Source organism: Molossus molossus, unplaced genomic scaffold, assembly GCF_014108415.1.
Source record: "Molossus molossus isolate mMolMol1 unplaced genomic scaffold, mMolMol1.p scaffold_m16_p_19, whole genome shotgun sequence".
Taxonomy (NCBI): domain Eukaryota; kingdom Metazoa; phylum Chordata; class Mammalia; order Chiroptera; family Molossidae; genus Molossus; species Molossus molossus.
This window is the reverse complement of record NW_023425354.1, coordinates 46,910,421-47,028,228: the sequence shown is the minus strand read 5'-3', so window position 1 is coordinate 47,028,228 and position 117,808 is coordinate 46,910,421. Positions and strand designations below refer to the sequence as shown.

The 117,808-nt window shown below is 47.9% G+C and overlaps 4 protein-coding genes and 3 pseudogenes across 16 annotated transcripts; 6 read left to right on the top strand and 1 right to left on the bottom strand.

The window, feature by feature from the left end:
• The first annotated feature begins 3,784 nt into the window (after positions 1-3,784).
• On the top strand, positions 3,785-5,058 carry LOC118634879 (annotated as a pseudogene).
• Positions 5,059-7,441: 2,383 nt separating this feature from the next.
• On the top strand, positions 7,442-24,908 carry PLD2 (phospholipase D2). Of its 2 annotated transcripts, XM_036268214.1 has the most exons (26): positions 7,442-7,505; positions 7,664-7,826; positions 8,059-8,168; positions 8,258-8,388; positions 8,481-8,623; positions 9,508-9,613; positions 9,702-9,767; positions 9,905-9,963; positions 10,101-10,193; positions 10,284-10,436; positions 10,914-11,063; positions 13,972-14,055; positions 14,201-14,279; positions 15,030-15,140; positions 15,323-15,493; positions 15,883-16,009; positions 20,994-21,112; positions 21,203-21,316; positions 21,443-21,547; positions 21,758-21,846; positions 21,953-22,066; positions 22,224-22,273; positions 22,550-22,684; positions 22,909-23,062; positions 23,886-24,000; positions 24,236-24,908. In XM_036268214.1, the coding sequence occupies exons 3-26, from the start codon at positions 8,060-8,062 to the stop codon at positions 24,458-24,460; spliced, it is 2,802 nt and encodes a 933-aa protein (XP_036124107.1). In that variant the 5' UTR covers positions 7,442-7,505; positions 7,664-7,826; position 8,059; the 3' UTR covers positions 24,461-24,908. The 2 variants fall into 2 exon arrangements, with proteins under 2 accessions (XP_036124107.1, XP_036124109.1); XM_036268216.1 differs by lacking the exon at positions 7,442-7,505 and having other exon boundaries at positions 7,659-7,826.
• An 8,359-nt stretch (positions 24,909-33,267) lies between these two features.
• Positions 33,268-97,958, top strand: MINK1 (misshapen like kinase 1). Of its 11 annotated transcripts, none has more exons than XM_036267894.1 (34): positions 33,268-33,508; positions 79,193-79,258; positions 80,957-81,013; positions 81,086-81,211; positions 83,985-84,095; positions 84,532-84,622; positions 85,069-85,199; positions 85,492-85,546; positions 85,671-85,749; positions 85,980-86,155; positions 86,629-86,698; positions 87,039-87,249; positions 89,385-89,501; positions 89,954-90,040; positions 90,242-90,463; positions 90,684-90,857; positions 91,204-91,404; positions 92,162-92,247; positions 92,405-92,515; positions 92,650-92,762; positions 92,976-93,064; positions 93,290-93,313; positions 93,426-93,589; positions 94,027-94,132; positions 94,214-94,351; positions 94,540-94,648; positions 94,975-95,142; positions 95,249-95,392; positions 95,631-95,765; positions 95,955-96,055; positions 96,139-96,288; positions 96,371-96,530; positions 96,627-96,766; positions 97,113-97,958. In XM_036267894.1, the coding sequence occupies exons 1-34, from the start codon at positions 33,452-33,454 to the stop codon at positions 97,194-97,196; spliced, it is 4,053 nt and encodes a 1,350-aa protein (XP_036123787.1). In that variant the 5' UTR covers positions 33,268-33,451; the 3' UTR covers positions 97,197-97,958. The 11 variants fall into 11 exon arrangements, with proteins under 11 accessions (XP_036123787.1, XP_036123785.1, XP_036123784.1 ...); XM_036267892.1 differs by having other exon boundaries at positions 91,144-91,404; positions 94,030-94,132; XM_036267891.1 differs by having other exon boundaries at positions 91,144-91,404.
• LOC118635107 lies at positions 38,578-38,678 on the top strand (annotated as a pseudogene).
• Positions 97,959-100,330: 2,372 nt separating the features above from the next.
• On the top strand, positions 100,331-100,754 carry LOC118634322 (annotated as a pseudogene).
• Positions 100,755-101,718: 964 nt separating this feature from the next.
• On the bottom strand, positions 101,719-106,357 carry CHRNE (cholinergic receptor nicotinic epsilon subunit). 2 transcript variants are annotated; one of them, XM_036268774.1, is made up of 12 exons: positions 106,300-106,357; positions 105,897-106,039; positions 105,723-105,767; positions 105,490-105,599; positions 105,187-105,342; positions 104,797-104,897; positions 104,197-104,397; positions 104,001-104,115; positions 102,569-102,683; positions 102,311-102,497; positions 102,114-102,220; positions 101,719-102,000 (listed from the first exon to the last, which is right to left on the bottom strand). In XM_036268774.1, the coding sequence occupies exons 1-12, from the start codon at positions 106,343-106,345 to the stop codon at positions 101,851-101,853; spliced, it is 1,476 nt and encodes a 491-aa protein (XP_036124667.1). In that variant the 5' UTR covers positions 106,346-106,357; the 3' UTR covers positions 101,719-101,850. The 2 variants fall into 2 exon arrangements, with proteins under 2 accessions (XP_036124667.1, XP_036124666.1); XM_036268773.1 differs by having other exon boundaries at positions 105,723-106,039.
• CUNH17orf107 (chromosome unknown C17orf107 homolog) lies at positions 102,856-103,917 on the top strand (the record flags this gene model as incomplete). Its single annotated transcript, XM_036268300.1, is given in 4 exon segments — positions 102,856-102,946; positions 103,074-103,271; positions 103,350-103,546; positions 103,549-103,917. Coding segments are annotated over 4 exon segments (855 nt in total), but the record flags the coding sequence as incomplete, so codon positions are not given.
• Positions 106,358-117,808: the final 11,451 nt, after the last annotated feature.

The following is a 117,808-nucleotide window of genomic DNA, read 5'->3' as shown; positions in this document are numbered from 1 at the left end:
CCTTCCAAGGCTGTCCCCACTCAAGCCAGGGACATAAGTGGGCTCAGTGGTGTTCATGGACAGTGCAGCGACCAACATTCTCTGGACTGCAGGCCGACGCTCTAACCGCTGAGCCAAACTGGCCAGGGCATCAACATTCTCAATCTTGCCCCAATCTTTTCTCCCCACTATGGATCAGGGAACTATATAAGCCACATTTGACAACTTTGTTCTAGAATATAATTCTGCCCTGTAGAATTTCAGCAGTGGGGGTTGGGGGTGGGGTTCCTGATTAAATGAAGAAGAGCAGAGAAGAATCTCTGTCCCCAAACGTGTACTTCAAACTTAAAATAACAATAGGGAACTTCTGATTTTCCTGCAAAACCTGTTCTGGTTCTTCCTGTCTTAGGGCATCTTTGATTCCTCTCTTTCCCTTGTACTCCACATTCAGTCTTAACAGTGAATTCTAAAAACTCTCCAGAAGTACATCTAGAATGCATCTGCCTCTCACCAACTCCACAGTGCTGTCTTGAGCCAAGCCACTGTCATCTCTTGCCTGGAGGATGGCAACACCCTCTGCTACATGGCCTTACTGCTTCCATACTTGATCTACACTCCACATATAGTAACCAAAGTGATCTTTCAATGTAAGGGAAATCATGTTGTTTCCTTGCTTAACATTCTTCAGTGTCTTACCCTTCCATTTAGAATAATATTTTAGCCCCTTACCATGGCCTAGAAGACCTAATAGTTCACCTCTATCTTGACACATCTGTTACTGGCTCTTTTTCCTAGAACTTAAAAGATTTTGCACTTAATACTTGCTGGGTTTTGGCCTGGGATTGCTCTCTGCTGATTTAAAAAATTATTGTTTAGAACAGTGTTAGTTCCACAACAAAATTGACCAGAAGATACAGAGATTTCCCATATACCTTCTTGCCCCTACATATGCATAGTCTGTCAACATCCTGCATTAGAGTGGTATATTTGTGGTATGTGCCCCTAACGGGAACCGAACCCGGGACTCTCTGGTCCGCAGGCTGACCCTCAACCGCTGAGCCAAACTGGCCAGGGCTAGAGTGGTACATTTGTTAACAACCGGTGAACCTTCATTGACAGTGTATTCAGGTCTCAGCTCTGAATGGCACCTCATTAGAAAGGCCTGAAATTTAAGAATCCTCCCCCCACCCCACTCATATTACCCTGTTTAATTTTCTTCATAGCAGCGGTTATTGCTGTCTCATATTATCACGCTTACTTGTTTGCTTATTGTCTACCTCCTCTACTAGAAAGGTCTGTGAGAAGAGAAAATTCTTTCTGCTTGGTTCACTGATATATCCTCAGTGCCTGATAGAGAGTAGACACCTGATATTCACTGAATGAATATGACAGCCCTATCTGCTGTCCTTCCTAGCCCCCAGCCTCTCCAAACTGCTCTCACCACACTCAGCTCTAAAGTTTGATTTCAGCAAACTTCTGGCTAGTCATGCTGGGCTCTGCAGCAGATCGGCTGCATCATATTTACCGCTCCGATGCCCCCACTCCCAGCCAGTGCTGCACTTCCCACCTCAGTCCCGTAACCAACCCTACTGCCTTGGCCTCATCCACTATCCCACCCCAACACACATGCACATACAGACAGCACTTGGCAGCTCTGAATATATTTAATGAGAAGATCGTGAGGGACTGGGATCACTGAGAAGTGGGAGGAAGGAAGGTTGCCAAGGCTTCCTGGAAGTTCAGCCCCTGGTTGTTCCCTTCAAATGGTGGAGTCATTGGCTGATGCTATGTCATGCAGCTGGTGGCGGAAGGAGAGTCGGGCTTTCCTGCTGAAGTAGGCGCCAGACCCTAGGGAGGGTATCCCTCCCTCAGTCATGGGGGCTGTAACTGGGCTGGGATCTGGATCTGGAGAAGCAGCTGGATCCAGACCTAAAAGGGAGATTGGAAGAAGGAGGGAGCTGTGAGTCTGAGTCCCCCTTCCCTCACCCCAACACCCCCACCCCCAGTGAGGAGGAGAGAGGCTAGGGAAGACATCTGAAGGTCCCGGGTGAGTGTTGGTGGCATCAACAGGGAGAAGGAGAGGAAATGTTGAGAGAGCAGGGCTGGCCTCACTGGCCTGCGACCCCACACTCAGAAGGGCCCCCATGCTGGGTGTACTGCTCTGCTGTCATCATCTTGAAATTCTTAATCATTTTTTAATATGGGGTTCTACTTCTTCATTTTGCTTTGGGCCTTGCCAAGTATTTAGCCAGCTCTATGGGGAAGTGATAGACCTACTTCCCATCCAGAGAGACAGACTATCTTTTTCCCTTTACTGGTTTAAGAATTTACCTTTCTCCCAGTGCAGCTTATCTGTCTTCCTGACAGCCCCCCTTTTTCCTCAGTCTCCCCCATACCTGCTCCTCTTTCAGTCCCCCGATGTCTCCAGCACCTACACCATGGGAAACACCATGCCCCCTTGAGACCCATCTCAACAATGGAGGAGACCAGGGTGCTGTGAATGGCCAGGAGGGCCCCAGGAGAATGGGTGTGGTTTTCAAGCCCCCCCACTGTGGACAAAACTACCACTTAGCCTCAGACCGCCTGGTGATTATAGGCGCCAAGGGATAGAAGGGGGAGAAGAGGGTGGAGGGAAAGGGTGGAGGGATACCCCACTCAAACACCTGTCCTTTTGTGCCCTCTAAATTTGGGGGCTTTCTTGAACCTTGGTGGAGAAGCAGAAGGAGACTGAGACGGTGGCCTGGCAAAGACAGAGGCAGAGGTGCTGGGACATACAGGTACAATGAAAATCCACTGCAGCAATGCTGGCAACTTGGTGCCAGCCCGTACAGTGCTGGGGATTCATTTGTATTTTCAAGTGAGAATTTAGAATTGCCAAGATCTATAATTTTACACAATAGTCTATTTTATATATATATATATAACAGGAAACTTTACTAGTCAGGGAAATATTATGTTCTCATTAAATGATCTGGTAGTGCCCTGGCCAGTATGGGTCAGTGGTTAGAGCATCGGCCAGTGGACCAGTGAGTCGTGGGTTCAGTTCCGGTCAAGGGCACGTACCTTTGGTTGTGGTTCATCCCCAGCCCTGGTCGGGGTCATGCAGGAGGCAACCAGTTGATATGTTCCTCTCATGTTGATATTTCTGTCTCCCTCCCTCCCACTCTATCTGAAGATAAATGAAAAATATCCTCAGGTGAGGATGAAAAAAAAAAAAGATCTGGTAGCTCTTGTCTCTTTCTAAGAAGATGGTTAGTTGTGATTGATTAATTATGCTGTGCCAGGTAGATTCTAGGGACCCACACATGTTATCTCATCTCATTTTACCATGTCAATGATCCTTTGAGGCAAGTGTTATTACTACCCTGATTTTACAGATGAGGAATTGGAGGCACTGAGAGATTAAATAACTTGCCCAAGGTCACACAGGCAGTTAATCAGCAGGGCAGGCCCTGGCTGGTTTGGCTCAGTGGTTAGAGCGTTGGCCTGCGGTCCAGAGAGACCCAGGTTCGGTTCCCGCTAAGGGCATGTACTTCGGTTGCAGTTTGTCCCCGGCCCTGGTTGGCCGTGCGGTTGGCAGCCACTTGATGTGTCCTTTTCACACTGATGTTTCTCTCTTACGCTCTCTCTTCCTCTCTCTCCCTCCCACTCTATCTGAACAAAAAATGGAAAAATGTCCTCGGGTGAGGATAAAAAAAAATAATAATAATAATAATAATAATCAGCAGGGCAGGAACTCATCCACACTCCCATCAGTTTGACCCCAGAGTCCACTCTGTTTGCCACCACATTGAGCTTCCCAAGCATGTCCCTGGCAGGTATTGATGCCCTCAGCCAGGCCTGGGGGGTGCCCAGAGCTTGGGCTGGGAGCCTCAGGTACAGAGCACCCTAGCCAAGGACTCTAGATGCCCTCCAATAAAACTATACTATCTTATTCCCTCAGGGTGCAATGATGTGGGTGAGAAAGGTTGGGAAGCAATACTGACTAGATTGCCTTGACTCAGACAGAAATCTGGTTTTTGTTTCTAAATGAACTTTATTGAAGTAAAAATGTACATATAATTTAATGCACACATCCTAGTGTACAGTTCTACAAGGTTTTTGTTTTTTTTTATCCTCACCCGAGGACATTTTTTGACATTTTGTTCAGATAGAGTAGGAGGGAGAGAGAGAGAGAGAAACATCGACGTGAAAGGGACACATCGAGTGGTTGCCACCTGCATGACCCAACCAGGGCTGGGGACAAACTGCAACCTAGGTACGCGCCCCTAGCGGGAACCGAACCTGAGTCTCTCCAGACCGCAGGCCAATGCTCCAGCCGCTGAGCCAAACCGGCCAGGGCAGTTCTACAAGTTTTGACAAGTGTATATAACCATGGACTCACCACCCCAATCAAGATATAGGACATTACCATCACAGAGTTCCCTTACATGCCCTTTTAGTCAGTCTTTCCCCCACCCCCTGCCACAGGCAACTACTGATCTGATTTCCATCACTGTAGATTGGTTTGCCTGTTTCAGAACTTTATAGAAACAGAATCACATAGTATTACTCTTTTGTGTCTCTCTTCTTTCAGCATAATGTTCTGAAATTCACCCATGTTGCATGCATTAACAGTTTATTGTTGGTTTTTTGGGTACTAACAACTTTATTAAGAGAGAATTTACACATCATAAAATTCACCCTTCTAACCTTTTGTCCACATCTTAGCAAGATTGCAGTGGTAGCAGCTGCTGTTTGAGCTTCGCTACGCTGCCAAAGAGGACAAGATGAAGGATGCCGGAAAGTCGACCAAGAAAGACAAAGACCCAGTGAACAAACCTGGGGGCAGGGCCAAAAAGAAGTGACCCAAAGGCAAAGTTTGGGACAAGCTCAATAACCTAGCCTCATTTGACAAAGCAACATATGATAAGCTCTGTAATGAAGTTCCCAACTATAAGCTTAACCTTGGCTGTTGCCAGGGCACAGGAGCTCCTTAGTAAAGAACTTATTAAACTAGTTTCAAAGCACAGAGATCAAGTAATTTATACCAGAAACACCAAGGGTGGGGATGCCCAAGCTACTGGTAAAGATGTATGAACAACAGGTCCCACCAGCTGTACAATTTGAAAAATAAAACTTTATTAAATTAAAAATACGCCATTTTAAAGTATACAATTCAGTCGCCTTTACTTTAGTCACAGAGCTGTGTAACCATCACAGCCAATTTTATAACATTTTCATACCCTAAAAGACAGTCTAGACCCATTGGTAGTCACTCCCCTGTCCATCTGCCCAGCTACTGGCAACCACTAATCTACTTTCTGTCTCTATGGATTTACTTATTCTGGACATTTCATATAAATGAAATCATAAAAAATGTGGTTCTTTGTGTCTGGCTTCTTTCACTTAGCATGTTTTCAAGGCTCATCCATGTTGGAGTGTATCAGGACATCATTCTTTTTTATGGCTGAATAATATTCTATTGTAGAGATTAAACCACATTTCGTGTACCTATTGATTAGCAGATGGACATTTGGGTTGTTCCTACTTTTTGGCTATTTGAGTAATACTACTATGTACATTCATGTACTAGTTTTTGTGTGGATGTGTTTTCAGTTTTCTTGGGTATATACCTAGGAGTGGAATTGCTGGGCCATATGATAACTCTATGCTTAACAGTTTGAGGAACTTGTTTTCCAAGGTGACTGCACCATTTATTTATACTTTATTCATTTTTATTGCTAAGTAATATAGCCTATATACCACAAATTAATCGAAATAAAAAACTTATCTTCAAAAGGCACCATTAATTTAATTAATTTAGATGTTTTTATTGATTTTTTAGAGGGAAAGGAAGGGAAAGAGAAACATCAATGTCAGAGAGAAACATCCATCTGCTGGCTGCCTCCTGCAGCCACTGAGGGTGGCCCCTCACTGGGGTACAGCCTGAAACCCAGGCATGTGCCCTGACCAGGAATTGACCCAGGACCTCTCAGTCCATGGAACAACGCTCAATCCACTGAGCCACACTGGCTGGGCTTTTCTTTCTTTCTTTTTTCCATTCTTTGTTCAGATAGAGTGGGAGGGAGGGAGAGAGAGCACATAAAGTGGTTGCCACCCGCACGACCCAACCAGGGCCAGGGACAAACTGCAATTGAGGTACGTGTCCTTAGCGGGAACCAAACCCGGGTCTCTCTGGACCGCAGGCCCACACTCTAACCGCTGAGCCAAACCGGCTAGGGCTGGGCTTTTCTTTTTTTTAAAGGCACCATTATTTTAGCAAGTCAAACCACATTCTGGGAAAAAATATTTGCAATACATATATCTGATAAAGGATCTGTATCCAAATATATAAATAACTCTTACAATTCAGTAAGACAAAATAACATGATTTCTTGAAAACTTAGCAAAGACTTGAACAGACACTTTACAAAAGATCTACAAATGGCCAATAAGCGCATAAAATGTGGTCAAAACATCAATAATCAGAGAAATAAAAAAACTACAATGATGTATGATTTTACTTATTAGAATGGCTAGCACTGTAAAGATTGACAGTATCAAATGTTGGCCATGTGTGGAGCAACTGAAAATGTAAGATGAAACAACTGTTTTTGGAAAACAGTTGGGCAGTTTCTTACAAGGCTAAAGCACAATTATTATATGACCCAGTAACTCCACTCTTAGCTATTTACCCAAGAGAAATGAAAACAAATATATCTACACAGACTTATACTGGAATGTTATAGGCGCTTTATTCACAAGAGACAAAAACTAGAAACAACCCAAATGTCCACTCAAAGAAGAGATAAAGATATCTACTTTAAACTGTTTTAAAATATATTGTCCTTTAGAACCTGAAAATGTACCTGTTTTCCCCTATACTGTAAGTTTCAGGACAGCAGGTTTCATGACTCTTGTTCACTTGAGTACCTTCAGGTCTGGCATGGAGCAAGTGCGCAAAAAATGAATGAATGCAAGAATGCAAGCTTGCATACATTGAATTTATGGCCACCATTCCTCGGACCTTTTATCATTCCTTTTAGCTACAAACGCTGCCGAAGACAGACCCGGTGTGGTTCCCTGCCCGCCCGGGAAGGGAACACCCGCAGGTCCCCTCCGCGGAGGCGCATCTCGATCTGGGCGGAAAGAGCCGGGGGCCCGCGCCAATGGGGGGTGCAGTGCGCCGCGTCCAGCGCCCACAGGGCGGCAGCAGGGCACACCCGAACCGACGGCGCGGGACAGACGGACAGCCCGGCTGACGGCGCCCTCGCGGGACGCACCGAGCCCGCAGCGCCACCGGGGCACACGGAGGAGGACCCCCGGGGCAGGCGGCGCGCAGGGCAGCGGGCGGGCCGAGGGCGGCGAAGGCGGGCCAGCACGGACGAGAATCCCGCGGAGGTGAGGCGGGGGCCGTCCCGCCCCCGAGGGCAGGCCCCGAGCGCAGCGCCGCCCCGCCCCGGTTCTCTGGGGTGTGGGCTGCAGCTCCGGTTCGTGTCTGCTTTCTCTGCACGCGACCCCGCGGCGGCGGCTCGGCTGCCCGGGTGAGCGGACGGGGGAGGGGGCGCGGCGGGACGGGGCCCAGGAAGTCGGGCGGGGTCCGGAATGAGCCCGGGCTGCCGGGCCTTCTGACTCAGCTGCATGCTCGGATTTTGGGGTTTCCCTTCCAGGATTGGAGCGCCTAACTTCCTCTTTCCCGCAGGGATCCCCTCTCCCCGCTGGCCTGGCCTAGCTTGAGTCCCGGCGGCTCCCAGCCCCGTGCAACCTCCGGGTCCCCTTTCCCTGGCTTCTGCTCTGCCCCAGTTCAGAGATCTCGGGGCCTGGCCGGGTGTTTCTGGCTGCACGCCCTGGTTACGGAACTGAAGGTGGGATTCAGGGGTTCTGGATGAAGAACCGAAGTAGGGGATGGATGTTAGAGGCGGGTTGGCGGGATGTTGCAGACGATGGGGCCGTAATCAGAGAGATTGGGAGTTATCGGGAGTTAGGCGGGTGGGTAAGAAGAGGGGGAACTGTGGGAAATGGAGAACCTGGAGGGTGGAATAGGGGACAGAGTTCTGCAGGGCAGATCATTTCTCTGAGGTTTCTCTGTATTCCTAGGATGACGGCTAGCCCAGAGAGCCTCTTCCCTTCTGGGGGCGACTTGGACTCCAGCCAGTTACATATGGAGCCCGATGAGGTGGACACTCTGAGGGAGGGAGAAGACCCAGGTACCCCCGGAGGATGACCTTCAGGGAGACGAGGAGAAGGGTATTGAGACCTCCAGGGCTCTACACTTTTACACTTTCTTTCCTCCTAGCTGACCGGATGCACCCCTTTCTGGCCATCTATGACCTTCAGCCTCTCAAAATGCGCCCCTTGGTGTTTGCCCCTGGGGTTCCTGTCACAGCCCAGGTGGTGGGCACTGAAAGATATACCAGCGGATCCAAGGTAGCTGGGCTGAGACCAAAGGGGTAGAGGGAGGGAGGGTTAAGGGAGCACTAGCCAGAGTTGGGAGTCCATTAAGTTCCGCACACCCCCAGGTAGGAACCTGCACTCTGTATTCTGTCCGCTTGACTCATGGTGACTTTACCTGGACAACCAAGAAGAAGTTCCGTCACTTCCAGGAGCTACATCGGGACCTCCTGAGACACAAAGTCTTGATGAGTCTGCTCCCTCTGGCTCGGTGAGTGGGGACTAGACTGCTTCTTGTGAAGGGAAGGTACACCACACCCTGTGGCTGTCACTGCCCCAGCCCCCATCAGTCCTTTCTGCCTGTCTCACCCCCAGACCCCAAACTCTCCTCCCCCAACTCTGGCCATTCTCTTACTCCTCTGACCCTGGTTACCAGGAAACCTTCCCTGCTCAGCTCTCTCTGTCCATGGTTCTGTGCCAGTATCTTAGCCGGGCTGGATGCCCAAAATGCCTTTGGCAGCCTCCTCCATTTCTTACCTCCATTCTCAGTGTAAGGGGCCTTCCTTCTGCCAGTCTCTAGGTCTCCTTCCTTTCTCCAAGACCCCATCTCCAGTGCTTCAGGAATCCAGGCACTCAGCCTCCCAGGCTCTTTTGTTGTTGTTGTTTTTTAATCCTCACCTGAGGACGTTTTTCCATTTTTTGTTGAGAGAGGGAGAGAGAGAGAGAAACATCAACATGAAACATCGAGTGGCTGCCACCCTCACGACCCCAACCAGGGATGGGGACAAACTGCAACTGAGGTACGTGCCCTTAGTGGGAACTGAACCCGAGACTCTCTGGACCACGGGCCGACGCTCTAACCGCTGAGCCAAACCAGCCAGAGCTCTTTTTTTTTTTTCCTTAACTTTTTGTTTCCCTTTATTGATTTGAGAGAGAGAGGAAGTGAGAGGGAGAGAGAAGTAGAAACATCCATGAGAGAGAACATCAGTTGGCTGCCTCCTGTATGCCCCCCACTGGGAATTGGGCCCATAATCTGGGCATGTGCCCTGACTGGGAATCAACTGGCGACCTTTTGCATGGGTCGGCGCTCAACCACTGAGCCACACCAGCCAGACCTCCCAGCTCTTACTTAGCCCTTACCCATCCCTTCCACAGCTTTGCCATTCCGTATCCTCCAGCCCGAGAGGCAGCTGACAGAGAGATGCCCTCTCTACCCCGAGCAGGTCCTGAGGGCTCCAGCAGACATGCATCCAGCAAACAGGTGCGACTACACACCAGGTCCTCTGGGAAGGCGTCAGTGTGCAAAGTGCTATGGTCCCATATGTCTCTGACTCCCATTTCTAATTCAGAAATACTTGGAGAATTACCTCAACCGCCTCCTGACCATGTCTTTCTACCGCAACTACCATGCCATGGTAAGGTTCAAAGGCTGGGTGCCTGGTTCTTAGGTGGATCAGGAAAATCAGACCCCCAGGGGCAGAGGACTGTGGTCAGTATGGTCTGAGGGGCTGAAGGCCAGAGTCTGTCCTCTGAGCCTTTGTTTCTTCTGCAGACAGAGTTCCTGGAAGTCAGTCAGTTATCCTTTATCCCAGACCTTGGATCCAAAGGATTGTAAGTGTCTGACACCCCTCACCCAGCCACCTGTAAAATGTCTGAATCTCTTACTGCCTGAGAATGGGGAATGCAATGAAGTGTGGGCTAGGGGTCTGGAGTCCCCATCCAGCATCTCTTCCTGATTTTTCCCACAGGGAAGGGGTGATCCGGAAGCGTTCTGGTGGCCACCGTGTTCCTGGCCTTAACTGCTGTGGCCGAGACCAAGTTTGCTATCGCTGGTCCAAGAGGTGAGGCCTGGGGTGGAGCAGCTGGACTTTGAGCAGAGATGAGGAAGGAGATCCCAAAGGGTGGGAACAGACAGAACCCTTCTGCTCCAGGTGGTTGGTGGTAAAGGACTCCTTCCTGTTGTACATGTGCCTCGAGACAGGCACCATCTCATTTGTTCAGCTCTTCGACCCTGGCTTCGGTGTGCAGGTGGGGAAAAGGAGCACAGAGACACGGTATGGGGTCCGGATCGACACCTCCCACAGGTAAGGCCTCCCTGGTGTGGACAGACACCTGGTGAGTAAATAGCCAGCCTAGAGCCCTGAGGGGAGTTTTGTGGAAGAGCCCATGGAAGAAAGGAAGGCATTTCCATGCCCCTGGAGCTGGCTATGATTAGGAACAAGGGAACTGTTCTAGCCAGATGCTTGGGACTGCTTTTAGTGTCTGGGCCCAGAGAAAGGGGCCTGAGTACAAGCTTGAGGGAGGGACTCTCCATGTAAAAGAAATGCAGTCCATTCATTTATTCATTTAACAAACTTGAGTGCCTGGCATAATACTAGGTGCCAGGAACCCAACAGTGAATAAGGCAGATATATACCCTGTCCCCATGGAGTTGTGATTTAGGGACTAAGGGAGGAAGTAGGAAAAAGATGATAGCTAAAGTGGGAAGGTTTCTGGGCTAGGCTAGAGGTACAGAGGTACCAAGGGTGAGGATTGTGATCCATCTCATTGTTCCTGTCCAGGTCCCTGATTCTCAAGTGCAGCAGCTACCGGCAGGCAAGGTGGTGGGGCCAGGAAATCACTGAGCTGGCCCAAGGCCCAGGCAGAGACTTCCTGCAGCTGCACAGGCATGACAGCTATGCTCCGCCCCGGCCTGGGGCTTTGGCACGGTGGTAAGACACTGATGTCCCTGTGAGCTTGTCTGTGGCCTTCTTGACCCCCTTGGTGTTCCCTGAGTCCTTGATCCTCTTTTATGTCCTTTGACCTCTTCTGACCTCAATAATTTCCCCCTTTGACTTCTTGAATCTCTCAGACCCCCTGAATTTTTTTAACCACACTGATCTCTCTGATTCTCCTCTAATATTTCTTACCCTCAGACTTGGTAATCTCTTCTGACCCCTGAACAAGCTGATCTCCTGTGATCTTTTGAACCTCTTTTACCACATGACTAGACTTTCTGTCCTCTGTGATTTCCTCAAATCTCTCTGATTTATTCATTTTATTTGTAAACATTTCTAAGCACTACTATATGCCGTGTGCAGCGGCAGGAATAAAACAGTCCAGTAGGTGATTCAATCACAAAGCCGTGGGAGCTCACCATGCTGGTGGTAGATACAAGGTGTGAGCACGGAGGAGTAGCGTCTGCCCCAGTGCGAGAATGTCAGGACTGGGCTTCCAGAAGGCAGTAACCCTGAGGTTTGCCTTAGCAAGTTAAAGAACATGGAAAAGGGTGGTCCATGCAGAGAAGGTAGAAATAGCCAGGCCGGGTGTATTTGGGAACCACCCGGCTGACTGTTGTTGTAGAGTGAGGAGGATTGGCCAGAGAAGAGTCTGGGAGTCAGCAGCCCCTGACCCTAATACTAAGCTGATCTTTAGGATAGGTAGGGGTGAGACATGGAAGGTGGTGCGAAGATTTGTTTTTAACATAAGAATAGTAATAGCTAATACTTATGTAGCACTTACTATATGGCAGAAACTGTTGTAAGTGTTTTATATGTGTTAACTTATTGAATCCTTACAACAACCCTACAAGGCAAGGTATAGTTATCTCCATTTCACAGATGAGAAAACGGAGACAAGGAGAAGTTAGGTGACTTGCCCCAGGTCACACACCTTGTAAGCAGTAGAGCCAGGATTCAAATCCAGGCAGGCCTGGTTAAGACCCTGCTCCTAACCATCATATTAGAACATTATTAAAAAGTCAAACACATCCAGCCGGTGTGGCTCAGTGGTTGAGCATCGGCCCATGCACCAAGAGGTCGCCGGTTCCAATCCTGGTCAGGGCACACGCCCAGGTTGTGGGCCAAATCCCCAGTGGGGGGCATGCAAGAGGCAATCGATGTTCTCTCTTATCGATGTTTCTATCTCTCTCTCCCTCTCACTTCCTCTCTAAAATTAATAAAAGGGAAAAAAGAGTCAAACACATTAAAAAATTAAAGTTCCCACTCATTGTACAATTCTTTATTCCTTTTCCCCCCAGCCCTTACTGCTACTTCCCTATACTCCCTCCTAGCAATACCTTTTCTCACCTCGGAAGTAACCCTGGCAACAGTTTGACATTTATTCTCCCAGATTTTTATCCTGCATGTTTTCATATTCTTATGCATATATGGTACTTTGTGTTTTAACACAAATGAGATTATGTTCTTTCTTCTATGATATATTTTTCACTTAATACATGTATTGGAGATTAAAGATAAACGTGTTTAGTTTATTTCCCATTTTTAACTCATTCCTCCCCCCTTTTTTTTATCCTCACCTGAGGACATTTTTGCATTCATCTTCAGATAGAATGGGAGGGAGAGAGGGAGGAAGAGAGAGAGAGAAACATCGATGAGAGAGATACATCGACTGGCTGCCACCCACACGACCCCAACCAGGGACAAACTGCAACTGAGGTATGTGCCCCTAGTGGGAACCGAACCCGGGTCTCTCTGGACCATGGACCAACGCTTTAACCGCTGAGCCAAACCGGCCAGGGCACCTATTTTTCACTCTTATAAATAATGCTGCAATGAACATAATCTTTGCATAAGCATTTAATAGGATATATTCCTAGAAATAGAATTACTGTGTGAATATAACAGTATTAAGGGGTATGTACAGCCCTGGCCAGTTTGGTTCAACAGTTAAAGTGTTGGCCCATGGACTGAGGGGTGGTGGGTTCGATTCCCAGTCAAAGGCATGTTGCAGGTTCAATCTCTTGGGGTCATATGGGAGGGCAACCAATCCATGTGTCTCTCTCACATCAATGTTTCTCTCTCTCTCTCTCTTTCTCCTTCCCTTCTACTCTAAAATTCAATGGAAAAATATCCTCAAGTGAGGATTAACCAAAAAAAAGGGGGTGTGTGTACATTTAATATTGTGATAGATACTGCCAAATTGTCATCTGAAAAGGTTATAACCAATACAACCCATAGTCTATAAGAATACTCACTTCCTCATATGCTAACATTGAATGTTACCAGTGATCTTAATTTTTGCCAATCTGGTGAATTAAAGAATGTTATTTCATTTTATATCAATTTTCTTGTTTGCTAGTGAAATTGAGTATCTTTTCTTATGATTGGTCATCTGAAAAGGTTATAACCAATACAACCCATAGTCTATAAGAATACTCACTTCCTCATATGCTAACATTGAATGTTACCAGTGATCTTAATTTTTGCCAATCTGGTGAATTAAAGAATGTTATTTCATTTTATATCAATTTTCTTGTTTGCTAGTGAAATTGAGTATCTTTTCTTATGATTCCATTTTGATTTCCTCTGTGAACTGTCAGTTCTTATTCTTTGTTCACTTTTCAGTTGGCTTGTGTTGGAAATCTTTGTGTGTGATGTATTAATCTTCCCAGTCTTTAGTCACTTTCTTTAGTTTGTTCTTTTCTCATTTTTAACTTTATTTAGCTCATACTGGCATATTTATCCCACTTTGATATATCGGATACCATCTGACCTCTCTGATCACTCTTGATCTTTGACCTTGCTGTCACCTCTGACCCATGACTATCCTCTGGTCTTCACTCTCCAGAGCTTTCTGGCTTCTGACTCCCCTGACCTCCTTGGCTTGGCCTCCCCCCAGGTTTGTGAATGGGGCAGGTTACTTTGCTGCTGTGGCAGACGCCATCCTGCGAGCTCGAGAGGAGATTTTCATCACAGACTGGTGGTAAGTGCAGGAAAAGCCCAACAAAAAGGGGTGGGATAGGGCCTATGTCAGATCAATTTACAGATCACAGGAGGGAGTGGAAAGGAAGGAGTGGCCGTATCTGGGGCTTAGCTTATGATCCTCAACCCCCCACTCTGAATCCTAGGTTGAGTCCTGAGATTTACCTGAAGCGTCCAGCCCATTCAGATGATTGGAGACTGGACATTATGCTCAAGAAAAAGGCGGTGAGGAGAGCAGTCAGGCTGGAGGGGAGGTGTGGTGGGGTTGGTTAGAAGGGACTGAAGCATGAAGGAACATAGGAACCCGAGGCTTCAAGGGGAGGAAATGTGTCCATCCTGGCTCAGTGTTCAGCAAACATCACTTCCTCCTCTTCTCCAAGGAGAACTGACACCTCCCTCTTCATGCTCCTTCTCTACCTGGTATAGACTTTCCTCCCAGTACCCATTGTACTTTATTGTGTTACCTGGGGGTGTACATGTCTGTCTCTCACTGGACTGATTAATATCACTAGTTCCAGTAAAAGGCACAGTGTCTATCATGTTGGAGGCATCTGTAGATGTTGATGGACAGGATGAAAGATATGTGGATGATGGAGAGTGGATGGGTAAATGATGGAAAGGGAAGTATATGTAAGGATATGAGTTTGGACAGGTGGATCAGTAAGCGGATGGGTGGGTAGTTGGATGAATAACAGACAGTAGATGAGGGGATGAGTACATGGTCGGGAAGATGGATGGATAGATAACAATAGATAGGTGGGTAGATATATAGATGGATGAGTAAATAAGTGGACTGCTCACCTGTTGCTAACTGCATTGCAAGCATCAAAGCAAGGTATACGTGGCAGAGCATTGAGGGTCTCCAGGCTGGGTGGAGGGATATCCAGGAATCCTGAGCAAGGGGAAGGTTTTGGGAAGGTGGAAAGGGGCCTTTCTGAGAGAGGCGTTAGGATCTGATACCCTATGCACCACCAGGAGGACGGTGTCCGTGTGTCCGTACTACTGTTTAAGGAAGTGGAGTTGGCCTTGAGCATCAACAGTGGCTATAGCAAGAGGGCTCTGATGCTGCTGCACCCCAACATAAAGGTGACTCATACCTCAGAGTCCCCTCCCACACTACAGCCCTCCTCACCACTCTTCCCCATCCTTTCAACCCTCCCTTTCCTTAGTCATCTTATCCTTCTGCCTTTCCATTTCCCTCCCAACACCACCTCTTATCTTTCTCTCAACTAAGCCCACCCTCATGAACTCCTCCATACCTGCTCCAGGTGATGCGCCACCCAGACCAGGTGACACTGTGGGCCCATCATGAGAAGCTCCTGGTGGTAGACCAAGTTGTGGCCTTCTTGGGAGGGCTGGATCTCGCCTATGGCCGCTGGGATGACCTGCACTACCGACTGACTGACCTTGGGGACCCCTCTGAATCAGCTGCCCCACAGGTAATCCCCTAAGGTCTTCCTGAACTCCCCCAAACTCAGCTAACCTAAATCTACACCCCTTCCCAGCTTTAGCCTTTCCCCTCCAGTCATTTCAAGTGCTGCCCACACCCAGTGTTCCTTGGCCTTTCTGGAACCCCAAGAACCCACTTTGAGATATAATGACCCAGTCCCTTTCCCATTTCCACTACCCCCCCTCCTCCCGCCAGTTCCTCTAGGAAGTGCAGCTGAAAGGGAGGGCTGGGAAATCAGACTCTGTTTCATTCTTACTCTCTGTGTCTCTGTCTCCCTGTTTCACACTCTTTCAGTGTTCCTATCTTCTCTTTGGTCCCGGCTCTGTATGGCCCCCATGACCGCTCCTTGCCCATGGCTTGGGTGTGTTCCCCTCACAGCCTCCCATCCAGGACTCAGACTCGTCAGCCATCCCAGACTTCTCTCACAACCAACTCTTCTGGCTGGGCAAGGATTACAGCAATCTTATCATTAAGGACTGGGTGCAGCTGGACCGGCCTTTTGAAGGTGAGGGTCCCCTCCCACAAAGTCCCCAAGAGCTGGAAGTAGGGGCAAAAGTCGGTGCTGGAACTGGGAATGGGAAAGCTGGGTCAAGGATAATCCAGCCTTCCCTTTGGTCAGCTCTGTGTCAAGTATCCCCAAGGGACCATCCCTGACCTCTCTTCTGACTCTTCTGGGATCCCCAGATTTCTTTTCTTTTTAACTTTTTTTATTAATTTATTTTTGTTTCAGATGTTTCTCCTTTTCCCCCCACTGACATTCTCCTCCCAACGCCCCCCCCCCCGCCCCATCCCCAGCTTGTCCATTGGATACACATACATGCATATTAGTTCTGTGGTTTTTCTCCTCCCTCCTCCCCCACCCCCTCTTCTGAGGTTTGTCAGTCTGTACGCTACTTCTATGTCTCTGGGTCTACTTTGTTCATCAGTTTGTTTAGCTCATTCCACAAATAAGTGATATCATGTGATACTTGTCTTTCTCTGATTGGCTTGTTTCGCTTAGGATAATATTCTCCAGGTCCTTCCATGTCATCTCAAAGGATAAGAGATCTTTTTTTCTTAACAGCTGCATGGTATTCCATTGTATATATGTACCACAGCTTTTTTATCCACTCATCTATTGATGGACACTTGGGTTATTTCCAGATCTTAGCTATTGTAAATAGTGCTGCTATGAACATAGGGGTACATATATTTTCTGATTGGTGTTTCAGGCTTCTTAGAGTATATTCTAAAAGTGGGATCACTGGGTCAAATGGAAGTTCAATTTTTAACTTTTTGAGGTGACACCATAGTGTTTTCCATAGTAGCTGTACCAATCTGCATTCCCACTAGCAGTGCACTAGTGTCCCCTTTTCTCCACACCTTTGCCAGCACTTGTTGTTTGATGATTTGTTGATGGCAGCCATTCTGACAGGTGTGAGGGGACATTGAACATTTTTTCATATGTCTCTTGGCCATTCGTATGTCCTGTTTGGAGAAGTGTCTCTTTAGGTCCTCTGCCCATTTTCGATTTGGGTTCTTTGTCTTTCTTTTGTTGAATTGTATGAATACTCTATATATTTGGAAATTAACCCCTTATCTGATGTATCGTTTGTAACTATGTTCTCCCATATAGTGGGTTCTCTTTTTATTTTGATGGTTGTTTCTTTTGCTGTGCAGAAGCTTTTTAGTTTGATATAGTCATTTTTTCCTTTGTTTCTCTTGCCTTAGGTGTTGTATCAGTAAAAATTCTGTTGCGTGTGATATTGGAAGTTTTGTTGCCTACATTTTCTTTTAGTATTTTTACAGATTCACGACTCACATTTAAGTCTTTTATCCATTTTAAGTTTATTCTTCTGTATGGTGTAAGTTGATGGTCGAACTTCATTTTTTTGCATGTAGCTGTCCAATTTTCCCAACACCATTTATTGAAGAGGCTGTCTTGACTCCACTATATGCTCTTACCATCTTTGTCAAATATTAATTGAGCACATTGTCTTGGGTCAATTTCTGGGTTCTCTGTTCTGTTCTGTTGATCTATATACCTGTTCTTGTACTAGTACCAGGCTGTTTTGATTATAGTAGCTTTGTAGTATAATCCGATATCCTGTATTTTGATCCCACCTATTTTGTTCTTCTTTTTCAAGATTGCTGTGGCTATTTGGGGTCTTTTTTGGTTCCATATAAACTTTTGGAGTATTTGCTCTAGTTCTGTAAAATATGTCGTTGGTATTTTGATGGGGATTGCATTGAATCTATAGATTGCTTTGGGTAGTATGGACATTTTAATGATGTGAATTCTTCCAATCCATGAACAGGGCATATGTTTCCACTTTTTTTATATCTTCCTCTATTTATTTTTTAAATGACCTGTAGTTTTCTGTAGAGGTCCTTTATTTCTTTGGTTAAGTTTATTCCTAGGTATCTTAATTTTTTTCTTCAGTGGTAAATGGAATTTTTTTTTTTTAGTTTCTCTTTCTGTGAGTTCATCATTGGTGTATAAGAATGCCATCGATTTTTTTTTTTTATCCTCACCCAAGGACATTTTTGCATTTATCTTCAGATAGAGTGGGAGGTGAGAGGGAAGAAGAGAGAGAGAGAAACATCAGTGTGAGAGAGACACATCGACTGGCTGCCATGCACACGACTCCCACTGGGGCTGGGAACAAACTGCAGCTGAGGTATGTGCCCTTAGTGCGAACCGAACCTGGGTCTCTCTGGTCCATGGGCTGACGCTCTAACTGCTGAGCCAGACCGGCCAGGGATGCCATCGATTTCTTGACGTTAATTTTGTATCCTGCTTTTTTCCAAATTCATTAAAAAAAATTTTTTTTTTTTCTTATTCATTGTTAGAGAGAGGAAGGAAGAGGGAGAGAGAGATAAAAACATCGATTAGCTGCCTCCTGCATGCCCCCCACTGGGGATTAGACCCACAACCTGGGCATGTGCCCTGACCGGGAATCAAACCGGTGACCTCTTGGTGCATGGATTGATGCTCAACCACTGAGCCACACCAGCTGGGCACCAAATTCATTTATTAAATCGAGTAGATTTTTGATGGAGTCTTTAGGGTTTTCTATGTACAATATTATGTCATCTGCAAATAATGACAATTTCATTTCCTCCTTTCCAATTTGGATCCCTTTTATTTTTATTTATTTATTTTTTTGTACAGATAGAGTGGGAGGGAGAGAGAGGAAGGGAGAGAGAGAGAGAAACATCGATGTGAAGGGACACATCGAGTGGCTGCCACCCACACGACCAACCAGGGCCGGGGACAAACTGCAACCGAGGTACGTGCCCTTAGCGGGAACCGAACCCGGGTCTCTCCGGACCGCAGGCCGACGCTCTAACCGCTGAGCCAAACCGGCCAGGGCTGGATCCCTTTTATTTTTAATTCATGTCTAATTGCTGTGGCTAAGACTTCCAGTACTATGTTAAATAAAAGTGTTGAAAGTGGGCATTCCTGTCTTATTCCTGTTCTTAAGGGAAATGCTTTTAGTTTTTGCCCATTGAGTATGATGTTGGCTGTAGGTTTTTCATATATGGCCTTTATTATGTCAAGATACGATCCCTCTATTTCCACATTGCTGAGTGTTTTTATCAGAAATGGGTACTGGATTTTGTTGAATGCTTTTTCAGCATCTGTTGATAAGATCATGTGTTTTTTATCTTTCATTTGGTTTATGTGGTGTATCACATTTATTGATTTGTGAATATTGTATCAGCCTTGCATCCCTGGGATGAATCCCACTTGGTCTTGATGAATAATTTTTTTGATATATTGCTGGATCTGGTTTGCTAATATTTTGTTAAGGATTTTGGCATCTGTGTTCATCAGTGATATTGGCCTGTAGTTTTCTTTTTTTGTAGTGTCTTTATCCGGTTTTGGAATTAGGTTTATGCTGGCTTCATAAAACGAGTTTGGAAGTCTTCCATCTTCTTGGCTTTTTTGGAATAGTTTGAGGAGAATGGGTGTTAGATCTTCTTTGAATGTTCAGTAAAACTCCCCCGTGAAGCTGTCAGGGCCTGGGCTTTTGTTTGCTGGGAGTTTCTTGATTACCTCTTCGATTTCTGTAGTTGTTATTGGTCTGTTCAAGTTTTCTCTCTCTTCCCGGTTCAGTTTTGGGAGACTGTGTGTTTCTAGAAATTTGTTCATTTCACCTAGATTGTCCAATGTGTTGGTGTGTAATTGTTCATACTGTTTTGATGATCCTTTGTATTTCTGTGGTGTAGGTTGTTACTGCTCCTCTTTCATTTCTGATTTTGTTTATTTGGGTCCTCTCTTATTGTTTCTTGGTGAGTCTGGCTAAAGGTCCATCAATCTTGTTTATATTTTCAAAGAGCCAGTTCTTTGTTTCATTGATCTTTTGAATTGTTTTTTTAGTCTCTATGTCATTTATTTCTGCTCTGACCTTTACTATTTCTTTCCTTCTACTCGCTCTGGATTTTTCTTTTTGTTTACTGTCTAGTTCTTTAAGTTGTATGGTTAGAAAGTCAATTAGGAATTTTTCTTGTTTCTTGAGGTAGGCCTGTAATGCTATGAATTTCCCTCTCAGGACTGCTTTCACTGCATCCCACAGATTTTGTGTTGTTGTGTGTTCATTTTCATTGGTTTCCGGGAATTTTTGTGTTTTTTTTTAATCTTCATCTGAGGACATTTTTGCATTTATCTTCAGATAGAGCAGGAGGGAGAAAGGGAGGAAGAGAAAGAGAGAAACATCGATGAAAGAGACACATCAACTGGTTGCCACCTGCACAACCCCAACCAGCGCCAGAAATGTACCACAACGTAGGTACATGCCCTTAGTGGGAACCGATCCTGAGACTCTCTAGTCCTCAGGCCGACTCTCTAACTGCTGATCCAAACTGGCCAGGGCGGTTTCCAGGAAGTTTTTAGTTTCTTCCTTGATCTCCTTGGTAACCCATTTGTTGTTTAATAACATGCTATTTAGTCTCCAAGTGTTTGAATGTTTTTGTTGTAATTGAATTCTAGTTTCATGCCATTGTGATCTGAGAAGATGCTTGATATGATTTCAGTGTTCTTGAATTTGTAGAGACTTACTTTGTGTCCTAATATGTGGTTGACCTTTGAGAATGTACCCTATACACTTGAGAAGAATTATATTCTGCAGCTTTGGGGTAAGATGCTCTGTCAATATCAATTAAGTCCAGCTGATCCAGTTTGTCATTTAATGACTCTGTGTCCTTGTTAATTTTTTGTCTCGAAGATCTCTCCAGTGGTGTGAATGGGGTGTTAAAGTCACCCACTATTATTGTATTGCTATTGATCTCTCCCTTGAAGTCCTCCAGAAGTTTTAAAATATATTTTGGTGCTCCCATATTTGGTGTGTATATGTTTACCAGGATTATATCCTCTTGTTGGATTTATCCTCTTCTAATATTATGTAGTGACATTTTTTGGCTCTTATTATGGCCCTTGTTTTGAAGTCTATCTTATCAGATATGAGTATTGCTACACCAGCTTTTTTTTCATTCGGGATCCCCAGATTTCATTGACAGGAAGACTACAGCCCGGATGCCCTGGCGAGATGTTGGGGTGGTTGTCCATGGCCCACCTGCCCGGGACCTGGCCCGGCACTTTATCCAGCGCTGGAACTTCACCAAGGTGCGCCCTCCCTCCTGTGAATGCTGGAGGTTGTGGGGATCCAGGGGCAGCTTGCCACCTCCCACGGACTCTGCCATTCCTCCCCCTTAGACTACCAAAGCCAAGTACAAGACACCCATGTACCCCTACCTGCTGCCCAAGTCCACCAGCTCCGCAAACCATCTCCCCTTCACACTCCCAGGGGGGCAGTGTGCCACTGTGCAGGTGAGGCCCCAACTTCAGCCTGCTCCCACTTCTCCCTCCCTTCAGCCCACTCTCCTTGACCTGATTGCCCTCCAGACTTCTCCCCTCCTGGAGTCAGAAACCACATCATATTTGCCATTCCCCTAGGTCTTGCGGTCAGTGGACCGTTGGTCAGCGGGGACTTTGGAGAACTCCATCCTCAATGCCTACCTGCACACTATCAGGGAGAGCCAGCACTTCCTCTACATTGAGGTCTGACTTGGGGGAGGAGGGGAGAAAATGGAGGAGGGGTTGCCTCAGGAGAGAGACTTAGGATAACAGCAGGATCAATGTTGTGGGCTGGGGTAGCTGGGCCTGGAGAAGCCTGGGGCTGGGGCCTGCAGCTTAGAGATGTAGATGGCAGCTGGGAACTGAGGATGGGCAGGGGCCTGGCTGCTGATGTCTCTTTGGTCCCTGCCCTAGAATCAGTTCTTCATTAGCTGCTCAGATGGACGGACAGTTCTGAACAAGGTGGGCGATGAGATTGTGGACAGAATCCTGAAGGCCCACAAGTAAGGTGGACTGGCAGGAGGGTTGGATTGAGGGTGTGGTTTAAGCCCAACTGGAGGGGTGGGGCTTTGGGGAGAAATCAAATCTCTGACTCTACCCCCTCCCCAGACAGGGGCAATGCTTCCGAGTCTACGTGCTTTTGCCTCTGCTCCCTGGTTTTGAGGGTGACATCTCCACAGGTGGTGGTAACTCCATCCAAGCCATTCTGCACTTCACTTACAGGTGACCTCCTATGGGGTCTCTGTGGCCCTATTTACCCATGTCCCATCCTGATTCTATCCTGATCTCTTCCCGCTAGACTTTCAAGGTCTGCCTCTCTCCTGACATCCCCAATGCCCTCCTCCAGCCTTTATTTCTTCCACCCATTCTTTCCCCTCAGGACCCTGTGTCGTGGAGAATATTCAATCCTACATCGCCTCAAAGCAGCCAGTGAGTTCTAGGGGACTGGAGGTTGAAGCCCTGGACCCCTGAGGAGGAGGAGATGGGGGACCTGGAGACCCAGGTGGAGGGAAGGGGTCTATTATTCCTGTGTGCTTCTGGGGCTACTGCCCTGAGGTCACAGGTGGTCTTTCACTGGAGAGAGAAGTGTATAGACTGGGCTCTCAAGGGCTTCTGAAGTGAGGAGGTGGATGGGACCAGGCTCCATTTGCACATGGAGGGCTCCTCTCATCTCACTCCCCTTCCCCTGATCTCTTTTACTTACAGTGGGGACAGCGTGGCGGGACTATATATCTATCTGTGGACTCCGCACACACGGAGAGCTGGGTGGGCACCCAGTCTCAGAGCTCATCTATATCCACAGCAAGATGCTCATTGCTGACGACCGGACAGTCATCATTGGTCAGTGCTAAATCTGGGTCCCTGGCATCAAGAACAGGGTGGGAGAGGTGGAACAGGACCCAGCCAAGGGCAACGGGATGAAGGGATGTAACTGCTGCTGAGGCCCAGTGGGGATGGAGGCAAAAGAAGGACTGTTGCCCACAGGCACATGCTCTGGTAGAGGTGATGGGGTGGAGGGTCCCTCTGGGCTCAGGCGGACACAATGTGTCCTACACCCACCCCAGGCTCTGCAAACATCAATGATCGGAGCCTGCTGGGGAAGCGGGACAGTGAACTGGCTGTGCTGATTGAGGACACAGAGATGGAGCCTTCCCTCATGGATGGTGTAGAATATCAGGCGGGCAGGTTTGCCTCGAGTTTGCGGAAGCACTGCTTCAGGTAGAGAATGGGTGGGTGCTACAGGGTGTGGTGGGAGGTGGAGGGGTGTTTACCTTTTGAGCAGGTTGGAGGATTGGTTAGACATAGTATTAGATTTCCCACTAGGAAGACTATTCAAGTTTGGGGTGCCAGCAAAGTAGGGACACCCAAAAAACAAGAAATACTTTTTTTCTTTTAATCCTCACTCGAGGACATTTTTTCCATTTTTTGTTCAGATAGAGTGGGAGGGAGAGAGAGAGAAACATCGATGTGAAAGGGACACATTGAGTGGCTGCCACCCGTACAACCAACCAGGGCCGGGGACAAACTGCAACCGAGGTACATGCCCTTAGCGGGACCCGAACCCGGGTCTCTCTGGACCGCAGGCTGACGCTCTAACCGCTGAGCCAAACCGGCCAGGGCTGAGAAATACTTTAAAAATAACTTGGTACATTTTCATTTTATTTATTTATTTTTAATTATTTTTTTCTTTTTTGATTTTAGAGAGAGAGGAAGGGAGAGGGAGAGAGATAGAAACATCAATGAGAGAGAACATTGATAGACTGCCTCCTGCCTGCCCCGCACTGGGGATTTGGCCCACAACTTGGGCATGTGCCCTGACCAGGAATCCATCTGGCGACCTCTTGGTGCTTGGGTTGATGCTCAACCACTGTGCCACACCAGCCAGGCACTTGGTACATTTTTAAAAGCATCAAAGTAGAGATAACGGAAAACTCTTTTGCATCCATTTTGAATGACCTGGGTAGGCACAGCATAACTTTCCTGGTATTTAGGCTCTCTCAGGATCTTAACCTGGCCCTCCTGGGACCCCTTTCTCCTGTAGCGTTGTTCTTGGGGCAGATGCCCGGCCAGACCTGGATCTCCGAGACCCTGTCTGTGATGACTTCTTCCAGTTGTGGCAAGACACAGCTGAGAGCAATGCCAATATCTATGAGCAGGTGGGAGCTGAGGGGAGTGGGCCAGGGGGAAATTCATGGATTATCCTGTTCAGGATGGGATGGAGAGAAGCCCCACCACACAGCCATTCCCAGAAGGGACATGAGAGTCTGGGGGCATGTCGTGGGATTCAGTGGCCCAGGGATGGTGTAGGGTTGGGGGCATCCAGCTCAGTGGGGCTTGTGCTCTTGGCAAAGTCTGCCCAAGCCTTACTAGCTTCCATGTACTCCTCCTCAGATCTTCCGCTGCTTGCCATCCAATGCCACACGGTCCCTGCGGGCACTCCGGGAGTACGTGGCTGTGGAGCCCCTAGCCATCGTCAGTCCCCCCTTGGCCCGGTCTGAGCTCACCCAGGTCCAGGGCCACTTGGTCCACTTTCCCCTCAAGTTCCTGGAGGATGAGTCTTTGTTGCCCCCCCTGGGTAGCAAGGAGGGTGTGATGCCCCTGGAAGTGTGGACATAGCTGGAGCTCCAGCCAGAGAGGTCACTAAGCTGCTGGGCTTCACTGAGTCTGGTTCCCTGCCCCCTGCCCCTGAGGACTGAGGGCAGGGCCCTTTGAGACCTGTGGGAGGCAGCATCTCTGAAGGGGATGAGAAAAGTGACAGAGGACCCTTCTAGAGAAGCAGCCAAAGAAGATACTCCCAATCCCGGGCTGGGTAGGCAGGAGAGGGTTCCAGAGTTCACCTTTCCTGCTGCCCAATTCAAACCACTGCTTCAGAGGAGAAGCAAAACTCCTGCCAGGATGCCTGGGGCAAGCCTTCCCATCTCTCCCTCCTCTGCCCCAGGGCCTCTCCTAGCCCATTGCTGCCAAGGTGGAGGGAAGGATGGAGCCTCTTCTGGCTTCAGCCCCCACAGTGGGGAGGGGTGGAGGCTGCACACTGACTCCCTCCACGAGCCTGCTGACAGACACTAACTTCATATCAGTTCAATAAGCGTTTCATAAATAAAAGGGTAGGAAAAATCCATGCCTCTTCCCCAGTCGAAGTGAGTTCTTGTTTCAGCCACCCCTCCCTGCCTACACATAGCACCAAGCTTCTTCACCTCGCCACCCCACTCCTTTTTTCTTTCTGCTGTCTCCATTTCCACTGTACTTGTCTGTGGCTTTGGGAGCTCGGTTACCTAGCAGCTGGGAGGATAAGTTCCCACAGTGCTGCCTGAGTAGAAGGAAACCAGGACATCTGGAGAACAGGAGCTGTTGCAGCTGCAGGTGAGGGAGGTGTACAGAGAAGGGCCTGGAGGAGCTGCCTCCTGTTCCTCAAGTGATAGCACAGAGAGAGGTTCAGGGAAGCCCTTTTCAAAGTGGTTAAGGGTATACGCTCAAGGTCGGGAAGAACATGGCCCAAATCCTGGAGTTGTCACTTATTACCAAGGTGCCTTCTCATGTCACATCACTTCTGGGCCTCAGTGATCCCAACTGGGACATGGGGATAATACTTATATAACTGAATTGCTGTAAGATTCAGTTGTTGACTTAAATATTTACTGACTATTTGCCAGACACTGTTCTAGACTCACAGAAGTGAGTATAACCAAGTCTCCACCTTTGTGGGGTACTTAGGTACATATGTCCTGAAGCTTCACTGTCTAGTACAGTAGCCACGAGCCACATTTGGCTGTTTATATTTAAATTAATTAAAATTAGAAATAATAAGCCCTGGCCGGTTTTGCTCAGCAGTTAGAGTGTTGGCCTGAGGACCAATGAGTCACAGGTTCGATTCCCAGTGAATTGCACGTACCTTGGTTGCAGTTCATCCTGGGCCCTGGATGGTGGATGTGGCTCTATCCCATCAATATGTCTCTCTGTTTCTCCCTCCTTCCCACTCTATCTGATGATTTAAAAAAAAAAAAAACTAGAAATAATTAAAGATTTAGTTTATCACTTGTGCTAGCCACATTTCAAGTGCTCACTCGCCAGTGGCTACCATATTGGACAGCACAGGTATAGACCATTTCCATCATTGCACAAAGTTTATTGGATGTAGCTGCTCAAAAGGGAGGAAAGAAAGAAAATAAATAGCATAGTCTACAAGAGAGTATAGCACACACAGATTGAGTGAGAAGGGTTATCTCCCAGGTGGGTGGGAAAAAAATGGGATAATGGCCCTGGCCGGTTTGGCTCAGCAGTTAGAGCCTCGGTCTATGATCCCTAGAGACCCAGGTTCGGTTCCCACTAAGGGCATGTACCTCGGTTGCAGTTTGTCCCCAGCCCTGGTTGGGTCCTACGGGTGTGGCAACCACTCGATGTGTCCCTTTCACATTTATGTTTCTCTTCCTCCCACTCTATCTGAACAAAAAATGGAAAAATGTCCTCAGGTGAGGATAAAAAAATAAAATAAATAAAATAAAATAGGGATAATGGATATACAGAGAGCCCATCAAGTGAATTGGTGACATTTCTTAAGCTGAGTGGTGGGTATATGAACTTTTATTATATGTATTCATATATTTTTATATATATGAAATATTTTGCAATTAGAAAAGTTTCACACAGGTCCTGGCTCTTGCCCTTCATTCACCCAAGCCTCACTCCACCGTCTCAGAATTGACCACAGGGGAGTAGAGTGAGTTTAGGAAGCCTTCCTGGAAGAGGGGTGTGCTGGTGGACGATGTGGAGACAGGAAATGCTGTCTGTTCCCATCCTTTCACTCCAGTCCTCCCTATGAACAAGGCACTTCCACACAGGAAATGCCCCCTTCCCACATTTAGCGGTCCCCTGGCACTAATTGGTATTCTGCTAATTAGCCTCATTGTCAGCACTAAGTGCCTCTTCCCCTAGGGGATGATTAACTCATTAACTGTGGAGTGGGGTGGAGGCAGCAGCAGCAGCAGCAGCTGCCCAGGGCTGGGCTAGGGGCTGGGGCTTGGTGGGCTTCTGCTTCACACTGTCAGTGGGTCTACCTTCCTGTTCCCCTCCACACATTAGTCCTGGATTTCCTGAATGGAGGCCACCACAGTGCATGCAAAAGAGTAGTGGGCTTGGAATTGAAAGAGTTGGCTCTAGACCAGTGATTTTCAACCCTTTACATCTCATGGCACACATAAACTAATAACTAAAATTCTGTGGCACACCAAAAAATATACTTTTGCTGATCTGACACACACACAAAAAAAGGTATAATCTTGACTCATTCACACCAGACAGCTACTGTGTTGGCTGTTGTCATTTTTTAAAAATTTGACAATCTAAGGGACAAGAAGTCAGTGCCCCTAACTAGTTAGGTATTGCATGTTTTAAAAATTCTTGCAGCACACCACTGTGCCACGGCACATCAGTTGAAAATTACTGCTTGGCCAGGTAACTAGCTTGGAGCATCATCCTGATAAGCCAAGACTATGGGTTCTATCCCAGGTCAGGGCACATACAGGAAGCAATCAATGAGTGCATAAATAAGTGGAACAACAAATTGATATTTCTCTCTCTCCCCCTTCATCTCTAAAAATCAATACAATTTTTTTTTTAAATCGCTGCTCTAGACTCAGGTTGAAGAGAATGAATTCAGCTTCCCAAGATAGGTGGGAGGCACTGAGGGCAACTGGGTCTGTGTAAAATGTTTATTCATCCCCAAGGTGTACTACCATTTGTCTTATTATTTATTTTTTAATCCTCGCCACAGGCTATTTTTCCATTTATCTTCAGATAGAGTGGGAGGGAGGGAGGGAGAGAAAGAGAAAGAGATCTGAAGAGAGAAACATGGATGTGAGAGAGACATGAACTGATTGCCTCCCAAATGACCCTGACCAGGGTCAGGGATGAACTGCAACTGATGTAAGCGCCCTTGACCAGAATTGAACCCACAACTCATTGGTCCGACTCTGTAAATGCTGAACTAAACTGGCCAGGGCATGTCTTATTTATTTATTTGTTTGTTTGTTTATTTATTTATTTCCTCACCAGAGGACAGTGTTGTATTTATCTTCAGATAGAGCAGGAGGGAGAGAGGAAGGAAGAGAGAGAGAAACATCAATGTGAGAGAGACACATCGAGTGGTTGCCACCCATACGACCCCAACCTGGGCCAGGGACAAACTGCAACTGAGGTATGTGCCCTTAGCGGGAATTGAACTGGGAACTCTGGTCCGTGGGCCAACGCTCTCACCGCTGAGCCAAACCAGTCAGGGTGGCATGTCTTATTTTTATTTATTTATTTTTCTTTTCTTTTTTTCCTTTATTGATTTTTAGAGAGAGAGGAAGGGAGAGGGGGAGAGAGAGAGAGAGAGAAACATCAATGAGCGAGAACATCGACTGGCCACCTCCCGCATGCCCCCCGCTGGGGATCGGGCCCACAACCTGGGCATGTGCTCCGACTGGGTATCGAACCAGGGACTTCCTTTCCTGGTGCATGGGTTGACGCTCAACCACTGAGCAACACTGGCCGGACCAGCATGTCTTATTTTTAATATAGTAACTTTTCTTCATGCCTGATCCAGAACTTCTTCCACCTTATTGTCTCTCTGTAAATTTTCACTAAGGACACATTTCATACATACATACAGGTGTGAGCAAAAGTAGGTTAATAATAATACAATAATTAATTAATAATAATACAAGAAAATTCATGTACTCACGACTATAAACCTACTTTTGCCAACCTCTGTATATATAAAAGTAGGAAATAGGATAATGAACTCTCACATATCTGTGTATCCTTACTCCAGCTTTGATAATTATCAGCACTGGGCCAATCTTATGTTCCTCTCTCCCCTACTCCCCAGATTAATTGCCTCTTGAGCTTTGGATAGCCATTTATTTTATCTCTGTGATCTTAATTTGCTCATTCAAGGATTCCGTATCTCTTCATTAAACACTGCCTATGAGTCAGGCGTTAGTAAGTTTATTGAGGACCTAGTATATGCCAATTGCTTTATATACGTAATTTTATTTTATATTACCCTCCCTGTTATTATCCCTATTTTATCTCCATTTAACATATAATAGGATTGAGCCTGAGATTTAATGACTTGTCCAAAGCACTAACTTCAAATTCTATGTTTTTTCCTACTATCCCATGGTCTTGACCTTGAATTACTATGTATTACAGTGCTTACCCAGACAACAGAGGCCTTCATGCCTTCATTCACTCATGTGTTACTAAACCTCTATTGGGTGCTAGGCCCTGTGCTGAACACAACTGACTTTCACAATTCCTGTCTTTAAGGAGATTCAACAGGCGTTTACAATTCAAAGCGTTAAATGCTACCATGGGTGTTTTTTTTTTGTTTGTTTGTTTTTTAAATCTTTATTGTTGAATGTAGAATGTATTACAGATGTTCCACATTTTTCCCCCATTGACCCCCTCCTCCTCACTCCCGCCCCCCTCCCGCCTTTTCCCACTCTATTGTCTGTGTCTATTGGTTATGCATATAAGTTCTTTGGTTTATTTCTCCCCGCCCCCCGCAACCCCTTTCCCTTTGAGGTTTGTCAGTCTAGCAATGAATTTGTACTTCTTAATCCCTTCACCTTTTTCACCCATTCCCCCAACCCCGCTCTCATCTGGCAACCAACAAAATGTTCTCTGTATCTATGAGAGTTTCTGTTCTATCTGTTCATTTTGTTTGTAGATTCCATTGTTGATAGATATGTATTCATTGCCATTTTGTTTGTTCATATATTTTATCTTTTTCTTCAAAAAGACCCTTCAACATTTCATATAATAACGGTTTGGTGGTGATGAACTCCTTTAACTTTTTCTTGTCTGGGAAACTCTTTATATGGCCATCGATTCTAAATGACAGCTTTGCAGGATAGAGTAATCTTGGTTGTAGGTTCTTGCTTTTCATCACTCTGAATATTTCTTACCACTCCCTTCTGGCCCGCAAAATTTCTTTTGAGAAATCAGCTGACAGCCTTATGGGAACGCCCTTGTAGGTAACTAGCTGCCTTTCTCTTGCTGCTTTTAAGATTCTCTCTTTGTCTTGAACCTTTTGCATTTTGATGATGATGTGTCTTGGTGTGTGCCTCTTGGGGTTCATCTTGTTTGGGACTCTCTGTGCTTCCTGGGCTTGTATGTCTGTTTCCTTCACCAAGTTAGGAAAATTTTCTGCCATTATTGTTTCAAACAGGTTTTCGATTTCTTGTTCTCTCTCTTCTCCTTCTGGCACCCCCAAGATGCGAATGTTGGCATGCTTGATGTTGTCCCAGAGGCTCCTTACACTATGCTCATTTTTTTGGATTCTTTTTTCTTTTTGCTGTTCTGATTGGGCGTTTTTTGCTTCCTTATATTCCAAATCGATGGTTTGCTTCTTGGATTTATGTACTCTACTATTGAATCTGTGTAAATTATTCTTTATTTCAGTTAATGCCTCCTTCAATTCTGACTGTGCATCCATCATTTCTGACTGGTCCTTTTTTATGCTCTTGAGGCCCTCACTGAGTTCACTGAGTATCCTCATAAGCAATATTTTGAACTCAGCATCTGTTAGGTTGCTTATCTCCATTTCACTTAGTTCTTTTCTTGGGGTTTTGTTCTGTTCTTTCATTTGGGACCTGTTTCTGTGTCTCCTCATTTTGGCTGCCTCCCTGTGTTTGTTTCTGTGTATTACTTAACGAGCAGTATGGGGCTAGCTGAGACCAGATGCTGCTTGTTTGAAAGGATTTAGGAAAAACCTGAAGCAGGATCCAAGACAGGCCAATCCTATGGTTAAGCAACTGGCAACAGCTTGGGTGGGCCTGAAAGCTGGGTGGGGCGGGGCGGGGCGGGGCCTCAGGGAGTCACCAGGGCGGGGCAAACAGTGTGAGCCAGGTTGCTGGAGTCCCAGATATGGGCTGTCTGCTGCCCCAGGGAAGGGCTCACCAAAGGAACAAAGGCCTCTGACAGCACGTTTGTCCGGGAGAAAGCCCCCTCTCCAGCCCTCGCTCCAGTGCCAAACAGCTCAGTTCTTTCCTGTATGTCTCTGGTGCCCCTCGAGCTGCCTCCCCTCCAAGCTTAGAGGGAGAGAGTCCGATAAGTTCATGCGCGAGCCCTTTAAGGAGCTGCCTGGGGCTCCAGCCGCTTCAGCTTCCCTGAGCCTCAGTTCCCGCTGGTTTTTCCAGCCAGAAGTTATGGGGATTCTCTTCCTGGTACTGGAACCCTGAGCGGAGCACCTGGTGTGGGACAGGGACCCCTCAGTCCTCAGGAAGGACCTTCCCAGCCGAGTTGTCCTCCTGATTTTTATCCACCACACGTGGGTGTGGGACCAGCCCGTCTCGCCACCGGCCCTCCTACCAGTCTGGATGTGGCTGCTGCTTTAATTCCGTAGTTGTAGGACTTCCATTCAGCTTGTTTTCAGGCGGTTTTAAATGATGGTTGTTCTGTAGTTTAGTTGTAACTTTGATGTGGTTGTGGGAGGACGAGACACCGCGTTTACCTACCCGCCATCTCGACCGGAAGTCACCTACCATGGGTTTTAAGCCAGGTTAAAAACAGAAGAGCCAAACTCAATCTTAGTGAATCAAGGAAGGCTTCATGGAGAAGGTTTAGGACAAAACACATAGCACAAAGGACACGGTTAGAATATTCCAGGGAGCCCTGGCCGGTTTGGCTCAGCAGTTAGAGTGTCGGCCTGTGGTCCAGAAAGACCCAGGTTCAGTTCCCGCTAAGGGCGCGTGCCTCAGTTGCAGTTTGTCCCCTGCCCTGGTTGGTCGTGTGGGTGGCAGCCACTTGATGTGTCCCTTTCATGTTGCTGTTTCTCTCTCTCTCCCTCCCTCCCACTCTATCTGAACAAAAAATGGGAAAAAATGTCCTCGGGTGAGGATAAAAATAAAGAATATTCCAGGGAGAACAAGCAGAAGTGTAAAGGCTGGAGTACGGTCTGTTGAGTTCTAGAACTGTGATTTTAGTATGGCTAGAATATGTGGGGTTGAATGGTGGAATATTGAAAAATAAAGCAGCAGGCAGAATCTTGAAGGGTCTTTGATGCCACATTTTAGACTTTACTCCACAGTGGGGAGCCAGTGAAGGGTCCTAAATAGGAGAGTGACACCACATTTGAGTTTTAGAAAAATCACTATGGATATAGAGAATTGATTTAAGGGGGCTGGACAAGGAGGCCAAGTAGGAGATTGATAAGAGTAATGGAGGTGAGTAGGGACTGTGGCTTGGACAAGGACAAAGACAAAGCAAACAAGAGGGCAGGGGAGCAAGATTGGATGTACATCCTAAGGAGAAGGGTCCAGAAAGGAGGGTGTTAGCTCCTTCCCAAAGACTTTTCATTATTCAAACTCTACGAAATGATGTATACATTAAGGCTGGTGGTGGGGTCTTTCAGAGATAGTATTGTTTTGGGAAGTGATCTCTAGGATCAGCCTTCTCCATCAACATCACCGTGAAAGAAATGCCCAGAGAAGCAAAGCAACTTGCTCAAGGTCACACAGCTTGTCAATGACAGAACATGACTCCTTGTTGTTCACATGGAATTACCTGGCCTCCCGTGGGGGTGCTGTGCCAAAACGACTAGACCTAAGGTGACCCAAACAAGATTTGAAGGGGTTTGGACAGATTTCTCCACGTCCTCTCTACCTCTCCCTGCCACCCTTTCCCCACACGTGGCTCCAGTGATCAGTCCAGGAGTAATTGTTGAAATAGTTCCTTTGTGCAGAACGACAGGTTCATTACAGTCTGCGGTATGAGTGCCTATCCTGAGATCTGAGATCCCCTCCTTCCTCCACTACCCTCTCCAGCTGGGGAAGGGAATAAAGGGGTATTCCTGAGGCAGCTAGTCCCACCCACTGTACTCCCCAACTCCCTGGTGGTTTCTCCAGCCAAGCTTTCATTGAGAGGCCCCTCCCTCAGCGGCTCCACTGTTGCCATGACAATTAGGTGGGTGGACAGCCCATCCCATCTAGAGGCCACCCAACCCTCGCGTGGGGAGTTACCATAACAACCCCCCAAGTAATAGAGGGGGTTGAGTCCCTCCCCCTTCCCCTGCAAATAGAGAAGTGGGAGGCTTGATTGGCAGCTGGGCACACGAGAGAGGAGGTAAAGGCGTCAAAGGAGAGCTAAGAAGAAAATGGGGGAGAGAAAGGGCAAAATATAGGGGAAGGCAAGGAAACGCGTGTGCGCACGCGCGGCAGCTGGTGGGCGCACTCCGCGGCCGCCGGGCCGCCGCCCACTTCTTTCATGCCTGGCTCGCGCGGTCGCTCAGTCCTCACGCGCGCCTTTCTCTATCTCTCCTGCGCTTGCGCGCAGGTGTCGGCGCCTAGGGGGAGGGGGAACCCGGCGCGCTCGCGTCACGTTCCATCGTCCACCCTCCCGGCGCACAGCCACTCCGCGCCTGCGCATTTGAATCAGGAGGCTCGGGTTGCAGGCACCCGGGCGATAGCTCCTGTCAGCCCGTGGGTCGGTCCTCCCGCCGGCCCTCCCCCTCTCCGGTGGTGTCCGCCCCCAGGATCCCCCGATGGGGGAGAAGTGGCGACGGCGCCAGCGGAATAACCGAGCAGGAGCGTGAGCTGCCCCGGGGCCCCATTCCCCGCGGAGGCCATGGGCGACCCAGCCCCCGCCCGCAGCCTGGACGACATCGACCTGTCCGCCCTGCGGGTGAGCGCGCCGACCCCCAGCTTCGCCCTGGTTCCTGTCCCCGCCGCAGGGGAGCGGGTTGGCCGCTCGCCTCCTGTGCTCCCCGGGGGCCCTCTCCGGCAGCCCGCCCTGTCCCCCTCGGCGACCCCCGCTCATTTCCCAGGCGCCCACCGCGGCTGGGCCCCCTCCCTCTTCTCTCTCCACTTGCTGCAGATTCTGGGAGCCAGTTCAATCCCCACCCTGTGGTGCCCCGCCCCCACACTTCCCTGCCATCTCTACCTTCGCTAAGGTTCCGGACTCCCATCCTCCAAGGTGTTCGATGGTCACCCTCTAGTTCCCTTAAACTTAAACCCCATCACCTGCAGAATCTTTATTATGGTGCCCCTCCCTGCTCCCCTCCCCCCCCCTTGAGCCCCTTTTCAATCCTTGCCCTTACTTAGGTCTTTTTCCTCCCCCTCCTTTTTGTGGGTTTCTCGAATTTTGACTTTGCAACTATCTTGACAAGCCTCCCCCTCGTCACCCTTTGTCTTCCTCGGCCACCCCTGAATTGCACTTCTACCTGGTCAGAATTTCAGCTTACCATCTCCACCCCACACCTACCTTCGTCCTCGTCCCCCTGTTCAGCTCTCCCTAGCCCTTCTCTTGTGTTTCAAGTGAAGCAGCCCAGAACCAGGCATTTCCGGTCTCAGGGTCCCTGAATATTACATTACCAACTCTGCAGCAGTGTGGGGCTGAGAGGAAAGACAAGTGCATTGGGGAGGAGGGGAAGCATTTATTCTCCAGAAACTCTAGCATGGGCTGGGAAGAGGATGTTTATGTATGTATACACACAAAACACATGCTGTATGTAGTCAATCAGGTTTGGAAAACCTACTGGAGGGGGGGCGGTAATGGAGATCTCTCAAGGGAGGGGCTAATTTGAAAAGGGATAAGAAGAAACTACTGCAGCAGGAATTTCTTAGAAATACCTATTTATTGTTCCTCCTGGGGCGCTTGCATGCCTTCATTTGGGAGCTTTCAGCAGCATTTATATGCTTTTCTTCAGCAAGGAGTTCTGACTTAAGGGGCAGTTTTTTATTTCAAGGTGAACACTCCAATCACCCAGGTGGTAGTTTTGTCCTGTGTCCTTTGGGCTTTTCAACGGGACAAGGTGTGGGGAGAGCAGGATTTCCCATCTCTGGGTTAGCTTTGCTGGAGGCCCCGTTTGAATTGTCTTCTGGCTTTGGAGTTAGCCAGGTAACACTGCCAGTATCAGGAAAAGGCCAGTATCAGGAAAAGGCGGTCAGCCACTCAGGTGCCCCGGATATGACTGGAGGGGAGAGGGGAATTGAAGAGAGCAGAGTCATGTTGTTAATTGGGTTTCTCTAGGTGACACAGTTTTTCTTGCCATTCAGGTCATAATTTGTTTGGTGCAATGTTGGGCTAGGAGACCTCACTTGCTGGAAATAAGGTGATAAGTTGCTGAGGAGGGAGACAGAGCATTGGGGGTGTGTGTGTGTGTGTGTGTGTGTGTGTGTGTGTGTAGAGCGGCTGAAAGTTTTAGGAGGGAGATTCTTAGGGTCAGTTTAAACTTTGATTCTCAAGTTAAGCCCTTTGGGGTTAAAGATGGTAATTCAGGCTCCCCTTGATTTGCTCCTCTGTAAGGTGAACCCCCACCTTCCCTTCCCACTTTGGTTGTTAATTAACTCTGGCTACAGGTTCTATGGCTGTGGTGACTGAAATACAATGAAAAAGGGGTGAGTCCAAACCATGACCTTTGTTTTAAACCTTGTGGGATTGCTTGGGCTTCTATTTTCCTTTAGCGTCCTCTACTAGTTTGGACTGGATCCTCAGCCTGGGATTTCCAGCAATTCTGCAAACACCCTTTGACCTTGGATGTGGTATTTCCCTTCTGGACTTCTCTGAAGCAATGTTAGCCTCCTTCCTCAGTTGCCTTCTGCCTTATTCTCCTCTTTCCCTCCAGAGAGGCCACTGACCTGCTCCCAAGTGCTCTGTCTTTCCTGCCTCCGGTTTTTACAGAAAGCATTCCCGCCCTCTCGTGCCCCACCCTCCCCCCCTGTAATACCCTCCCTGTACTCCAGAGCTTGAAAGAGCCGTGCTTTCTTTGAAATGGGGCTAGAGAGGGCCTGCTTCCACCTTGCTGCTGACCTTTTTTCAGTGCCTGTCCCCTCTACTCCACCTCAGAAAGCTGCTCTGGCACGGTGAAGCAGCTAGCTCAGCTGTCTCTTGTTCCGTTCATGTCTGTTTTCCACTAAGAAAACTGGTAACCCAGAGAATTTACATCATCTTGTGTTGGGGGCCTGGGGAGGGGGATGGGAGCGGAACATATTCAGCATTTATTAGTTGGTTTTGAAAAGCCCAAATTGCCATACTCCTCTTGTTTCAAGATCAGGGTTGATTTTTAGCTGGTGATGAGAGTAATAGTCTGATATTAGGGAAGATGAAATTGCAGTAATCTCTTAGTTGTGTGTGGGGAGGCCAGGTGGACTTGCCACTCTGTGACCACAGGCACACTTGACCTCTTTGAGGCTCCATTTTACCATCAGCACAGTAGCATGGGATTGTATTTCTGAGTTCAAGTCCTGGCTTTCTCACTGTAACCTTGGCTTTGCTCTTCCTCCTTCCCTTACTTGCTACAGATTTTGCAAAGGCTGTGTGTCCTCATCGTATAAGTGAGGATAGTATGGTACTGAGCTCAGTTGCTGAGGGTTAATGAAATACTGTATGCTAATTATTTAGTTCAGTTCCGGCACATAGTGACCATATGCTAGCTCTTACTGTTAATTGTTATCAAATGGCAATCAGAGAAGCCTTCTAGGACAACTGTATCTAAAATAGCACTCCCTCCCCTGCCTAATATTTACATAAAATTTTATATACCATTCCCTTAGTCTGCTTTATTTTACGTAATAGTATTTCTCACCAGCTGAAATATATATTTTCATTTTTTTTAATGAAAACTTTTCTGGTTGGTGAGGGTTATATATAGAGAAGCAAGACCTCTCAGATAGTTCTGATGCAAAAATGTAAATTAATAAAATGTCTTTGTAGGGTAACTCAGCAATACAGATTAGCAGCCTTAAAAATACTGTTTTTTGGCCCTTGCCGGTTGGGCTCAGCTGTTAGAGCTTTGGCCCGCAGACCACAGAGTCCCGGGTTCGGTTCCCACTAAGGGCACATACCTCCATTGCAGTTTGTCCCCGGCCCCAGTTGGGGTCATGTGGGTGGCAACCACTCGATGTGTCTCTCTCACATTGATGTTTCTCTCTCTCACTTCCTCCTTCTCTCCCTCCCACTCTATCTGAAGATAAATGCAAAAAACAAAAAGTGTCCTCTGGTGAGGGTTAAAAACAAAACTCTTTTTTTTGCCCTGGCTGATTTGGCTCAGCAATTAGAGCATGGGCCCTCGGAGCAATGAGTTGTGGGTTCAGTTCTGGTCAAGGGCACATACCTCGAGTACGGTTCGTCCCCGGCCCTGGTTGGGTCATGCGGGAGGCAACCAGTTGTTGTGGCTGTATCACATCAATGTTTCTCTCTCTCTCCCTCACTCCCACTCTATCTGATGATAATTAGAAAAGTATCCTTGGGTGAGGAATTAAAAAAAAAGAACTCTTTTTTTTCCTGCCAAATAGTTCTAGTTTTCAGAACTTATGCTGATAAATCCCTTAGGAATAGAAAGAAACTATCATTTATGAATACATATATACTTATTTTCATCAACCCTGACTGAAATGTAAGTTCAGTGAAAGCTAGGATTGTGACTGTTGTTCATTTTTGTAACTTTAGTGCCTATAACAGTGTTTTGCACATAATAGGGGCTCAAATGTTTGTTGAATAAATGCATGCTATAATAAGTGAAAGCTCTTATCCCAATGCTTGCTTAGAGAAAGCATTCAATATATGTCATGCTTGTTAGGCTTCCTCTTGCCCCTCTTTTATATATACACAATTAAGAATATATCTTCTCTGAGTTGTTTTGGAATCGAACCTTGTCTGGTGGTAAACAGAGTTCTGGAAACTTCCATCTGAGCAAGGCCCGTGAAGTAAAGTTAGGATCATTCAAGAGAAAATTTGGGCCTCTTGTTTCAAACTTTCTCTGTGTCCAAGCTTGGTTATATTCCAGAAGAATCTTCTGACTTGGAACTCTTGGCATCTCACAGAGGACAAGTATCAGTGGAAATGGATGGGACAAGGAGGAAGCAGACCTCCGCTGGCCTCTTTCCTTTGCATTGCTCCTTTTGGTTGACCCACTTCATAAATCAAACAGCTTCTCTTTATTGTCCAACCAGCTGGAAGCTTTAGACTGTAGTGTTCCTTGAAACTATGGGGTTATTATGCATAGTGTTGCTGTATTGAAATAGTATCATGGAGCGCAGTCAAGAGGTACTTGTTGCTAGGTAGTAGTGCTGACAGAGATGTTCTTTTTCCAATGATTTTGTATTGTTGTGTCTGTTTTTTGGAGCCCCCCCCCCCCCCCCCCGTTTCCTTCATGAGACTGTAGAGCCAGCACCACTTGGAATGATGGCAGTTCTGGGCAGGCACTTCTATGCTGCTGAGCAACGTGGGACTGCTACTGTGTTCTGATGTGCTAGCTGTCCAAATGTTGATGACTGATGCTCAGGCAGGGAATGGGAAGACTGACCTCCTACTACAGCAGAAGTAATGGCATTAAATAGTGACTTTTTTCTTAGAGAGCTGCAAATGGGGAGTGGAGTTGTTTGGGGAACTCGTTGCATTTGGAGTGAAGTAAAATGCTGCTTTGGCAAAATGATGGAAGGAAGATTGCAGAGAGTTTTGGTGGAACTAGGTATTCAGCCATCCCCCCAGATGAAGGAAGAGACACCACCACCCTGTATGCTGGATAGATTGCTATAGTCTTAGTGATGATACATGGCGGGGAAGGTCTTTGGAAAGGTGAGGTTTTGACAGTTAAGATAACAGGAAGAGGGTTAGCAAGAGAGCCAGCTGGTCCACCTCCTCACACTTGCCCAGGAGCTCAGTTAACAATATGCTGTATAGAATCCTGATTTCACACTCGGCCTCCTCCATTCCCTGCCGCTTTGAACTGTGTGCCTAACACAGGGTAACTAGTGCTCACTTCGGCAGCACGTATACTAAACTTGGAATGATGAAGAGAAGATGGCCCCTGTGCAAGAATGACACGCAAATTCGTGAAGTGTTCCATGTTTAAAAAAAAAGACAGGGGCCCTGGCTGGTTTGGCTCAGCAGATAGAGCGTCAGCCTGTGGTCCCGAGAGACCTGGGTTCGGTTCCCGCTAAGGGCATGTACCTCAGTTGCAGTTTGTCCCTGGCCCTGGTTGGCTTGTGCGGGTGGCAACTACTCGATGTGTCCCTTTCACATCGATGTTTCTCTCTCTCTCTCTCTCCCCGCCCCCCCTCCCACTCTATCTGAACAAAATATCCAAAAATGTCCTTGGGTGATGATAAAAAATAAAAATAAAAAAGACAGGGTAACTCACATAGCTTAGATATGTAGAGTGTCCTCACTTGTCAAGGGACAAGATGGCAGAAAGTGTGTAACCACTCTTTTTATTTTTCTCCCCAATTTTTATTAATTTATTTTTGTTACAGATGTTTCTCCTTTTCCCTCCCTAGACACCTCCCTCCCCATCCTACCTCCCAATCCCCCTGTAACCATTCTTTTTTTTTTTCCTCACCCGAGGACATTTTTCCATTTTTTTTTTTTGTTCAGGTAGAGTGGGAGGGAGAGAGAGGAACAGAGAGAGAGAGAAACATCGATGTGAAAGGGACACATCGAGTGGCTGCCACCCGCACGACCAACCAGGGCCGGGGACAAACTGCAACCGAGGTACGTGCCCTTAGCGGGAACCGAACCCGGGTCTCTCCAGACCGCAGGCCGACGCTCTAACCGCTGAGCCAAACCGGCCAGGGCTGTAACCATTCTTTACAAGTTTGTACTGTAGAACAAATCTGTAAATAAGGAATGTGGTAACCTCGCAACCCAGAAACATAAAATAGTTCCAGGACTGGAGAGCATCTTCAGAAGCCATCTGAGAGTCTGACTAATCATTCTATCTCCAAAGTTGTGCCAGAGTACGTTAATATTCCTTCCTGCATCAGTCAGTCACCAATCATTGTCAGTCTGCTGTATTGAGAATTGGGTTCTAGGTACTATGGGAAGGACCTAATATTGTACTCAGTACTATACTACACTATTTAATCAGAGCTCTGGGAGCATCCGTTTAAGAAATGCCTTTGTGCCTTGGCCGGTTTGGCTCAGCGGTTAGAGCGTTGGCCTGTGGTCCAGAGAGACCCGGGTTCGGTTCCTGCTAAGGGCATGTAACTCGGTTGCAGTTTGTCCCTGGCCCTGGTTGGGACATGTGGGTGGCAACCACTCAATGTGTCCCTTTCACATGGATGTTTCTCTCTCTCTCCCTCCCACTCTATCTGAACAAAAAATGAAAAAATGTCCTTGGGTGAGGATAAAAAATAAATGCCTTTGTGACCCTGTCCAAGTGGCTTGGTTGGTTGGAACATTGTCCCGTACACTAGAAGTTTGTGGGTTCAATTCCTGGTCAAGGCGCATACCTGGATTGCCAGCTCAGTCCTTAGTCAGGGTGTGTATGAGAGGCACCTGATTGATGTTTCTCTCTCCCTTCCTCTCCAATAAACATATTCTCAGGTAAGGATTAAAAATGAAAGTAGAACAGCAACAACAAAAATCAATGTTTCTCTCTCTCTCTAAAATCAATAAATAAAACTTTTAAAAAGAAAAGAAAAAGAAATGCCTTTGTGCCCTGGCCGAGTAGCTCAGTTGGTTAGAGCGTCTACCTGATGTGCCAAGGTTGTGAGTTTGATCCCCAGTCAGGGCACATATAGGAATCAACCAATAAATGCATGGGTGGGTGGAACAACAGATTGATGTTTTCCCCCGCTCCCCCCCTTCACTTCCTCTCTCTAAAAAAATCAATAAATACAAATTTAAAAGGAAATGCCTTTGCAAGCTCAGGCTCCCCTTTTCTGAACTGTTATTGTTTTCCTCAATGTCTAAGAACCTTGGAGGAATTTCGTGTTAAATTTGCTTGAATTATACTCATTTTCTGTTATCCTGTGGTCAGTTATCTTGAAATCCAGCCTTTTCCCTCCCCCAGCAATCATTTTATACACCCTAACTCCCTCAGTCTTTTCTTTCCTAGGTTGAAGAAATAGAACAAAAAGTAATCAGGTTAATAAGTCAACTCTCGCCCTGGCTGGTTTGGCTCAGCGGTTGGAACGCCGGCCTGCGGTCCAGAGAGACCCGGGTTCGGTTCCCACTAAGGGCACGTACCTCGGTTGCAGTTTGTCCCCGGCCCTGGTTGGTCGTGCAGGTGGCAGCCACTCGATGTGTCCCTTCACATCGACGTTTCTCTCTCTCTCTCTTCCTCTCTCTCCCGCTCTATCTGAACAAAAAATGGAAAAATGTCCTCCGGTGAGGATAAAAAAAATAAATAAATAAGTCAACTCTCAAAGCATTTCTTGAATGCCCACAGAATATAGAAAGATACAAAAACATTACTTGGTTGAGGACTTGGACCCTGTCCACAGCCCTCATTCATTGTCTCCTCTCTCCGTTCTTCCTGCCATTCTCCTCCCAACCAGCCAGTCCTTGACTTGAATCTGGGATTCTCCCATCTATAGGAAGCTGCTTCAGAGAGTAATTGAAAAGGTACTTGAGGCTCTTTATAAGGGTAGGGAATGATAGAGGAAGGAGAGAAGAAAGGGATGGAATTGTGGTGACTCAAGGAGTCCCTGGAGATTTTGCCCAGTGGCCACATAGCCTGAGAATGTTCTTACTAATTATGTGGAGGATTTCCTGTTCTGTCTGAGGAAAGATCTAGAACTAGGCACAGGATACAGTGATAAACAAAACAATCATTGGTTTTCTTGCAGAGTAGGTGGGTAGGAAGAGACATTGATAAAACAATCGTATAGCCCAGCCGGTGTGGCTCAGTGTTTGAGCGTCAGCCCATGGACCAAGAGGCCACCGGTTTGATTCCCAGTCAGGGCACTTGCCCAGGTGCGGGCTCAATCCCCAGTGGGGGTTGTGCAGGAGGCAGCCAGTTGAAGTGTCTCTCTCATCGATGTTTCTATCTCTCTCTCCCTCTCCCTTCCTCTCTCTCTAAAATCAATAAAAACATTTTAAAAATAAATAAAATAAGTCGCATATAATACATATATATACATTATACACACACACACACACACACAATTGCAAGCCATGGTAAGGACTGTAGCAGAAAACTTGAGTGTGACATGAGAACTTATAACAAGACTTGTCTTTACTTCTTACACGACAAAAATATTTGGTTGGTTGGTTGAGAGAGAAATAAATAACATATCATAAAACCAACCTGACATTGCCATAGAAAGAGTAGATAGGAGTGAACCAGCAGGTGGACTTGGGTGATGACCAGAAATGGGAGACTCTGGAATGGGATCATTCCATTTGGTCAAAAACCAGGGGCTTGGGGCTTAAGGATGGGATGGAATTTCCAAAAGGATTTCTTCTGAGCCTCACTGTGGGAGGGGAAAAAAAGTTTGTTTCAAAGGGTAGGGGCATATGTATATGGAAAGGGCATATGTATATGGAAAGGGCATATGACCCTCATTTTTTTTTTTAAATCCTCACCCGAGGATATTTTTCCATTTTTGTTCAGATAGAGTGAGAGGGAGCGAGGGAGAGAGAGAGAGAGAGAAACATTGATGTGAGAGGGACACATCAACTGGTTGCCTCCTGCACGACCCCAACCAGGGCTGGGACAAACCGCAACCAAGGTATGTGCCCTTGACCGGAATCGAACCCTCAACTCATTGGTCCTCAGGTCGACGCTCCAACCGCTGAGTCAAACTGGCCAGGGCATGACCCTCATTTTTATTTAGTGGGTGGAGAATCTCCGAGTATGGGGTCTGTGGACTCACATGCTGCTCTGCAGAGGGTGGGTAAACAGGGCCTATGAGGGAGAAGGACATATCACTAGATTTTTTAAAAATATGTTTTTATTAATTTTCTAGAGAGAGAGCTAGAAACATCGATGTGAAAGAGAAGCAACGATTGGCTGCCTCCTGCACACCCTGTACTAGGGATGGAGCCTGCAACCCAAGCATGTGCCCTGATCAGGAATCAAAACAGGACCTCTCTGTCCACAGGATGATGCTCAATCCACTGAGCCACACTGGCTAGGTTAGATGTTTTTTAAAAATAAAAACTGTATATATTTAGGGTATACAATATGATGTTTGGACATACATAATAAAATGGTTACTGCAGTCAAGCTAATTAACATATTCATCTCCTCACATAGTTACCTCTGACTGTGTGTATCACTAGATGTCATTAACCTGAATGGTAGCTAGGGTTGGAAGGTAGGTAAGTCTCACAGAAATAAGTGCAAGTAGGCCCAGCTGTTTTGGTCCCTGGGAGGTGAGATTCTTCTTACATTAGATAGGTGATATATATAAATAGATGAGATTCTCAGTTTACATTGTGTACAGTAAAGGGTGAGTGGGGGTGTAGGGGGAGTGTTACTGATTTTGTGTGTTTGGAATGGAACAGGTTGGGGAAGCCACAGTCTTGGGCTTGGAGGAGCCAGACTCCAGGAGCAGCTTCAGTACCAGGGGTGTGGCAGCGTAGAAGACAGTGGGATGGACTGTGAGAAATGTTTGGTGGCATCTAGCCTGTGGGAGAAGCATCAGTGTCTGGGGAGAGATGAATGGAGGAAATGGATTCTTTGTCTAAGAAAAATGGTCATGGTTGGTAAGAAAGGAGGTGAGAAGACCTATGACAGAGAGGTAGTTAGAACCTCATACTCATCTAGGAAGTGCATGTCCCCACAGCTGAAGAGTCTTACAGGGCCGAATGTGGTGGGTGAAATGAACTTCTGTAATCACAGTCGGGAACCCCCGCCATCAGAGTCTGTGACTGAGTCTGCATGTGGCAGGCAATGCACCCCTGCCTTGTCTTTAGGAAGAGAAGGCCTCCTTAGAGAAGGACTGCCGGTGGCTGGTCTTCTGAAGAAGAATGGGAAACTCCTCACCCCCTATTCTGTCAGGAACCCTTTGAGGCTGTGATCTGAAGGGCTTGCAGTGCTGAGTTCCTCCTGGAACCAATGGTTTGGAGGAGTTCTGTGCACAGCGGTGCTTGCAGGGACAGATTGAGGATCAGTAGGGACTGAGTGAATGAAGTTCCACCTCCTTCAAGAGTTACCTCAACTTCTGCTTTTTCTTTTTATCCTCACCCGAGGACATTTTTCCTTTTTCGTTCTGGTAGAGTGGGAGGGAGAGACAGGAACAGAGAGAGAGAGAGAGAAACATCGATGTGAAAGGGACACATCGAGTGGCCGCCACCCGCACGACCAACCAGGGCCGGGGACAAACTGCAACCGAGGTACGTGCCCTTAGCGGGAACCGAACCCGGGCCTCTCGGGACCGCAGGTCGACGCTCTAACCGCTGAGCCAAACTGGCCAGGGCTCAACTTCTGCTTTTTCCACAAAGCTTCCCCGGACTACGTCAGCCCTCACTGTTCGTGTTCTCCGCCTTTTCACAGACCTTACAGTTTAGCATTGGTTATATATTATCTCGCACTGAATAATTTATGTTATTGTTTTTCCTATCACTTCCTTATGTATAGGGACCAAGATCTGTATTTTCCATTGATTCCTCATAGTGCCTACAAAAATGCTGAGCACATAGTAGGGGTTCAGTAATTACCTGCTTGATAAGAGATAGGGATCCAAACATTCCTGTGACTTGTCCTTCCCTACTAGATTCAGTTCATAAGCACCAAAGCGTGCCTTATATATGCTAGACACTGTGTAACAGAAAACAGTACAGGTTCTTACACAGTGTACTGCCTTCTAGGGGGTGTTTGGAAATGTTGGGATGGGAGGTTTAATTGTCACTGTGTCTTGGAAGCAATAACAGCATTTAGTTTTGGGGGATCAGAGATGTTCACCACTCTGCAATATCTGGACAGCACATTGAAAAATAGTTTTTTTTCTCCCAAATTTTCAGTAGTGCCTCTTGTGAACTTGTTATGGATGAGGGAAAGGTCAGGTAAAATACTAGACAGGTTTCTTCCATGAAGTTGGAAAGTGGTTCGGTTCCTAAGTGACCTTTTACTTCTTTCTGGGTGGGGAGAGGAATGTAGGCTTTAAATTACTTTTGTGCATGGCTTGTATCTCTTCTAACAGCTGTTATTTGTCTGGCAGCACACCTCAGGAGGTAAAGTGGGCCTGTTCCAAGCCAGACTGTAAAGGTTTTCATGTTCTCTCTTCACCACCCACCCACTCTTTTCTTTCAAAGCACATTTGTAAGAAAGTGGCTGAAGCATGTAGTTCTTGGTTTTTCATTCTAAGTAGCTCAGGAAAGAATCTTCAAAAACAAACAAACAAAACAGTTAGGGGCACCCCAAGCCTAAGCAGCACGAGGCAGATAGGTGTGTGCACAGTGTTTGAGAGGGACAGCACCTATGTCTCTTCTCTCAGGTCACCTTGAAAACAGGTGTCATCACTCAAATTTCAGAAGAGTAACCAGAGGGTAGAAGGCAACTTGCCTAGTGTATTCTCTGGAGAAAAACAGCTTAGGGGTGGGTGAGTGGCTAGGAGTAGAGCTGCTGATCAGGACAGATTGATGAAGCTGTCCATTCACTTCTCTTAATCTGATTTAGGAGAGTAGAATTTGATGGGTTCTTGGTCTTTGTCTAGCTAAGGTTTGGAGAAGCAGAAAGTCTCTCTAACCTTAACAGGGTCATTCTACTCCATGGTTGCTATCTTGTGGTCTGTGGTGTTGAGGGGACAGGCAGCATCTGGCTCAGAAGTTTGTCTGTTTCTTTATCCCTTTAGACCGGTAGTATGCCCTTCTCTTTTCTATCTTCAGTTCACGACAAAGATTGCTGTGATGCAAGTCATTTATATTTTAATGTTTTCATTTCAGAAGGGGTTTGGGAGTTGGAATAAGAGTAATAATGAATACTTACTCTGCAGTAGGTACTCTCCTTATGTAATCTCATTATCTCTCACAGTAACTCTGAGGTGGATGATATTATCCTCATTTTCAAGATGAAGAAACCAAGGCTTATAGAATTTGGAAGTTAAATAACTTGCCTAACATTGGACAGCCAGTAAGAGGCAGAGCCCGGGTTCAGACTCAGACTCCAAAACTTGAGCTGGTTCAGCCCTGTGCTACTGGGACTACTCCCAGGTGTCACGATATGTGTGTGGGTGCGTGTTGAGGGGAGGGCAGTGTGTAGCCGACATTCTAGACTATGTGCTTTGAGAAATATTGTTTGTTACTTGCTTTAATTGTAAATGTGTAACCTGTGGTGAACAGACTTTGTGGGCTTAGGTATATCACAATATCTATAATGTTTCTGTGGTAAAGTATTTGGAAACTTGGAATATAGCTTGTTTCATGGATTGGAGACAGCCTATATAAGAAATGGTTATTGCTCTCCAGGAGTACATGGTCTAGAGCTGTATTTATTTATTTATTTTTTGGTACGTGCCCCTAGCGGGAACCAAACCCGGGACTCTCTGGTCTGCAGGCCAACGCTCCAACCACTGAGCCAAACCAGCCAGGGCTAGAGCTGTGTCTTGATAGAGGACAGGTTTATTCATATACCTGGGACACTTTTTTAAAGAAGAGGTAGTAAGTGACTTTAGCCTAAACCTTTGGGAGCTGCTGGTGGGTTGACATGCTGGGAAAACCAAGCTCTGTGGGGAGTTCTGTGTCAGAACTGAGGGATTTCTGGATGTTGGGCTGCCTGGCACAGCTCTTTGATGACGGGAGAAGAAAGACATGCAAAACAATTCAGGTTTACTCTGGAGGAAAGAGAGTTGAATGATTCAGAAGAGAAGGGCTGTTCTTCAGAAGGAGTAGAGAAAGGCTGTCTCACTGTCCTTTAAAATTTTGTTGTTGTTCAGATAGAGTGGGAGGGAGAGAGAGGAAGAGAGGGAGAGAGAGAGAAACATCAACGTGAAAGGGACACATCGAGTGGCTGCCACCCGCACAACCCAACCAGGGCCGGGGACAAACTGCAACTGAGGTACGTGCCCTTAGCAGGAACCTGGAACCGAACCTAGGTCTCTCAGGACCGCAGGCCAACACTCTAACCGCTGAGCAACACCAGCCAGGGCTAAACAATTTTTTATTATTGTTGTGGTTAAATATACACAACATAATATTTACCATTATAACCAATTTTTTTTCTTTATTGACAGAGAGAGAGGAAGGGAGAGGAAGAGAGAGGTAGAAACATCAATGAGAGAGAATATTGATTGGCCGCCTCCTGCATGCCCCTCACTGGGGATTTGGCCCTCAACTTAGGCATGTGCCCTGACTCGGAATTGAACCAGCAAACTCTTGGTGCATGGGTCTATGCTCAACCACTGAGCCACACCAGCTAGGCCCATTTTAACCTTTTTTTTTTTTATCCTCACCCAAGGACACTTTTTTTTTTGTATTCATCTTCAGATAGAGTGAGAGGGAGAGAAGAGGGGAAAGAGAGAGAAACATCAGTGTGAGAGAGACACATCGACTGGCTGCCACCCACACGACCCCAACCGGGGCCGGGGACAAACTGCAACCGAGGTACGCACCCTTAGCGGGGACTGAACCCGGGTCTCTCTGAACCACAGGCCAACGCTCTAACCACTGAGCCAAACTGGCCAGGGCCATTTTAACCATTTTTAACTGTACAGTTCAGTGGCATTAAGTACACTCACATTGTTATGCAACCATTACCACCATCCATCTCAAGGACTTTTTTGTCATCCCCAAAACACTCTGTATGCATTGAACACGAACTCTCCATTCTCTCCTCCCCAGCCCCTTGCAACCCGTGTGTAGAGTTGGGCAAGGGGCCTGACATAGCAAGTGCTTAATATTTGTTAAGTCAGGTGAGGTGACCTGTCTCAGAAGTCCGTGTGTCATCAAGCCAACCCAGCATACTCCCCTCCCTCCTGGCTCTATTGCAAGGTGATAGGTCTCTGAGAGGGATTTTAAGTGAAATGGCTGCATGGAATCACAGGAGGATTAGGCAGTGGAAAGAGAAGTTAAGTGTTTCTCTTCCTTGTTCAGCGCCTTTGCTATCTCCCAGCTGTGACTTGCTTTCTGATTCTGTTGCTGTGCTATATTCATCATCTTGCTTGTTCTCAGCTCTTCCCATCCTGGGGGTCAAGTGGGTAGGTACTAGAGGAAGCTAGAAAGAAGGTCATTTAGGAGATGAAGATAACAAAAAATGTAATAGCATTTCTGCATTTGTGTGTAGCATTTCTACATTAGACTAGTACCTGGGAGCTGGTCGAGTGTCTCTGTCTTTCCTATGTTCCACATTTCCCAAGGGATGACCAGTGGTACATCTCTGGCTGGAAGCTTTATTCAACAGACATGCATTCATGTATTGTTAGGAACCATTCTAGGCTGCAAAAGCTTATATGCGGATGATGTCAAATAAAGAAAGAGTAGGTTTTTTAATATCGGGTAGTATGAGTTTGGGTGCTTCTCTCCTTTGGGGTGATGGGCCATGGAAAAGACCTAAATTCTTAAAGGGAGGAAGGAGGTAGTTAACTGCTAAAGATGTTTTGGGGAAACCATGGGTAGCCTTTTAGGCCCCTTTGATGTTCCCTTCTGGGCCTTCAAGCCTGCACAGTTTGAAGCTGGGTCAGGCTCTGTATCCCTCTGTGGTGTCTACACCCCTGGACAGACCCAAAACATGACCTAAAATTGAGTTAGATTTCTTAGATCAACTCAGTGGCCTGCCCAGCCTCCTCACTTTCTTTTGTCCACACCATGTACAGTTTTTTCATTGACCTTCATGGGGAAAGAGGAAAAGAGGAAGGAGAGATAGGCTTGGCTTTCAAGTCACCCAGGAAGAGAGGAAGGCAGGAGAGCCCCATGTTGTAGACAGGCCTGTCTTATAGGTCAAAATCCAGGCCACAGAAGCCTTGAGCTGGTAGGTTAGGGGTGGCGACTTAGGGCTTACTGTTCAGGTCTGTGTCTCTAGATCACCATTTCTTGTGTTGGATCCCAAGGACTGAGGGAGAGTTTGAGGACTTGTAGTCTTTTTCCATGTCCTATATGCACAGCACAAGGAGGCTTCTCGTGTTTAGGGTTCTCCAGGGTCTGCTGGATATTGAATGGCCCTTCACACCACAGTCCCTTTTACTGCAACCTAAACTCTACTTTTCTCTTAGATGAAGCCTGAAAATCTTCGAGAGCTTGCTATGTGGGGCACTCATTCATAACACTGACTTAAACATATGATGAGTGATTTGTAGTGTAGTATATGTAAGGAAAGGTACACTTATGGAGTGGTTGATTGTGTGTGTGAATTGGGGTTCATTGTTTTCTTTGGACTGAGCCCGTTTTACCCAACCCTGGTGCTGAAAGTTTGAATGAAGAAATTTCCACTCATTCACTTCTAGAAACACTGCATTTCTTAGGTTTTATCCTTCAGGATGGCATTGTGCACTGCCTGCATATGGTTTTCATCACTATCACTAATAAAAGTAAAAAGTGATTTAAGTGCCTGTGTTTAAAGCAGGCATCCATGGGCCATCTTACTTTTTTTTAATACCAGCATTCCTTTTTTTTTTTTTTAATATATTTTTATTGATTTCAGAGAGAGAAACATCAATCGGCTACCTTTGCACGCCCTACTGAGAAGTGAGCCCAAAACCTGGGCATGTGCCCTGAACCAGCAACCTGGTGCATGGGATGATGTTCAGCCAACTGAGCCACACTGGCTGGACCCATATTACATTTTTAAGGTGCCAGCAATAGGTTAGGGTTGCCAGCAATAGGTCAGGGTCTCAGAGCTAGTTAGGTCTGACTTCTGATACTCTTGTGCTTAACCACTCTACTGTACGTTTTGCCCAGTCCCCACCAGAAACAAAGGGCTCCCCTGTATTTGGTCAGTTTGAGGTTCAAGGTGCATTCTGTGCAGATGAGGTGTGTTTCACAAGCCAATGTTGAATGCCCAGATACTTCCCAGATCCCCTGCCCTGGCCTTCTAAATTCCTCAGGTTGGGTAAAATTGACAGTCTCCAGAGAGCTCCTAGCTGGAGGCCTTCTGACTGGTGGGACTGGTGGGACTGGTGGAGCTTAGGCAATGTGATATATGGAGTGAGCATGGCATTAGGAGCTGGGAGACCTGGTTCCAGTTTCAGTCCTATCCCTAGTTTGCAAGATGAGTGTCATTTCTCTGGGACTTGATTTTCTCACTAGCAAAGAAGGGGATGAGAACAATGGCTCTTAATTAATTATAGGCTCAATCAGAATCACCTGGGTACCTTTTTAACCTACATATACCCAGGCCCTGCCTCCAGAGGTGATTCAGTCATTCAGGGTGGGGCCCTGGTGTGTGTGTTGTCTCAGGTAATCCAACTCAGATTTCCCTCCAGAACTACTGGACCAGATGATTCCTAAGGTTTTTCTAGACCCAGGAGCCCATTCCTGCCTTCTTTCCTCACTGTTCCCAAAAATCTTTGAGTGACTACTATGTGGGGCACTTTTCATGACACTGACTTAAACATCTGAATATCAGATGCATGATTTGCAATGTAGTATATGTAAGGAAAGGTGCACTTACAGGTCGGTGATTGTGTATGGGAAGTTGGGCAAAGGAGGAGCTGAGAAAAACTATATTGGGAGAGGAAGTTGGCCAGGGTGGGGTAACTGAGGATGATGTCTCTGAGCTAGTCTGGGAAATAGGAACACCTACTGTGTAAAGATCTCGGGTGGGGGGAGGGGTAAAATTGGGGTGTAGGGCTGGGCATCTGGGAAAGATAGAAGAAAAAGGGAAGTTCAGAAAAAGGTCTAAAGGACTGTTGGAAGTATGAACTTCAGAATATGTGCACTCTTGAGACTGTTTCCTGAGTCTCAGCTGCTGAGTGGAGAGCAGTCAGACCAGGTGAGGATTGACCTGGGAAGAAAGGAAATTTTTACTTGGGTCTTAAAGATAGGGAGGCCAGAAGGGAAGGACCTTCCCCATCATCACTCAACCTCCAAAAGCATAGCCCTTGGAGACAGGCTTTAATTCAAACCCCAGTTCTGTCACTTAAGGTGTGACCTCTGACAAGGTCATTACTACCCCCATTTTTATAATTTGTCAAATGAGGATAACAAGACCCACCCAGTAGGGCTGTTGAGAGGGTTAAGTAAAAGTGTAGGTCTGGTAACTGTTCATTAGATAGGTGGTAGCTGCCTGATTTCTCATATGAAAGAAAGTACCCAGAAAGGGTGTCTCATGGGGTTCTGTGAATATTCCTCTCCTGTGTTTTGTTTAGGAAGGAGAAAACCATCCAGTCTATTGAGTTCTATCTTAATGGCTGTGGGTGGGTGAGTCACTGAACCCCCAGGTGTGGGCATAGAATTCCAAGAGCCTGGCTTCCCTTTCTCTGCCTGAGAGCCTTCTACCATCTCCTGAAAGTTTTCCAGCTTCATTGGAAGAGCAACTTCAAAATCTAATACCTAAACTTGAAACTCCTGTTTGTCCTGCCCCCTAAATCAGGAATTTCCTGCAGTAGCTAGGCAGCCACTCTGGCCCTGCTTACCCTTTTGTGTAAAGGCTCTCTGGGCCCACCCAGAGAAAGCACTGAGCCAGAGGGGAAAAACCTGTGTCTCACCCTTGGGAACATTCTGATGGGGATACATGGCTTTGTTCTGACGTGGAAGAAAGGACATTTGCACAAAAATGTATAAAGTGCTTTGGCAAAAGGCAAAAGGCACAGATTCCTGGCTGGGTGGGGGCCTCTAGGCTCCTCCCAAGACCTTGCCTGGAAATTTAGGGCTTTCCTGCCTCAGATCCTTGGGTCTTCCCCACTTCCTGGCCTTTGCTTGCTTAATTGTTATCCTTTTGGTCTCAGCTTAAATATTACTTTCCCAGCAGGCCTTTCCTGGCTCCCCTCCCCCATCATGACCTCCCTTTAATCTTTCTAATAGTGCTTTGTATTTTTTTCTTCGTAGTCTATTATAGTTGGATTTGTGTAATTGTGTCATCATGTCCTTAATGTCTGCATCCTGTAAACTCCACTTCTGTGTTTTGTTCATTGCTACACTCTAGTATCTAGCAGGCACCAGATATTTGAACTATGTCCTGAGCCCTAGAGTTGATATGAATGTAGGCAGGGAGGGTTTCTTAAGAGAAAGAGAGATGGGCCTGGTAAAAAGTTGGGTGAGCATATTTGTTCCATCCTGTTGGTCAGGAAGTTTCTTCTGTCTCGCCTACATCCTTTGGGCTATAATTTATTCTGAGTTGGTCCTTGGTGGGGACAGAGAAATATCTGGTCTCCACCCTTTGGAGGCTAACCCTGGCCTTCCTTTCTAAGTATGATTTTGATAGTCCCCCTCCTCCTCCCTGCTGGCTCCACCCTTTACCTGCTGGTACTGACTGCAGCCTTGTGCCCTGTCTCCTTCCAGGTTCTCTTTTTCGTAGTCCTCTTTTCTTTCATAGCATTCTCTCTCATGGTGGCTGGTTGGTCTCCCATCTGGAATTAGAAGCAATACAGGGGTAAGACAAGTCATAGGTTTTCTTGGTCATAAAGCTTCCCCAGTCTCTTGCCTTGGATTTGTGGACACCTGACTCTGACAGGAGGTTGCAATGAGGTATAATGATTTGTTTGTGCTCCAATTGAAAACCTTATTATTATCCAGTCCCTGATTATTGTTCTCCTCCTCCGTGAGCTTGGTGTCTGCCAGCTTCAATGAGCTTGATGTCTTCTTCCCCGCTTCCCTGCCTGCTTCTTCCTGCTACCATACTCTGCCCTTTCTTGTTCTCCCTAGTGTCTGCTTCCCAGGGACTCCTTCTCCTCCCTGCCCCTTTCAGCCTTACCTCCAAGGCTATAGATCATTTTCTCTCCCTTTTTTCACCTGCCCTCCTCTCAATTCTACTTTTTCATATTGTTTCTTTTCTCTTGCGCTGCCACACCTTCACTCTAAATCCCAGTAACACCAACAGGCTTATTAGTAAATTACCTTTTTTTTTTTTTAATGTGAATTTTTTTAAATTGGGTAACATTGGTTAATAACATTACATAAGTTTCAGGTGGTGTATGACATTATAATTTGATATCTGTATACACTATATAGCATGCTCCCCACCAAAAGTCTGGTTTCCCTCTGACACCATATATTTGACTCCCTTTACCCATTTTTCCCTCCTTCCCCCCAATAACCACCAATCTGTTGTCTGCATCTCTGAGTTTGTTTTTTGTTTCCATTTTGTTTTATGTTCCACATGTGAGTGACAACATATGGTTTTTGTTTTTTCCTGTCTGACTTATTTTGTTTATCATGATAACCTCAAGATCTATCCATGTTGTTGCAAATGGCAATATTTTATCTTTTTTATGGCTGAGTAGTATTCCATTGTAGATATATCACGTCTCTCTCCATTCATCATTGATGGACATTTAGGTTTGACCCAATTTGTCCTTGCTCTATGGGAGGCAATCTCTTCATAATGACTATGCAAATTTGTAGCACTTTATGGATTTCAAAATGTTTTACATTCATTTGTTGAATTCTTGTGAGATGGGATTGGGTAGATAAGGGAAAGAGACTCGGAGAGGTTAAATAATTTGCTGATGTGTCTACATTACACAAAAGAAGTACTATAAAATGAGTGCCCAGCCCTGGCCGGTTTGGCTCAGCGGTTAGAGCGCCCGCCTGCGGTCCGGAGAGACCCGGGTTCGGTTCCCGCTAAGGGCACGTACCTTGGTTGCAGTTTGTCCCCGGCCCTGGTTGGTCGTGTGGGTGGCAGCCACTCGATGTGTCCCTTTCACATCGATGTTTCTCACTCTCTCTCTTCCTCTCTCTCCCTCTCACTCTGTCTGTACAAAAAATGGAAAAATGTCCTCGGGTGAGGATTAAAAAAAAATAAAAAAAAATGAGTGCCCAGGCCTTTTGATTCTTGGTCAAGTATAAATACTAACCATTCCCTATCATTTCATTTTATTACACTCCTGGCTTCCTTTCTGCTGGAAAAAAAAAAATCTGTCCTTGAGTTTTCCTTCTAAATTTTTTAACCTTCCTGTAAGTTGTCCTCAGAGGTGGGATCACCTTCTCTCCTTCTCACCTAACTCATCCTCTGCCCACTTCTTTCTCCTTTTCAGAATACTTGGCAATCCCTTTTATCTCTTCTTGCCCTGTTCCTTCCTATAGTCTTTGGGTACTTATTAATGTTCCCATTTAGGTTTTGCCAACTATATTGGAGTTCTCTGCTTTAAGAAAGTCCTCTTTCTAATGATATATATTTACCAAATATATAAATGATGGGATGCTGATTCACAAAAAAGGATTCAAGCCCTGGCTAGGTAGCTCAGTTGGTCAGAACGACATCCCAATATGCCAAAGTTGCGAGTTTGACCTCTGGTCAGGGACCTACAAAAAGTAACCAATGTATGTATAAATAAGTGGAACAACAAATTGATGTTTCTCTTCCTTCCTCTCTCTCTCTCTAAAATCAATAAATAGCCTGTCTGGTGTGGCTTAGTGGTGGAGCATCGACCCATGCACCAAGAGGTCACTGGTTCGATTCCCAGTCAGGGTACATGCCCAGGTTGTGGGCTGGATCCCTGGTGGGGGGCATGCGGGAGGTGGCCGGTCATTGTTCTCTCTCATTGATGTTTCTATCTCTGTCTCCCTCCCTCTTCCTCTCTCTCTGAAATCAAATTTTTTTTTTACCTGGCCGGTCTGGCTCAGCGGTTGGAGCAGTGGCCTGCGGACCAGAGAGTCCCAGGTTCGATTTCCACTAAAGGCATGTACCAATAAATAAATAAATAAATAAATGTATGTTTTTTTAGCCCTGGCCGGTTTGGCTTGGCAGTGAGAGCGTCGGCCTGCGGTTCAGAGAGACCCAGGTTCGGTTCCCACTAAGGGCACGTATCTTGGTTACAGTTTGTCACCTGCCCTGGTTGGGTCGTGCGGGTGGCAGCCACTCGATGTGTACCTTTCACGTCGAAGTTTCTCTATTTCTCTCTCTTCCTCTCTCTCCCTCCCACTCTGTCTGAACAAGGAGTGAAAAAATGTCCTCGGGTGAGGATGAAAAATAATAATAATAAAAATAAAATTGAAAAATTTTTTTAATAAAAATTTTAAAAAGCATTCACTTTTAGTAGCTGCTTTAGTGCATTGCTTCTAAGTGCATATTCATGGATTATTTTGAAAGAATGGAGATAAACCAAAAACTACTATTAGAAACCATTGTATTAAGGAGAAGGAGCCCTGGCCGGTTTGGCTCAGCGGTTAGAGCATCTGCCTGCGGTCCGGAGAGGCCCGGGTTCGGTTCCCGCTAAGGGCATGTACCTCGGTTGTAGTTTGTCCCCGGCCCTGGTTGGTCGTGTGGGTGGCAGCCACTCGATGTGTCCCTTTCACATCGATGTTTCCCTCTCTCTCCCTCCCACTCTGTCTGTACAAAAAATGGAAAAATGTCCTCGGATGAGGATAAAAAAAAAATTTTAAAAAAAAGGAGAAGGAAAGGTTTTCTAGATAACACCAGCTTTCTTTTATGTCTGTATTTATTCACTCAACAGAATGTGGTATTGAATGTGGCCCTGACCGCCAAGAATTTAATGTAGCAGAAGAGACAGACAATTAAAGAATAAATCACAAAAATGTAATTGGTGCCATGAGAGAGGCAGTACAGAGTACTATGAGAACAGAGGAACAGAGGATAGTCAGGGAAACTTCCTGGAGGAGGTGTCTATATGGAGGTCTGGGAGGATGGGCATGGAACATCCAGGTAAAGAGGAGAGTGATGCCCTTGGAAGAGTAAACAACATGTGCAAAGACCCAGAAGTGAGAAAGGGCATGGCATATTAGAAGAACTGAAAGGAATTAGTAGAATATAGGACTCTTGCCCCTTGGCCTCGTCCCCAACCTAGCATCAAACAAAATGACCCCAAGATGGAATTGCCAAAACTTCAGATAAACTTTCCCTGGGATAATCACCTGTAAGGTGGTCAGATCTGAGCCTGAGGAAGACCCTCTTTAGCCCACAGACTGAAATGGAATCCAGTGGACAAAGTCAGGGGGTGGACCATGGGAAACCTCCTTGGATTTGCCATCAGAAGACTAAACAGGCTTGAACTCTAGCTTCACCTTGACAAACATTTAACTTCTTGGAGACTTGGTTTGCTCATCTGTGAAATGGGTAATGATTTCCACCTGGCTTCCCCTACAGGTCTGAAGTGCACACAAGATAATGACTATGAAGGCACCTTGTAGATTGTAAGGTGCTGGGCAGTAGGGTGATGGCAGCAGTGGCAGCAGCCATGAGGTGATGAAACTGATTCTGCCACAGAAAGATCAAACTGCTCTGATAACTTATAACATTTTAGAAGCAAAGACCTTAAAAAGTTGAGGCTTGGGAAGTAAGCATTGGAGAGGAAAAGGGAAGGTACCACCTCAGCTGCCTAGACTTTGCGAGATCTTCCAAGTCTTGGCCGCGATGGCTAGAATGACCTCCAGCAGTCTTCAGACCTGAAAGTGGGGTTGTTCTCGCAGGGTTGCAGTTCTTGATTTCCCTTAGAAGGCTCTGGAGGCAGGTGGAACTTCAGAAACAAGCTGTTTATCTTTTAGGTTTTAGGTTTATTTTTAAATTTCTGACTGTAATGGTATTTATTTTTCCGTTTTTCTTTCCCCACTTCTCCAGCTGAGCATCAGGAAGGGACCATCTGTCTCCTGCCTTGTCTGCAGCCATTTTAGAACCAACACAAGGCTGCTTGAATTCTGGTCCATCTTCTCTTTTCCTCCCTCCCCCTCTGCCTGACTTTCTCTCCTCTGCACTCTCCAAAAATCTCATCTAGCTCCCTCCGTGTATCAGCTACCCATCCACCTCCTGTGGGCCTCTGCAGTCCTAAAGACCTCTGGTCTGGATAAAGCACCAGGCCAGGGTCCCTGATCCTGGGCACAGAGACATGGAGGGGAACTGTTCCCAACCTCCTTGCTGAGGCAGTACCCCCTCTGCTCTGACTGGTTTCTCATTAGAATGGTATTTGTGTTCATGTATGTGTCATGTCTGAACTTGTTTTTGCCTCTGCATGTATCTGCAAGCATGTATATTCATGTTGATGTGTGTGTCCTGGCATAGAGACTCAGGAGGAATGTCTTAAAAACTACTGCTCCCCAGGCATATTGTTTCTGTTTTTTTTCCCTCTCCTCTCTCCTCCAGGAGCCTACTTGATTCCTTCCCCTCCCGCACTCCATTTCCATAAAAACACTTCAAAACATGTATTGCAGTCAATAGATAAACAAAGGACTAGTACTTCACAGTGTGGAACCAGAATAAAATGATCCAGTTCATTTCCACAGTGAGAGGTAGAGTTAGCCCAGAGCAGAGTGGAGAGTCGGTGTTACAGAGTGATGAAACCAGTTTTTTGAAGACGTTTTTTATAGTCCAGTTTATTTTTGGACATGATGGACAATGGGGGATTAATGGGTGTTTGTTTGTTTGTTTGTTTGTTTTTAATCCTCACCTGAGGACATGCTTAGAGGGTGGGGGGTGGAAGAAAGAGAGAGAGAGAAACATCAATTGGTTGCCTTTCATATATGCCCGGATCGGGGATCGAACCCACAACCCAGGTATGTGCCTTGACCAGGAATCCAACCAGCAATCTTTCAGTGCACAGGACAACACTTAGCCAACTGAGTCACTTCAGCCAGGCTGATGGGGGTTTTAATATTCCTTTTGTTCTCCTTTCCTTCTAGTTTGTTGGCTCAATGAAAAGGTGCTCTGATGATCCCTCTCCTCAGTCGACTTCCTTTCTCACTACAGGAATATTTCATTTGTTTCATGCTTTGGCTTTGGACCTACTTTCCACACAGAGCCCTGTGGGATGGGAATAGGGGTAATGTGACATACTTTCCCTAGTTGACTGACTCAGGCCTTGGAGGACCACCTCCTCCTGTTGACATAGGCAGTCATCTGGACCAGTTGGGTCTTTGGTGCTGTGTCTGGTTTCTCTGCTTGGGTAGGAAGGAAGAGGTGACATAATGAAACTTTTCTTGCCACTTCCCTACCCCCAGTGCACACATCCACTCCCACTCCCATTTTTTTCCTCTTACACATACATACTCTCTTTCTCACACACCTTCCTGTATTTTTTTTTATATCGTGTACACACACGCACACATATCCTGTAGCTACTCACAGCTAATTGAAGGATGTCTAAGTCTCCACCCATCTGCCAGAATACTCCTTCAACTCCAATATTTCTGCCAATACTGAGCAGGCCTGTGCCCTGTGGGACTTGAACTATTTGGAGCAGCCCTGTCTCTGCCCCTCATCTCATAGGCCCTTAGCCTCTCCCCTGGTGGTGGCTTCAGAATATCTCCTGTAGAAGGGGTTTAGGGTTAGTAACCTGGCTGGGGACTAAAGGATGGGGTTTAAAGCTGCATTTGCATAGCTGTCACTATTTTAGCCTTTAGATTATTGGGTATTTGGGTGTGGCTGTGAGGCTGCTGCTGAGCTTCTGAGAGGTGGAAGGCTTCCTCCCCAGACTGTGCCTTGGTACCACACTGCTACCACACTGCCTTACCCCCCTCTTCCTCTTTGTGTGGGCTTTCTGGGTCACAGGAAGAGCTCAGGAAAACAGGCCTTTTGTTTTCTTCTGGCCTCTCAGCCCAGCCCAGCCTCAGTACCAGATAAATAGAGGCTCCACAGGCGCTGGCAGCCCTGCTCTTCAAGGGCAAGAGAGTTGTTTGTCTTGGGAGTCTCTTATGCCAGCTCTGGGTTCCTTCTGTAGACCACAAGTTCCCGTTCTCTTTCCCAAGTGGCCCGCCATTCTTTTTTCCCCTTCCCTGCTCTGTCTGTCTTTATGATAGGTTTTTCTGAGTCTCTCATCCTCTGTGAGTCCTGATGTGCTTGGCAGTAGGAGTGGGCCTGTCTCCTGTAAGTGGGAGGAAATGGGGCTATGGCCCCCTCCCCCAGCCTTTGCCTTCCTATTCCCCCACACCCTAGGGTAGCCCTACCTCCTGGCACTGCTTCCCTGTTGGGGGTAGGATGGCATCTTGCCTGGTTTTAGGAATGGCACTGGTTACCGCAGCAGGACCTGCCGGGACATATTTGAGTGAATTAATCATTGCTGGCCCTGAAGTGCAGGAGAGGCCAGTCCTTCCTTCATCTCTTTCCCAAGGACTTCTAGCCCTTCCCCAGGCTTAAGGTTCTAATTCTTTCTGTCATTCTACAGCCTCCTAGAATCTGGAATTCTTAATGGATGGACCCTTCCAGTTCTGAAAGTCTGTAACAAAAAAAATAGAGGAGATACATTTTCCTATCCTGTCTGCTTCTCTTGCAGTTAACTCACAAGTAATCTTACTCCATATGTTTTAATATAGAATTCTTCTCAACATGTTAATTTTCTATATTGATGTCTGACTTAGAAGCTTCTAGAGCAGTGGTTCTCAACCTTCCTAATGCTGTGACCCTTTAATCCAGTTCCTCATGTTGTTTGTGGGAGTATCTGCATGTGGGCGGACCCACCTGGAGACCATAGAGGAGCGATGCCTCGGTTCCTAAGACTATCGGAAATATGTGTTTTCCGATGGTCTTAGGTGACCCCTGTGAAAGGGTCGTTCGACCCCTAAAGGCGTCATGACCCACAGGTTGAGGACTGCTGTCCTAGAGGGTAGAGCCAGGGTTTAAAAAGGCATTTTAAAACACATTTTTATCGATAATTAGATAGAGAGGAAGGGAGAGATAGAAACATCAGTGGCTACCTCCTGGATACCCCCTACTGGGGTCAAGCCCTCAACCTGGGCATGTGCCCTGACCAAGAATTGAACTGATGACCTCTTGGTGCATGGGACAGTGATCGTCCACTGAGCCATGCCAGCTGGCTGGGCTAAGAAGGCATTCTTGGACAGGCACTTAAAAAAGATGCCAGCTAATGCCCTCGCCGGTTTGGCTTAGCGGTTGGAGCATAGGCCTTCGAACCGAGGGGTCACAGGTTTGATTCCTGATCAAGGGCACATGCCTGGGTTGCAGGTTTGATCCCCAGCCCGGTTGGGGTCATGCGGGAGACAACCAATCTATGTATCTCTCTCATCACTTTTCCCTCCCTCCCCTCTTTCCACTCTCTCTAAGAATCAATGGAAAAATATCCTCAGGTGAGGATTAACAACAACAACAAAAAGATGCCAGCTAATATTGATAATAAATAACAGTTTGCTTTTGTTAAAGTACTTCAAAAGAAAACCTTACCCTTCAGGGCATTTCATCTACAGGCAAAGCAGACACAGCCAGCATGAATGACTTTACCCATTGGGAGATGGCAATCTGAAGTATCCTGGGAAGAGGCACATTGTTAGAGGAGGTATTGTTAGTGGAACAGGACTGGAGGCCAGGGTTCTAGTCTGCCAGCTCTGGGCCACTTCTAAGAAATGTGACCCCAAACCTAAGGTACTTGCTTCTTGCCCATTATGTCTCCCACCCCTTTTATCCTAGGTTTCACTATGGCTCCAGACCTCTCCTGTACATTTCTAGGTATTCACATGCTAATTGTGAGGGAGTAATTGGAGTTTTCTCTTCTCCTTCACTTTTCCTACAGCCTTCAGTCACTGCTTCCTCCTCCTTGACTTCAGGTAGTACTCTCCTGCCACCCCATCCCAGCCTCTGAACTGGACTGTGATTTGGTAGTCTTGAAATAATTGATGCATAAACTCCTTTGCATTTTCTCTTGGGAAATAGGCACAATCTTTACTTTTAACCTGATGTCAACCTGTTTGTCAGAGCTATGCTCACCATTTCCCTGTATTCTTTCTCTGGATATGAGCTGTGAGAGGGACCCAGGGAGCCCCTTGAGGATCAGCAGAGCAAGGAAGAAAGTGCACAAGGCCAATTTGTGCCCAGTTCTCTCCTGGCCAGAGCACAACCCTTGATGAAGGTATAAATTGGCATCTTGGGAAGAATCTAGACACTGTGCCTTGTTGTCATTCAGCTTACCTTTATCAAACACATGTACCTTTATCAAGCACATAGCACATGTCAAAGGCTGGGGAGATTCTGAAGCATAAGGCTAGAAGTCCTGGAAGTCCTAGGGCTATAGCTGGGGAGGCTAACACACTTGGAATCATTAAAGGAAAATTTAAGACAGAGAAGAGTCTGAAGGGACAACTCTTTCCTTTCTGCCCCCTTGCACACCCTCAGACTGTGTCTCCACCCAGCTTGATGCCTCTTCTCTCCCTCTGGCTCTTTATCCTCAACTTCTTCTGGAAAGCTTTCCATGACCAAACCCATCTCTACCTTGCTCTGTCTGGTGTTTAAACATTAAATCAACAAGCATCTGAGTACCTCATGCATAGTCAGAATCATACCTGGTGCTATGAGGAAAACAGAAGAATGGACAGCAGGCACTTCCTGAATCATGCAAGGGTAACATCCTGAATGAGCTGTCTATCACTATGTTAAATGAGTGTGAAACATGGTCCCTTGCATTACACATTGCACATGGAGTTACATCCACTTGGAGCATTTTTGCAGTTAAAATCATTACTGTCTCTTCATATCTGTTTTTTGGGGGGTTTTTTGTATCCTCACCCGAGGACATTTTTGCATTTATCGTCAGATAGAACAGGAAGGAGAGAGGGAGGAAGAGAGAGAAAGAAACATCAATGTGAGAGAGGCACATCAACTGGTTGCCACCCATACGACCCCAACCAGGACCAGGGACAAACTGCAACTGAGGTACGTGCCCTTAGTGGGAACCGAACCCGGGACTCTCTGGTCTGCAGGCCGACGCTCTAACTGCTGAGCCAAACCGGCCAGGGCTGTCTCTTCATATCTGAATGTGTATATTATAAATCATAAATGATATTATACAGTGTAAAGCACAGTGCCACATAACATATTGCTGACTGAGGGCATTTGCCAATTGTCTGAGAGCCCCACTCTTCAATAATTGATTCCAACACTTGCATGATGCCTTCCTCAGCCTCTTCGTCAGTGGAATGCTTTCTGAAGTTTTACTGTTTATAAAATATGGAGGCTAAGAAATGCTTAGTAACATCAGCTCTAGTGAGTGAAAGAAAGCAGCCACAGGCTGTTACTCCACATGCTTACTATGCAACAAAAGTAGTTTGTGTGTGATACAGATTCTGAGCTGCACAGATAGCCTAACTGCTGTTATTTTTCATGCATACATCCACATCAGCACAAGTTTGCATAACTCTCATACTGTGTGGTACCCAGGAACCACCTGGTTCCTGCCCTTAAAGGACTTGTGTTCTGTCTGGGGAGTTGAGACATAATCATGTGAAAAGTTAAATGGTGATATGGTCTGGCTTGTTTGGTTGCCAGGAACCTACTCAAGCTATGTCATATAAAGGGTGGTTGGCCCTGGCCAGTTTGGCTCAGTGGTTGAGCATCGGCTTGCGGACCAGAGAGTCCCGGGTTCGGTTCCTGCTAGGGGCATGTACCACCAAAAAAAAAAAAAAAAAAGGATGGTTGTAGCATGGACTCTGGAGCAGGCTATCAGCATTCAGATCCTGGCTCTGCTACCTAATTAGCTGTTTGACTTTGGACAAATTACTTTACAACTTCACTGAACCTCAGTTTCCTCATCTGTAAAATGGGACTAATAATAGTATTGATGTCATGGAGTTTTGTGGGAATTAAATTAATTGGTATGTGTAACGTTCTTAGAACAGTGCTGGCTATCAGAATTAATTTTTATTTACTTTAAGGTCCAGGATCTCATTGGCGCCTGAACACAAGAACTGTAGCATAGCCAGTTCCTTGGAACTGGAACCAAAAGATAGTTCTGGACTCACAGTAACATCAGGGAACAGCTAGAACAAATCAGTCAATCTCTCTCCCATTTCCATCTCCCTCTACTCTGCTTTGGTCTCAGCTCCCCTCTACCTGATATAATAATGTCCTCCTCAGGCCTGGCTCTCTTTGTGTACTCTGGCATCTTCCCTCTGGGTTTTAGTTGGAAAGGCTGGGAGTGGGGGGGAATCATCTTTTTTCTTCAGTCTTGGATTGGCTACCCTTGGGTTAGGAACCCTTTTCTTGGACTCATGAGCTATGGCTGCAGCAACAAAGGGACCAAATGGTTGCAAACATGGTTCCTTAGACAATAGGAGCTGTGAGCAGGGCAACACCAGGTACTAGAGTCAAATTTTTGAGGTAAAATCTTGGGTCCACCACTTCCTGGCTGTATGAACTCTGGGCAAGTCATCTAAACTCTTCACCTGTGAAATTAATGTACCAACAGCCCCATCCTCAAAGTTTGTTGTGATACTATACTTCTACAGTGCTCAACAGTACCAGAAACAAAATGCTCAAAAATTGCTAGCTATTTAATTACTAAGGAGATATGGGAAGAGGGCAGTGAGAGAGATCTCTGAGACAGATAATCTGGGAGAGTTTATAAGATAGTAAAGATAAGGACCACAAGGATGGGACAGATAATAGCATTCATTGCTCAGAGGAGAGGAGTGCTGGGAATGCTTTTAGGCCCCAGTTTAAATATGTTGTCCTGAGTGAGCCTTTCCCTAATTCCCTGACTTGGTCAAGTTTGTTCTCTTAGTGCCCAATACTTCTCTATAGCATGTAAGATGTATCACAGTTATAATTAAACAATTAATTGTTAAGTTGTTTGATGTCTGCCTCCCCCATCAGACTGTAAATACCATTAGGGCAGGGACTGCCCCATTTTATTCACTGTATGTCTGAGCCTAACGCAGCTCCTGGCACACACAAAGGATACATTAGGTTGGCATCTTTATGGAGTGTGGACTTGAGCATTTAGAATCATAGAATTAGAACTGGAAAGTTTTTCTGTCTTTTTGAAAGGGAACCAGAGAGGTTCAGTGACTTGCCCCCAAACACACAGCCTGTTCGCAGCAGAGCCAAGAATAGAAATCAAATTACCTTATTCATCATACAGTGATTGTACTTCATCATTTTCTGTGTTTGTCTCAGGACTTTTTCATTTGTGTTATTAGACCAGAAGCACTTTCAGAGCTTCCTTCATGTCATGTTAATAGGGTAGCTTTCTTGAGTGGAAACTGTCACTAATCAATAATAATTTATTGAGCACTGTGGGAGGTGCTCTTGCGATAATTTTTTTATTGAGGTACAATTGACATAGAACATTATATTAGGTTCAGGTGTACAACACAATGACTCAACATGTATGCGAAATGATCACCACAATAAATTCAGTTAACATCTGTCACCATACATACAGAATTTTTATTTTCTTGGACTAACTTTTAAGATTTACTCTTAGCAACTTTCAAATATGCAATGTAGTATTATTAACTATAGTCACCATGCTGTATATTGCATTCCTATGACATTTATTTTATAACTGGAAATTTGTACCTTTTACCTACCTTCAGGATTATTATTATTAATACTAGTTTTATCGATATATAATTCACATACCTCCAGATTCATTCTTTTGAAGTATTTTAGAAGTCTTATAAGCAGGGATTTACAGAAGAAGCCACATTGAGACTGGTAGGAAGGACAAAGACGAGAAGAGGGATGGCCCTGCTCTCATGGACTGAGGCTGAGATTCCAGAGGGATATCTTAGCTGCAAAAGTTCCCCCTGAGGAGTGTTCAGTCTCAAGTCCATTCTGGGCTCCCCAGCCCAGAACACCAGAGCCAGGAAGAGGTGCCTATATAACATCTGGCTTTCAAAATCAGTGGGGATTCTGTCTGCCAGGATGAGACAGCAATCTGCTAGAGACACAGGCATCCTACTAAAGGGCCAATGTACACAAACTTGATCGCAGCCACTCTCACTCTGGGCTCGGGCAGAGGAAGGGGGGGAGTGGACTGGAATCCTGTGAGGAGAGACTGGGGCTTGTGGCTCTGGGGACAGAGCTGAGGGGACAGCCGCCAGGACCCCTATGCTGAGTCACTCTCCCACACCACAGACGCCATCTTTCTTGGGTGGAGCACTCCCCTCCATGTGGCATCAGCCTGGGGGAAAGCAATGCCCCACCCTGTGGAGCTCACACCCTGCTGAGGAGTCAGCTGCCTAGGCTGGGGTGTAGAAGCCTGGGCAGACTCAAGGAGTGTCAGTGACTGAGTGGTGTGGCTTTGGGGTGGGGGCAATTTCCCACACTTTCCCGTGAACCCCTTACTGGATAACTTCTAGCCCCACCCCCCAGGTTTCAGGTGGCCCCACCCTCCTGACTCCCAGCCACCTCACCTTGCTGAACTCAGGCTCCTGGCAGAATCTTGGACAGACTGAGTTGTGTGGCTGTAGGACAGGGGCCATTTTTCCCTCACATGCCCGACCAGTGTAGAGTCCTCTCTTTACATGGCCAAATTTTGGTCTGTTTGGGCCTGATAAACTCTGCTGGCCTCAACCTGATGACTCCCTGAGACCCTGCCCCATGACAGAGGTCTGCTGTCACCCAGTGAGTGGCAGCTAGACTTGGTATATACCCTGGGGCATTTGCTGAGTAGCCACAGACCCAGCACTGACACAGTTTTAACCTACATCAATCTGGTGAACACCACTCACCCTACCTGGTGACTCACTGAGAACCTACTTCATGCAACTTGTGTACCACCAGAGGCTCTTTCAGTGACTGAGCCTAACAGGCAGCCAGTAGGCGGAGGCAGGTGGAGGCAGATCTTGGGGTACCTTGGGACTTCTGCTGACCTACCCCTGGGTCCAGTGCTGGTAAAAGCTGGTCTTGGTGCTCTCTCTTCCTCCCTCTCTCCCTCCTGCTCTATCTGAGGATAAATGCAAAAATGTCCTCGGGTGAAGATTAAAAAAAAAAAAAATTAAAAATGAGGATTTTTGCCCTGGCAGGTTTGGCTCAGTGGTTGGAGTGTTGGCCCGTGGACCACAGAGTCACAGGTTTGATTCCAGTCAGGAGCATGTACTTCGGTTGCGGTTCAGTCCCTGGCCCTGGTTGGGGTTGTGTGGGAGGCAACCAATCGATGTGTCTCTCTCAGGTGCACAGCTAGGCCCAGCAGAGGCAGCCACAAATTGTAGATCACTTTGTACTTCCAAACAGGTTGCCCAGGCCTAGTCACAAGCAGTGTCTGACATTGGTCTGCACCAGAATCCCTCCCAGAACCAACATACCCAGTGGCTAACTTTAGACAACAACAGAGCAGGATCCAGTTACCTTCACAAAGTGGCATATCCAAAGGGATATCTTGGCAGTCACCAGACCCTGCTGAGGTGAATTTCACTACCTATGGTCAGCATCTTCACAGCAGCTCCTACACTGTCGTTGGGGTTGATCCTCACAGTCAGCCAGCCTAAGGGTCGACCTCACACACACAAATGGGCCAATAACAATCAAGACTAAATTACAATAGGAAGGCCCACATAATCCACATAAGGGGCATTCTGCAGCACCCAGATTAAGTGATCAAGGACATGGTGCCACTGGGTCTCACAAGACGCCTACTACCTAATGTCACCCTACCAAGACTGGGAGTCATAGCAGATCCACCTAATACATAGAACAAACACAAAGCAGCAAGAACAGGGAGACAAAGAAGCATGCCCCACATGAAAGAACAAGAGAAATCTTCAGGAAAAGAGCTAAATGAAATTGGAGGCAAGCAATTTACCAGATACAGAGTTTTAAAAAGTGGTTATAAGGATGCTCAAGGAACTTAGTGAGAGCATCAACAAAGAGATAGCAATCATATAAAAGGACATAGAATTCGCCCTGACTGGTTTGACTCGGGTTAGAGCGTCGGCCTGTGGTCCAGAGAGACCCGGATTTGGTTCCCACTAAGGGCGCGTACCTCGGTTGCAATTTGTCCCCGGCCCTGGTTGGGTCATGTGGGTGGCAACCACTCGATGTGTCCCTTTCACGTTGATGTTTCTCTCTCTCCCTCCCTCCCACTCTATCTGAACAAAATATGGAAAAATGTCCTCGGCTGAGGATAAAAAAAAAAAAAGTATATAGAATCCATAAAAAAGAACCAGTCAGAAATGAATATACCAGAAGGAATAAACACTAGGTAGGATGAAGCAGGAGATTGAATCAGTGATTTAGAAAACAAGGTAGCAGAAAACATCCAATCAGAGCAACAAAATTTTTAAAAAGAATTTTCAAACAATGAGGATTGTTGCCTTGGCTGGTTTGGCTCAGCAGTTAGAGTGTCGGCCCGTGAACCAGAGAATCCTGGGTTCAGTTCCTGCTAAGGGCACATACCTTGGTTGCAGTTTGTCCCCAGCCCCAGTAGGGTCGTGCGGGTGGCAGCCAATTGGTGTGTCTCTCTCACATCAATCTTTCTCTCTCTCCCTTCCTCTCTCCTGCTCTATCTGAGGATAAATGCAAAAATGTCCTTGGGTGAGGATTTAAAAAAAAATTTTTTTTTTTTTTATCCTCACCCCAGGATATTTTTCCATTTTTTTGTTCAGATACAGCGGGAGGGAGGGAGAGGAAGAGAGAGAGAGCGAAACATCGACGTGAAAGGGACACATCGAGTGGCTGCCACCCACACGACCAATCAGGGCCGGGGACAAACTGCAACCGAGGTACATGCCCTTAGCGGGAACCGAACCCGGGTCTCTCTGAACCGCAGGCCGACGCTCCAACCGCTGAGCCAAACCGGCCAGGGCAAAAAAAATTTTTTTAATGAGGATTTTTGGCCTGGCAGGTTTGGCTTAGTGGTTGGAGTGTTGGCCCATGGACCACAGAGTCACAGGTTTGATTCCAGTCAGGAGCATGTGCCTCGGTTGCAGTTCATTCCCTGACCCTGGTTGGGGTTGTGTGGGAGGCAACCAATCGATGTGTCTCTCTCAGGTCAGTCTTTCTCTCTCTGTCTCTCTCTCTTTCTCTTTCCCTTTTCTCCTTCCATCTCACTCTGTCTGAAGATAAATTGAAGTGTCCTCAGGTGAGGATTTTTTTAAAAAAGAGAATTTTTACCCAGATGATGCTCAGTGGATTGAACGTCATCCCATGGACTGAGAGGTCCCAGTTCGATTCCCAGGCAGCCAATCGATATTTCTCTCTGACATTGATATTTCTATCCATCTCTCCCTTCCTCTCTCTCTCTCAAAAATCAATTAAAAAATACTTTAAAAAAAAATGAAGATTGTTTAAGGGTCCTCTGGGACGACATGAAGTGTACAGCATTTGCATCATAGGAGTACAGGAGAAGAGAGTAAGCAAGGAATTGAGAACCTGTTTGAAAGAAATAATGATTGAAAACTTCCCTAACTTGGTGAAGGAAAAAAACACACAAGTCCAGGAAGGGCAGAGAGTCCCAAACAAGGTGAACCCAAAGAGGCAAAGAAAGAAAATTCCTTGCCAGTATCCGTGATGAACATAGATGCTGAAATCCTCAACAAAATATTAGCAAACTTGATCTAGCAATACATTGAAAAGATCATACACTATGATCAAGTAGGCTTTATTTAGGGGGATGCAAGGTTGGTACAATATCCGCAAATCAATAAATATGATACACCACATAACAAAATGAAGGATAAAAATCACATGGTCATATCAGTAGATGCAGAAAAAGCATTTAAAAGCTGACAACATTCAGCACTATGTGTGACAGAAATTGTCAGCAAAGTGGGAATAGAGAGAACATACCTCAATGTAATAAAGGCCACATATGACAAACCCACAGGCTGCATCATACTGTGTGGGCAAAAACTAAAAGCATTTTCTTTAAGATCTTGAACAAAACAAGGATGTCTACTTTCACCACTCTTATTCAACATAGTACTGAAGTCCTAGCCACACCAATCAGACAAGATCAAGAAGAAATAAAAGGCATTTAAATTTGAAAGGAAGAACTAAAGCTGTCATTATTTGCAGATGACATCATGCTGTATATAGAGAACACTAAAGATTACACCAAAAAACTACTAGAATTTATAAATAAATTCCATAAAGTAGCAGGATGCTCCCTGGCCAGTGTGGCTCAGTTTGATAGGCGTCATCCCATGAGCCAAAGGTTGCCCTTGTGATTCCTAGTCAGGGCACATACTTGGGTTGCGGGCTTAATTCCCGGTGGAGGGTATGCAGGAAGCAGTCAGTTGATGTTTCTTTCACATTGATGTTTCTCTCTCTCTCTCTCTCCCTTCCTCTCTTTAAAATCAATTTTTAAAAAGTAGGAAGATATAAAATATCCAGAAATCAGTTGTATATTTATACACGAATAATGAATATAGAAAGGGAAAGTAAGAAAACAATTCTATTTTCAGTTGCATCAAAAAAAGATAAAATACCTTGGAATAAATTTAACCAAGGATGTAAAAGACCTGTACTCAGAAATTTCTAAGATATTGAAGAAGATACAAATAAGTAAAAGCACATACCATGTTCATGGGTAGAAAGAATTAACATCATTAAAATATCCGTACTGCCCAGGCTGGTGTGGCTCAGTTGATTGGGCTTCATCCCGTACACCAAAAGTTTGCCGGTTCAGTTCCCAGTCAGGGCACATGCCCAGGTTTTGGGCTCAATCCTTAGTAGGGGGAGTGCAAAAGACAACCGATTAATGTTTCTCACGTTGATGTTTCTCTACCCTCATCTTTCTTTTTCTCTCCTTCCCTCTCCTTCCTTCCTCTCTCTCTCAAATCAATAAAAACATATTTTTAACATGTCCATACTATTCAAAGCAGTCTATAAATTCTGTGCAATTCCTATCAAGATACCAATGGCATATTTCACAGACATAGAACAAATATTCCAAAAATTTTTTTGGAACTGCAAAAGATCATAAATGGCCACAGTAATCTTGAGAAAGAAGAACAAAGTTGAAGGAATCCCACTACCTGATATCACATTATACTACAAGGCTATAGTAATAAAAACAGCATGGTACTGGCATAAAAACAGAATATAGGTTACTGGAACAGAATAGAAAGCCCAGAGATAAACCCAAGTCTTTGTGATCAATTAATATTTGACAAAGAAGGCAAGAACATACAGTGGGATAAAGATAGTCTATTCAATAAATGGTGTTGGGAAAATTGGACAGATATGTGGGGGAAAAAATGAAATTAGACCACCTTCTTACACCATACGAAAGAATAAACTCAAAATGGATTAAAGACCTAAGTGTAAGACTCAAAACCATACAAATCCTAGAAGAAAACATAGGCAGTAAAACCTCACACATTTCTCATACCAGTATTTTTTCTCAGGCAAGGGAAACAAAAGAAAAATACTCAAATGGTACTTCATCAAACTAAAAAGTTTTTGCAGAGCAAAAGTAACCATTAACAAAATGAAAAGACAATTCACCAAATGGGAGAACATATTCGCCAATGATAACAACTGATAAGAGGTTAATATCTAAAATTTACAAAGAATTTACACAACTCAACACCCAAAAAACAATCCAATTAAATGGTCAAAGGCCCGACTAGACATTTTTCTAAAGAGGACATAAGATGGCCAATAGACATATGAAAAGATATTTAGCGTCACTGATCATCAGCAAAATGCACATTAAAACGACATTTAGATATCACCTCACACCTGTCAGATGGCTATCATAAAAAAATCAAACAAGTAATAACAAGGGAAAAGGGAACCACCGTGCACTGTTGGTGGGAATGCAGATGCATACAGCCACTGTGAAAAACAGTATGGTTTCCTCAAAAATTAAAAATGGAACTGCCTTATGATCCAGTGATAACACTTCTGGGAATATATCCAAAGAAACCCAAAACACTGATTGAAATAATATATGCACCCCTGTGTTTATTGCAGTGTTATTTACAATAGCTAAGATTTGGAAGCAGCTCAAGTTCCCATCAGTAGATGAATGGATAAAAAAGCTGTGGTAGCCTGGCCAGTGTGGCTCAGTGGCTGAGTATCGACCCATGCACCGAGAGGTTGCCGGTTTGATTCCTGGTTAGGATTCATACCCAGGTTGTGGGCCAGATCCCCAGTAGGGGCATGCAGGAGGCAGCCCGTCGATGTTCTCTTTCATCAATGTTTCTCTCTCCCTCTCCCTTCCTCTCTAAAGTCAGTAAAGAAAAAACAAAAAAAGCTGTGGTAACTTTGCACAATGAAATACTGCTTGGTCATAAAAAAATAAAATGAAAGGAAATTTTACCTTTGTTGACATTATGGATGGGCCTGGAAAGTATTATGCTAAGTGAAGTTAGCCAGTCAGATAAGGACAAATACCACATGATTTCACATTACAAATCTAATGAACAAAATAAACAAATAATAGAAACAGTTTCAGATACAGAAAACAGACTGACAACTGTTAGAGGGTATGGGGTTTAGGGGGCTGGGTGAAAAAGGTGAAGGGATTAAACAAACAAATGAAAAACTCACAGGTAGACAACAGTATGGTGATTACCAGAGGGAAAGGGTAGTGGGGGGAGTAGAAGAGGGTAAAGGGGTGGTAAATGGTGATGAAAGGGGTCTTGACTTTGGGTGGCAAATTCAATATAATATACAGAATGATGTATTATAAAATTGTTCATGTGAAACATAATTTTGTTGTTAATTCTTACTGGAGGGTATTTTTTCCATTGATTTTAGTTCGAATGGAAAGGATAGGGAGTGCGGGGGGAGAGACAGAGAAACATCTATGTGAGATATATTCCCTCACATGCCTCAACCGCGGCTGGGAATTGAGCCTGCGACCCTTAGGTTCATGGACCAATGCTCTAACCATTGAACCACGCTGGCCAGGGCAAACCTATATAATTTTGTTAACCAGTGTCAGACCAGTAGATTCATTCACTATGGATTTGCCATTTATGGGTTTTACACATTATTGGAGCCATACAATATGTGGCCTTTATTGACTGGCTTCAATTTAATATAATCTTTTCAAGTTTCATCACTGTTATAGTTGAAATATTACTTCATTTTTTCCCCCTCACCTGAGGACACTTTTCCGTCTATCTTCAGCGAGAGTGGGAAAGAGAGAGACAGAAGCATCAACATGAGAGAGACACATCGATTGGCTGCCTCCCCCATGACCCTGACCAAGGCCAGGGACCGAAGTGCAACCGAGGTACATGCCCTTGACCAGAATCAAACCTGCGACTCTTCTTTGGTTCACGGACCAACACTCTAACCGCTGAGCCAAACTGGCCAGGGCATGCTTTATATTTTTTATTGCTAAATAATATTCTGTTATATGGATATATTGCTTTTATTCATTCTTCAGTTGATGGACATTTAGGGGGTTTCTTATTTTTTAGCTGTTATGTATAATGCCACTGTGAACATTCCATGTACAGATTTTTGTGTGGACATACACTATTTTCATTTCATTTCAGTTCAGACTGCCAAACTGTTTTCCAAAATGACTTCATTTTATATTCCCACCAACAATGTGTGAAGATTCCAAATTCTTCACATCCTCACCAATGCTTGTTATTATCCATCCTATTGATTATAACTATTTTAGTGGGTGTAAAGTGGTATCTTCTGGTTTTGTTTTTTGCATTATCCTAGTGATTAATGATGTTAAACATCTTTTTATGTGCTTATTGGCCACTGTATGTCTTCTTTAGAGAAATGTCTATTCAGATTCTCTGCCCATTTTTAATTGGGTTATTTGTCTTTTTATTGTTGAGTTATTGTATTATTGAGGAGTCCTTTCTATATTCCAAGTAAAATCTCTTATCAGAGGTAAGTCCCTTATCTGATATATAATTTGCAATTGTTTTTTTCCCATTCTGTTAGTTGTGTTTTCATTTTTTTGATGGTGTCCTTTGAAGCACAAAAGTTTTTAATTTTGAAAAGTCTAATTTATCTTCTTTTTTCTTTTGTTACTTGTGTTTTTGGTGTCATGTATAAGAAACCATTGCTGAGTCATGAAGATTTACTCCTATGTTTTCCTTTAAGACTTATGATTTAAGCTTTTACATTTTTGGATCTGTGGTTTATTTTGAGTTATTTATTTACATATGGTAGGATAGGAGTCCAGCTTCATTCTTTTGCATGTGGGTATTCGGCTATCCCAGCACTATTTGTTGAAAAGACTATTGAAGGATGGTGTCGGTACTCTAGTCAAAAGCTAATTGACCACAAATTTAAGTGTTTATTTTTGGATTCTCAATTCTGATCCATTGATCTGTATGTCATATCAGTATGCCAGTACTACACTATCCTGATTACTGTAACTGTATAGTAAGTTTTGAAATTGGGACGTGTGAGCCTTCCTCTCCAGCTTTGTTCTTTTTCAGGATTGTTTGTCTCTTCTGGATCCCTTACATTTCTCTATGATTTTTATAGAGAAATTGATAACAATTTCTACAAAAAAACCAGCTGGGATTTTTATAGAAATGCATTGAGTCTGTATATCTTAACAAAATTAAATCTCCTGATCCATGAACATAGAATATTGTTCCATTTATTTAGGTCTTCTTGTTTTTGGACTATTTATTGTAGTATGGAAATGCACTTGTATCCTGCAACCTGCTGAACTCGTTGATTAGTTCTAATCAGCTTTTATTTTATTTATTTATTTATTTATTTTTTTATCCTCACCCGAGAGCATTTTTTCCATTTTTTGTTCGGATAGAGTAGGGGAGAGAGAGAGAGAAACATCGACGTGAAAGGGACACATCGAGTGGTTGCCACCCGCATGACCCAACCAGGGCCAGGGACAAACTGCAACCGAGGTACGCGCCTTTAGCGGGAACCGAACCTGGGTCTCTCCGGACCGCAGGCCGACTCTCTTAACTGCTGAGCCAAACGGGCCAGGGCAGTTCTGATCAGCTTTTAATGGGTTTTGGATTTTCTACACACAAGATTATGTCATCTGGCCCTGGCCCGTTTGGCTCAGCGGTTAGAGCGTCGGCCTGCGGTCCGGAGAGACCCGGGTTCGGTTCCCGCTAAGGGCACGTACTTCGGTTGCGGTTTGTCCCTGGCCCTGGTTGGTCGTGCGGGTGGCAGCCACTCAATGTGTCCCTTCACGTCGATGTTTCTCTCTCTCTCTCCCTTCCTCTCTCTCCCTCCCACTCTATCTGTACAAAATATCCTCGGGTGAGGATAAAAAAAAAAAAAAAAAAAAAGATTATGTCATCTGCACATACAGATAGTTTTACTTCCTTTTCGATCTGGATGCCTTCTATTTCCTTTTTTTGCCTAATTTCCTTGCATAACATTGAATAGAAGTGGCAAGAGCAAACAATCCTGTCTTGTTCTTAGATTATGTTTTAAAAATATATCCATTTGGTTCTATTCTTAAAGAACTTAAACTCAAGGTGGAGATGAAATTAATGTGTGAAATTGAAGTTGAAATTCATGAGTGGGACGGCTTGTGGTGGAGGACTAGAGGAGCTAGGGGAAGACTTCCTGAAAAACACTTGTAATTGGCTTGGCTGACAGGAGAGAGGTCATTTTTAGGCATGTTTCAATACTTGAACATGGAAGAAAATGGAGGGTAAAGATAGAGGCACTATAGAGCTATTGTGGGAGAGAGCAGTTGTTGATCATCCAGAGTGGTGCTGGTCCTCCTACCACTGCTCAGCCTGCCTGACTTCAGATCTCTGGATAGTCCACATCGTTCGTTCATCTGTTAGTCACTCCCTAAAGTACAGTGTTTCTCAAAATGGGTCCAGTGCCTTCTGTGTTAGAATCACCCAGGATTCTAGACAGGCAGATTCCTGCTCCTCACCCCAGAGCTGGTGGTGCTAAATCAGAATCTCTGGAGGCAGATCCTGGAAGTCTTATTCCCAGGTGATTCTAACATATCTGAAGTTTGGGGAACACAATCCTAAAGCACCCTGTGTAGCATCTATTCCCAAGTTTTTTCGACATCACTCAGGCCCCCAATTCTATTTAGTAGATGATTTTCCCTCAGACATGGTCATTCAAGTCAGTCATTAGATGTTTATGGAGTTCCCTCATCTTCCTTCCTGTTTGCCCTAACAGACCAGTATCTCTTCACTTTTTATTTCATCCTGTCCTTCTCCCTCCCTCCTCGCTAGTTATTCATACCCTTGTCCCATCCCTTCCCACCTGCCAGCAGCTGGCTGGACAAGAATCAGACTTCTGAGCGCAAAGAGTTTGAGCACCAAGAGAAAGAGCTGGAGAAGGCCTATAACAGCATCGTTACAGAGCTGTGTCCACGTGCAGGGGGCAAGCCAGGACTGTTCAGTGGCTTCCCGGGAGCAGAGCACCTCCCTCTGCAGGTACCTCTTCTAGATCACCATCAAAGAGGATGACCAAGCACAGACAGGCACATATATGAAGGACTCATGTTTGAGGCCAGATCAATGCCTAAATCTCATATATTAAAAAAAAAAAAATGTGTGTGTATATACACACACACATATATGATTATATGTATTTTACATATATATATATATATTTTTTTTTTAAGTCCTCATCCAAGGATACTTTTTTTTCCCATTTGTCTCCAGACAGAATAGGAGGGAGGGAGAGAGAGAGAGAAACATCGATGTGAGAGAGACATATTGATTGGTTACCTCCCACATGACCCTGACCAGGGCCAGGGACTGAACTGCAACCAAGGTACGTGCCCTTGACTGGAATCCACAGGCCGACGCTCCAACCACTGAGCCAAATCAGCCAGGGCTTAAATCATATTTGAACTGTTAAGCATTTCTGGGCATTCTGAATTATTGGGTGTGTGTATAAGAGAGAAATAGGCACTGTTGTATTTTATCACTATGTAAACTAGTGGAAGAGACAGTTTACATACTATTGGAATACACACATGCATCCACACACATATATCATTAAAAACTCAACTCATCAAGCATCGTCAGTCTCCTCTCTTTCTGGCTTCTTCCCTCCCACAAGCATGAGAGATTGTCCCTATTTTAAAAACCCTTTTGTCTGGCCCTTCTGCCTTCTCTAGCATCATCTGATTTCCCCCTTGCTCTCAAAGATAGCTTTCTCCTGTAAGGGTGTGGCACCCATAGCCTTTACTTCCTCATTGCCCATCCCCTCCTTCTGCTCTCACAGCTGCAGCTCCCACAGCGGTTCCTAGTGGTTTCTTAGGCACGAAGCCAGTGCTGTTTTCCTCAGCCCGCTTTGGTTGCCTCCTCCTCTGGTGTCTGTTCTGCTCTCCAGCACGTAGCATGTAGCCATTCCTCAGAGGCTGGCCTTGGCTCTTTGACTCTCTTTTCCCTGTGCACTGTCCCTGGACATCTTGTCTCCTGTCTCCAACTCTCACATTCGTGAATGTCCTCTAAATCTTTATCCCGAGACCTTTGTTTCTAACCGCCCGATAGACATTTACTCCTACACATCCCCTGACATCTCAAACTCAAGACCCAAACCTAAACTGCTATCCTTTAGCATGTCATGGCCTTCCCCACTCTTAAATTCTTACCACCAACTGAAACCTTTGCCAGCTTCCAAAGCCCAGCTGAGGCACCATCTCCTCTGGGGAGTCTGCCTGAGATTTCCAACCTGAATTAAGTTCTGTCCCCTGAAACCACAAAACAGGTTTTTTACCGAGTTCAGCTCCCTGTTAGTTTGTATGAGGAAGAATAGGCCCCAAACAGTTAAATACCTGCTTAGGGACACAGCTAGTGCTCAAGTTCTCCTTAGAAAGTCCCTCTCGAGTGCTTTCAGTTGCCCTTATGGCAAATAATCATACACTGCCGTGTGCACACGTTGGGGTACTTGTAAAGTTAGAAGGCCCTTGAGGGACCGTCCATGTTTCTCATATATCACTGAGCTCCCCATTATGCCTAATTGAGGAGTCATTATTCAGTTAGTACTCAGTAAATATTTAATGGATGGATGGAAGAAGAGAAAGTTGCCTTATAGATTTTCCCTGATTAGGGCCTAGCTCAGTGGAGGGTAGATGTAGACACTGGGAAAATATTTATTGGTAGGCTGATGACGGGGCAACTGTAGCTATCAGGCTGAGGTGTTTGGACCCTCCTCGTAGGCAGTGGGGAGCCATGGTGGTTCTAGACAGAAGAGTAGAATCAGGAAAGCGCCATGCTAGAGTGAAATCTGGCAGCGGCAGCAGAAGGAAGAGTGGTGAGGCGCGAGCTAGAGAAGGGGAAGAGGGATTGGTCAGGGTGGTGCCTTAGGAGCTGAGAGGAAGAGACAAACAGGTTTGTGGAGAAGGAAGAAGGGAGTGGATAGAGGAGGATACAGAGGTGGGATTTTGGTGTGGAAAATGGTATTGCTCTTGAGAAGTGGAGAGGGGTTAGCCTCTGTGGAGGATGGTAGGTACCATAATTGCTATGTCACAGGCACGGTCTCAGCCTAATTCTCAGCACAATTATTTCAAGTAGGTGTGGTTATCTTTGCTTGCGGGTCAGAAAACGGACTTGATACCATTAAATTGTTATCTGAACCCAGTGTGTCTGACCACAAAGATTGTTTTCATTCCTCAGTGCCTCCCAAACATATAGGGAGGAGACAGATTTGGAGCTAAGATTATACAATTAAATCTGTTTGTGCTGATTTGAGGTGATGGTGGGATATCATTGTGACTTTGACGGGCCCATCATATTTTCTCTTAGATTAGGAGCATCCAGAAAATTATGCCCGTAAGTCATTTTTCCTTGTCTCTGTCCATCTAGAAAAAACTAAGTTAGATGCAGAAAAGAACTTCTCAACAATCAGAGTTGAGAGGCCCCCAAATGGATGAGCCCTACTTTTGGGGAGATCTTTAGGGAACCGGGCTGTCTTCCTCTACGTCTAGATTTGCAGATAGACAGGATACTTTCTTCCAGGTTCTTTGCAGCTCTCAGGTTCAGACAAACTTCTCATTAGTCCCCCACACTGCAGTGACAATATCTCTCTTTCCCGTGGGGCCTGCTATTTTCTTAGACCTGTTCAAAGCTTTTTTTTTTATTTTAGTAACTTCAGCTGGAGCTAAATAATTGAACATAGAACTACGAAATTCTTGGCCTAGTCAGCCCAGGCCTGTGCAGAGCCATGTAGAAGGGATCCTCTTCTACTTCTGTTAAGTCTTCCCCTGGAGCAGGTTTGGGATGTTCTTTTAGGTGTCTGTGTGCTAGGCTCTGGGCTAGGTGGGTGCTGGACACAATGGTAAGCAGGAAGGACTTAGTCCTTGTCTTCCGGGAATTTACAGACAAGTAAATACACAATTGCAGTGCATGATAATACGTGCTCAGATAGGGGAAGTATATTTCTAATCCTCCAGTTCCCTTCTCTGAGAAAATGGACAGAGACAGTATACCGTGAGGATATTCTTAAAAAAGCCTCGGTCTGGTGTCTAGCTGGTCTCCAACATGCCCAAGTAATGTTCCATGTGCTGGCTTCAGTGGATGAAGGGTGAAGGATTCTTTTGGTTTGTTTGTTTGTTTTTTATTTTTTTTATTTTTTTTTTATCCTCACCCGAGGACATTTTTCCATTTTTTGTTCAGGTAGAGTGGGAGGGAGAGAGAGGAACAGAGAGAGAGAGAAACATCGATGTGAAAGGAACACATCGAGTGGCTGCCACCCGCACGACCGACCAGGGCCGGGGACAAACTGCAACCGAGGTACGCGCCCTTAGCGGGAACCGAACCCGGGTCTCTCAGGACCGCAGGCCAACGCTCTAACCGCTGAGCCAAACCGGCCAGGGCTGTTTGTTTGTTTTTTAAAGAAATCCTAGATTGGTTTTCAAAATTAGGGAGAAACAAGTTTTAGATTATCTACTTTTTAAAAAATATATATTTTCATTGATTTTTAGAGAGAGAGGAAGGGAGAGAGATCAAAACATCAGTGTGAGAGAGAAACAACTCCTGGGGATCGAGCCTGTAACCCAGGCATATGCCCTGACTGGGAAGTGAACCAGGACCTCTCAGTCCACGGGATGACATCAAACCACTGAGCCACACTGGCCCGGCAGATGATATAGTTTCAGGATTATCAGCACCAAGGCCCAAGCACTGCCCGGAGAGTGTGTTTCCTGACATCCTCACTCCGTGCCTCCCTCTCAGTCCTGTGGGAGAGGGTCTGCCCAGTCTGCAGACGCACAGGAGCCAGGCTGCTCTCAGCTTGCAGCTCCACTTCCCAGCCTCTGTCCCTCTTTCAAAAAAGAAGTCCTGCCAGGAGGGTGTGGGCGGCCTCCCGGCAGCTGTGCTGCTCAGCCAGGCTGCCTGCTCTTGGCCCAGCAGGCGATGAGCCTCTTTAGACGCTTTGTCTGAGCCCTTCGGGCCCTCTCCTCCTGGCACCGCTTGGCTCAGGAAAGCAGGAACTGAAAGTTCTCATCTGTCCTTCCCAGTGGCCCTCTCGCTGTGACCTGCTCTTCCTCCCAACCTAGTGGTCTCTTCTACCCCCCAGAGGCCACAAACACTGGCTCTGAAGCCCTCAGTTTCGGGGGGACTGGGAAGGAGGAAAATGACAAAAGCATGGTGGCTCTCAAATTCCAACTCCCTGATTTAAAAACTTAATAACTGTAAGTAACTTTTATTGCACGTATGCCCTGTGCCAGGCACTGTCTTAAGCACTTTATGGGCATTGCCTCATTTAAAGTTGACACCAACTCAGGCACCCTGTTTTGCAGGTAGGCTACAAATTCTGAGTTTTTCATTGAGTTTGAAATCAGGAACATATCTTTGAAAAGCTAGCTGGGCTCTGGCTTCTGTTTTCTCTCATCTTCTGACCTTTTCCCATAGAACATGAACTCTGAACCAATCCAGGAAAGGGGCAGCTGGCAGGCCTCTCATAATATACTCATCCTCACTCTTCTCTCCTGATTGAGTACCTTCTCCCCTCCACCCCCCACTCCAGGCTACATCATCTTTTTCTGAAGTCCTGACACCTTATTCTTTCTCTCCCTCTCCCCTCCCCTCCAGGACCCTGCTGGTATCTTTGAGCTGGTGGAGGTGGTTGGCAATGGAACCTACGGACAGGTGTACAAGGTGAGACTAATGGTGCAGAAGCGTGGCTGTCTTCCATGGGCCCCTCTCAGGAAGGGTGGAAGAGGTGTATTCCAGGTCAGGAAAACTGGGATTGCAGATGCTGGGGGCCCTGGGAAAGGGGAGAGAGGAGAAGAGAATAAAAGTAATGTGGGAAGGACGCAACAAGAAGTGGGGGTGTTTTTGCTGGCCTCTGCCTGAGTTGAGAACTACTCCTGGTGTCACAGGAACAGGTCTGGAGTTGAATGGGGCGTGGGGAAGGGACAGGTGAAGGCAGAGGGAATGGCATGGGGACGTATGTATCAGAGCTCATCTAGGAGTCCAAAGTAAAGCTGAGGCCAAAGGTGCAGGTTTGGCTTCTCCCAAGACAACAGAGAAACCCAGGACTTGGAGTGGGTGGGATCTAATGAGTGACCTTCTGCAGAGGGGAAGTAGCTTTCCTGAGCTCCCACAGCTGGCCTGCCGCAGGGCTGGAACCAGAGCTCAGGCCTTCTGCTTTTGAGACTGCCTCTCTCCCACAAAAGTGACGTTTCCTCAGCCACTGATTGTAGCTTGTAGCCTGGCCAACTCAGCCCTCTCACGTGGCCTGATCACTGGCCACACTTGAATGGGGGGAGGTGGCCACAGCAGAGAGATGTTCAAGGTGGAAGCTGCCCCAGAGCTGGAGGCCCCCAGAACACATGCTGGCTTCTTTGTCTCCAGACACGATGCTGGGTCTTTTCACACGTCTCCTCTGCGTCTCAGGGGCCTGTTTCCTGGGTCACTGGGACCACCTGCCTTTCTCTTACCCTTCTTCCATGTAGGCTCTAGGAAACAGGCACCCCTTCCCCCACTTTCTCATCTCTTGTCTACTCGTTGCCATAGAAATTGTAGCTCTGTGTTCTGCTTTTTTTGGGCTTGGGGTCTTGATTGACTGCTGAGGATAAAAATAGTCCATGGCCTGGCAACACCCATGTTCATCCCCATGAGGGGCTGCTTTCCCTCACCCTACTCTTTCCCAGGAAGCCTTGGGCTTTCCTGTCCAAGCCCCACATGGCTCCTGCTGGGAATTCAGGAGGGAGAAGGAGAAGAACGGCACGGCCATACTGTATATAGGAGAAATTTCTTCCCCTCGGCACTGGTGATGGGGCCATCAACTCGTGTCAGTTGGCTCTTCTGTGTTTCCCCAAGTTCCCTAAAAATCTCAGCTCTATCTTAATTCTTTCCTGTCAACAAAACAAAAGCCTGGGGGGAGGAGTTGGTTGGGAATCCTGGGAAAATCCTCCTCTCCAGAGGGACTTGTTTCACATACAAGATGCAGAAAGAGAGAAGCAAAGGCCCTCCCTCCTTAGCCTCCTTCCCTCGCTCCCTCTAGCTCCTTCTGAGGATGGAGAAGGTATCTTTCACTCTCTGCTCTAAGTTTCAAACTGTAGGAAGTCCAAGCTGGAGAGGCAGGAACAGAATATGTGTGTCTCTCACTTGTCTCTCGAGTATTTTAAGGGAGCAGACCCTTCATCTATATCGAGCACAGAGCTTGGAAATCCAGTCTTGGTAGTTTTTCTGTAGCCCAGAAAATCCTGTGACCAATCCATATGTTGAGATGTCTCGTCACCATGAGGGACACATTCTAAGACAGAAAAGAGCCAAAAGGTGTGGCTTCTAGAATCAGTCCCACCATGAACATGGGCCCAGATCTCTCTATGTCCATCTCTCTGTCCGCAGGGTCGGCATGTCAAGACTGGGCAGCTGGCTGCCATCAAGGTCATGGATGTCACGGAGGTAGGGAGCAGCACAGGGTAAAGGAAGGGTTGGTGCATTGAGAAGGGGGCTCACCTCCTCCCATTCACCTAGGACGAGGAAGAAGAGATCAAACAGGAGATCAACATGTTGAAAAAATACTCTCACCACCGCAACATTGCCACCTACTATGGGGCCTTCATCAAGAAGAGTCCCCCTGGAAACGACGACCAGCTCTGGGTGAGAAGTGCCCTCTGGCCTGCCCCCTGCCCCTCCTTGCCAGCCATTTCTGAAGTCCCACAGCCTCTCCTGTGTATAGATTGAGGGACCTCCTGACCCACACAGAATCCCCGACACTTTGCAGCCTCTTGTTCTCTGGGTGCTTTGGTGTCAGGAGTTCTGGGGTTTGCCCCCACCTTTGCCCTAACCAGTGCTTTACCCTGTGTCCAGCGGGCATTTCATAAGTGGTGAGCAGTATAATCCTAGCAGGGGCTGGAAGAGACCATAAGGAGATAGGTTCCTGAGTTCTGCTGCATTGGCACAGCTCCTAGGAAAGCAGCCGACCAAGCTGTCTATGGTGGGTAACAGACAGAGCTGTGCAGACCCTCCTGGCAGTGATTGTTCTAACCAGAGCTTACTGTAGCTCTTTTGGTCTTTTCCAAATTCCCTCCTGGTCCAGAACATTTCTAAGTCATTCACCCTCCCTACCTGGGCACTGGTGCCAGCTAATTCCTCAGCCTCGCCCTCTTTGGTGCTCCGCCAGACCAAAAGACAGAGCAACAGGGATCATGGCGCCAGCTGAGCAAAGGCAGTGGGGGGAGGGGCCACCCAGGGGGTTGGAGCTCATACCAGGTCTCCCCTTGCAACAGTTGCCAGGTAAGCGATACTTATTAAGCACCATCTGTGTACCCTGCACAGATAAGCGTGAATCATGGTCCCTGCTTTTTAAAAAAAAACAAAAAAAACATTTATTTTTTTAAGAGAGGAAGGGAGAGAAAGATAGAAATATTGATGTGAGAAACATCAATTGGCCGCCTCCTGCACGCCTCCTACTGGGGATCGAGCCTGCAATCCAGGCATGTGCCCTGACAGTAATTGAACCCAGACCTCTCAGTCCATGGGACGATGCTCAGTTCACTGAGCCACACCAGCCAGGCCCTGCTTTTTTTCTTTTTTTGGTTAATCCTCACCTGAGGACATTTTTCCATTGTTTTTTTTTTTTTTGATAGAGTGGAAGAGAGAGAGAGAGAGAAACATTGATGTGAGAATGATTGCCTCCTGCATGGCCCCTAACAGGGTTGGGGATCGAACCTGAAACCCAGGTACCTGCCCTTGACTGGGAATCGAACCCATGACCTTTGGTCTGCAGACCAATGCTCCAACTGCTGAGACAAACCGGCCAGGGCTTATCAACATGACAGAGACAAATCGATTGGTTGCCTCCTGCACAGTGATCCCTACTTTCTGTACACTAGTCTTTTTGAAGGCATGCATGAGTGCACACACACACATTCACATTTTGTATGCACAAAGAAAGGTGAGGAATGTGTCAGGTAGGTTTACCTGCCAACTACCTAGTGAGAGATCCTTGAGAACAAGAGGCCAGGCGCCCCCTTCTGGACCTGTTGGACATTGCCCCCCCCCGACTCTGCTATGCTCAGATGTGGAGCATATATGAAACATTTGGACTAACATGCCTGTCATCAGGGGGACTTCCCTTTTGGCACCTGCCTCTGAGTCTCTGGTTCTTCCCTATAGATGGTGCAGGGAGCTCTGCTCATCTCCCTGCCTTGGCCTTGCCTCTCTGTTGGTGGAGTTTCTCCCAAAGTACTACCAGCTTCCCTCCTGCAGCCCCCTGGTAGACCCAATTCACTGTTTTTGTCTCTAGCAGACCTGCTGATTCTAGCCCCTTTCCTGTCCTGGGATGAGAAGTTGGTAAATTTTTTCTGTGAGGGCCAGATAGCAAATATTTGGGGCTTTGTGGGTCACACTGTCTGTCACAACTACTCAGCTCAGCCATTGTTCCATGAAAGCAGCCATGGACAATATATAAAGGAGAGGGTATCACTGTATCTCCCAAAACCTTTATTAAGACACTATAATTTGCATGTCATGTGGTTCTTTTTTTTATTCTTCTCAGCCATTTAAAAGTGTAAAAACCATCGTGGCTGTTTGCTCAGTGGTCAGAGCGTCAACCAGTGGACCAAAGACTCACGGGTTTGATTCCTGGTCAAGGGTACCTTGGTTGTAGTTGGATCCCTGGCCCGGGTTGGGGTCATGTAGCAGGCAACCAATCGGTGTATCTCTCTCACATTGATGTTTCTCTTTCCTTCCCTCTCCCTCTGTCCCACTCTATCTGAAAATCAATGGAAAAATAATATTTGGGTGAGGATTTAAAAATAATAATAATAAATAAAAATGTAAAAACCATGCTTAGCTCATTGGCCATAGTTTGCCGACTCTGCTCCAGAGTAGTATTTCTTAACCTTTCTGAGGTTATGAATCCGAAAGAGGATCTGATGAGAGCATTGGATCCTTCCCCAACGAGAATGCACATACCCACCTCATTTTATCTACAACTTAAGGGATTCCTTGGGCTCCTACTCTGGAAACAGACCATGTCCCCCAGACCCACCTTCCCTGTCTTTTCTGACTGGATTCCATTCCTCTTTTTCTCCTGATCCAGCGGTTCTCAACCTCTCACATGGGTCACCTAAGACCATCGGAAAACACATATTTCCGATGGTCTTAGGAACCGAGACACTGCTCCTCTATCCGTCTCCAGGCGAGTCCATCCACATGCAGATACGCCCACATACAACATGAGGAACTGTACTGAAGGGTCGCAGCACTAGGAAGGTTGAGAACCACTGCCCTAATCTCAGGAAGTTCTGTGGCTTTTTTGAGGGGGTCATGTGGCCCCGAGGCCTCTGGTTGTCCTCTAGGGAGCTGGCAGGGGAAAGGGGCCTTGCCTAACTGCTGCTTTTCCTTCTGGTGCTCCCTGGGACCATAGCTGGTCATGGAGTTCTGTGGTGCTGGTTCCGTGACAGACCTGGTAAAGAATACAAAAGGGAATGCCCTGAAGGAGGACTGTATTGCCTACATCTGCAGGGAGATTCTGCGGGTGAGCATCAGCCCTCTCCACCTCCTGCTCCTGCACCCCCCCCCCCCCCCGAGCTTCTCCCTGGGCATGGACCCTCCCTGACTGAGGAGGAAATGGCATTATGCCCTCTTTAAGGAGCAGAGGGCCTGCTCGGGTTGGGGGCTAGAGACAGAGGCCTAACCTTGGGGACTCTCAGACTGTTGGAGGAAACAAGTGCCTCTGTTTCCAAGCTCTGCTACTTCTCCACTTGCTACCCACACTTGCTGGGAATGCCCAGGAGCCCCGCACTGAGGAAACTCCAGAAAATCTCAGCCTGCACTTGGGCACGTGGTGAAGAGGGCTGCTCCATCAGCTCAGCCCCGTCCGGACTAATAGCTTCCTCTCGGTCAGTCCCAGTCCTCATTCTTTCCTATCCCCTCCAACATGAAGGCTAATTTCCCCCACTTCCCTTTCCCAGGGTCTGGCCCATCTCCACGCCCACAAGGTGATTCACCGAGATATCAAGGGGCAGAACGTGCTGCTGACAGAGAATGCCGAGGTCAAGCTAGGTGTGCGATTCCTTCTGGGCAGACGGGGCCTCCTCACCTCAGGACAGCGAGAAGCCCCTTTTCCCTCTGGTGGCTTAAGCCCCACACCTGTGGTCTGGGAGGCTTGCTTTCCCATATCCTCCGCTGGGGTGCCCGCTTCCTTCTGAAAACCACTTGAGACGTGTTCGCCCTGTTGTCTGTTATGTCCCCAGTGCCGTGCAGGTCCCTCTGGGGAGATGGCATATTTTGATCTGGGATGTTGTCCCTTGGTCCTTTCACCTTGGTTTTTCCCCAAGACGCAGGAAGACTAGGTCAGGTTCTTCAGGATGTTGATTGGATGGGAGAGGTCCAGGGAGTGTCTAGGTAGAGCAGGGACCTCAGCTGCCTTGGGATCCGCCCCTACCGGGTCCAAGATGAGGGGAGCAGAGGGGACACTCTGTTATGACCCTTCCTCCATGTCTTCTCAGTGGATTTTGGGGTGAGTGCTCAGCTGGACCGCACCGTGGGAAGGCGAAACACCTTCATTGGGACCCCCTACTGGATGGCCCCGGAGGTCATCGCCTGTGATGAGAACCCTGATGCCACCTATGATTACAGGGTATGGAGCAGAGTATGGAGCATGGAGGCAGCCAAGGGCAGGAAGTGAGATGGGGTGACGAGCAGTTTGGGGGGCAAAATGAAGGTCTAATGATGATAGCTATGAGAGGTTGGGGGACATTTTGTGGCAAGGGAATTGTGGATGGGAATATGGGGTAAGTTGGACAACATGCAGGGTTAAAGGACAGGGGCCTCAGGAAGGGGTGTGGGCCAGCCAGTGGTTCTGAAGGACCAGGGACAGTAGGTGAAGAGTTGTCAGGAACATTCACCTGCCCTTTCTCTCCCCTCCATAGAGTGACATTTGGTCTCTAGGAATCACAGCCATCGAGATGGCAGAGGGAGCCCCCCGTAAGTATGGAGTGTGGGAGAGAAGGGCTGTAGGGAGAGGTGGCTGGGGGAGGTCATGGTGAGCGGGGCTCCTTTAGGGTCACAGCACGGGAAAGGGACTGATGGTGTTTCTTCTGTGTCCCAGCCCTTTGTGACATGCATCCTATGCGAGCCCTCTTCCTCATCCCTCGGAACCCGCCACCCAGGCTCAAGTCCAAGAAATGGTAGGTCTTTGGGGATTTGGTGTCTAGGAAGGTCTCTGGACAAGGCCACCCCCACCACAGTCCCCTGCATTCAGGCTGGCACTGCAGCCAGAGCATTAGAGGGCATGGGTGTTGGGAAATGGGGATGACAAAAGAGAAGTCAAGGTGGCTTTTTGATGAATGACCTCCCCTCTTCCTTCTGCAACATCCCCTTCCAAGGGGGCCCTCCTAGTGTGAGCCATTGTTTCCAGGTCTAAGAAGTTCATCGACTTCATTGACACATGTCTCATCAAGACATACCTGAGCCGCCCACCAACAGAACAGCTGCTCAAATTTCCCTTCATCCGTGACCAGCCCACGGAGCGGCAGGTCCGCATCCAGCTCAAGGACCACATCGACCGATCTCGGAAGAAGCGAGGCGAGAAAGGTCAGTGGGGGAGGAGGTAGGTGGTGGGTCCCAGCACACACTTCCACCCCTGCTCCTCTTCACCAGCCTGGCTCCTGGCTCCCTCCCAGACCCCAGCTCTTCCTATCCAAAGAGATCTCTGTTCCCAAACTTCCAACACCAAAGGGCTTTATCTCATTGCACCAATTCAAGTCAGCCTTCCAAATGAGTGTGGCCCTTTTACAGCCTTATAAACGCTTCCTGTTGAGCACATTCATTTGTAAGTACACACACACATTTGATCACATCCACCCACTGTGGTGTCTAATCTCCATGTCTGTCCAAGCCCAGACCTGAGACCCATGACATTCCATTGCTCCAAGAAGGTGGGCAGGGACCCAGGTGCATGGCCATCCAGATAGATTTTATTGCTTGTCCCCATCTAAGGTTTCTCTAGCCCAGGGTGGGGTCTGGGGCACTGGGTGAAGAAACAGCAGTGATCTCCCCCCCTGCAGAAGAGACAGAGTATGAATACAGCGGCAGTGAAGAGGAAGATGACAGCCATGGAGAGGAAGGAGAGCCAAGGTGGGCTTGGCAGGTGGAGTTTGGGGGCCTGACTTTTTGTCTGAGGGGACATTAGTGATCCTTGGCTTGGGGAGTCTCAGTCAGGATGGTGGGTTAGAGACCCATAAAATAGTCTCTGAGTGTTAAGAAGAAATGGCTTGAATGGGCAAGAAGTGGGGAGGGTGATTCAGGGCTGCAGGCTGGGATACTACTGGAGGACAGAGCCCACGACTGGGCAGGGGAGATTGTCCAGAGGCAGACTGTCTGGTCCACGTAAGCCACCCACTCAGGTGACTCCCCAGGCATGAGTGGGGAATGTCTGGGTTCTGACCCCAACCTCCATTGTGCCACCCTGACCCAGCTCCATCATGAACGTGCCTGGCGAGTCCACACTGCGCCGGGAGTTTCTCCGGCTCCAGCAGGAGAATAAAAGCAACTCAGAGGCTTTAAAGCAGCAGCAGCAGCTGCAGCAGCAACAGCAACGAGACCCCGAGGCACACATCAAACACCTCCTGCACCAGCGGCAGCGCCGCATCGAGGAGCAGAAGGAAGAGCGGCGGCGTGTCGAGGAGGTGGGCTGTCCTGGAGGACCTGGGCCAGGTCTGGTTCAGCGACCTCTCCTGGTCCCATCCCTGGTTCCGTTAGGGCATCAGGGAGAAGAGGGCACAAGCCCGGGCTTCCTAACTCTGTTCGTTCAGATTTGGATAAAAAAGGTTCTGTCCTCTGTTAGAGGCCCAGACCCCAGGTACATGGCTCGTTTGCCAACCCTGTGTGGATGGTTGTGCTATCAGAATCCCTTCAGAGCAGAGCCATTTCTGAAAAGCTGAACTGGTTTCCCACAGACAGGACTGTTTTTACAAACCTCCACACGAGGTTTGTCTAGCCCCTGGGAGCTGGGAGTCTGTATACAAACACTGCAGGCCCCTGGGCATCTGACTGTCAAGCAGTTATCTGGTCTGAACATGACGAGGAACCTTCTAAAGATCCTCCTTTTACTTTTGTTTGGTTTAGATTTGTTGGAAAGTACAGTCTTGTCAGTCGGACTAATTGGAGGTGGGTGGGAGAAATTCATTTTAATAGAGAATGTTATTTTTATTCACTTATTTTAATTTTTTTTTCTTTATTAATTTTAGAGAGAGAAACATCGATGAGAGAGAACATTGGCCACCTCCTGCACACCCCCCACTGGGGATTTGGCCAACAACCTGGGCATGTACCCTGACTGGGAATTGAACCAGCGACCTCTTGGTGCATGGGTCAATGCTCAACCACTGAGCCACACCAGCTGGGCAAGAATCCTATATATATATATATATATATATATATTTTTTTTTTTTTCCCTTTATTGATTTTAGAGAGAGAGAAAGGGAGAGGTAGAGAGAGAAACATCGATGAGAGAGAACATTGATTTGCCACCTCCTACATGCCCCCCACTGAGGATCAGGCCCACAACCTGGGCATGTGCCCTGACCGGGAATCAGACCGGCGATCTCTTGGTGCATGGGTTGATGCTCAACCACTGAACCACACTGGCCGGGCAAGAATCCTATTTTTAAATAGCTCCAGTTTTTTCTCTCTATTTTTTGTTTTACATCGCCAGTTTAAAAGATATATGTGTCTGTATGCATATACATTTAAATGTATTTGTTTTGCAAAGGAGTATGGTGGGAAATGCAAGGTATAGGTTGGTTTTAAAAATGCCTTAAATGGTGAAATTTTTGTTGAAACAACTACATAATTTCAGAGTTCATGGAGAGCTGGGCTTCACAAAAAAATGAATAGTGTCATCCACACTATGTATTTTTCCCCAGAGCAGGCCCCAATCTTTGTTGAACAAAAAATAATTTGCAAGAAAGCCTGCTTGATACAAGAGAACATAGTGCAGATTTTTAAGTAAATATTTTTTCAGGTACTTGGATGGTGTTTCCTGAAGTAGGCCTCCTTGTAGAGATAGGCACAGCAAAGGTCCCCCACTGTAATGGCCCCTTAGGGTTTTTTCTTTTCTTCTTTTTTTCCCCCTTCTTCCCTTTGTTTCTCTTCCTCTCTCTTTCTGAACATGAAAGATCCTTCTAAAAACTACCTTTTACTTTGTTTCAGCTTAGATTTGCTGGATAGTACAGTCTTATCAGTTGTACTAATTGGACGTGAATAGGAGAAATTCATTTTAATGGAGATCTTTTTCTTTTTTGGGGCAAGACTCAGAAAGACTGAAAGTTAAGTGCAACCTGAGCTACCGTTGTTTGCTGGGGACCTGGGCAAATCCCTCTCCTCTTGGTTGTGCTTCTCTGCATGGGCGCCTGCTGCCCTCTTGTGGTCAGAGGCTATCACTACACCCCTCTCTTTGGATTTACAGGCAGGTTGTTTTGAGAGGTCAGGAGTATTGTAGGGTTTGTTGTCGACTCTGGTTTTTGTTTGGTAGGGGAATGGATAAGAGAAGGTATTAGCCAATTTGGCCCACTCCAAGGGCAGCAGCCAGTTGCGTAGTCTCTCTGGTCCTAAGCTCACAGCTACTTTGGACAAGTAATTTTTCCCAAACCTGGGCTCCTGTGTAGGAATAGGTAGGTTTATAGAAACAAGTTGAAGACCTGCCTTAATTGTCCTGAAAGGGTTCCCTCTCCAGGAGATGCCCAAAAGTGGGCCGGGGTCCCCCTTTCTGGGGCTGAGTATGTGGAGTGGTCCCTAAGACCACACCTCTCTTCACCCACAGCAACAGCGGCGGGAGCGGGAGCAGAGGAAGCTGCAGGAGAAGGAGCAGCAGCGGCGGCTGGAGGACATGCAAGCCCTGCGGCGGGAGGAGGAGAGGCGGCAAGCCGAGCGCGAGCAGGTACAGGCCCCCAGCACACATCGTACACACCCCTGCCCTCCCCGGCCTCCCTGCCCGCTCCTGCTGCCTGCCTCCCTGCTCCCCAATACCTTTCCCCTTCTTTCCCTACCCCTAGATTCCTCCTATCTTTTCTAGCTTCACTCTTTCTCTCTGTTTTCTCCCACCCTTGAACCCCAACCCTGGCTCCCTGCCCTCCTCCTGTCTCTGTGCCTTCATTCCCCATCTCTTTGTCCATCCCTAACTCCTCTCCCCTGCACCTTCTCTCATGGGTCCTCTACCCTGACTTCCTTCTCATTCCCTGCCCCTTTTGGGGCTCATCCCATCCCCATCCTCTCTATTGCTCTTCCCTGCTCTCCTCATCCTCACCCCACTGATCCTTCCTCCTCCAACTCCTTCGCCGCCGCCGCCTTTTCCTCTTCCCCTGCCCTTTGCCCCCCACCCCCACCCCCCAGGAATATATTCGTCACAGGCTAGAGGAGGAGCAGCGACAGCTCGAGATCCTTCAGCAACAGCTGCTCCAGGAACAGGCCCTACTGCTGGTAACGGGGTCCCCCAGCTTCCTCTGGGAAGATTCATATCAGAGCTTCTCTGCGGAATGGGATGGGAGCACTTCAGGGGAAGGGACTCACCCAGACATCAAGGGAAGACGTCTCTCTAGGCAGGAGATAAGAAAGGGCATGCCGACTCTAACTTCCAGGGGTACACCTTGCTGAGCCCTCTCTTCCTACCCTTGGGCTCAGGAGTACAAGCGGAAGCAGCTGGAGGAGCAGCGGCAGTCAGAGCGCCTGCAGAGGCAGCTGCAGCAGGAGCATGCCTACCTCAAGTCCCTGCAGCAGCAGCAGCAGCAGCAGCAGCTTCAGAAACAGCAGCAGCAGCAACAAATCCTTCCTGGAGACAGGAAGCCCATGTACCATTATGGTCGGGGCATGAACCCTGCCGACAAACCGGCCTGGGCCCGAGAGGTACTCACTGCCTCCTTTGCTACCTAAGACGCCATCCTCCTCGTCCCATGGCCTGAGGTTTTAGCTGTAAGAAGCGGTCACTTCACGCTGGCAAACACTGAGAAGGGGAAAGGGGTGCTCCAGACAGGCACGAGGGCTGGAGTGGCGGGGCAGGTGGGGACCTACATTTTGAGAACAGGGAAGCAAAAGCTGGTCTGCTCGGCATCCTTTCGTATCACAGGTAGAAGAGAGAACAAGGATGAATAAGCAGCAGAACTCTCCCTTGGCCAAGACCAAGCCCAGCAGCACAGGGCCTGAGCCCCCCGGGCCCCAGGCCTCCCCTGGGCCCCCAGGACCACTTTCCCAAACTCCTCCAATGCAGAGGCCGGTGGAGCCCCAGGAGGGACCGCACAAGGTGAGTCTCTTCCCGTTCTCATCTTAACACACGACGTAGGGAGTCTCAGCACAGGGACACGCACACGCGAACACACGTCCTTAGCCGGGGATCACAGGCCTCCTGACGCGGGCTTGCTGCTGTGTGTCTCTGTGGCTTACCTGTGGTCAGGCTCTAGGCACCCTTCGCTCCATGGGTAACTGGAAGCTGGAGGCTTTGCTTGCCCCTTCCTCTCAGCCCAGGCCCCGCTCACAGGTGGGGATGTGCACAGAGTGGGCAGCCTACCCTCCCTGGTCTCTCCCTGCAGAGCCTGGTGGCACACCGGGTCCCACTGAAGCCATATGCAGCGCCTGTACCCCGATCCCAGTCCCTGCAGGACCAGCCCACCCGAAACCTAGCTGCCTTCCCAGCCTCTCACGACCCTGACCCTGCTGCCCCCACACCCACTGCCACGCCCAGTGCCCGAGGAGCTGTCATCCGCCAGAATTCAGACCCTACCTCGGAAGGGCCTGGTCCCGGCCCGAACCCCCCAGCCTGGGTCCGGCAGGATAATGAGGCCCCACCCAAGGTAAGGACAGGCCTGTGGGACCAGGAAAGAGCACAGAAATACAGTTGACCCTTGAACAACGTGGAGGTTAGGGGCACTGACCCCCACCTACACAGTCAAAAATACAACTTTTAAATGCCTCAAAACTTAATTACTAACAGTCTACTGCTGACCAGAAGCCTTACCGGCAATGTGAGCAATTGATTAACACATATTTTGCATATTATACATGTTATATAAGCTAAAGAAAAAATGTTACTAAGAAAGTCATAAGGAAGAGATAACACATTTACAATACTGTGTATGTTTCTTGAAAAAAAAAACCCACATAGAAGTGGATTGCACTGTTCAAGCCCACGTTATTCACGGGTTAACTATAGTAAGAGGGAAAACGGGGGCAAGTGGAGGGAGCAGCAAGGTGGGGATGGGTCTGGGGTTGGAAGGGAAGAAAAAGGCAGGTCATCCACCACAGCCCCTGTTCCAGGGGGTCACCACCTGGTGGCACATGAATGTGTCATGGCGGTCCTGGTATGAGTTAGGGAATGAAAGAATGCCAGGGTGTTTGGGAAGCACCAGGGGCAGACTTTCTGGTTTTGAATCCCACCTCTGCCATTTTCTAGCTTCATGACCTTGGACAAATGCATTAGCTTTCCTGACCTTAGCTTACTTCATAGAAGCCAGGAGTGCACCTTTCAGAGCCTCAGCAAGGACAAAATGTTTGTGGTGTTAGCACAGTGCAAGCACGAAGCACACTGACCTCTCTGTCTTCTGTCCTCAGGTGCCTCAGAGGACCTCATCTATTGCCACCTCCCTCAACACTAGTGGAGCCGGAGGATCTCGGCCAGCCCAGGCTGTCCGTGCCAGGTAACACCTGGGTCAAGTCCGGTGGCAGGCTAGGGAGCAGGGTGGGGGGCAGAGGGGAGTTTGCCAGGTTACCCATTTAGGGGTGGGCAAGCCCCAACCCAGTCACCTCAGCCCCCTCCCTGCCCCCGCCCCCGGCACCCCTGTGCTCCCTTCACAGACCTCGCAGCAACTCCGCCTGGCAAATCTATCTACAAAGGAGGGCAGAGCGGGGGAGCCCCAAGCCTCCAGGGCCCCCTGCTCAGCCCCCTGGCCCACCCAACGCCTGTAGGTAATGGAGTTGTCCCCTCACTCACTCCCACCCTCACTTCTACCACCCCTGGTGATGGCTCCCTCTGCAGTGCAGCTCGGCCCCCCAGGGAGGGAGCACCTTGTCTCCCTGACCCTGCTTCTGCGTTCCCACAGTAACCCGGACCTCAGAAGGAGCGACCCTGGCTGGGAGCGCTCAGATAGTGTCCTCCCTGCCTCTCACGGGCACCTTCCCCAGGCCGGCTCTCTGGAGCGGAACCGTGTGGCAGGTACGTGAGCAGGGCCTGGCAGCCTGCTCTGGGGCCTGGACACAGTCTCCCTCAGGGCGGGACCTGCCTCTGGTCGGGTAGGGACTGAGCTGAGCATAGAGGATGTCACTGGGCTCTGGGGCTCGGGCCTGAGTGGGCAGCCCAGGGTGTGGGCTTGAGGTCATCCCCATCCAGGTACCAGTAACCTCTCTTCTCCCACCATGCCATATGCAGCCTCTTCCAAACTGGACAGCTCCCCAGTGCTGTCCCCTGGGAACAAAGCTAAGCCTGATGACCACCGCTCACGACCAGGCCGGCCCGCAGTAAGTAAGCAGGTGGAGCTTGGCTCTGCCTTCTCCTGGTCGTGGACTTGGGAGCCAGCTATCGTAGCCTCTGGAGCCTCTGGAACCTGGGTGCTGGGGGCGGGGCCTTCTTTAATCTGCCTGCGGAGGGGCTGCGGGATTACTGGTGTATTTCTATTACTAACCTTTCTTAACCTCTCTCCTGCCTCTTCCTGGCTGCCCTTCTTCCCCCGTGGCCCCTCCCAGAGCTATAAGCGAGCCATTGGTGAGGTTAGTGAGAAGGGGCCTGTGTGCGGGAGCCCCTCCTGTGACCTGCCCCTCCTCTGGCATCCTTTGCACCACTGCCCTCTTCCCTCCCTTCTTACACAGCTCCTCCCCGCAGGATTTTGTGTTGCTGAAAGAGCGGACGCTGGATGAGGCCCCACGGCCTCCCAAGAAGGCCATGGACTACTCCTCGTCTAGTGAGGAGGTGGAGAGCAGCGATGACGACGAGGAGGAAAGCAATGGCGAACCATCAGAGGGGAGCAGAGACACCCCTGGGGCCCGGTATGGAGGCTCCCTGGGGGCAGGGGCGCTTCCACATTGGAGGCACTCAAGCGGAGGGTTGCAGGTTTGGGGGAAGGCTTCTGGGGCAAGTCTGAGGGAAAGTGGTTTCCCTTTCTCAGAGTGGGGAACCCTGGCTGTCACTGCTGGTCAGTTCCTCCTCCCTTTCTCTAGGGAATGGGATATGGGGCTGGTGTTCCATTTCTCTCCCACTGTCCTGTCAGTGGAGGGGGTGGTCTCTCAGGTGCCTCTCTGTCCCCAGCATTCCCCAGGTGCTGGGCACCCAGCAGTGGGCAAAGCTGCTCAGTGAGAGCTGAGTGCACCGTGTTTTGAATAGAGACTGAAACTGAAGGTGCCAGGCCTGCTGCTGTCCTCTGTCCCAGGGTACTCGAGTGTCAGGCAGGACCTGGAGGGCCTCATGACCTTCCTGTCTCCCATAGCAGCGATGGGGACACAGACAGTGTCAGCACCATGGTGGTCCACGACGTGGAGGAGATAGCCGGGACCCAGACCCCCTATGGGGGTGGCACCATGGTGGTCCAGCGCGTGAGTAGGCGCCCCATTCTCCCCACACCTGCTGTGACCCTCCCTGGCCCCGGCACTGGCCCCCCTTCCCTGCTCCTTCAGACCCCTGAGGAGGAGCGCAGCCTGCTGCACGCTGACAGCAACGGCTACACAAACCTGCCGGACGTGGTCCAGCCCAGCCACTCGCCCACCGAGAGCAGCAAAGGTCAAAGCCCCCCCTTGAAGGATGGAGGCAGCGATGTAAGTGGGTACAGGCAGGTCCCCAGGGCACGGGGAGGGCACTGACAGTGGGCAGATCAGGGGTGCTCGGGGGTATTGTGCTGGGTGGGTAGAGTCCTGGGGAGACTTCGGGCCTGGGAACAATGGCGGGGGAGGGCCACAGGCTGGCGTCTCACGTGTTGGCCTGACCACTGCCCCTGCCCCCACAGTACCAGTCTCGTGGGCTGGTGAAGGCCCCTGGCAAGAGTTCATTCACGATGTTTGTGGACCTGGGCATCTACCAGGCCGGAGGCAGTGGGGACACCATCCCCATCACAGGTGAGGATGGGAGGACAGCTCTGCCATGAGACCTGGAAAGGGGCAAAGGTGATGCTCTGGTGAGGCAGCCTCTTCGTTCACCTCAGCACCTCAACAAGGGCTTCTGAGGCCACTTTACCCAAGAGGGAAAATGCTCAGCAGCACAGGGACCTATGTGACAAACGAGGGCTTTGCCGGGCCTTTGGCTGTTTCAGCTCCTTCGTGCACCTCCTCCATTCTCTGGTCTTCTGATGTTCAGAAGAGACGAGACTAAGTTTAAGGGTAGGTAAGAAGAGACAGGGTAAGGGGACAGCAGTCCACTTCCCTCCCCTCTCTCTCCCCGGCAGCCCTAGTGGGTGGAGAGGCCAGTCGGCTTGATCAGCTGCAGTACGACGTGCGGAAAGGCTCTGTGGTCAACGTGAACCCCACCAACACACGGGCCCACAGTGAAACCCCCGAGATTCGGAAGTACAAGAAGCGATTCAATTCTGAGATCCTCTGTGCAGCCCTTTGGGGTAAGCCAGGGCTGGGAAGGAAAAGAGGGATCTGGTATGCCCCCGTGCTTCTGGTCAGGTGAGGGCCTGGCTCTGCCTCTGATCTGCCCAAGGGCTCCTATTGCAGGTGTCAACCTGCTGGTGGGCACGGAGAACGGGCTGATGCTGCTGGACCGAAGTGGGCAGGGCAAGGTGTACGGACTCATTGGGCGGCGGCGCTTCCAGCAAATGGATGTGCTGGAAGGACTCAACTTGCTCATCACCATCTCAGGTTTGGGGGGGGGGGCACAAGGGTGGGGGACAGGGCCCAGAGGAGGGGGCTCAGCCTCTTGGCTCTCTGTCACCATCTTCAGCCTGGGCAGAGGGCAACTTTGGTCCAGGAGCCAGAAGGTGGGGCTGCTTTCTTCCCCCTTGTGGTATGCAGAAGAGGATGGCAGGGGGAATCTGGACCTCCAACGAAGGGAGTGTGTGTGTGTGTGTGTCTGTGTGTGTGTGTCCTCGCCCCTCAGGGAAAAGGAACAAACTGCGGGTGTATTACCTCTCCTGGCTCCGGAATAAGATTCTGCACAACGACCCAGAAGTGGAGAAGAAACAGGGCTGGACCACCGTGGGGGACATGGAGGGCTGCGGGCACTACCGCGTTGGTGAGCAGGTCACAGCAGAGTGGCCAGGGCACATTTGTTTATGAGAAAAGAGAAATAGGGGCTTGGGCTTAACGGTCTTGAAGCCAGAGACTTGGGATCTGGCATTGGGGGTGTAGTGACAGACTGGTGGGAGGGGCCCCACCGCCCAAGAAGGGAAGTCCCAGCCTCCCTCTTCTTTCCTGCCCCCAGTGAAATATGAACGTATTAAGTTCCTGGTCATCGCCCTGAAGAATTCCGTAGAGGTGTATGCCTGGGCCCCCAAACCCTACCACAAATTCATGGCCTTCAAGGTAATCCCAGCCTCAGCCCCCCAACACTGTTCCAAGATCTGATTCCTGCACCTGTGTCCCCTGATCCCTTCTTTCTTCCACAGTCCTTTGCTGACCTGCCTCACCGCCCTCTGCTGGTGGACCTGACAGTAGAGGAGGGACAGCGGCTCAAAGTCATCTATGGCTCCAGTGCCGGCTTCCACGCTGTGGATGTCGACTCAGGGAACAGCTATGACATCTACATCCCTGTTCATGTAAGCTTGGCAGGACTGTGGGCAGAGGGGAACCACCAGTCTGGGCTCCAGACTCAGGGACTCCAGCCCATCTTCTCCGCAGATCCAGAGCCAGATCACACCCCATGCCATCATCTTCCTCCCCAACACTGACGGCATGGAGATGCTGCTGTGCTACGAGGACGAGGGCGTGTATGTCAACACGTACGGGCGGATCATTAAGGATGTGGTGCTGCAGTGGGGAGAGATGCCCACCTCTGTGGGTGAGTGTGGTGCTCGAGCTGCAGGGCCCTGAGCTGGCCTTGGAGTGGGCCTGGGCTGCAGCCCACTCACAGCCCCTCCACTCCCTTCTCCTCCAGCCTACATCTGCTCCAACCAGATAATGGGCTGGGGCGAAAAAGCCATCGAGATCCGCTCTGTGGAGACAGGCCACCTGGACGGGGTCTTCATGCACAAACGAGCTCAGAGGCTCAAGTTCCTGTGTGAGCGGAATGACAAGGTGGGAGCCCCTTCCCCCCTGGAAAGGGCCAGTGCCCCTGCATTGGGCTGGCTTCCACAACCCTAGGTCCCCACCAAGGAGGTGACAGTTGTGGAGACTTCCTGAAAGGGGGCCCTTGGGGAACACAACACACAGTCACAGCCTGCCCTTCCCTCGCCTTCAGTTTCTGAGAACTCTCCAGGTTCTTTCTCCCAGGAGGTCTGCCAGCCGCCCTCTTCCCCGAGCATTTCTACTTTTCAAGGGGATGGGGGTTATTTTGAGAGACTAAACTCAGCAGTTTCTCTCTCCCCCTCCCAATGAATTGAGCCCCCACTCCATCCCTCGGTGACTTCTTCTTCCCTACCAGGTATTCTTCGCCTCCGTCCGCTCTGGCGGCAGCAGCCAAGTTTACTTTATGACTCTGAACCGCAACTGTATCATGAACTGGTGACAGGCCCTGGGCTGGAGCCCTCCCACATGGACCCGCTCTCCCCACAGCCAGACTTCCCAGGCCGCCCTGCTTTCCCCTCCTTGGGCTTTTGCTTTTACTGGTTTGATTCACTGGAGCCTGCTGGGAACGTGACCTCTGATCCCTGATGCTTTTGTGATCACATGACCACCCTCTTCCCCAACATGTTCTCTTCCCCAAAACTGTGCCTGTCCCATCTTCTGGGGAGAGGCACAGCTTCCCCTTAACAGGAACCGAGTGGGCCTAGCCCCATCCCCCCTTTTCTTCACTTAAGAGGAGAGTGCTTGGGCTTGGACCCCATCCCCCACTGCTGCTGACTGGGCAGGGCCCTGGGCCCCTTTATTTGCACGTCAGGGGAGCCGGCTCCCCCCTTGAATGTACCAGACCCTGGGGGGGGGTCACTGGGCCCTAGGTTTTAGGGGGGTCACCAGCCACTCCAGGGGCAGGGACCATTTCCTCATTTTCTGAAAGCACTTTAATGATTCCCCTCTCCCCAACCTCCAGGGAATGGAAGGGGGACCCCTCCAGCCAAAACATTTCCCCCTTTCCAACCCCCCCCATCTCTTCTAGCCCCTGCCCTTCCCCAGTGGAGGGAGGAAGCAGGGAGCTCTCACCCCCCACATCCCTTGCTTGCATCTGTATATAGTGTGAGCAGCAAGTAGCCCTGTTCCCTCCCTGCCCCTCCCTCTCCTCAATGTAGTGGCCTTGGATATTCCATTTGTTAATAAAGACAATTCAACCAGCTCCCACCATTTCAGGCCCCTTTTTATTCTTTTTTTCTCACAATCTGGATACTAGCCAGGGCAACAAGCGGAGCTGGTATGAAGTGGGCAGGGTGGGGTGGAATCTACAATGAGTCTTGGGGTAGGGGGGTGTTGGTGGGCAATGCTGGACCAAGGAAACCTAGAAGCAAAGACTGAGGGGACTTCCGGTCAAGGTGGCGGGTGGATAAACGTATCGAGTCGTCCCACAACCACATCAAAGTTACAACTAACCCTGGCCAGTTTGGCTCAGCGGTTAGAGCGTCGGCCTGCGGTCCAGAGAGCTGGGTTTGGTTCCCACTAGGGGCATGTACCTTGGTTGCAGTTTGTCCCCGGCCCTGGTTGGTCATGCAGGTGGCAGCCACTCGATGCATACCTTTCACGTCGATGTCTCTCCCTCTCCCTCTCCCTCTCTCCCTCTCCCTCTCCCTCTCCCTCTCTCCCTTCCACTCTACCTGAACAAAAAATGGAGGATGTCCTCGGGTGAGGATAAAAAAGAAAAAAAAAACAGTTACAACTAAACTATAGAACAACCATCATTCAAAACCGCCTAAAATCAAACTGAATTGGAAGTCCTACAACTATGGAATTAAAGAAGCAGCCACATTGAGACTGGTAGGAGGAGCGGAGGCAGACGGGCTGGTCCCACACCCACGTGTGGTGGATAAAAATCAGGAGGACACCTCGGCTGGGAAGGTCCTTCCTGAGGACTGAGGGGTCCCCGTGCCACACCAGGTGCCCCGCTCAGGGTTCCAGTGCCAGGAAGAGAAGTCTCCATAACTTCTGGCTGGAAAAACCAGCGGGAACTGAGGGTCAGAGAGGCTGAGGCAGCTGGAGCCCCAGGCAGCTCCTCTTAAAGGACCTGTGCATGGACTTATCGGACTCACTCCCTCTAAGCTTGGAGGGGAGGCAGCTCGAGGGGCACCAGAGACACACAGGGAAGAACTGAGCTCTTTGGCATTGGAGCGAGGGCTGAGAGTGGGCTTTCTCCAGGACTGTCAGAGGCCTGTGTTCCTTTGGTGAGCCCTTCCCTAGGGTAGCAGACCGCCACCATATCTGGGACTCCAGCAACCTGGCTCAGCCCCGCCCTGGTGATTCCCTGAGGCCCCGCCCCGCCCCACCCAACTTTCAGACCCACCCAAGCTGTTGCCAGTTACTTAACCACAGGATTGGCCTGTCTTGGATCCTGCTTCAAGTTTTCCTAAATTGTTTCAAATAAGCAGCATCTGTCCTCAGCTAGGCCCATATCTCTCGTTAAGTAAAACATAGAAACAAACACAGGGAGGCAGCCAAAATGAGGAGACAAACAGGTCCCAAATGAAAAAACAGAACAAAACCCCAAGAAAAGAACTAAGTGAAATGGAGATAAGCAACCTAACAGATGCTGAGTTCAAAACACTGCTTATAAGGATACTCAATGAACTTAGTGAGAACCTCAACGAACTTAGTGAGGGCCTCAAGAGCATAAAAAGGACCAGTCAGAAATGAAGGAGGCACTAAATGAAATAAAGAATAATTTACACAGATTCAATAGTAGAGTAGGTAAAGCCAAGAAGCAAACCATCGATTTGTAATATAAGGAAGCAAAAAACGCCCAATCAGAACAGCAAAAAGAAAAAAAGAATCCAAAAAAATGAGGAGAGTGTAAGGAGCCTCTGGGACAACTTCAAGTGTGCACCTTGGGGGTGCCAGAAGGAGAAGAGAGAGAACGAGAAATCGAAAACCTATTTGAAACAATGGCAGAAAACTTCCCTAACGTGGTGAAGGAAAGAGACATACAAGTCCAGGAAGCACAGAGAGTTCCAAACAAGATGAACCCCAAGAGGTCCACACCAAGACACATCATCATCAAAATGCAAAAGGTTCAAGACAGAATCTTACAAGCAGCAAGAGAAAAGCAGTTAGTTACCTACAAGGGAGTTCCCATAAGACTGTCAGCTGATTTCTCAAAAGAAACTTTGCAGGCCAGAAGGGAGTGGCAAGAAATATTCAGAGTGATGAAAAGCAAGAACCTACAACCAAGATTACTCTATCCTGCAAAGCTGACATTTAGAATTGATGTCCATATAGAGTTTCCCAGACAAGAAAAAGGAGTTCATCACCACCAAACCATTATTATATGAAATGTTGAAGGGTCTTTTTGAAGAAAAAGATAAAATATATGAACAAACAAAATGGCAATGAATACTATCTATGGACAGTGGAATCTACAAACAAAATGAACAGGCAGAACAGAAACATTCTCATAGATAGAACATTTTGTTGGTTGCCAGATGGGAGAGGGATTGGGGAAATGGGTGAAAAAGGTGAAGGGATTAAGAAGTACAAATTGGCTCTTTCTGTCTCCCACTGGGGCATCATGAGGAGCTGCCGCCATGTCTGCCCATCTGCAATGGATGGTCGTAGGGAACTGCTCCAGCTTCCTGATCAAGAGGAACAAGCAGACGTACAGCACCGAACCCTGAAGGTCCACAACTCCTTTTGCTACAATGGGGTGATTCACTGCAAGACGGTGGGCATGAAGCCGGCGGCCAACGGCAAAGGTATGGTGGTCGTCATGAAGCAGAGATCCCGCCAGCGAAAGCCGGCCACTTCCTACGTGCAGACCACCAACAAGAATGCCTGGGCCACCCTGAGCAGCATCCGGCATATGATCCGCAAGAACAAGTACCGCCTGGATCTGTGCATGGCTGCCACCCACAGGGCCAGTGCCATCCTGCGCAGCCAGAAGCTTGTGATGGTGAAAAGAAAGCGGGCCCACCCCACCACGAGCTCCTGAGCACGCCCCTTCCCCCCAAAGCAATGAAGGTATCGGCCAACTTTCCTCAAAAAAAAAAAAAAAAAGTACAAATTGGTTGCTAGACTGACAAACCTCAAAGGGAAGGGGGTTGGGGAGTGGGAAGGAATAAACCAAAGAACTTATATGCATAACCAGTGGACACAGACAACAGTGTGGGAAAAGGCAGGAGGGGGCAGGAGGGGGAAGGAGGGGGAGGGGGTCAATGGGGGGGAAATGAGGAACATCTGTAATACATTCAACAATAAAGATTAAACACACACACACAAACATACACACACAAAAGACTGAGGGCCCTGGCTGGTTTGGCTCCCCAGTTAGAGTGTGGGCCTGCAGGCCAATGAGTCTGGGGTTCAGTTCAGGTCAACGGCACATACCTTGGTTGCAGTCTGTCCCTGGCCCTCGTCAGGGTCATATGGGAGGCAACCAGTCTATGTGTCTTTCTCACACTGATATGTCTCTCTCTCTCTCTCTCTCTCTCTCTCTCCCTCCCTCCCTCCTTCCCTCCCTTCCACTTTATCTGAAGATAAATGGAAAAATATGCTTGGGTGAAGGTTAAAAAAGAAAAGACTGAGGGAGGGCCAGGGCATCCTCAACCTTACCCTAGTGGGCCTGTGGGGGACCTCCCCTGAGGGTATTCAGTCCCTACCTACTCCAACAGAGCCAGCCCAGAGGGACCTGGTTTCCTGGCTCCAGGCTCTTTAAATACCAGTCCTGCAAAGGGGTCTCTCCTGTGTGGCTATTAGATACCTTAGAAGCTCATAGGGCTGAAAGGTCCTATGAGGGTGAGGCCTGAGCAAAACTGGGAGGTCAGCAAGGCTGAATCTAGGATGGTGTCTGCTTTCCAGAGGACTGGCATCCAAGAGCCTGCTTGAACAACCATCTTTCCTCTTTCTGATCCCTGCACGGTGACCAGACCTGCACACTTGTGCACACACAATGTGTTTACAAAATGCTGGTTTATTATCCACAGTGGTAAAGGATCATAATTAACAGTGGCAGCAACTGGTTTTTCAAAATCTGTTTCCTCGTGGAGATTGATAGGAAAGTTGAAGTCAGTGTGGCCACCGGCTCACGTCTACATACACGGTGGGTAGGGCAAGTCCGGCACTTGGTTTAGGTAGCCCCCAAGGAAGATGAGGCTGGAGCCCACACTGAAGAGCACCAGAGCCGCCCAGAAGCAGATGTTATCAAGGGCCTTCCCCATGCGCGCCCAGTCGGACAACTCCTGAGGAAGGGGCAGGCACAAGCCGAGTCTGTAAAGGCTGCAGGAACCTGCAGCACAATAGCTAGTGGGGAGACCTCCGCAGCGCCCCACCCCGCCTCTGGCTCCTGCCCCACCTCGCCGGTGGCCTCCTGGTCTCGCGTGCTCTCGGCCACGAAGTTCACAGCATCCACACAGCAGCGGATCTCGGGAGCGGCGGCGCCCAGGCTCTGGTAGAGCGCGGCTGCGGGAAGGGTGCGGGAGCCCCGGAGTGGCTATTAGGAGCCTTCCCGCTGCAAGCACCCCCTTAGCCCGCCCGGGTCACCCTGCTCACCGGTCCAGGTGCCGTGCCGGTACCTCTGCCCTTCAAACACGAGCTCGCTCCGTGGCTTTTTGAGTATCAGCTCCTCAGCGCGGAGCAATATGCCCACGGACGACGCCCGCCTGGGCGACGAGGCGGCGGGGGGCACCTCGGGAGGCGCGCCCGAGCCCAGGAGGCGTGGCAGCAGCTCTAACAAGACCTAGGGGCGGGGCCGGGGCGGAGATTAGCTGGGAGCCCTGCCTCCCACCCCGCCGCCCACCCGGCGCTTACGTGGCGCAGCCGCGGGGACATGGCGTGAGTGCTGGGCGTCCGCAAAGACACGTTGAGCACGATGACGCAATTCATGACAATGAGGGTGTCAACCACCATGACGAAAATGAGGTACCTGAAGGAGCCCAGAGTGCGTGACGTCACAGCCTCCCGTTGTCCCGGGAGTGACAGGTGGAGCCACTCGTCCTTCGACCTCAAAAACACCTCTCCACCCGAAGTGGAGTGAGGCCTCCCTCAGCCGCTCCTCTGCAGGGCCACACGCATCTCCCGGCCCTTTTCACTCTCCTACTGCCCGTGGCTGGAATGAAGGGCCCCCCAGCTCCCTGGAAACCCTGCTGTGGGTCTACCGCTTTCACAGTCCCATGGAGGTGAGGTGGCGCCAGTGGCTCAGCCCAAGGGTGGCACTTTGAAACCCTCTGGGAAGGTCCAGCGTCCCACACCGCGACCTCTGTCCTAGGACCCAGGGGCTCCACTGCCCCCGCTCCTTCTCCAGTCGGCCCGCCAGCCCCTCTTCTATCTTCCCTGGAACTCGCTCGCTATGCCGCAGCCCATGAGTATCTGGAGCAGAGGTTCAGCTAGCTGAAGTCCCTGGAGCCCCGGAAGCCAAAGAAGCCGCCTGCCCTGAAGCCCACCCTGGGGATGGTGCTAAGAGAAGCCATGTCCAACGTCATGAACTTCGGCGCCACCTTGTTAGAGGTGGGGCGCTGGGGGACTGAGGAGGGACGGGGAAGGGCCATAGGGACCTCTGCATCCCCAACTAACTCCGGTATGCCCAATGAAGATTTCAGCGTGTGGCTACAGCAGGAGATGCGGAGACTAGGCGGAGACAGCGACCCGGGCCCAGCCCCAAACGCCGGGGATCCTGGTGGAGCGCTGACCCGGGTAGCCCAGGCTGCAGGGCAAGGGGCTCAGGCTGCAGGGCAAGGGGCTCGGCCAGCGGGGCCCGCGGCGGGCGCAAGCACCCGGCCCTTGCTCAAGGGGGCGCGTTGCTATACCATTGTGGACGGGATCTACAAGGGTCCGCCTAATTTCTGCAGCAATGTAGAAGCCAGCTGGGTCTCGGAACCCCCGGGGAACCGATGAGTTTGAGATGGGGACGTGCGTTGGGGGCCAGAGGCAGCACGGTTGGGGAGACACTGAGCCTCACCACCCCCTTCAACCGAGACACTCAGAAGACCTCAAGGTGACGTCTAGCAGCAGTGCGGAGGACGAGGGACCAGAGAATCCATCGTTGTCCCAGCCCCACCCTGCGTTCAAATAAAGCCCAGGCAGGCGGGGACCAGAAAGCCAAAGCTGTCCCTAGAATCATTTTGTTTTGGCCCCGCCCACCCCGACCACACCCCTCTTAGCTCTGCCCCAAGCCAGTCTGGCTCTGCCCTTCACAGTAGCCACGCCCCCGCTAGAACCCCGACGGAACCCCTGGTGCCCTCACCTGCCCAGCAGCGGCACGCTCAGAGACGTCTCTGGAATTTTCTGGGCAATTAGGAACAAGAAAACGGTCTGGGCGAGCAGGACGTTGATGGAGACGGTGCATTTCTGGCCGCCGGCTAGAGGGAGCGCCCAGTGAGAGCAGCTGCCTGCCCCCACCCCAGAGCGAGCTCCTCTTTAGGGTTGGGGCGACTCCTTACCCTGCGCTGGCAGGAAGTAGGCGAGTAACACTAGGCCTGAGATGAGCACGCAGGGCACAATGATGTTAATGATGTAGAAGAGCGGCTTCCGGCGAATGATGAGCGTGTAGATGACGTCAGTGTCCCCTGGACCATCAGCAGAGCCACCGTCTTGGTGGCGGATCACCCCCGGGCAGAAGTCGATGGCCCACTCGCCATTCTCTGCAGGACGGGTGGCGCGGTCAGCCTGCTCTCAGGGATGGGCGCCCTGCTCAGAGGCCGCACACCTACGGGTGGGAGTCTACAACTCCGGGCAGAGGAGAGTGTGCGGCTGTCTGGACCAGGGTGGGTGGGGCAAGTGGGCTGGACTCCTTGGGCCAAGGGCCGTTGGCATAAGGGCAATTCTGCACGGGCAGAAAGGAGTATGCCCGGTGAGGCACGGAACGACCGCGAGGAAGCAGGGCTGGTCCCACAATCGAGAATAATTTCAGGAAAGGGACGAATTAAAGCGCGGTTGCCAAAGGCAGTCCCTAGGACTAATGATGGGGGCAGCCTCACGTTGCACGTCCCTTCTCTGGACCCCGCCTAGAGAGGGTTTTTAGGAGCAGGAGGGGACCTCACCTGTATAGGCCTCAGTGTCAATATCGATCTTGTTGATGGTCTCGCCGCCCTCGTCCACCGCAAAGACGAACACCACCTCTTCGGCATTGTACGTCTGAGAGCTGCGGAGCCAGGGCGGGGATCCCCACCCCAGAAACTCGAACCCAGGCCCTAGCCTCAGGCCCTGTCTTGGAAGCTGATATCTGGCGGGGTAATGACGCCCCACCCCATTACCCAAATCACGCTTATTTTCACCCCTATTTCTAATTCGCTGGAGCAACCCCAACCCATTCCAGAGTCTGGCTCCGCCTCTAGCACAGGGCCCGCCCCCAGGTTGGTGGTCCCCATATGACCCCGCCCCCGGCTCCCAGAATCCCGTAATCGTCCGGGCCTCTGAGTAACTCTTCCCACCGGAAAACAAGCGAGCAGTTCTGCCAGTCGAAGGGGAAGTAGGTGACTTCCACGGCGCAGGTGCTGCGGTAGATGGCCGGCGGCAGCCAGCTCACGTAGCCACCCTCGTAGACCAGCACGTTGGCGTCGTAAGCCACGCCGAACTGGCCGTCAATGCTGTGGGCTCCGCGAAAGCCAGAGTTTGCGAAGGTCCGCGGCCCCTCGCCCTCCAAGCACCCCCACCCCACCTCCCGCCCCAACCAGGTCCAACCCGGCCCCCTCAGGCCTCGGCTTCCTTCCAGCCTGGTTTCCACTCGTCCTTACTTGTTTTCCAGCACTATCTCCGGTAGCCATACGAGTTCGGAACGGACCCGCATGGTTTGTATGCCCCCAAAGTCGTCCTTGCTGTAGTTGAGTCGGTAATCATGCCAATCCTAAGGGGCGGGGACGGAAGGACGTGTGCCCTGCATCTCCCACCTGGCGCCCGCGAGGAGTTGGAGAGAAAGGGATCCTTTAGACAAGGCCTCACACTGTCCACCCCCCCAGATTTGACTCACGATTCCAATCCAGACGCTGGTGGTGAGGGTCTCCTCCTTCTCGTTCTGCGCAGGGGAGATAAGGATGGGATTCCAGGGCCAGAAGTAAACTTTAGGACAGAGCTCAGCGCTTGGGGCCAAAAGTGGAATTTTAAGTTCAGAGATGGTGCTTGGAGTGGAGGTGGGGTATCTTACCAGTGAGATGAGGTTGGTTAGGGTGACCTTGAGGTTGATGGTGACCGTGTCCTCAGGCTCCCTCACTGGCCTGCATCCTGGGTCATAGTTGTCGAAAAGATGGTGAAAAAGGCGTAACTCCTCATTCTTCCCCTCACCTGTGCCTGGGGATGGTGTGAAGCAGTGAAGTCACTAGAAATGAAGAGGCTTAGGGGGGCCTCTCCCCTCTGTCCCCTCTGTGCAGGGCTCTGCTTCTTTGTGTGTCTGTGACTGTGTATTTTCCACTGGTGTCTCCTGAACAATGATATTGCCCCTGGCCCCCAAATACTGCATCCCAGTCTACATCTTGGTCTCTGTCTTTGTCTTATTTATGTTAGTATGTCCCGGTGTGGGCCCAACCACCTCCTCAGACCCCTGTCCATACCAAAGAGCTGCAAGAGGAATAGGGCGCTGAGCAGAGCTCCTGTCATCCCGCCGGCTGGTCCTCGGGGTTATTCTGAACGTTGGCAGGCTTGGAGTGGGGCAGGCCAAGGCTCATGTGTGAGGGGGAGGAGGGTGTTAGTTCCGGGCTGGGTTAGGGGACTGTCACCTAATCCTCTTACCACCCCTACTGCAGCCAGGGACATCTTGTCTGCTTCCAGAGACAGCTGTCTCATCCTGTGTTCCCTTCCTTTTCCCCATCCCAGCATCCTTTGCTTGGTCTTTGGCCAGCTACTCCAGCCACAGACCTGATCCTCTCATGACTGGAGCAGGCAGGATTCAAATAAACAAGTCCTTTAAGAGCGCCTGGAACCACAAACCTAGCAGCAGGGGCATAGGAAACCCTGCTTTCAACATGCACTGGTATCCTTTAAATAAGCTGCCCTGTGGAGGTGACATCCTTGTTCTCCCATACTCACCCATGTGGAACACACATTACCACCACCCCCAGTCCAGCAAAGGTCACACTGATACAGTTTCTGCTGGCAGAGTCTGGCGAAAGCAAAGTCTATAAAGATCTAGTAATGAGACAGAAGGTCACAGGGGAGTAGTCTGCAGTAACAGACTCCACCTGGCAAAGATGACCATGCCGAAATACAGGACCCATCTCTTTTCCATAACCCATGTCTGCCCACCCCCAATTCTCATTGCTTCTCTCTCTGCTGCCATCTCGTGGCCACATAAGGTAGTACTGCCTTCACCACCCAAACACACACACCTTAATTGATCCTTTCAGTGTGTGTGTTTTTTAAATCCTCACCTGAGGATATTTTTTTTTATTTATCTTCTTATAGAGTGGCAGGGAGAGAGAGGGGGAAAAAAGGGAGAAAGGGAGAGAGAGAAACATCGAGTAGCTAGCTGCCTACCACACGAACCAACCAGGGCCAGGGACAAACTGCAACGGAGGTACGTACGTGCACTGAACCCGAGTCTCTCTGGACCACAGGCTGACGCTCTAACTGCTGAGCCAAACCAGCCAGGGCCCTTTCAGTGTTTCTTAAAGTCTCACTGAATCACCCTAATCGATCACCTGGGATGCTTATTTAAAATTCAGATTCCTAGGCTTCATCCCCAAAAAATCTCAATTTAGGAAGATGGCAGAGATTGGGTGCCAGGAATCTGTTTTTTAAGAAGCTACCCAGCTCTAGCCGGTTTGGCACAGCGGTTAGAGAGTCGGACGGCGGACCAGAGGGTCACAGGTTCGATTTGGCCAAGGGCAGGTTCCTCGGTTGTGGTTCATCCCTGGCCCTGATTGGGGTTGTGCCTGGAGGCAACCAATCGTGTCTCTTACCTCTCTCTCTCTCTCTCTCTCTCTCTCTCTCTCTCTCTCTCCCCCCTCTTCTCCCCCCTCCTCCCACTCTATCTGAAGATATTTGAAAAAAATATCCTTGGGTGAGGATTTAAAAAATAATAATAATAAAATAAAAAAAGAAGCTACCCAGCCCTGGCTGATGTGGCTCAGTTGACTGAGCATCATCCCATGCACTGAAAGGTCACAGGTTTGATTCCCTGCCAGGAATATGCCCTGATTGTGTGTTTGGTCCCAGTTGGGGTGCGTATGGGAAGCAACCAGTCGATGTTTCTCTCTCTCTTCTTCCCTTTCTCTCTAAAATAAATAAAAACATGTGTTAAAAAAAAAGCTATTCATATATTTCCTCATGGGTGAGAGGTGCTGGACTGAGCACTTTTTATGCCTTCCACATTGCTTCCTCATGCCAGTCCAGCAAAGAGTTACCATTGTGCTGAATATATGAAAGAGGACTCTAAGGTCAGGTGCAAGGTCACAGAAATAGATTGGCAATAATGCATAAAACTTATTGATAAGCTTTATTAATCATTTCTACTTGTGTTCACTTAACACTTCACAAAACACTTTCATGGCCATTTTTGAGTCTCCTTCCTCCTTCTTCTCCTTATCATCACCCCCATGTTACAAGGGAGGACACTAAAGAACAGAGGGCTGACTTCCGGTCAAGGTGGCGGGTAGGTAAACGCGGTATCGTGTCCTCCTACAACCACATCGAAGTTACAACTAAACCACAGAACAACCATTATTCAGAACCATCTGAAATCAAGCTGAATGGAAGTCCTACAACTACGGAATTAAAGCAGCAGCCACATCCAGACTGGTAGGAGGGGCGGAGGCGGACGGGCTGGTCCCACACCCACGTGTGGCGGATAAAAATCAGGAGGACACCTCGGCTGGGAAGGTCCTCCCTGAGGACTGAGGGGTCCCTGTCCCACACCAGGCTCCCACTCAGGGTTCCAGTGCCAGGAAGAGAGTCCCCATAACTTCTGGCTGGAAAAACCAGCGGGAAGTGAGGCTCAGGGAAGCTGACGCGGCTGGAGCCCCAGGCAGCTCCTTAAAGGGCCCGCGCACGAACTTATTGGACTCTCTCCCTCTAAGCTTGGAGGGGAGGCAGCTCGAGGGGCGCCAGAGACAAACAGGGAAGAACTGAGCTGTTTGGCATTGGAGCGAGGGCTGGAGGGGGGGCTTTCTCTGGGACAAACGTGCTGTCAGAGGCCTTTGTTCCTTTGGTGAGCCCTTCCCTGGGGCGGCAGACAAGCCACCATATCTGGGACTCCAGCAACCTGGCTCACACTGGTAGCCCCGCCCTGCTGACTCCCTGAGGCCCCGCCCCGCCCCACCCAACTTTCAGGCCCACCCAAGCTGTTGCCAATTGCTTAACCATAGGATTGGCCTGTCTTGGATCTTGCTTCAGGTTTTCCTAAATTATTTCAAGCAGCATCTGACCTCAGCTAGCCCCATACCTCTCGTTAAGTAAAACAGAAACAAACACAGGAAGGCAGCCAAAATGAGGAGACAAACAGGTCCCAAAAGAAAGAACAGAACAAAACCCCAGGAAAAGAACTAAGCAAAATGGAGATAAGCAACCTAACAGATGCTGAGTTCAAAATACTGCTTATAAGGATGCTCAATGAACTTAGTGAGAATCTCAATAAACTTAGAGAGGGCCTCAAGGGCATAAAAAGGACCAGTCAGAAATGAAGGATGCACAGTCAGAAATGAAGGAGGCATTAACTGAAATAAAGAATAATTTACGCCCCGGCCAGTTTGGCTCAGCGGTTGGAGTGTCGGCCTGTGGACCAAAGAGTACCGGATTCAGTTCCCACTAGGGGCACGTACCAAAAAATAATAAATAAAATAAAAGACCTTTAGAAAAAAAAAAAAAAGAAGAATTTACACAGATTCAATAGTAGAGTAGGTAAAGTCAAGAAGCAAACCATTGATTTGGAATATAAGCAAGCAAAAAACACCCAATCAGAACAGCAAAAAGTAAAAAAGAATTTAAAAAAAATGAGGATAGTGTAAGGAGCCTCTGGGACAACAAGCGTGCCAACATTCACATCTTGGGGGTGCCAGAAGGAGAAGAGAGAGAACGAGAAATTGAAAACCTATTTGAAACAATAATGGCAGAAAACTTCCCTAACTTGGTAAAGAAAACAGACATACAAGTCCAGGAAGCACAGAGAGTCCCAAACAAGATGAACCCCAAGAGGCCCACACCAAGACACATCATCATCAAAATGCAAAAGGTTCAAGACAAAGAGAGAATCTTACAAGCAGCAAGAGAAAAGCAGTTAGTTACCTACAAGGGAGTTCCCATAAGACTGTCAGCTGATTTCTCAAAAGAAACTTTGCAGGCCAGAAGGGAGTGGCAAGAAATATTCAGAGTGATGAAAAGCAAGAACCTACAACCAAGATTACTCTATCCTGCAAAGCTGTCATTTAGAATCGATGGCCATATAAAGAGTTTCCCAGACAAGAAAAAGTTAAAGGAGTTCATCACCACCAAACCGTTATTATATGAAATGATGAAGGGTCTTTTTGAAGAAAAAGATAAAATATATGAACAAACACAATGGTAATGAATATATATCTATGGACAATGGAATCTACAAACAAAATGAACAGGCAGAACAGAAACATTCTCATAGATACAAGAACATTTTGTTGGTTGCCAGATGGGAGGGGGGTTGGGGGAATGGGTGAAAAAGGTGAAGGGATTAAGAAGTACAAATTGGTTGCTAGACTAACAAACCTCAAAGGGAGGGGGGTTGGAGGTGGGAAGAAATAAACCAAAGAACTTATATGCATAACCAATGGACACAGACAACAGTGTGGGTAAAGGCAGGAGGGGGGTGGGAGTGGGAAGGAGGGTGTCAATGGGGGAAAAATGAGGAACATCTGTAATACATTCAACCATAAAGATAAAAAAAAAAAAAGAACAGAGGGCTATCTCTCTCTCCCTCTCCCTTCCTCTCTCTCTCTAAAAAAAAAAAAGGTCCTGGCCAGTGTGGCTCAGTGGTTGATCATTGACACATGCACCAAGAGGTCACTGGTTCAATTACTGGTCAGAGCACATGCCCAGGTTGTGGGCCCGATCTCCAATGGGAGGCATGCAGGAGGTGGCCCATTGATGTTCTCTCTCATCGATGTTTCTATCTCTCTCTCCCTTCCTCTCTCTCTAAAATCAATAAAGGAAAAAAAAATGTAAAGAACAGAGGGTCCACGCAGCTTGTCCATTTCCCACACATCCTTGAAGCTTCTGCTTCCTCTGCTAATTGCCTTAGCATTCCACGGTTCCTACTTCACACCCCCAGAAGGAATCTATTTGGCCCATCTCACCTTTTTACATGTGGCTGATACATGTATTGACTCTAAAATCTGTGCTGCTATTTATTCCAGAGCCTCTAGGTCAGGGTCTGGTCCAAATGTTATGAAAAATACAGATATTTATTCAAACATTGGTGGGCACCATCAAAGTTCCCTGGACAGGGCCAGATGCTGTTATTATAGAGATGAGTAAGACATGGCTTCAAGGAGGAGAGGGAGGCCTATGAGCAGGCAGGGACACCGGAACTGACAAAAGGGTAAACAAACAGGAGCCATGAGCTGCAGGTAGCTTTGTGTTACAAGAATCAGAGCCTGCCCTGGCCAGTTTGGCTCAGCAGTTGGAGCATCAGCCTGTGGACTAAAGAGTTGTGGGTTCAATTCCGGTCAAGGGCACATACCTCAGTTGAGGTTCAGTCCCAGTCCCTGTCCCAGGTCATGCCGGAGGCAACCAATTAATGTGTCTTTTTTACGTTGATGTTTCCCTCTATCTCTGTCCCACTGTATTTGAAGATTAAAAAAAAAAGGATAAAAGTACCCTCGGGCCCTGGCAGGTTTTGCTCAGTGGTTAGAGGATTGGCCTTCGGTCCGGAGAGACCCGGGTTTGGTTCCCGCTAAGGGCACGTACCTTGATTGCAGTTTGTCCCCAGCCTTGGTTGGGTCATGCGGATGGCAGCCACTCGATGTGTCCCTTTTCATGTCGATGTTTCTCTCTCTTTCTCTCTCCCCCTCCCACTCTATCTGAACAAAAAATGGAAAAATGTCCTCGGGTGAGGATAAAAATTTTTTTTTTAAAAAGTGTCCTCCGATGAGGACTTTATTTTATTTTATTTTTTTATCCTCACCCGAGGACATTTTTCCATTTTTTGTTAAGGTAGAGTGGGAGGGAGAGAGAGGAAGAGAGAAAGAGAGAGAAACATCGACGTGAAAGGGATACATCGAGTGGCTGCCACTTGCACGACCAACCAGGGCAGGGGACAATCTGCAACGGAGGTATGTGCCCTTGGTGGCAACCAAACCCGGATCTCTCTGGACCGCAGGCCGGCGCTCTAACCGCTGAGCCAAGTCGGCCAGGGCTTGGGTGAGGATTTAAAAAAGAAGAATCAAATCCTTGCCCTGGCCAGTTATGTGTGTGTCTCTCACATCAATGTCTCTCTCTCTCTCTCTCTCTCTCTCCCTCCCTTCCTCCCTCCCTCCTTCTCTTTAAAAAATGTATTTATATATATTCTTGGGTGAGGATTAACAACCACAACAAAAGAATCAGATCCACAAGCCAGGATTTCTGTAGGCTTTCACAAGGACAGGACCGACATGCCCAGTGTCAGAGGCCAAGGCAGCTCCGGACGGGCCACTCCCGCCTCTCCTGCCTCTGCTTCCTCTGCTGTGCCCCTCTCCTGACCAGCCTGCCTTTTCTCTTGACGCGGTGTCTCCTCTTTCTACTGTGCGGTTTCTGCATCATTTCATCATTTCACCATGGTCTTGGCCCCAAGTGACCACTTGGCTTCTCTCTGAAGATGCAGCAAATTTGGCCTTTGTTGCCCCCGTTCCTTATCTGATACCATGAGGCTGGGTTCAGACTTGGACCGGCAATGGGATTGGCCTAGGACAGCCCCATTTCCCAGGGTGGGTGGGTGTGGCCACATGCCCAGAGCCTTCCACCCTTACCAACCCAGCCCTCTGCCTACTTATTTAGTTCCCACAACACCCTGTCACGATCCCATTCTTACTGCTGCAACGGAAAATGCACTATATCCTCCCGCAAGATTGAAACCTGATGTTTTGCTTCCACAAATTATCGTGGCAGGGGCCCTTTGAAAAAGCTTTCGACATGAGTCCAGTGTCCTTGGGTTTACTCCTCCAGGTGTAATTTCCATCCATTCTCCAGTGTATGGACTAAATCCTAATTTAATCACCATCACTACATCATGTATAATCTCTCTCTCCCCCTCTCTCTCTCTCTCTCTTTCTCTCTCTCTCTCTCTCTCTCACACACACACACACACACACACACACACACACACATCATATAAGATACAGTAGTGAAGTAAAACCACTTCTGGACCAACGGCCTGCATGTGGGAGAGTGGTTTGGGGTGCAGGGAGAGTGAGTAGAAAGCCCTTGCCCAAGCCCAGGTGTTGCTGCTTGGGTCCTCAGCCCAGCAAGTATACACCCCACATTCCCCACCAAGCACCTTGCTGCAGGGTCCCTGGATGGGCCTGTAACTCCTGGGCAAAGGTCTTGCTCAGTGAATCCCTCCGCATCTCTTGCAAAGTTAGCACATCAGAAACCTTCCCCTAGGGAGTCACCAGGAGGAGCCAGCACCCCGCCCCCCCTCACTCCTGGCCACAGGGGATCCCACTGGTGCTGGCACAGAGCTGAGCCACCTTTTTTCCGTTTGCTCAGGATTATAACAGCCTGAGGGACTGAGATTTTCTTTCAAGTTGGTGGAGTCAGGGACCTAACTCAGACCTGGGTTTTGTAGATTTATAATAAAGATTCCACAGAACCTTAGTGGGCTCCCTGACAATTTTGTTTCTGGGGACGCCTTGACTTCCAAGCTAGACCCAAAGATCTTAGCTCAACAGGAAGCCACTCCCTTCACCTACTGGCTCTTGGCTAGAACAGAACAGCTGCAGCTGGCCCATCGGCAGGCCTGCCAAGCTTCCCTTTCTTAGTCATCAATGTCCTCACAGTGGAAACATCCCCAAGCTGCTCTGACCAGGGCCCCTCTGACCGCAACAGCAAGAATCCCTTTTCCTTTTGTAGACTGGGAGAGTGGATGCGCTGAGACCTCACTGGTTTGCTGTGTCTGAGGAACATGCATAGAGCCCAGCGCACAGAGGGCGTGTAATAAAAATGTACTGAACAAATGAAAGAATGAGTGCCTTCAAATAAATGGTGACCTTGGGTCAGAAGATGGTTTGACCTTGGGTGTTGGGCACACAACGCAATATACAGATCATGTATCATAGAAATGTACACTTGAAATCTATATAATATTATTAACCAATGTCACCTTAATACATTTCATTTATAAAATGACTGCTTTGAGCCCTGGCCGGTTTGGCTCAGCGGTTAGAGCATCGGCCTGCGGTCCTGAGAGACCCGGGTTCGGTTCCCGCTAAGGGCACGTACCTCGGTTGCAGTTTGTCCCCGGCCCTGGTCGGTTGTGCGGGTGGCAGCCACGCGATGTGTTCCTTTCACATCGATGTTTCTCTCTCTCTCTCTGTTCCTCTCTCTCCCTCCCACTCTACCTGAACAAAAAAAAATGGAAAAATGTCCTCGGGTGAGGATAAAAAAAATAAAAAATAAAAAAAAATAAAATGACTGCTTTGCCCAGCTGATGTGGCTCAGTGGTTGAGTGTGACCCATGTACCAAGAGGTCACTGGTACAATTCCTGGTAAGGACACGTGCCCAGGTTGTGGGCCCCATCCCCAGTGGGGGGCATGCAGGAGGAGGCCAGTCCATGTTCTCTCTCATCGATGTTTCTCTCCCTCTCCCTTCTTCTTTCTCTAAAATCAATAAAGAAAATAAAATTAAAAAGAGAATTCTAAAAATATTAACTTTATTACAAAAAATAAAAATGAGTGCTTTATCTTCCCAGCACCCTCCCTTCTACCGAGAACTGTTCTTTTCCAACCACGTGACTCCAGATGCTCTGCCAGGTACTTAGAGACTCCCCACCTCTGGCCAGAATTGATGGATCCAGGAGAGAACACCTGACCCAAGCCAGGTCAAAGAAAGCTCTTCCCTGAGAATTTGGTCAAGCAGGAACTGAGGAAGTCAGTCTCTCTTTGCTATAGAAGGGCAAGATACAAACTGAGATGCACAAGGCAGCCATGTTCATTTCCCATCTTTCACGTGACTGAGAGAGAATGCAGCTGGTGCACAAAGACAAGTAGAGACAAGAAAGGACCTCCAGCATCCCAGCCCCCAGCCCCAGAAACCCCAGAGGGCCTGCTGCGCTTGGCTCCTCCTGCGGGCTGCTTGCCCAATACGCCCTTTGAATGAGGTACCTTAGCATCTTTCCTCTAAATCCCCCTTTTCTTGGCTTAAAGATATTTAGAATTAAAAAGAAATAAACTAGTGTAAAAAAAAACAACCAAGAGATGCCTCATAACACACTCAGAAAAACCCTTCTGACAGCAAAAAGTAATACATGCCATCATTAGCCCTGGCCTGTGTGGCTCAGTGGTTAGAGTGTTGGCCCATGCACTGAAGGGTCGAGAGTTCAATTTCCAGTCAAGGGCACCTACCTGGGTTGCCAGTTTGATCCCTGGCCTAGGGCACAGGAAGCAACCAATGTTTCTCTTTCTCTCTCCCTAAAAATCAGTGGAGCCTAGCCGGTGTGGCTCAGTGCTTGAGCATCGACCCAGGCACCAAGAGTTTGCCAGTTTCATTCCCAGTCAGGGCACATGCCCAGGTTGTGGGCCGGATCCCCAGTGGGGGGCATGCAGGAGGCGGCCAGTCGATGTTCTCTCTCATCAATGTTTCTTTCTACCTCTTTCTCCCTCTCCTTTCCTCTAAAAATCCATAAAGGAAAAAAGAATAAAAAATAGAATAAATAGCCCTGGCCGGTTTGGCTCAGCGGTTAGAGCGTCGGCCTGTGGTCCCGAGAGACCCGGGTTCGGTGTCCGCTAAGGGCATGTACCTCGGTTGCAGTTTGTCCCCGGCCCTGGTTGGTCGTGCGGGTGGCAGCCACTCGATGTGTCCCTTCATGTCGATGTTTCTCTCTCTCTCTGTTCCTCTCTCCCCCTCCTACTCTACCTGAACAAAAAATGGAAAAATGTCCTCGGGTGAGGATAAAAAAAAAAAAAATAAATAGAATAAATACAAATCAGTGGAAAAATATCCTTGGGTGAGAATGAACAACAACAACAACAAAAATTCATGCTATCACTAGAATGATTAAAGAATGCAGAAAAATACCATGAAAATCAAAAGTTTTCTTGTTTCCACCCAGTTTGTCTCTCAAAGTTTGGCAGCTTCTGTGAGATGTAAATCTTCCTAGACCAAAGTCCAGCATATGTAAGTTCATATGTTATATATATGTGGGTACAAAAAGCATCAGACTATGTTTATTATTCTGCAACTTTTTGTTGGATTGACCCGTATCAGTACATAAATGTCTTCCTTGTTCTTTTTCAGTGGTGCCCAGTGTTCCATTGTATGAATGTACCATAGATAACGTATCCGGTTCCCAGTGGATAAACATTTAAAGTGCTAATCATTTGGGGTTTTGCAATGACATACTATGTGAACGTATTTATGCATTTATCTTTGGCGTACTTTTGTAAATATAGCCATAGAGCTAATTCCTATCAGTGAAATTGCTGGGGCAAAGAATTCATGCATTTTTTTTTAACTGTTGATGCTTTTTGCCAAATTGTTCTCTAAAAAAGCATTCACACTAACAGAGTATGTGAATGCCTGTGCTCTCATACCCTCCCCAGCAGAGAACATTATCAAACTTCTTTTCTCCTTTTTTGTTTTTTAAAAGGCTTTATTTATTTTTTAATTAAAGTTAACATTCAATATTATTTTATATTAGTTTTAGGTGTATGGCATAGTGGTTAGGCATTTACATAATTTACAGTGATCTCCCCAATAAGTCTAGCACCCACCTGGCACCATAGTAACTACAATATTATTGACCATATTCCCTAGGCTGTACTTTACATCCCTGTGACTGTTCTGTAACTACCAATCCGTACTTCTCAATCCCTTCACCTTTTTCACCCTCCCATCTGGCAACCACCAGTCTGTTTTTGTTATCTATGAGTCTATTTCTATTTTGTTTGTTTGTTTATTTTGTTCTTTAGATTCCACATATAAATGAAATCACACAGTATTTGTCTTTCTCTGTCTGACTTATTTCACTCAGTACAATACTCTCTAGGTCTATCCATGTTGTCACATATAGTAAGATCTAATTTGTTTTTATGATCAAGTAATATTCCACTGTATGTGTATACCACATCTTTATTCAATTGTCTACTGTTGGGCACTTAGGTTGCTTCCATAACTTGGCTATTATAAATAATGCTGCATTGAACATAAGAGTGCACATACTTTTTTAAATTAGGTTTTTGTTTTTAATTTCTTTGGATAAATACCCAGAAGTAGAATTGCTGGGTCATAAGGTAGTTCTGTTTTAAATTTTGTGAAGAACCTCCATACTGTATTCCATAGTGACTGCACCAATCTGCATTCTCAGCAACAATGCACGAGGTGTTCCTTTTATTCCACACCTTCACCAGTATTTGCTTGTTGATTTAAGAATGATAGCCATTCTGACAGGTGTGAGGCAATATCTCATTGTGGTTTTAATTTGCATTTCTCTCTCTCTCTTTTTTTTACTTTTTATTACTCCTTTATTTTTAAAATTGTTTATTTTTGTTACAGATGTTTCTCCTTTTTCCCCCATTGATACCCTCCTCCCCATCCCCCACCCCATCCCCAGCATTGTTGTCTATATGTCCATGAATACGCATACATGCATATAAGTTCTGTGATTTATCTCTCCCTCCCCCTCACCCCCTTTCCTGGGGATTGTTGGTCTGTACCCTACTTCCATGTCTCTGAAACTACCCTGTTCTTCAGACTGTTATGTTCATTATATTCCACAAATAAATGAGATCATATGATATTTGTCTTTCTCTGCTTGGCTTGTTTTGCTTAGAATAATAGTTTCCAGGTCCCTCCATGTCATCTCAAAGGATAAGAGATCTTTCTTTCTTACAGCTGCATAGTACTCCATTGTGTATATGTACCACAGCTTTTTTACTTTTTTATCCATTCGTCTACTGATGGAC

Bases quoted from the DNA above. Each gene is read 5' to 3' on its own strand.
- PLD2 (XM_036268214.1), top strand. From the start codon at position 8,060: ATGACGGCTAGCCCAGAGAGCCTCTTCCCTTCTGGGGGCGACTTGGAC. The intron at 8,169-8,257 runs GTACCCCCGGAG...CTTTCCTCCTAG, and splicing joins GAGGGAGGGAGAAGACCCAG to CTGACCGGATGCACCCCTTT. The intron at 22,067-22,223 runs GTGACCTCCTAT...CTTTCCCCTCAG, and splicing joins ATTCTGCACTTCACTTACAG to GACCCTGTGTCGTGGAGAAT.
- MINK1 (XM_036267891.1), top strand. From the start codon at position 33,452: ATGGGCGACCCAGCCCCCGCCCGCAGCCTGGACGACATCGACCTGTCC. The intron at 94,649-94,974 runs GTGAGGATGGGA...TCTCCCCGGCAG, and splicing joins GGACACCATCCCCATCACAG to CCCTAGTGGGTGGAGAGGCC. The intron at 95,393-95,630 runs GTTTGGGGGGGG...CTCGCCCCTCAG, and splicing joins CTTGCTCATCACCATCTCAG to GGAAAAGGAACAAACTGCGG.
- CHRNE (XM_036268773.1), bottom strand. From the start codon at position 106,345: ATGACAGGAGCTCTGCTCAGCGCCCTATTCCTCTTGCAGCTCTTTG. The intron at 106,040-106,299 runs GTATGGACAGGG...CACCATCCCCAG, and splicing joins ATTCCTCTTGCAGCTCTTTG to GCACAGGTGAGGGGAAGAAT. The intron at 102,001-102,113 runs GTGGGGCAGGAG...CCCCTTCCTCAG, and splicing joins ACCAGGAGGCCACCGGCGAG to GAGTTGTCCGACTGGGCGCG.